Source organism: Lagenorhynchus albirostris, chromosome 18 (genome assembly GCF_949774975.1).
Source record: "Lagenorhynchus albirostris chromosome 18, mLagAlb1.1, whole genome shotgun sequence".
Taxonomy (NCBI): domain Eukaryota; kingdom Metazoa; phylum Chordata; class Mammalia; order Artiodactyla; family Delphinidae; genus Lagenorhynchus; species Lagenorhynchus albirostris.
The window spans coordinates 34519456-34663634 of NC_083112.1; the positions used below are offsets into that span (position 1 = coordinate 34519456).

General features: G+C 39.0%; 2 protein-coding genes, 1 long non-coding RNA gene and 2 pseudogenes across 6 annotated transcripts; 1 reads left to right on the forward strand and 4 right to left on the reverse strand.

Annotated features, from left to right (window-relative positions):
• Positions 1-3925: 3925 nt before the first annotated feature.
• On the reverse strand, positions 3926-103209 carry LOC132508705 (centrosomal protein of 78 kDa-like; annotated as a pseudogene).
• Positions 62878-68561, reverse strand: LOC132508598 (UDP-N-acetylglucosamine--peptide N-acetylglucosaminyltransferase 110 kDa subunit-like; annotated as a pseudogene).
• On the reverse strand, positions 82051-83431 carry LOC132508821 (uncharacterized). The gene is made up of 2 exons (XR_009536784.1): positions 83355-83431; positions 82051-82872 (listed from the first exon to the last, which is right to left on the reverse strand). It is a non-coding gene; the product is annotated as an uncharacterized LOC132508821 (long non-coding RNA).
• Positions 103210-126870: 23661 nt separating the features above from the next.
• Positions 126871-131088, reverse strand: LOC132508706 (uncharacterized). Its single transcript, XM_060129080.1, has 2 exons — positions 131041-131088; positions 126871-127545 (listed from the first exon to the last, which is right to left on the reverse strand). Exons 1-2 carry the CDS (start codon positions 131086-131088, stop codon positions 126871-126873), a joined length of 723 nt encoding a protein of 240 aa, XP_059985063.1.
• On the forward strand, positions 126986-139731 carry LOC132508611 (centrosomal protein of 78 kDa-like). 4 transcript variants are annotated; one of them, XM_060128911.1, is made up of 7 exons: positions 126986-127464; positions 129368-129464; positions 130579-130750; positions 134130-134338; positions 138392-138563; positions 138886-138933; positions 139466-139731. In XM_060128911.1, exons 5-7 carry the CDS (start codon positions 138411-138413, stop codon positions 139715-139717), a joined length of 453 nt encoding a protein of 150 aa, XP_059984894.1. In that variant the 5' UTR covers positions 126986-127464; positions 129368-129464; positions 130579-130750; positions 134130-134338; positions 138392-138410; the 3' UTR covers positions 139718-139731. The 4 variants fall into 4 exon arrangements, with proteins under 4 accessions (XP_059984894.1, XP_059984896.1, XP_059984895.1 ...); XM_060128913.1 differs by having other exon boundaries at positions 130579-130670; XM_060128912.1 differs by lacking the exon at positions 134130-134338.
• Positions 139732-144179: the final 4448 nt, after the last annotated feature.

The following is a 144179-nucleotide window of genomic DNA, read 5'->3' on the forward strand; positions in this document are numbered from 1 at the left end:
AAAAAGAGAGAGCTATTTTAAGTAGTGTCTTGATTACTAATTAATAAATTACCATAGTGGTCCCCAAAATTCTTTTCACCACTCTGACAAACTTGAGAAATATTTCACAGTTCCCATTATGCAAGTAATTTTCAAATGGGAATTAAGCACTCTGAAATGAATATTAGAAAAGTGAAAGGACAGAGAACTATAACTAGGGAGGAGACTTCTCAAGTGATTCTTACACATTTTTGGGGAGTTCTCTTAAGAATCATTGACATGAAAAGATTGGCATATATGCTGCATAATTGATTCACATGCACACACACACATTTAAGAAAGAAGAATGACAGTAAGGAGGAAAGGGGACAAAATGCAATGAAAGGCAAAAACACACAAATAAAATATTGAATAGTTTATAGCTTTGTCTAGTGGTAACTTATTTGTATCATCTGACTCATCTCTCTCAGATATTTTATGAAAATGTCTAAAGTGAAGGAATTTATGATAGATTCTTAATTGGAGGCCACAGGCCCAAGGAAGTAACACTGGCTGTGTGGCCCTTGCTGCTTTGCACTTTTCCCTAATACTTGAACTACCCAGCCACTCACATTCTATTTTAAATATCTTATCATACAATTGCAATAAAATACATGAAATATTTCTTCCTGTTAATTATTAACAGCAAAACAAGTTAAAAACTCTCCAGGCTTCAAGGCAGATGATATATCCATGGACACCAAACAATAAGCATAAAATAGAAGACTTTATGCATATGATAATGATATTTCATCTTGTCTCTTTAGCATTCAAAATCTTACAAATATTTGATGTCACTTTGGCTTAGGATTTATTAAGATTGCTGTCTTTTCTATTTACCCACAAAAGAATTTGCCAGAATATTAAAATCAACAATGCCATGGATTTTAAACTAACTGCAAGAGATAAAGTCCAAGAAGACCTTAACATTTCTGTCAGCTTGACTAAACCTCAGGCAGGCTTCTTGCTGCTGTTAGGTTCCTGACCTTTTCTCATAGCAGCTCTTACAGATTCCAAATGGCCTAACCACAGAGGTCCCTCCTCTTCCATTTCTTAAACTATTTACTTGAGAAAACTTGTCTTTCTTTGTGCCTTGAAGTGTATGTAAATTCTTTCAAAAAGTTTCTTGCTGGTTTTACAATCCAGGAATGTCTTTTTCAAGGACCCAGGAGCCATCACTTTGAAATGTAAATATCGATCAAGATAGTGTTCCCCTGTGCCAGTTTCTCTGGGAGGGTAAGGAGCCAAACTTTTTATTCTCTTATCTGTTTTTCGCTGATGGTTTTATGATCTCAAGTCAGCTGGATTCATGACTGGCTATCTCCTAGGTTTATATTCTTAGATTTCTGTGATCAAAGAGGAAAAGGAATCGACTTCATCCTCAAAACAATTTGAAAATTCCTAGGAAAGGACACAGACATACTTGGATCATGTCGCATGCCTACAGCTTGAACCAACATCACTGCTGAGGAGGGGATGCATGTTTATCTCTGTAACAGGGATAGAATAGGATGAATGGATGGCTGGTGTGCAAGTCTAAGGGACTGGTTAGTGAAAAACAGTATACAAGTGTTTCATACTCTAGTAACAGAAATAAGTGACAGGGGTATATAGCAAAGAACTGAAATTTCCTCTGAAAAAGGATGATGTGCTTAATTTTTATGTTCTTTATCAAGAATTAACATTTCATATACAGCACTGTTAATTGCAAATAAAACAACTTCTCCACATAGTAATATAAATGACAGAGGCTAGCTTCATTAGATTAATAAGCCAATGACTCCAATTTTTTAATTATGCACAATGCACCGTTTCTTTCAAAATAAGACATCTTTTAATTAGATAAATATGTCATCTATAGGTCATTGACAGCTAAGATGATCACTGATGATTCAGTTTAGTCCAAGGTAACTTAATACTCCCATGGGATTTCCAGAAAAATTTCATCTTTGAACCAAAAAGTTCTTTTCTAGTAAAGGATAATAGAGAAGTAAAATAAATTTCCAAATCCTTAACTTTTTCATACAGAGTAATGTAACCCAAGAGATAAATGCAACATTCCCCAGAAACACGTGTGAAGATGTCCTTTCAGTGGTGCAAACTAATTGTTTGAAAGAAAGCATATGATTGAAAAAGAAAGATTTTATTTAAAAATAAAATATTTTTTATTGTCAATATTTAATAAAATGTCATTCTTCTTAAGAAGAAGAAATATAAAATGTACTCAAAAGAAAAATATTTGGACCACCAAATAGTCATGGAAAACAATCCTTTCTATTTTTTATGTTCATCTATAAGAATATTAAAATTGATGCTCTGGGAATATTTGCTAAATATATTCTTTTAAAAAGTAATAAAATAATAGTACTTCAATTGAATGATTGCAAGTGGTATAAATATTATTGCAAACACATAACAAATTGTCTATTTAAAACAAGTATCCTGTAAAGATTACAATTAGAAATAGAACAAAAATTTTTCATTTTCCCCCCAGTCTTCAAGCCAGTTGTCCAAATAGCATAATGCCAAATAATAAACCAAATAGCATAAGGCCAAATAATGAATATGATTATTAATATCATAGAATATTTTCATATCTATAGTTCTTACACAGAATATTATCAAAATGTTTTATATTCTTACTTATGGTGTCTTATCAGATTTGGCATGTAAACTAACCTTTACAAAGTTACTTATTCCACAAATGATATTGCAACAAAACACACTTATTTATAAAGATAAAAACTTTAGATATGAGATTTGGCATAATATTTTCTGTTTGTTGCAAAAGGATAATTTCATTTTTTCTCAGTGTTTTAATATCCTAAAAGAACAAAACCTTATGTTATTTGTGGACTTAAAGTTTAAAAATCAGAATAGGGATACAATACATATATGTACATTATGTTAATTTTTAATAAATCTCCTTTATAAAAATATTTTGGAATTATTCCATTTCCTTATGATATGATTTAACTAAAATTTGTTTTTCTGCTAATCTTTTCATTCAAAAGTCCAGTTTATTACCTTTTTTCTGTACTTATAATGCATAAACTTGAACAAAATATTCCTATAAGAAAATATTGCTATATGTTAGCTGAGTAGATTCTTCAGGGATTTCTGGATTCTAGCACACATTTCCATGGATTTTTATCAAGCATCTCTCTGTCTATATAAAACAGATTTAGATCATATGCCCTCAAAAATAACTGAAATGTGAGAATAATATTTTGTTTTCCCAGTACGCGGGCTTCTCACTGTTGTGGCCTCTCCCGTTGCGGAGCAACAGGCTCCGGACACGCAGGCTCAGCGGCCATGGCTCATGGGCACAGCCGCTCCGCGGTATGTGGGATCTTCCCGGACCGGGGCACGAACCCGTGTCTCCTGCATCGGCAGGCGGACTCTCAACCACTGTGCCACCAGGGAAGCCCAAACGTACCGTTATCTAGGATACAAATAATAACAAATTCAAACAATGTGTGAATAGAGAATACATACTAAAAACCTATCATGAAAGTATGATGGCCAAGAACTCTCGCGGTAAAACGTCAGACATAAACCAAAACAAATGATCATGACTTCTAGTAGTTCTGGGGCTGAACAACCTACTCATTTAAACAAAAGCACAGGTATTAAAAACTATTACATGAAAGGAAACTATCATGAGTCACTTATTTAAGTGTTGAGTGGACCATCACATTAAAATAACTGGAGTCTTTCAACACCCCATGACATACAGAAATAGCAAGTCAGACATATGGATCTGACAGGATATGATACAACCATTACAAACTCTCACTACAGAAGAATGGACACACGGTGTCATTAACCAACTAGCCAAATGAATACAAACAGCCAGTAAACCTCACCAGTAAATCAAATGAATACAAAATAAAACAAAATGTGGTTATTCTCCTATCAGATTAAGCCAAGATTCTGTAAGAAAAGTCTTCAAAATGTCTATACTTTTTCCACGTTCTGCAGTACGCCACGGCCAGAAACCAGACACACCAGGTGGTAGAGGTTCAGGACCATAACATTCTTTACCAGCAGAGTGTTTCATTCCATTACTTACAGGTTGCTTTGCAGCCAAGCCTATGTTTGACAAAGCATGAAAAGAAGGAATCTTTATATGAAATATTTGGTTGCAAAAACTAGACCTACGTGTTAATATTTTATTTAGAACAAGCCACATATTAAAATTCACATTTAAATATTTAATTTGAACTTACTGAAAACAAACATCATAGGTTAAAAGGGTTATATTTATCCTTCAAAGCTACTATATTTTGTGTTATTTTATTTATTTATTTTAATAGATCTTTATTGGAGTATAATCGCTTCACAATTCTGTGTTAGTTTCTGTTACACAACAAAGCGAATCAGCCATATGCATACACATGTCCCCATATCCCCTCCCTCTTGAGCCTCCCTCCCACCCTCCCTATCCCACCCCTCTAGGTCATCGCAAAGCACCGAGCTGATCTCCCTGTGCTATGCTGTTGCTTTCTACTATATTTTAGCACCATTAGGATGCAGGGTAAAATGGAGTGTATGTGGTAATATAGGACAAATATTTCATAGATGTAGCTTATTGATAATCACCACACGATCCTGTGAGATTTATGCCTCTTAAAAATATATAGGAGCTCAGTTCATTTTGTGCTATTATATTGTGTTTTTTAACTTAATTACCGTCAAAAAAAAATGTTTGTATGCATGTGGTTTGTATGTGTATACCCTTCCTTTACTTTCAGAAACGAATGCAAATACATTTGTATTAAAATTTTTTTAAATTACACTTTTCTTGTTAGGCGATAAAAAAAATTTCTAATAAAAGTTCCCATCTTTTTTTTAGGCATACATAATTACAATATAAATGTGACGCCATTCACACCATTATTTCACCCCTATACTCACCTGGATCTAGGTATAGCGCCAGATACTGATTTGGCTTACCTCTATGTCTCCAAATAACTGAGGCAAATACAAAAAAAAAGCCCAAGAAATAAAATTACTCTTCAAATAGCTCAATGAGTTTGTATATTTCAGTTACATTTCCACTTTGTTGAATCATGCTAAATAAAAAAAAAGTTTAACTGTTTTCTTCTCATTCCATGATGCCCTTTTATATACCGCCAGGTACTAATTTTACAGAATTCCTAATATACATGCTTTATTTATATATATTTCCATTTCTAATATCATAGCAAAAGTCAACTTGGCTATTTTAAGAATACTTTACACGTGATATAAATTTTTAATAATAATATCTAATTAGTGTGATACCACAAATCTTAACTTCTTTGTATGTACTATTTCATTATTAAAATATCACTCTCTTGAAATAACAATTGGCAGACAATCATAAGCTTTTTTTTTGACTTCATAAACACTCTTAACAACTTCTATTTAATATGTTATTGTCCAAGCAAGTTGATTAATAGAGAATCAAAAACCTGGATTGAGAGTTGAGAGGCGGTTGAGAGTCCGCCTGCCGATGCAGGGGACACGGGTTCGTGCCCCGGTCCGGGAAGATCCCACATGCCACGGAGCAGCTGGGCCCGTGAGCCATGGCCGCTGAGCCTGTGGGTCTGGAGCCTGTGCTCCGCAACGGGAGTAGGCCACAACAGTGAGAGGCCCCGTACCACAAGAAACAAAAACAAAAACAAAAATACATCTTTAAGTAGAAAAAAAAAAGCTGTATTTATGAAGATGTTTACAATAGTTTATTTTAGGTTATTTCCAGTTTTTCACCAATTTAAAAAATTGACCAACTCAATTAAAACCTTGTAAATACAATGTTAAAAAGTATAACTATGAATCATAGAATTTAAATTTAGTATGAAAAGAGAAGAATGGCAAATTATATTGAAGCTACGTGGAATTATGTTTATGGACAGCAGGAAGAGAAAATAAAAATGTAAATATTGCTTGATAGGATAATGGAATTAGAGGTGGTCTTTTAAATTTTTCATTCTTATGCTAATACAATACCTTTATAAAACCCCCAAATCTTCAAACAACACATTTAAAAAAAATTGTGGTAAACTACACAAAACAGAAAATTTATCATTTTAACCATTTTAAAGTGGACCGTTCAGTGATATTAAGTCAACAAATTTTTAAAACTTTCAGAGGGCACCTGAATAAAAGATGTATTGTCCATTGGTGATTTTAATGTATCTGGTATATAACTAAAGTCACCACAAAACTCTTTCTGGGAAATTGGCAGATCATAAACATAAAAAAATTTATTTTGCTTTATATTCAACCTTATTGTTCTGCTGTTTCAAAATTCAAAGTTACTCACAAGAAAGAGTCAGTTTCATATTAGATTTGGTTTCACAAATGCTGCTCCTGCTATTCATTCTTATCACCAACAAAAAAGGACAATTTGTGACTAACCATAATATGTTCCAGAAAATAAAAAGTTAAGGTCTCTTAGAAACAATACAAACGTTATCAGTAGAAGTGAATTCTAGGAAATTTATATATTCAGGAGAATGTGAAACTTACACCACTGATTGTTAAAGGCTTTTAAAAGCTTTCTATTACAATTACATTTCGTAACAAAATAATAGGCTTAGTTGTAAAATCCTGGGTTAACTACCATTTGGAAAATTAAATATACATTACAGTAAACATTTAGAAAATGGTTTTCTAAAATGTTCAATCTAGGCAAATAAACTTGTCTGTAGAAGTCTTTTATAAGGATCATACATATTTCAAGTTTTTTTAATCATTCACAGAAACAAGATATTACCTGATTCAAAAATTTAGGTAAGCACTTCTAAGAAAGAAGCAGGAAACAATGGGAAGGTTGGAACTGAGAAGAAATTTTGTTTCTTGTAGCACAAAAGGTAATTCTGCATTTAAAAAAAATCATTCCTCAAAAGCACCACTACTAAAATTATCATCAAAGTGCACCCCAAATTACAATTGCAAAGTGTCAGAAGTAATTATCAACCAGGAAATATTTTCAAAATAACGAAGTTTTTATGAGATCCAAACAATAATGTTGGTTAATATTAACATCTCTTTAAATTCATTTATTATATCTATATTCTATAAATTCTCATAAGTCTCAAAATAATCATAGGCTTCCTAATATGCATGTGGTTAATATTGGCTGCTTTAATTTTAGCACACCAGAAAACATAAGGGGTATAAGTTCAGAAAGAGTTACCAACTCTAATCGTAGCTTTTCCTTTTCGATCACTTCCCCAAATTAGAGTTCTCTTTTTCTGTCTAGCAGCTTTGGATGGTTCCTTCACGATGGAGAAGTTATCCACTGGTACTGAGACAGAAATGATAAATATGCCATTTAAGTTTCAGGTAATTTAGGAGGGTTTGATCTTCATTGGAAATTAAGATACTTTAAGTTAATAAAAGGTTTTCAATCTGCATTTCTGGAAACCTAAATTAAAGCATCACACAGCATTTTCAAAAACAGAAAAGCCATTTCATTTGACTAAACACTTAGTTTTAAGATGGCAGAAAGTACCTTGTAATTTTCTTTTAAGAAAGAAAGAAAAACAAGCCATTAAAGAGAAATTCTTCCGAGAGAACTGAAACGTGTGATATACCTCTGACTTGGCACTCCTTCCATCCGGAGAACTTTTTGGATAACTGCTTTCATCACACAATGATCTAAAGTAAAATAAATTGAGATTAGAGTAATTAGTTCCCAATGAGTGGCTATTTCCATTTAAAACCAAAAGCCAACTAATTATTGCTTTTCCCATAAATGTAAATACGAAATCTACATTATGTAATTATACACTTATCTCCCCCTTTGTGTATTCTAATTTCTTCCTCAGAAACCTAAGATGCCATCTTGCAGACTGCCTCCAGTGGCTACTATTTTGGCAGCAGCAAAGGTCAACTTTAAACATTTTGCATCTAAAGTGGCTTTGGATACCTTTGGATAGAAAGTACAGTCTGAGCACTGTCCAGACACTTAGATACCTAAAGGGCATCTAAGATAACAAATCAAAGTCCTGATATTCCCTCAAAAGCTGCTCCTCCCATCAGCTCCCTTTTTCTAAGTGATACCACCCAGTTGCACACATAATCATCAACGACTTGTCTCCTTGTTACTATTCCCTTCATACCCCACATCTAATCTATCGGCAAGCCTTGTTAGTTACACCCTCAAAACACAACCTGAATTCAACCACTTTTCACTTGCTCCAAACTTCCAGCCTAAGCTAAGCCATAAACATCTGTTTTTTGGACCACTGTGATAGTCTCCTAACTGGTCTCCCTGTTTCTCTTCTTTATCCTCCCAAGTCCATCCTCTATACCAGGTCACCTTATTCAGATACTATTTGGATCATGCCGTTTTCCAGTTCAAAACCCTCTATTCATTTAGAATAATCCAAATCTTTACTCTGGCCTTCAAGACTTTACAAGATCAGACCCCTGGCTAGCTCCTTGACCTCATGTCATACCACATCTTCTGCACTCAGTCCTCTGACCATGTTAGCCTCCTTGCTTTTCCTTAAATACTCCACCCACCTACCTGCCTGCATATTCATTGCCTCCTTGCTTTTCCTTAAATACTCCACCCACCTATATGCCTGCATACTCATGGGCTCCTTGTCCTGGAATGTGCTTACCCCAGATTTTCCATGGCTTGCTCCTCTCTTCATTCAGGTCTCCATTCAAATGCCACTTCTCCAGTGAAGCTGTCCCCTAACAAACCTGTCCAATGGAGTCCTACCTGCCCCCGCTCACTCTCTTTACATTAACATATTTTTGCACCTCCTACTATCTAAAATTATATGACGTATCTGTTTACTCATTTCTATCTGAACTCCTTCACTAGAATGTAAGCTCCACGAGGGCAAGACTTTTGTGTGTCTGGTTCACTGCTTTATCCCTAGTGCCTAAACACGTATCTGGCACACAGAAGATATTAAAAAAATTACTTGTGAAACTGACAAATAAATAAAGTACTCCTTGCAAGAATTCAGAGGTTGCACAAGAAAGAAATAATGCTCTTGGTGGAAGCAGGCTTAGTATCTAGGTGCACCTCTTTCTGAGTAGAGATGAGAACAATTTACAAGTATAACTCACTTTAATTAGTAAATTATCTGCTAAAAACATAAGGGACGTACAACATTAGAAAAGTACCAGGGTTTTTTTGTTGTTGTTTTTGTGTTGCTTTTTTTTTTTTTTGCGGTACGCAGGCCTCTCACTGTTGTGGCCTCTCCCATTGTGGAGCAACAGGCTCCGGACACGCAGGCTCAGCGGCCATGGCTCATGGGCACAGCCGCTCCGCGGTATGTGGGATCTTCCCGGACCGGGGCACGAACCCGTGTCCCCTGCATCGGCAGGCGGACTCTCAACCACTGTGCCACCAGGGAAGCCCAAAAGTACCGTTTGCTAGGATACAAATAATAACAAATTCAAACAATGTGTGAATAGAGAATACATACTAAAAACCTATCATGAAAGTATGATGGTCTCGAACTCTCACGGTAAAAGGTCAGACAAAAACCAGAACAAATGATCATGACTTCTAGTAGTTCTGGGGCTGAACAACCTGCTCATTTAAACAAAAGGGATCATCACAAAAGCACAGGTATTAAAAACTATTACATGAAAGGAAACTATCATGAGTCATTTATTTAAGTGTTGAGTGGACCATCACATTAAAATAACTGGAGTCTTTCAACACCCCATGACATACAGAAATAGCAAGTCAGACATATGGATCTGACAGGATATGATACAACCCCTACAAACTCTCACTACAGAAGAATGGACACATGGTGTAATGAACCAACTAGCCAAATGAATACAAACAGCCAGTAAACCTCACCAGTAAATCAAATGAATACAAAATAAAACAAAATGTGGTTATTCTCCTATCAGATTAAGCCAAGATTCTGTAAGAAATGTCTTCAAAATGTCTATATCCTTTTGATGCAACAACTCTCTTTCTAAGAATTTAACCAAAAGAAATAGTCAGAGATATAGGTAAGGATATATATCAGAGTACTGTTTGTAACTGAAAAACTGGACATACCTTTCATACAAGATTGGATAAGTTATGTGTACTGTGGCATATTCATATAATGGAACACTGAACAGTCACAAAAAATGATGCAGTAGATGCAAATTTACTGACTTGCTAAGAGGGTCATACTAAATTAACTGAAAAAAGGTATAAAATTTGGAGTAATCCCACTTGCATAAAAAAGGGAGAGGTACTCATTTTTGTAGTCTTTCAGTTTTTTAAAAGTGCTACCAGCCAGTGTTTGTGAGAGGCAGGCTTCACATCCACTCTTGGGGTGGACCACAAATTGGCATAGCCTTTCTGGGTGGTGATTTGGCAATGTGTATCAAAAGTGTTAAAAATATGTCACACTTACTCATTCCACTTGTAGTACCTTATTCTACACAAGTAAGCCTAATGGACACAGAGGTGTATATACAATGTATTCACGTTGCTTGTGACAGGGAAAAGCAAACTGTCTAAATATAATTGCAAAGAATTGATTAAACTATGGGACATCAATATGATGGAACATTACATGATACCTCATTAAGTGAAAAAAGCAGGAATATGAAATAGCAAGTATACTACAATTCTATTTTAGTAATCCCTAAGTGTATAAATATATTTATATATAAAAAAAAGGACTGAAAATATATACACCAAAATGAACAGTGATTATGTCTGGGTATTAAGCTTATAGGTAACTGTTCTCTTGTTACTGTGTATTTTCTGTAAAGAATACATGCAACTCTTAGAGAAAGTTTAAAAGCAACATAAAAGCTATCAGAAAAATGAGGCTTTGAAAAAAATCCTATCACAACAGTATCACGCCAAAAGCTAAGCATATATTATATTAAAAATTCAATATTTTCAATTTTAGAATTTACCTCCAAGCCATAAATCCTCACTAAGAGATTTTGCAAAAGCACGAACCAAGGTCACCAATGAGCTTGTTGCAGTTCAGAGTGATGCGCCTCCAACCAGCCATACAGTCAAGATCAGGTCTCCTGGAACGAAGACTCTCAGCCCAGGTTTCTTCATGCCTTCTGGTAGTCTGATACTTCAAAGATTTAATGGGACAAAATTAAGATGCTTCAATAAGGAAACAGGGTGTGCCTACTGAGTATGGCTTATTATGTCAGAGATTTACACACACACATATCAAGCATATGTGCCAGGAGAATCAAGCTGAGAAATTAAACAGTCAGTTCTGCTTTACGAGTCCAGTGACCCACATTCTAGTCGGTCAGTGATTAGATTCCAGCCACTGGATGACCTGTTTCTGAACAGTTATGTAAAGTTGGACAACTCAATTACAGTCTAAGAATTATTTTCCTGATCTTCTAAGTCAGGGAATTGGTTCTAAATTCTATCATTGCTGAGGCTCTAAATGTCATCATTCTGTCCTCCACTGGTCTCCAAACACCTGACTGGGCAACCCATAAGAAAACTTTTTAATATGCATCTTATTTTTTAACAAATTATATACACAAAGTTCTATACATTTAACTTACGTACATTATAAACTACACAGATAGTTTTTCATGATACAAAGCTAAATAGGTTCTAATATTTTCTTGCCCTAACTCCTAAGGCATTATTTTATTTTATTTATTTTGAAAAAATATTTATTTATTTGTTTGTTTGTTTGTTTGGCTGTGCCGGGCCTTTAGCTGCGGCCTGCCGGATCTTTTACTTATTGCATGTGGGATCTAGTTCCTTAAGCAGGGATCGAACCGACGTCCCCTGCATTGGGATCGCAGAGTGTTAACGGCTGGACAGTCAGGGAATTCCCAGGCATTATTTTAAAAACTATATTCACAAAATGGATCTCACATGCTACCTAGGGTATGCACACAAACTTCAGAGGCCTGGACTATGCAGAGCCAGTTTGATGTGCCTTGGGAAAATTATGGTTTGACATTTAACCACAAGTCTTGTCTTAAAGACATTCAATTCTTTATATTCATAAAATAAACTCTGGTAACAGGGAACACTAACTTTAAATGAGAAAAGTCTTGTTACATTCTTGAAAAAAGACTCAAAGTGCCTTTGACACTCTAAAAGGAAAATCATTAGTGTCATTTTCCTATTAACAATAGCTTATAAAAGCTCCAAGCAGAAATAACAGCAAGCACTTACACGGTGCTTAGTATGTGCCAAGCACTATTTATATAAATGAGTTCATTTAAACCTAAATGAAGCATAGAGGTTAAGTGATTTGTCCATGATCACTAGTTATGAAAAGGGAGAAAGGGAATTTGAACCTAGGCCATTTGGCTTCGGCACCCAAGCTCTTGACTGTTTTCTCCCCCAGGGGTCAGTGGACTTGCCCTGTAGAGGATCAAAGAATTCTTCAATTTTTAAAATCTAAATTTAAACATTTCCAGCTTTGTGGGCTATACAGTTTCTGTTGCAACTACTCAACCCCACTGGTGTAGGCTGAAAGTAGCCATAGCTACCATGTAAACAATGGGTGCGACTATGTTCCAAAAAAACTTTCTTTACAAAATCAGGCGACAGGCTGGATCTGGCCCACCAGCCATAGTTTACCTATCCCTGATCTGCACCAGCAAACTACTAAAAAGGCTTCATGTCAAATTATTAAATACTTTAGGCCTAAATACAGTAATTAGAGCCACTGTAAACTTGTTAAGGCATTAGTTGAAAAACTGTATTTACAAGTTGCTGATGTAGTAATTTTTATTAGTTTATAAACTACAGCAGCTAACAGACACTTGATTCATTTAAATCTTGAAGACTGTAATGGCATAGTTTCTGCACAGCATCACAATCAGTGTTTTCAGTAACTAAAAATACATAAAAGTATTATTATGTATTATATATTAAATCTCTTATTTCTAAAATTAACTGGACTATCTTTACTAAATGGTAGAATCCCAAACTGAAAACTGGTCATATTCTTTCAACAAAATGAAAGATGCACTCACAGGTATCAAAAGACAAAAATTAACTGCCATCTGTGTCAACGTATTAATGTGCTTCAATCACATATGTTTTCATGAAAGTTTAAATATAAAATCACCTTTAAGATCTTGGCCACGTAATCTGCTCCCTGCCATGTCAGATTACAGCCCGTGAAGTTTACTGTCTTAAGAGTGATAGAGTTCTTTATACCTTGACAAAAAACTAAAAGGAAAAAAAAAAACCACACACACAATAAGATGAAGAGCCTATACATTTGTCAATCTTGACTTATTTGCTTTTCTTGAGTCAATTGGAGGTTTACAGCCACATTTTTTAAATCATTAACAACAACCTTCCCAAACACGTAATTGATGAACTGATGCGTTCTAAAACTTGTCAGTAACAAAGTCTTATTCCAGTTTACAGCAACACTTTAATTCTATTTAGGTACTAAAACTGAATACACTGAATACTGCAAACTTTATTGCCAACCACTCAGTAAAGTATGACATACTTTTGAGACAGAGGAAAAAGAAGAAAAACCTAAAAAGCATAAGACTCTTCCGATTTTCAGTTCCAATGATACATGCCAATCTTGATGATCAATCAGCGACTTAAATGTCAACTATAAACCCAGTATTTTATTAGCTGCTATGCAGTATACTAGAGCAATAGAAGAGAGATAACCTCAAACCCTCTGTTCCCTCAAACTGAAAGGCAGGCTTCCTGACCCCTCCAGAGCACTACTGGACATAGGGCACGCACGCTAACGTTTCAGGACTCCAATGAAGAGTCACCTGGTTTGTGATTACTTCCATGATACACCCTCACCACCACTGAATTCGCTGCTCCTACGGGACGTTACATATATTTCCTATTTGAACACATACCACAGTGCATTATAATTATGACTGCAGACAGACGTTCTAACAATTTAAAGAGAATGATGACTTTTTTGCTCTTTACGTCTTGCTATTTCCCTTCCCATACTATTTCTTGAAGAGAAACCATAAAAATATAAACACACATAAAAAACAGAAAATATAGAAAACGCGTTGTTTGTGGCTTAACACAAACTTAAGTAAGATTAATTCTGACAGTATTCAGCATGACAAACTTCCATGGTACAAATAAGAATGGACCAAGGTTTGAGCAGGTACAGGAGACAATCCACGCATGAACACCACCAAGAAAAGGTAGACGGGAAAAGGTAGACAGACATGGTGTGTAGGAAATCACGAGACCAGTCCGATGGGAAGAGACTTAAACAAGACTGAAACTCACTTTCTAAACCTCCATCTCCAACTGGACAACTCGCAAGACACAGGCGCACCAAAGTGGCCAAATATTCAATCTCGTTAATGGGGAGGAACAGTTTAAAATTTTATTGGTTGAGTTTGCCCCAAAAGCAACTATCAAAGGTTGGCAGGACACAATGAAGGCTTACCTTTGTTAACATAGTTAAGTCTCTCTCTCTCAGAGCTAGCCCACTTAGCTGAAAAGGAATGGATATATGTATAACTGAATCACTTTGCTGTACACCTGAAACTAACACAATATTGTAAATCAACTATACTCCAATATAAAATAAAAATTTAATTAAAGAAAAAAGAGATTCTGTGCTCTGTAGCACCAGAACTCACTTCTTCCAGAGCACTGACTACTGTGCTTGTGTTTACTTGCCACCCAGTAGAAGGGGAGCTTACCTAGGGCAGAAGCATCACCCTTGGTTCTGACAACTCATTCAAGTGCCAGGATACTTTACACACATAACCTACTTAATTAATTCTAAGAACCCACAGAAAGAGTGGTTTTGAATGTCATTTTACAAGTGTGGGGATTGTAGTGAAAAAGAAACCTGCCCAGGCCACAGAGAGCATAAGCCCTGGAATTCAAACCCTAAGCTGCCTTCACACCGGTGCTCTTTCCACTATAGGATACTATTGAAAAAAATTTTTTTTTCCTGAGCCCTGTTTGAACGGAAAGGAAATGAAGCTGGGATAGATCAATTTCCTAACCGCTTTGGTCTGTACCAGGCAAAGTCATTCAACACACCAGGTAACATCTGTGCAACAATTAACGACGCTCCAAACTGTGCTAAGTGTTCTACATTGTAGAGTCTGCAAGCATTAACAGAGTGAGACCTTGTAACCTCCACAGAGAGTGGGTCCTGTTAAGCCCATGCTACAGATGAGAACACTGAGACCTAGAAGCCTTAAAGCACTCGGCCGAGGTCACCGAGCTGGCAGGGGTCCTAAGCCGCACGCCCCGTCTAGTGCACGCACACCCGGGCACTGGGCACAGGTTCTACTGCCCAGCCTCCACCTTGCACCATCTAAAACCCCGCTTCTCAGCGCCCACATGAGGGCCTGTCTCGCCAAGCCGCGGCTGGAAGAAACTCTGGATACAGATCACGGGCAGAGGGTGCTCAAGAGCGGCGTCCAGTCCACTCCACGGAAGCGGTCGGCCTAGAAGTCCAGCAGGACCTCCCGCAGGGAAGCGCGAACGGGGGCAGAGGCAGCGAGTCCTGCAGCGCACACAGGTCCTCACAGCGCCAGAAGTCGGCACGCTGTCGCGGCGCAGCTTCACCGAGTGATCATGGCCAGAGCGTGGCCTCGGGGACGCTGGCTGCGGACACGATGCCCACAGCCGCCTGGCGGTCCCTGCTCGCCTCCCAGCCCCTTGGGCGGCTGCGGCGCCGAAGCGTGGGCAGGACCCGCGTCGCAGGCGGAAGACGCAGGGCCACGTGCCCCAGCTACGCCGGCTGTTGGCGCCGGCCTCAATGCCTCGCGAAACGCGGCGCTGCGGTTTCAACTTCCGGGCGGGCCCGTGGGGGCGGGGCTCGAGGACGTCAGTGCACGCCCCGTGCGTCTGCACGCAGCCCAAGGGTCCTCCCATGGGGATCCGGCGTGAGGAACAGTGGCGGGCGCTTCGAGACTAGGGCAGCGCGAAAGGTAGGAGGTGTGGAGAATTTGGGGTTTCGAAAACGCGTTTCCTGACTGATCCAAACAAAAGTGAGACATGATTGTATCAGCGCATTTTATGATTTTTGTTGTTGTTGTTGTTTGTTTGTTTTTTTGCAGTACGCGGGCCTCTCACTGTTGTGGCCTCTCCCGTTGCGGAGCACAGGCTCCGGACGTGCAGGCTCAGCGGCCATGGCTCACTGGTCCAGCCGCTCCGCGGCATGTGGGATCTTCCTGGACCGGAGCACGAACCCGTGTCCCCTGCATCGGCAGGCGGACTCTCAACCACTGCACCACCAGGGAAGCCCCCCCTCAGCGCATTTTAAAAGTAAACTCCCGCTAAGTGTCTGTGCTCGCGCTGCCCAGGAGAGAGCGTGCACTCCGTGAGGGACACAGGAGAGGCTGAGTGAACGTCTGCCTGTGGTCCGTTACCTATTGCACGGGTGTGTGAATTTCTGCGGAGAGCTCTTAATTTCTGTAGTTTCTGCTGACTTGACACGGTGGTTGGCAAACGGTGACGTGTTCCGTGCATTCAGGACATGATCGTGGTTACTAATAATCACTTTGTTTTGTACTGACAACCCCACAGAGAATTTACTACTGAATGTCTACTTTACAGAGGAGAAACTGAGGCATAGGAAGTGAAGTGACTGAGTGAGAGGAAGGACTCAGACAATTGGTGTCAGTAAATTAACCCTGTGAGGCGGCCGTTAGACTGTGGTGGCTCTAGTGATGCGGCTGCCTACGTAAACCAACCAAAATCTAAGCCTGTCAACGCCTCAGGGTGACGAAAACTGCTGAGGACAACCAGTCACAAACCACCAACTAGGCGTTAAAGCCACAGCAAATCAGTCATTTCCTTGCTTTGCTTCTGCCCTTTTAAAAGAAACATCTCTGCAGCTCCTGTGGCTGGAGTGCTCCTCACCTCTTCCGCTTTGTGGTGCCTGAATCGAATCTATTTTTGCTCACGTAAAGTGTTAAAATTTTAAATATGCCTCAGTTTGTCTTCTAAGATTGGCCGTAGAAGTTGGATTTGTGCCCAGTTTCTAGAACAGTGGTCGTCCTCTGGTCGGGCCTTAGGCGTTACATGTACAATGTTCCTCTTCTACCACCACCTCCTGGATGCCTCCACCCACTGCCAGCTCCCGCACATCAGATCCCCTAGATGTGGTCAGCAATGGCTTTTACATGCAGCGAGCTCACCTTGTAACATCACAGACACTCCTCCGTCCTCCAGCCAGCATGTGAAGTGAAACATTGCCATTCCTGTTGAAGAGTCTCTGGTGTGACCACTTTCCCAAACACAGCCACTCCCCAGCTGACCCTGGACTGTTTTTTTCATTCGTGTCTGTTTTTCTTCAGATGATTTTCTAGTAGTTTATACAAATATGTGAATCTGGATAAACTAATATATTTTACTCTCAATTTCAGGTTGCATCCTTTGCTCTCCAGCAATCATTGGAGTGCTGTTTTCAATATGTCCACGCAGGCATTCAAAATAACAAAAATGCTTTTGAAAAATAATGTCGTAGGTTGACAGAGTGGTTTGTAAATTATAGCATACTCTTATGCTCTTAATTCTTCTTCACAACCCTGCTTATCATGGCTGGAATTGCTGCTACACCTGTGGGTCAGCTGGGGGCTGGCTGTAGCCTGGCCGGGGGCCTGACTGGGCCACATGCCTCTTATGCCCCAGCTAGTAACTGGGGCTTGTGCTCATGGGGGTAGCAGGGCTCTGAGAGGAAGAGTAGAAGCATCGTGGGACCTAGCTCTGAGCTGGCACACCGTCGTTTCTGCTGCCTTCTATTGGCCATGGCAAGCCACCTAACTTCAAGGGGGGGGAAATCAACTCTGCCTCTTGATGGGAGAAGTTGGAATGTCATTGCAAAGAGTGAGGACACAATGAGTCAACCTGGAGCCATTTTTGCAATTTGGGATGGTGCTTGGTGCCTTCCTCGAGGAGGTCGTCTAAAACCATTTTTCAAACATCTCAGGTTCCTATAAATCTCCACCTCTGGTTTGGCGGCCCCTAAAAATTCCCAGTCAGTTTTGGTGAGGGGACACTTGGTGACAGTGTTGTCTTTCGAAATGAGTCGTTCCGTTACCGACATTACATTGCTCCCCATACATTATTTATAAGGTTTCCCTGTTTGTATGTGCAAACTATTTCTGTGTATATTTTGAGAAATACATTGTACAGGTCTCTTTTTTTCCCTTTCACACAAGAGATGTCATAGAGGCAGTAAATGTGTCCAAATTTTTGAGAAATTGGAACAATCAAGACTTACCTGTATGGAATGCTGTTAACGATGTCAATTCCCGCTACAGTACCTTTCATCTGAGACACTTAGGGTTTGTTAACAGATTAAAAGTAGTAAAAGACGCGGATCGAGAGAATTTTCATTATCTTGTGCTCTGAAAACTTGGATTTTCATTGGTTTGAATGGGCCTGAAAATGCATTTCTATTACTAGGTGCATAGAAACCTCTAGCGGTATTCTTAATAAAGCAAGGTTAGTTATAAGCAATCTGAGTTATAAACAATCATCTGATGGAGGGTAAATGTACCACACACCATTTTAAGAAAAATACAATATAAAAGTCTTACCATGGAAGAAAATCTTTATATGATCTTTTATTAAAAAAAACTTCAAGAAAAATAAAGACATGACACCATATTCAGTTTAAAGTCAGTGACTTGTAAGAAAGGCAAAGCAAAGACAGTCTGATTAAGGCCGTTGCATTGTTCTGGCAATTTTTAGGTCTCACCCATTTCTGTGGCCTTTTTAGAACCTAAGCTTATAGGGCACAGAGAACTTCATCTTGACATAGGACTGAGCAAATGCACGGAGCATTTCTCAATAAATAGGCATTAAATTCTAAGTCCAGAAGGGGCCTTGAGATGCCCTGTCTTTACTCCTTGGTAGAACTGTTTTAACCAGCCCCTGAAAACAGATTTTTTTCTTTAAATCTCAAAATTCAGAGATTCCACAATCAGAACTTACTTCTCATATTCCCTTGTGGTCTGCTGTGGGCATCTGTCGAATGGTGTGAACTCTGCGTGGGGAGCCTGGCCTACCCTCCAGGCCCACGGTTTGGGCTGCTGTGGTGCCATGCTGTGCTCAGGGGCCTTCTTCTTTGGAGGTCTGAGCTCCAGTGAGCCTTGGTCATGTTCTTTTATGGACCCTTGGGTGCTTGACCACTCTGACCCTCAGTCTCATTTGCAGGTTCTGGGGAGGATTAAATGAGCTCATGTGATATCCAGGTGACTGAGGCAGTGTAGGCTCAGGATGAATCTTTGCTTCATTTTCATTAGCTGCGGAGAAGACGATGACAGCTTGGTGCCTCTCCAACATTAATGTGGGTATGCCTCTCTTGTGGATCTTGTTAAATGCAGGCTGGTATTCAGTAGTTCTGGGTGGGGCCTGGATTCTGTGCTTCTAACAAGCCCCTAGGTGACGGTGACGCTGAGGGCAAGGGTCCAGCACCTGCGTGTTTCCCTTTCCGGAAGAGCAGGACGTCTGCCTCCCCACCCCACCGCCCTGGGAGGAGAAAACATCCACAACGTGACTACTAGGAACCAGCTTCCCTCACAGGCAAGGGACCTGTACCTCTGCTCCCAACCATTTTGTCTGAGGCGCAGCAAGCCAAAACACTGACATGCTGAGGTTTGCAGCAAAGAGGAGGTTTATTCACAGGGCAGCCAAGCGAGGACGTTACGTGAGAATAGGTCTCAAATCCGCCTCCCCAAAGGCAAGGGGCTTGGGGTATCTGTGGGATAAAGGATAAAGAAGCAGGGCAGTATGAGCCATGGGGAGCATGAGGAAAGGTGATTGGAAAAAGGTGTGCTCATCATTGTTCTGAGCTGGCGTAACTAGGCTACAGGGTTCAGCACATTCTCAGGCAGGAGTTTTCGGCCCTCTGACGGCAGGAGGTCAAAAGGCACTTGCCCAGGTGGAAGATCGGTGGTCCTGTCCACTCTAAACAAGCTCAGCCTAACTAGGCACAGCTGATTCCAAGTTCCTGGACAATCCCGGGGCAAACATCTTATTTCTTATGCTACATGCTACTTGGAGGACGTGCAAGTGTTCAAGCTACCTTGATGAGTGAAGACGGAATGTGACTAATCATGACACATGGTTTCACCTCCAGGCGAGCAGAAGAGAGCTGTAGGCTGAGTCTGGCTCCTGGCACCTGGAATTGGAGGCAGGTGGTTTAAAAACGGGCTCTCCCACCCTCTGTGTGATCTTAGGTAGGTAGACTATTGAACCTTCCTGTGCCTGTTTCTCCACCAGCAGCATGGGGACACTCAGAGTCCCTCTCTTGGGGGCTGTTATGGGGGTTCAGTGAGATATAGATGCATGCACAGGCACATGGGAGACACCCAGTGTGTGTTACCTTGGTGCTTATTTTTATTAAGACACCAGTATTGTTAGAAGATTTCTGGTTTGGACAACAAATTAGATAGGTGGTCATTGCTATAGATTATGCAACAGCAATTCACATTACCATTTGCAAAAAAGAGGTTGGTTGTCCAATGGGGATTATAAACATCCATTTACCATGAGCTACTGAACAGATAGTTTACACAGTAACTACTTCAAGTACTATTTAGAATCAATTCTCTTTGTTTTCTTAAGCAATGGTTAACCCCCAATTTCCTGAATCCTACCAAGTAAGTCACTTGAAAATCATCTAGAGCAATCTATTTCACTTAGCAAGCCTAAAGCTATAGTTCAACAATTTTATTTACTGTTCTATGACAAAAATTACTCTGAACAGCTATCCCCTGGATAAGTAATCAGCTAAAGCTAGTTTGACTGACTAAATCGATTTACTGAGTTAATAAGCCAGTTGTTTTAGAATAGGTCTAATGCATATTTCTCATCCATTCTGCATTAAACTATTTCCCATGCCTAAAATGTCTTTTTCCCCATTCATACATATCCAAATTCCTACTTCTGTGCTGTGGGGCTTGGCTGAACTACACCTGCCTTTAGTGAAACTTTTCTCCCCTGCACAATTGGAGATAATTTTAGTCTCCTCATGACTCCCATGGGGTTACCTCTGTTGTGACACTTGACTGTTTGGTGGCATATTTTATTTTATTTTATTATTTTAAAAAGCCTTCCGTTACTCCATGCATGTCAAACAGTCAATGCTTTCTCTTCATAAACCTGCATAACAATTTTCTGAACTCTTCTGCTCTGGGCAAGATTCATCAATACACCAGGCAAACATAGTGAAAGAGGAGACAGTACTTGTGTTATATTCAATTGGGCCTTGATACCTAAGTGTGACTCTTAACCAAGGATTATGCAGTAGTTAAGGACACAAATTAATGTTGTTTAGGGTGTGTCCTAAAGTCTCAGTGGCAGAATTTAAATCTCTACTCTGGAAATTGTAAACCTGAGACAAACTACTTCCCTAAACGTCATTTCCTACATCTGAGAAAGATAATAGTATCTACCTTGTAGTAGACTGAATAATACCATTGCCCCCAAATGTCCACATTCTACTCTCCAGAACCTGTGAATGTCACCTTAACTGGCAGAAGGGACTTTGCCAATGGGATGAAAGTAAGAGTTCTGAGATGGGGAGATTCTCCTGGACTACCTGGACGGGCCCAAATATAACCACTGGTGTTCTTGTAAGAGAGAGGCAGAGGGAAGTTTTACTCCAAAGAGAATGTGATGATGAAGTTGGGGTTAGATTGATGTGGCCAGAAGTCAAGGAATGCTAGCAAGGAAACGGATTCTCCCTTAGAGCCTCTAGAAGGAGGATGGATGGCCCTGTCAACTCCTGGTTTCAGCCCAGGGAAACTGGTTTTGGACGTCTGTCTTCCAGAACCATAAGAAAATAAGTGTGTTTTGTTTGAAGCAAGCACATTTGTAGTAATTTGTTACAGCAGCCATAGGGAACTAATGCGTACCTCATAGGAACTATTTCTCCAATTAAAATGTGTGACTGGAAACACACTTAGTGGCATGTGTGACACACAGTAGTTATGCTACCATAGGTCGTTCTTGGAAACTGAAGCCTTGGTTTTGAGAGATCATCAAAACCAGTTCAATGGTTGCCATGTTTCTCCTTGTTCATCCTGGTGACAAACCTGGTAGAGAGAGCTCCATCCTTTCCCACAGGACCCCACCCCTAGTACTTAGAGGGAAGCGGTTATGTCTCACTTAAGGCATCTTTTTCTTTTCCTTTCTACTTTTTTCTTCATTAATCTTCATCCAACTGGCCTTTCTAAATTTTACAGAAAACAAAACCATTTCTCAGTGGATTCAGATACTACCCTAAGTTAATATTCCAACCAAGTTCTTGTTCTTCCGGGTCTCATCACCAGAAATTTCTGAGCCTAAATCTTCTCTAGTTTCTAGGATCACTCATTTTCTCATTTCTCCCTTCTCCTTTTAGTTCAGAGTCTTGTCAATTTAGTCCCTTCCCTAACCACAACTTATAGTAAGGTGACACAGCAAAGTGATGAAAGTCTAGATGGTCTGGTTTTAATCCTGGGTTTTTGCCACCTACTTACTGTGTGGCATTAGGCAAGCTATTCAACATCTCTGGACCTCAGTTTCCCCCAAAAAAGTGACTATTGTGAATATTCCCTACCTATAGGGTTGCCATTATGAGGAATAAGTGAGTTAATATTTGGTAAGCCCTTAGAATAGTACTAGTTATAGTCTAAGCACTACAGTTGTGCTTGTTAATAATAATAAATGAAATTCCAAGCGTATAACTTACCCAACTTTTTGTCATAACTTTGAAGTGTCGGTCTATCTGTTGGCCAACGTTGCAGGTAAATGAGTCAAGGCATGGCCTGAGGCATTGCTACCACTGGGTGGTGTGTTCCCAGAACTTGGAACAGTGGTGTGAAATGGATAGTGGTTCTACCTGGAGACAGGGCAGACTGGAAAATGACAGCCTGGGAAGGAGGTGTGATGTCCATAGCTTTGTTGTCAGAGCTGCTGCCTGCTGAAGCACCGATACCGACCTAAGCTGTAAATGGGGGGCTGGGGAAAACAGGAACAGGATGGAAGATGACAGCTTGGGAAGGAGGTGTGGTGTCCATAGGTTCAGGGTCAGACGTGCTGCCTGCTGAAGCAGCGATGACACCCGAAGCTGTAAATGGGAGGCTGGGGACAAGAGGAGCAGAATGGAAAGGGAAAATGGGCAGAATGGAAAAAGATAGCCTGGGAAGGATGTGTGGTGTCCATAGCTTCGGGGTGAGATGTGCTGCCTGCCTGATCTGAGAAAAGAGAGTAAAAGTGAGAGAGCTTCTCTCTAGCTTCTAACTCTTCTCGAGGTCTAGCATGAACTGGACACTGGACGGCTCAGCCTGGGTCTTGACATTCCATTGTACGTGTCACAGAGCAAGGGCGGGCGGGTCAAGGGATGGGCTGGGGGCCCCACGCAAGCCCAGCCCCTGGAGAAACCCGGCCCAAGGGCAAAGAGCCTGACTCCTTCTGGACTTTCTATCGGCTGGGACTTCTCGCTGTGGGTGGCAGGTGTTTGGCACCGGATGGGCCACCATGCGGAGACTGTTGGTGACTGTGGAAGCCTTCTCCTCCAGAGCTCACCCTGCCTGGGCACCGGCTCTGCAGGCCCCTCAGCCCTGGATATGTATCGGCCAGCCCTTCCCCACAACGGGTCCCAGAGGCCAGAGCCTACTCAGAGGTGAGTGCAGAAGGCACCCAGAGCTTGCCAGGCTGTGGCCCGCCTCCTCCGTGGACCTCTCCAGCTTGTGTGCGAGCCGTGGAGACAGGAGCACCTTCTCCTTGGCTGCTGAGCTGCCAGCATCACCATGAGCCAGGCAGTGAAGGTTTCTGAGCAGGGGATGCAGAGCCCTGACCCGACTGGATGCTGCACCCCACGAGGTCCCTTCCTGGCAGATAGGTTCTTTCTTCACTTCTTTTTTGAAATTTGGTAAAACAACATTTAAACCTTGGCCTGTCCTTCAGGATATACAGATGGTAGTGGCTTAGCCGGGATTTGAACCAAGCCTATGTGATTCCAGAGCTCGTGCTCTGGACTGTGGTGCCTCCTTATCATATATGCTTCATGTGATACTTTTTCTTTTTTTCTTGAAGTCCTTATGATACTTAGCCCTAAGTGCCATACCTGTAATGAACACATACACTGTCCTGCAGGAGGTGTTCATTTGTTCAACGCGTGAATTGGTCATCCACCACACTGGGTTTTAATCTCAGAAGATAGGTCAGGGACCACCAGTTGTCAGCATAGCACCATCCCACATTTCTAACTGAGGCTTGCAGCCTAGATTTTTCCCTTTGGTCTAGTTTGAAGGATCCAGGTATGTAAAGCTTATATTCTAGATAAATCATGGGCTGTCCTGAAAGGAATTCATCAATGAATTATTCTGTATGGATTAGAAGCCAGTTTCTCTGGCCTTCGTGGAGTATATCCAGTAAGGCATCTCATTCATGTCTAGAAAGCAAGTATATCATTTATTGCAACTTCAGCATGGAGCGATGTATTGGTTTAAAATAAAGTACGATCAACAGAATTTGGTCATTGTGAGTATGCCTGCTGGGTCCACTCTTTACTACACACACATGTGTAACTCTAAAGCTTCTTAGGCCCCAGAGAGGAGACATACTCTTGTGTGTCGAGGACAAGGGAAACATGTGTTGCTATTCAGGAGCTGGAAGCTATATCATGACAGGAAAGAATTGAAAAATCCTGGTTTTGGTCTACACATCACTTGACCTTGTTCAAATCTTGTTTCTTTGGCTTGCTTCATTGGTGTGTTTTCTCTCTCCTGGGACAGACATTGTGTGTTATATATCAGGCATGTAACATGTAGAAGTTTCAGAACCCAGAATCATATAGATCAGTTAAAATTTATATATTTAAAATAACACTGGGCATAATTCATATATTCCAAAATTAGTTTGACCCTCTGCTCATGAGATTCTTTTTATGGTATGTCAAAGCAAATTTGGACTTCCATCCCCAATAAACTTTGAGGTTGGAGGACACAAAAGCTATTGCTCAGACCTAAATTCTGTCTGAATAAAAAGGGTAAATATTATAAGCCCTTTCTAACCTCTCCAAGAGCAGAAATGATTTACAGCTATGGCATTGAACCATAATTTCTTGATCTCATTTGAGAAGAGTTCAGTAAGAAACAGTATCTTGATTTTTGTTTGTTTGTTCCCTGTTTTCTTGTCTTGCTTACCAACAATCCACTGTAATACATGAGTGAGTATCACAGCAGGCTGAGTGTTCCCTGGATCTCATTAAATGAACTTTTTTCCTAAAATGACTTTTGTCTCCTTGTTTTCAGCCCCTCTTCTTTCCTCTGCCCTTTTCTATAACTAGAGCTCAGCAAAAGCTGACTGGCTTTGTGCAGACCCTACTTAGGGTAATCTTTTCTTCATTATTTTATTCATGGCCCCTCCATTTCATTGTTTGCCTTGTCGAAATGTGTTGAAATCTTTCTGTGGTTGATGACTTCCAAAATGTCTTGGCTTTTATTGGTTGATTACTTTTCGTATTTCTACAGTTTTATTTAAATATGGTTTCAGGAGGACCAGAAAGTAAATATATTTCCTAGTCTGCCATCTTGAGATGAAAATCCCTGTTGATTTTAGCATCCAGTGTTCCCGTGGGAAAAAACACAACCTTGGCATTAATAGAGGTAACACTCAAGATTTCAGCTTTTCTTGAGCAATCACTAAGCATTTAATATGTGCTCATTTCTAATGGGAAAATAATAACTATCTCATGGCGTTGATTTGAGGATTAAATTAGATAATGGACATGAAAATACTTTGTAAGTTTTAAAAATCTATAAAAATGTTTTTGTTATTATTTGATTTGTTGCTATTTCAGCTTTAGCTGACAGTTGTTTATGACCTTGCTTATGTGAGAAAATGCCTTCTGGTTTATTGTTTTGAAAGCCAGATTATACTTTTCAGTAGCTCAATGGAAATGACATCATTTGTGAGGGTTAAGGGTGAAGGCATAAATGTTTCTTGACACCTATCACTTTACAGTGTTTTCAGGAACTAACTGACTCATGTATTCCTCTTCCAAATTTTGCTGAGGACCTCCTACCAGCCAGATGCCTTCCATCAGGTGTTGGAAAGCATTTTCTGGATTTTAAATATCTTAGGCTCTGTGGGACACATACACTTTCTGTAACTTCTCCTCCTCTTTCTTCTTCAACAAACTTTCTGAACGTGAGAACGATTATTAGCTCACAGTCACACAGTTCCAGGCTCACCGCCTGATTTGATTTGTGGCCAGTATTTGCCGATCCCTACTCTGCGTCCTCACTGAGGAGGGGGACGATGTTTGAGTAATCACTTCTTTGAATCAACTGTTAATCTTCTGGGGCTTATCCTTATTCTCCTGCAGTCCCTAATGAACATGGCATCCAGAGAGATCCTGTTAAAACATAAGTCAGATCATATCACTGAAGTCTCTTCAATGGCTTCTTCACAGGAAAAGCAAAGTCCTCAAAGTGCCTCCAAAGCCCTAGAAATCTGGGCCTCTGTTTCCTTTCTGACTGTTTCCTTCTCCTCTCCACTTTGCTCCCTCTGTTTCCCACACACTGACATCCTTTCTGCTCCTTGGATACTCCAAACCCACTCTTGCCTCATTGCCTTTCCATCTGACTGTTCCCTCTGCCTGTACTATTTACTTCCCAGATATGCACCTTGCTCCCTCTCACAACCTTAGTTTCCCTCTTTAATTTTATCTTCCCCAGAAAGCCTTCAGTGATCACTTAGTTTCAGATCGCAGCCTCCTCCTACCAGGTAACAATCTCCATCTCCTTTCCTTGCTTGCTGTTTTTCTCCAGCACTTACCTGATATACTAGTTATTCTACCCATTTATTCAATTTTTATTTATGTATTTATACCTATGATTTTATATTTGCTTCTTTACTTTTGTCTCTCCCCTCAGCTCGAGAGAGGCTATATTCATCTGTGTTAATCACTGCTGTGTTTCTTGAACATGCCTATAAAACATACTGAAGAAGGGTGCCTGAAATTTGGTAAGGGATCAATCACTTTTCTTGGCTGAATGAAGAAATATGTTCATAAATTAATGAACAAATCTCTGGGGTTTCTGAATTAAGGACTAATGGGAAGAGGAAGGCAAATGGTTGGGACAGGGTACTGCAAGAAATAGTATTTGGAGTACTCTGATAGCTATCCTAATAGATAACCTTTTGTTCGTTTAAATAGTTTTAATGAGAGAGCTGGGAACTAGGGACACACAGCATCAAGGTTTTTATAATGCATTCTGTAGAGTTCTTTTTAAGTGTGTACAAATATCATTGAAAATATATGCATGCATGTAAACCTCTGTTACTTTATTTAGTGCTTTACAAGAGCCCCTCAAGGAAGGGGTAGTAGCAACTATCAGTGTCCTTCCTTTATGATGAGCTTAATTTATTCAAAGTTACATCGTAATTTATTTGTAACTGTGAAACTAGACTTATTTAGTAGACCCTCCCTAGAAACCTATGACGTTAATAAAACCAACAGAAATGTGTTCTGTTTCCAATGATACACACACTACAGACTCAATTATGTGTCATCCATTTTAATGAAGGGAAGAAGTGATTTAACAAATACAGAGCAAACAGAATATGAAGTTTTGTCCTCCATTAATATTAGTAATGGATAATGTGGGCTCCAACACCTTCAAGGTAGCTTGAGACCATCATCTCTGTGTCATGGTCAGGGGGATGCTCGGCCAGGATGTCTTTCTCTGTTACTGAGAAAAATTTCCATAATATGTAACAATGCTTACTGATACAGGTATGGGGCATTTGGGTAATTAGGATTCCGTTAGCATTTTTTTCCAGAAGCCTTGACTACAAAATGAAGATAGTAGATTTGGACACTTTCAGCTATGCAGAAGTTCTTTGGGTATTCATCTTTATGCCGAATGCAGTAAGCTTATTTCATCTCAGCAGCTTCCATATACCATTTTCCCACCTCTGTTTTGTGTTTGGAAAGACTTTTAGAAATTAAAACTCAAGTTAAAAAGTGAGTGACGGGCTCCCCTGGTGGCTCAGTGGTTGAGTCTGCCTGCCGATGCAGGGGACATGGGTTCGTGCCCTGGTCCGGGAAGATCCCACATGCCATGGAGCGGCTAGGCCTGTGAGGCATGGCTGCTGAGCCTGCGCGTCCAGAACCTGTGCTCCGCAACGGGAGAGGCCCCAACAGTGAGAGGCCCGCGTACCGCAAAAAAAAAAAAAAAAAAAAAAAAAAAAAAGTGAGTGACAACTTAAATGATATATGGAATATTTTGCTGACCTACAAGTGCATGCAGAATTAAATATGACCCTGTTGAAATGTTAATTTTATTTTAATGTGTATATTGGGGTGGAGTCTTAAAGGTGCCAGAAAACAAGCATTCACCCGTCCTGTTTGGAACTGCAGCACACAGACACCTTCAGTTACCAGTTCTGTTCATTCCACAGAATCATCTTGAGAAAACATACTGTTTTTTTTATGTACCTGGTATATATTTTAATTAGTTTGAAGAATTTCCCAAATATCTGTTAATATGTAGTTCTCCAAATCCAATCTTGTCATGTCCTGTACCGGTGACACAGCACATAGGAGTTTTATTTCTCTTTCTTTCTCTGGGTTGTTCAGAACCCAACGAAAGAACAATGGAATGGCATCAAAGAGACCAGGGTTCTTGACTCAGATTTACCATAAAATAGTAGTGTCCTCTGGGGAAAATTGTAGTTATTCTAGGCCCCTTTCCTTTTCTTTACTTTGACAGAGCTGCACTAGATGACCCCAAGTAACATTGCACTCTTTGCAGTAGTAGCTTAGATATTATTGGTTTTCTGAAACAAATGAAGACAATGACACAGGAAACTGTGCAACATCTCTGTAACTATGTTTTCTTAGAGTGGCCTCCATTTTGCAGATGATAAGATGGCTGAGCACAGAAGTAGATGTTTTGACCAGAGGTTCCAGAGTAGATGGAACTGAACCACAAGTTTCCTTCTTTCCTGAAGCTCACTTAGCCAAAACATAGGCTTCTGAATATTAAGCTGTAAAGCATATTATCAGTATGCTTTAAAAGAAGCGGTTCTTCTAGGATTTCTAATTAATAGCAGGAAGTTTTGAAATTCTTAAAAGATCATCTAATTTTGTGAGATTTACAGCTCTATTTTCCTGTCAAGCAAGTTCTATTAGTGCCAGATAATCATCTGAGCTTCTGGATGCTTCTCTGAACCTCTTGAATTTTTCTTCTTGCTATCTGAAATTCATGCCAGATAAGCCTTTTTGTAGAGAGTATGTACAGACTTGTCCATTTTCATATAAGAAAGTGATGCAGTGAGTCAGGTCGGGGGTTAAGCCCTCATTCTCAGAGTGGTATTGAGCTCCTGGTGAAATATAATCATCATTTCCTCAGAATAGAAGAACAGTTATCTCAAGTTTTTAATGCCATTAACTATTTATACATTTATGTATAATACATATATTTATTGTACCTACGAGGTGTGTTCTCTTTGGGAAGTACAAAGCTATTTGAGACATAGGTTGTTCATTTTATTGTTTTCCCACAAATACCGTGACCCTTTGAGCGGGAAGGTCTATATTTTACTAACATCTAGAACAAGCAGCTAACACGGTGTCTAAGATGTAGTCAATGAATATGAAATAGATAAATGAACACATTTTTAAGGAAGGGCCAGGACATGAACAAATAGAAAATTTTCATTCACAAAGCCACAACAGATATAAAAATGATACAGACAACAAGTGCTACAGTCATTCAGAGAAGGCATAGAATTGATACAACAAGGATCTCCTCTATGGCACAGGGAACTATACTCAATATTTTGTAATAACTTATAAGGGAAAAGAATCTGAAAACGGAATCACTGTGCTATACACCTGAAACTGACACGACATTGTAAATCAACTATACTTCAATTAAAAAACAAACAAACAGACAACAACAACAACAAAAAACCAAAGAGGTCATAGAAGTTCTTACGGGATTCCAGAAGAGAAGAGAAGCCAAATGAGGATGGGAGAGAAGGCTTTTGAATCAGTTCAGAGGAAAAGTCACAGAGGAACTAGTGTTTGATCTGAATTTGAGATTAAGATTAAGATGAATTAATCTTAATTAATTAAGATTGCAACACAGGGATATTACAGATGAACGTAATCACGTAAACTTACTATACTGAAACTTGCAGAGTTTATGAGTGTTGTTCAAGATCCCAAAGCAAGTGCATTGTGGAATCAGAATTTTAAGTGAGGCCTAATGAACTAAAAACAAACAAACGCAGAAACAAGCCCTTCCTGTGACACCACGTTGCCTTTGAAGTCGTTTTTCTGGTGGGTTGGTAGAAACTGGTTCCAGGGATTCTTGCAGGAATGACTAGTTCTGTCCCCCCATGGCCCATGAGCCCCGAGTTGATCCTCAGAGTTTCCTTTAGAATGGACTTGCTAAAATGCAGACATGCAAGTATTAATGACGCCTGTGTCCAATCATTTCTCCTGCCATTGCCTACTTCACTTCTGGATTATATGAACAATTCACTGTCTTCATTTATGTTTTTCTCTCCTCCAAGAATTCCTTTCTCCCTATGGGGCACCTGGGAAACCCACTTCATTTTTCAAAACTCAATTTACATATTATGTCTTTTGTGCAGTCTTCTTTTTAGTGCTGTGATCACACGCTCCTTTTTGCTACCTTGCACTTCTGCATGCCTGATTGTTGCACTCACTACACTGTATTGGGTTTTTTTGTTATTTTCTTGCGGTACGCGAGACCTTTAAACCTTTATCAAGCCTTTAAACTTCCTTGAACCCATAGATATATAAATAATTGCATAACTATCCTCCCTCTATACAATTCTAAGATGATCATATCAAAGTATGGTCGTTAATTGTTTATTTTGATTTTTTGTTTTTGCGGTACGCGGGCCTCTCACTGTTGTGGCCTCTCCCGTTGCGGAGCACAGGCTCCGGACGCGCAGGCCCAGCGGCCATGGCTCACGGGCCCACCTGCTCCGCGGCATGTGGGATCTTCCCGGACCGGGGCACGAACCCGTGTCCCCTGCATCGGCAGGCGGACTCTCAACCACTGCGCCACCAGGGAAGCCCGCTACACTGTATTGTGATTGTATTTTTAACATATCTCTGTGTTCTCCTGGGCAACATTCCTTGGGGCCAGGGACTACTTTTTTTCATCTATTGATGTTGCCTTAGCATGTTACTTGTTGTGAAGTAGTTAGTTATAAAAATGAGATTTGAATAAATTAAAAATTGTCATGTACATATTACTTATTAGCACTTTACAGATATAACAGGAAAAAGTATTAATGTTGGTGCTGAAAGTTCACTTTTAGTAAATGGTGGTGGTACTTGACTCTACTTATAATATTTTTCCCACTATTTTATATCTTTTTACCTGATAGCTCTTCTTTATTTCCACCTATGTTTCTTTATTACGAAACCAAGAAAAACAGGTATGAGGGTAGGGCTAGGCCATACATGGCTGAAATAGTAAAGAAATTGTGTGGGGTTTTCGTGAGAAAATCCAGAAGCACACAGGTCTGCATGTTCCCTTTGAGGCATGTGGACGGGTCTGTTTCTGATTTCTTTTACATTGTCAATGTGGATGATCATTTTTTACTGCTGGGGTGGTGGTGGTGGGGAGTGACAGAATGTTCCTTTCCTGCTCCTGATGTTTCAGTCCTGTCAAGAGAGCTCTTAGGTTCTTTTCAGCCCTGCTTCTTTACTGACTCTGCCCTAGGGTGATCAAGTGACTTATATAGAAAGCTTGAAAAGAATTAAGTGAGCCTGCTTGCCTTGACTAATTCTGTCCTCTTCCTTGAGAGTGTGAGTGAGTGTCTTCTGTTTCTCTCATTCTGTGTATTACTAGTTAGTAAATCTGCCCAATTCTGGGGTTCCATTATGTGATCATCTTATTGAAACTGGATTCTCAAGCCAGTGCTATCAACAGTAACAGGAATATTCGGCCCTCCATCTTTTCGCTTTTATCTTATTTCCTAATTTATTCCAAATCAAATGGAATTAAGGCATTGTACTTCCTGGAAGGTAATTAAAAGACCCTAACACTTGGTGCATTACCTGGGAACACTGAGAAATAAAAAGAAAAGAGCGGACATTTTAGAGAGCAAAATGTCCATGTGGAAGATATTTTGTTACTGCCAAGGAAGGTAGTCTAGTGCCTTGGTTTTTAATGTATGGTGGGATGTTGAGACCTTTGTTTGAAAATATTTAGGTTTGTGCAGTAAACTGCTGAAGCCTAGAAAAGGTTTAAGGCATGCTGTATAAGTGTCCCGTGCTTGCTGGGTGACTAATAAACTTGGAGGCTTAACACAATAGAAATGTACTATCTCACAGTTGTAGAGGCCAGAAGTGTGATATCAAGGTGTCAGCAAGGCTGCCCTCCCTACAGATGCTCTAGGGGAGATTCTATCCCTTGCCTCTTTCAACTTCTGGTGGTTGCCATCTTCCTTGGCTTCAGGCCACATCACTCAGTTCTTGTCTCTGTCTTCACATCACCCCCTTTCTGTGTCTGTATCTTCTCTTTTGTCTGTCTCAAATGTCCCTCTGCCCTTCTTGTATAATAAGGACAATTGTCATTCTATTTAGGACCCATCCAGATAATATAGGATGGAAATCCCATCTCAAGATCCTTAATGACATTTGCAAAACTTTTTTTTTCAAATGAGGTAACAGTCAAGGATTAGGACATGGATATATCCTTTTGGGGGCCACCATCCAACCCACTATACCAGCCGTAAGATACTTTGATTTTGGCTGATGGCTGCAGCTTATGGTGTAGGAGAGTGGCTGTTTCATTCGAGCCACTTAAGTAAAGGTCTGACATAAAGAAAAAGGGCATTAGGGAGTTCCAGGTGACTGAGCAATACCTGGAGCAGAATGAATAAAGCACCTGGAGGGTCTTCAGTATACAGAGACCATTACCTGGCACTTGACTTGAAAGTGTGCAAGAGTTTACAGGGCAGGAAAGTCTCAGGCAGCCGTCCACCTTGCCTTACTCTTCAGGTACAATTTTTCCCAAGCAGGCTTGACTGAGACAAAGACTCAATTGTAAGGAAAACATGTTTTGTAGAACTTGTTGGCATTGACACATATGGTCTGCCATAGGCTGAAGTGACTCCCTTTACATGTGGACCCAAGCTGACACTGGTTTTGTCAATTATGTTGGAGAAAGAAATGTTCTCTTAAAGGCAGCTGCCTTTGGTCTATGCAGTTCCATAGCAGGAGGCAGTGAAATTGGCCATGGCTGCCTAGGACTGTCAAATCTATGCATCACAACTGGAGGTATAATGTCACTTCACAGAACCCGTAATCAGTTCAGTACTGCAGTGTGAACCACAAGGTCATCAAAGAGGAAGGATAACTCAAGAGTCCATGTGTGACAGATGCTCAGGGCTGTGCACTGCACATGGCAAATTCATAGTGACAAATCAACGTCAGTCTTCAAAGATTCCTCCTGGTTCGAAGTTCGCAGGTCAGAAATTTCAAATAAATGGCATAGACTAATGGACATCCTAGTGAGGCTAAAACGAAAGAGACTTTATCTTTCTCTCAAATGCCATTGAGTTTCTGCTTTGTTCTTTGGTCAAATTCTGTACTGGATTCTGGGAACAAAAATGTGCCTAGTTTCTCTCTTCTAGGAGTGGGGGATTGATTGGCTTGCTTTTGAGATTGTTTTTAAATTTTGGGGATAGTGCTGTAAAATCAAATTGTATCTTAGTAACTCTTTGGACTCTTTAAAAGCACGGTTCATGAGAGACTTGATAAACTGATAAAACAGCCAAGGCCCTGAGAGACACACACCTGTGTCAGTGACAGAAGTCCAAGCTACAGATACTGAAGGAGGCCTCAGTCCCATTCAGGCAATGAAAGTCCTGTCACTGAGAATGAACCAAATGTACATTTGGGAGGATGGTTTATGGACATTTAGGACTTCGGATTTTTAACCCACAGTAACAAGGAAACTTGATTTCAAAATTGGGCTTTAATACTTTGGGACCTTAATTCATAAGAGCATTTAATGTGTGCCCTTTTAATTTCTCTGTGAAGAATCTGATACAGGTGTACTTTCACATTTGCAACATTTCTATGATTTCTGAATTGTATTACTGGATGCTTTCATGTATTTAATCTTAGTTTTCACTTAACCTCATGAACTTTCTATGGTTAGCTGTGCTGTGCATGGCTGGTAGAATAAAAAGTTGTTTCTGATCGTTGGATATGAGTAGCCCTGGAGTTATTTTAAGTTAAGGCAATTTCTCACCCATATCAGAGACTTCTGGGATGAAACTCTAAGTTGTCCACCAGCAGTTCCCGGAGGCCACTCAAATGAGTAGCCCCATAACAGTGTGAGCAGGACTGTCCTGATAAAGGTTTTTTCTTTTTCCTGAAGGGAGAGCCACATTCCGTTAATTACAGGCTTAAAGGCATAGTTGAGTGGGTTAAGAGATTGAAAAAAACAGGGAAGCATTAGTGACAATTTCCCTTCTCATTCCTAATGGTACCAGCATGTGAAGGGAATTTGAGTAGTATAACTTTTAACCTCCCTGCTCTTATATTCACTGACACTGGCTAGGTGAGGTGACCTACTTGACTGGCAAAGTTGGGAAGAATAACTGGCTATGCTTTGCTAAGCTCTTCTTTCCTTCATCTTGGGAGTGACTCTGGTGATAGAGAGACAAAAGTTCTCTGCTCCACTGTGGACATGCCCCTTTCACATGGGTTTGCCTGGCACCAACTTGCTGCAATAAAGTGGGTAAGTCTGGATAATTCTAGAATTCAGTTGACAGACTCACTTGGCTGTCTCCTGAAGCCCCACTTTCCAACATGGGCTCTAACAGTAAAAAGTGACATAATGTGTGGGCTCCAGTGCAAAATGAAAATATAATGCCTCTTGTTCAAACTGCAAAGAAAAGGTGTTGTTGAAAGTATTTGCACCGGGGTGCATAGTGTCCTCCCCAAATTCATGTTTACCTGGAACCTGTGAATGTGCACACGTAAATTCTTTTTTCAGATAGAATCGAGATAAGATGACATCATACTAGATTAGGGTGAGCCCTAAATGGGTTCTATGGGTTGTTCTCTCTTCTCTTTTTCTTATATGTCATCTTTTTCAGCAGAAGTGTTTGGCTAATATTGGGAAGTAACACGAGTAAGAAAGGATATGATAAGATTCCTTGGACATTCTTCTTTCTTAAAAAACAAACTGCTTTCTTTCTGTGTTAGAAGTAAGTTCAGATTCAAATGGAAAGCATGGCCTCCCGGAGCTCTTAACACCTTCACTTAGTCTTGGATGTGACCAGTAGCACAGAATTCTGGTGGAACTCAGTAAGACTCCAAATGGGTATCAAATAAGCATGTCATGGAAAGCACACCATAAGCAGGGTGAAAACTAGATGTGAATGGGGCAGCAGGAATGGTGGCAGACACACATATTGCACATGCCTCCTCTGCTCATGCGTATATTTTATTGTCCCATAAAGTTTACTTACAAACGTAAGTTCAAAGATAAAATCATTAAGAATTTCAAGACAGCAATAGCAGAGCATGAAACCAAGCAAGCGTGGGGCCCTTCTGAGCATGATTCATGCGGGACTTGATCAACTGGTAAAAGAGCCAAGGCTCTGAGATACCCACACCATGTCAGTGACAGAAGTCCAAGCTACAGATATTGAAGCAGCCCTCAATGCCACTCAGGCACTGAAAGGCCTGTCACTGAAAATGAACCAAAATGTAAATTTAGGAGGATAATTTATGGACTTTTAGGACTTTGGATTTTTAACCCACAATAACAAGAAAACTTCATTTCAAAAGAAAGTGTGAGGTCTTCAAGTTTGCTTTGGTTGTTGAGGGTCCTTTGTGGTTACATATCAATTTTGAAGTCGTTTCTTCTATTTCTGCCAAAATAGGGGATTTTGGTAGGCATTGCATTAAATCTGTAGGTAGCTTTGTGTAATATGGACATTTTAACAATAGTTCATGAATGTGGGATGTCTTTCCATTTATTTATGTTTTCCTTAATTTCTTTCAATAATGCTGTAGTTTTCAGTGTACAAGTCTTTCATGTCTTTGGTTAAGCTTATTCCTAAGTATTTTATTCTTTTTGATGCTATTGTAAATGGAATTGTTCTCCTAATTTCTTTTTGGGATTGTTCATTGTTAATGTGCGGAAATGCAAGTGATGCATATATGTTGATTTCATATTCTGCAAACAAACTTTGCTAAGTTGTTTTATTAGTTCTAATAAATTTTTTGTGAAATGTTTAGCATTTTCTACATCTTTTTCAATAGTTTCCCTTTCAGCCTAGTGTATCCTTAAATCTAGGGGACATTTTGACCTCCATCTTAGGCTTTCATCTTAATTCTCAACTTCTTCAGAGTCTTAGCTGGTTAGTGGTTAGTGTTCTCCGTATTGTTTGCCACTTTGGAGAATCCAACAAAATGTTGTACTCAAGGTGAGACCTCTTTTCTCTTCCACCTCTGAACCTGAATATCACTTATTACTTACTTCATTCTCTTAGAACTTAGCATTCGAAGTTTAAATGGTGATCTTTCTTAAAGGAGGTCAATATGCTCACCGAATTCAAGACCTGGTGAGTTGTGTCAAGTGTGTAGGAATCATATTAACTTTTTGGCTGTTAGCCCCCCTGGAAACATTTCTAAAGTGGTGTTTGAACTTGATATTCAGGTTTATTGGACACCGCATTAAAGAGTTTAACAGAGTAAGAGTAGGCTGGTCATTCCTAAAGCAGACTTTATCCAAGGGTGACCTTGTAGCCACCTGCATCAGGCTCATCCTCGTTGAGTCATTGAGTGCCCTCAACCCCCCTAAACTGTAAACTCCTTATAGACAAGAATTATGTTTTATAGCTCTTGTTCCCCTTCCCTATACCTAAACATGCCTGGAATAGAAGGTGCCTCTATGAACAGGTGTTGCTTTATTTTAAACTACATTTAGTACATGTATATGTTCATTTCCCTCTGAGAAAGGAGGCTACATTCCACAGGATTCAAATATCAAGCCTTTAAACTTCCTTGAACCCATAGATATATAAATAATTGCATAACTATCCTCCCTCTATACAATTCTAAGATGATCATATCAAAGTATGGTCATTAATTTTTTTTGTTGTTTTCTTGTTTTTGCGGTATGCGGGCCTCTCACTGTTGTGGCCTCTCCCATTGCGGAGCACAGGCTCCGGACGTGCAGGCTCAGCGGCCATGGCTCACGGGCCCAGCCGCTCCACGGCATGTGGGATCTTCCCGGACCGGGGCACGAACCCCTGTCCCCTGCATCGGCAGGCGGACTCTCAACTACAGCGCCACCAGGGAAGCCCCCATTAATTGTTTTTAATTGCAAATAGATAATAAGCAAAGTGAAAGGAAGTTTTTCCACCAAAGTAAAGGCCAAAGTTCAAAAAGTCAAATTAATATTGGATTTGTTACTATTCTAAATAGTAAAGAACACTGACAAGAAATATCACAGTACTGGTTGCTATTATCATCTTTTCATTTTCCATTACAGTTGTTTATATTATCTCCATGGGATATCACTGAAGTTATCAAGGTTTCTTAATTGTCAAATTAAAAAACAAAATCCCTTGAAATGCCAATACAAAGAAAAATGAGTCAGAACATGAAAAAATGTTTTAGACAAGTTGACAACATATATTCGTTGCTCATTTCCCTTTCAGAGAGAAGTTCCATCTTATTCACACCCACATGTACAATAGACTGAATAAAATACAACCCCATCACTCAATGGTGATAAAAAAAAGGAAAGACAAGCTGGTTCCAGAAAATTCCCCTATTTATTCCTAGTATCTGGTTGCATCTGGCAAAAAAGAGCATTTTGAAATATTCTCTAAATTTTTGTATTTTATTTTATAATAATTTGCTTATTTATCTCAATGTAAATATTAAAAACGCATGAGAAATATTTTAACATTTGGCATTTGACTATTTCTGTCTATTTCCTTAATGTTTCCTTTGCGTCCTATGATGATCTTTTGGGATAGACAGCACATACCACTCTCATACTCCCCAGAGTCTATAGCCCCATACACATGCAAAATAGCTTGTGGGGATGTGTTAACATACACTTGGTTGAGGCAGGAGGCTGTAGAGTACATAGTTTTTACACCTCAACATTTTAAGTGTTTTTGGAACGTAACCCTAGTTTGAGTGCAAGTTCCATCGATTTATCAAATGCATTTCAGGTATACCTAGGTATGTCCAGTAAAATGGTAAGGCTATATTACTGGGAGACTATTTACATGAGCAAGTGAAAAGACATCGTGAAAAAATATATTATAACCAAGAGTCAGATATAATATGTCAATCAAATAGAATGTAGATCCCAGAAACATATCCACACATATAAGGACAATTGATTATTCAGCAGAGTTGCAAAGCCAATTTCGAGGAGAAAGGATAGTCTTCTTGACAAATGGTGCCGGAAGCATATAGCACACGGATATCGTGCATAGATAGCCATATGCAAAAGTATGACCTTTGATCCCTACTTCACACCATATAAAGAATTAACTAAATGTAGATCAAAACATAACTCTCTAAAACGTGGACAAAATCTTTTTGACCTTGGGTTAAGCAAAGATTTCCTAGAGATGACACCAAAAACAAGATCCATAAAAGAAAAAAAAGTGATAAATTGGGTTTCATCTTTGGAAGCCATTATTAATAAAAGAAAAGCCACAGCTTGGAAGAAAATATTTACAAATTATATTCCTGAAAAGACTTGTGTCTCTAACATGTATAGAACTCTCAAAACTCAGTAATTAGAAAAAATTTTTTAAATTAAGAATATGGGTAAAAATATTTTAAAAGAGAATCCTGCCAAGGAGGTGTACGGATGCAGATAAGCACATGAAGTTGCTCAATGTAATCAATTATTAGCTAAATGAAAATGAAAGCCCCAGGAGATATCACTACACACGTATTGAATGGCTAAAATTAGAAAAGTCCAACCACACCAAATATTGGTGAGGCAGTATAGGAACTGCAAGTCTTTTACACTGCTAGTGGGAAGGAAAATGGTGCAGTCACTTCAGTCAACAGTTTGGCTGTTTCCTTATAAGTTGAACATACACCTACCGTATGATCCAGCATTTCTGCACCTAGATATTTATGCAAGAAAAATGAAAGCATATGTTCATACAAAGACTTGTACATGGATCATCACAGCATCTTTATTTTTAATAGACAGAATTGTAACAACCTCGAGCACCCATCAACAGGCAAATGAATAAACCTACTGTGGTATACTCATACAGTGAAACACTACTCAGCAAAGTGATAAACTATTGATACCCACAAAAATATGAATTACTCTCAAAATAATTACATTGTGTGAAAGAAGCCAGATAAAAGAGTCCTCACTGTGTGAATCCATTTATATAAATTTCTAGAAAGATGCAAACACATGTCTAACGATAGAAAGCCTATCAGTGGTCACTTGGGGATGTGGAGGGGTGGAATGTGAGGGAAAAAAGGGGCTTTATGAATGAGGCATAGAAACACTTGCAAGTGAGGATATGTTCCTTTTCTTGATTGTGTTGGCAGGTCCATGGATATATGCATATTTCAGAACTTAAATTGTGTTCTTTAAGGATGTGCAGTGTACTGTGTGTCCATTCTGTTTAACAGAGACATTAAAAAAAGCCTAAGAACAGATGGTTGTCTCAACAAATAAATGTAGCAAAGAACAGAAAAGTCAAGTACAGTATGATCTCTGTCAGTTGAATTTTCCTATAGTTTATTTCCCTCAAAAAATATATCCGAGTCCTTAAAAGAGATGGGACTCTTAATAAAAGGTAAAAAAAAACCTGGCAAAGCCATCAGCAGGGTGAGCTCCAGCTACTTTTCAATTGTGGGACACTAGGTGCACAGTGCAGACATGCTAGGATGTTTGTTCTTCCTGCCCAATATTTTAGAGAGGATATTAAACACCCCCGTTAAATGCCTGCAAGTGATGGCCAGAGTGGAGTTTGGAGAATGATGTCTGTGATCTTTAATATGGTTGTGCCTTTGTAAAGAGTCTCACTCAGAATTTCCAGGGTAATTTTGGAGTCAACTTTTTTTTGTTTTTTGGATGATATATATGTCTAACTCACCTCAAGAATATATCCACGTAGACTTGAAGTTAGGGACCAGCTGGTGTAAATTTGTGTGGTTATCTCCTGACCTAACGTTTTAGCTTCTTTTTGTTCCTTGATTGTAGTTAAGCTTCATCTTGCCTCAGGGCCTTTGTATTTGCTGTTCCCATGTTCTGGAAATATTATTTCCAGAAAAATTGTCCATAAATTATTCCTTTCTATTCTTTGGCACTCATCTCTTAAAGATATTTTTTTCCTTGATTGTCCTACCAGCCTAACTTAGTCCCAATTTATCAGATTACCTTACTTCTTTCACAGAATAATAATAAAAACAAATATTATCTTTGGTGTCTCTTTGTATTGAGATCAACTTTTTCCCAAAGAACACAAGCCCCACAGTGACAGAGGTTGTTACCTTTCTTATCCCTTATTCTGGGTCTTAGAACTGTGTCTGGCATGTAGTAATAACTCAAGGTCTGTTGACTATGTAAAGAATATGTGAGTAGATGAACAGATTTGGAGTTATTTGAAGTCGCTGTTAATGCTGGCTGGTGTTGGTGATTAAATTAAAATTGTAGGTTTTCGAGTTGGAAGTGATCTTACTGAGTCTCACAACTACGGCAAATCTCTCCCTACTGTAGCATCCCTGACAGATGATCAAGTCTGAGCTTGAATAACTGTATATGAAAGACCCTAACCAGGGCAACCTCGTAGCTTTCTTCAAGCAGATCAGAACCTTCCTTGGGAGTTTGCTCCCTACTATTCAGCTGTAGTTAGGAGGAAACGGTTTGATTTACCCAGAAGCATCTTCTCTCAGTCTCCTTGTTCTAGTTTCTAGAGAATAGACAGGACAGAGTTTCCTCTAAATTACATCCTTTTGGGTTTGCATTCCTGCTTGTAACAAAATAAGCACCATGCTATGGCAAAATTCCCCTTGTCTGCCACTTGTTACTACATTCCTTGTTAGTGTTTAGAAATAATTTGTCTTAATGTTCCACATTATAATTGATGGAGTACAGAAATCAAAGCGATCTGGGGGTTATGTCAGAAGCAATCAGACAGATATATTTTTTTTAACATCTTTATTGGGGTATAATTGCTTTACAATGGTGTGTTAGTTTCTGCTTTATAACAAAGTGAATCAGTCATACATAAACATATGTTCCCATATGTCTTCCCTCTTGCGTCTCCCTCCCTCCCACCCTCCCTATCCCACCCCTCCAGGCTGTCACAAAGCACCGAGCCAATATCCCTGTGCCATGCGGCTGCTTCCCACTAGCTATCTACCCTACTACGTTTGTTAGTGTGTATATGCCCATGACTCTCCCTCGCCCTGTCACAGCTCACCCTTCCCCCTCCCCATAACCTCAAGTCCGTTCTCTAGGAGGTTTGCGTCTTTATTCCTGCCTTACCCCTAGGTTCTTCATGACATTTTTTTTCCCTTAAATTCCATATATATGTGTTAGCATACGGTATTTGTCTTTTTCTTTCTGACTTACTTCACTCTGTATGACAGACTCTAGGTCTATCCACCTCATTACAAATAGCTCAATTTCATTTCTTTTTATGGCTGAGTAATATTCCATTGTATATATGTGCCACATCTTCTTTATCCATTCATCCGATGATGGGCACTTAGGTTGTTTCCATCTCCGGGCTATTGTAAATAGAGCTGCAATGAACATTTTGGTACATGACTCTTTTTGAATTTTGGTTTTCTCAGGGTATATGCCCAGTAGTGGGATTGCTGGGTCATATGGTAGTTCTATTTGTAGTTTTTTAAGGAACCTCCATACTGTTCTCCATAGTGGCTGAACCAATTCACATTCCCACCAGCAGTGCAAGAGTGTTCCCTTTTTTCCACACCCTCTCCAGCATTTATTGTTTCTAGATTTTTTGATGATGGCCATTCTGACTGGTATGAGATGATATCTCATTGTAGTTTTGATTTGCATTTCTCTAATGATTAATGATGTTGAGCATTCTTTCATGTGTTTGTTGGCAGTCTGTATATCTTCTTTGGAGAAATGTCTATTTAGGTCTTCTGCCCATTTTTGGATTGGGTTGTTTGTTTTTTTGTTATTGAGCTGCATGAGCTGCTTGTAAATTTTGGAGATTAATCCTTTGTCGGTTGCTTCATTTGCAAATATTTTCTCCCATTCCAGACAGATATTTTAACTTACCCTTTTAATGTATTTAATGCTGACAGTGTGAAGAATTGAGCAGTATAGTCACCGCATTATTGCCATTGCTGAAAAAAATGTATTTATGGTGAAATTTATGGTAATTTTGAAAGCATTAGCTGATGGGGGGATTGTCAGCTACATCTTAGTGCTCTAAGCATTTCTCAAAAAGTTGTGATACGAAACACCTCTGACTTTTCTTGTATTTCTGTTATGTTCAACTACTTCACAAAAAGCATTCTTCATATTCCTGAAATAATGATGGGCTTAGTTGAGATTCTTTTGGGTCCTAACGGACCAACATGTGTGCATAATAGTGTCGAGTTACACAGAGCCTGGATGTTTGGCTCCAGACTGAAAAAGCCTCATGGAGTCGTTTTTTCACATCTGTTCACCAATGTGTATGAATGGGAGAAAACCAAAGTTCTGGTTTGTTCAATCAAGGGGAGCCACACTCCTTTTACTTTTGCTGAGACAAACAAGTAAAGAGGTGTAAAATATCTGAAAAGAGCCTCTTAAGGCTTGGTAGAATGCTTTAGTGGGATGTAGAGAATATACAACAAAAAGAAGAGCAAGTGAGTACTGCTGGCAAACATTTTCAAGGACAGCTAACAAAATAATAATAGTAGTAACAACAATAGTAAGATTGATTTTAAAAGACTTAAGAGTGGCATGGATTCCTAACCACTCTACATGTATTAACTCCACGCCACAGCTCTGTAAAATGGGTGAGGTTATTAAGCCCTTGTTTTTCAAAGAGAAAGTGAAACACAAAGAAGTACCACTCCTGAACTCCCACCACTAGTAAGTGGTGGAGCTGGGGAAAAATTATCCAGGCAAATTAATTTCAGAGTTAGTGCTCTTAACCAGTAGGTTATGTCCCACAGGTAATATTTGCACATTTTGAAATCACTTTACAAATACTATTTTTACCCCTAAAGTACACAGGGAATACCCAGGGAAATTGGCATTATATTTATTTTTATTTCTTTGCCAATAATCTGTTAACTTTGGCAGTTCAGTATTCTTCCGCAACTTCTTAAAAATTCAGCCTACAATCCAAGAAAATAAGAGCTAGTGAAAATAAATGCCTTGTAAATCCAGTTCAAGAGAGCAACTAAAAACTAAGGTCCCCTGGATGTAAAAGAGAACGCAAAAGAAAAGGAGACAAGAAGCCCAAACCTTATGATTAAGCTCCACGTTGTTAGGTAAAGGGGCATTTAATTAATGCTTCTTTAATACCTTGTGCATGGAGGCATGGCTCTACAGAAGCCAAGGAGTCTCCCTTTCATCACTGACTCATGGTATGCTTCTGGCAGGGTCACTTCCTTCTTTGAGCCTCAAAGCTTTTCATCAAGACAGTGAGGGAAATGGAACAAGGTTAGCTCTCACAAGCCAGCTCTCATGTTCTCTCATGTTACCTGTGAGTCTAGGTAAGTGCCGAATGTCTTTAACATGACAGATTATATTTTTTCTTAACCATTTCTCTTCTCCTGATTTTTACGTGATTTGAACTTTAGTTAAACAGTAAAACGAGCCCTGACTCTACTGGCTGGAGCTAGACAAGGGATATGGATTTAGTGGGATGAGAAGATAAAGAACACCAGGGAGTAAATCAAATGTTTTACACCTGTGCTTAGCTAATTGTTACTCAGATAATTCAGACAATCTTACAGCACCTGAACCCTGAAATTCCTTAGTTCTGTTTAAGAAAAAGTAACTCTTCAAGTAACTGAACTCTGAGAATCATGTAAATCATAAAGAAAAAGAAGAAATCTTATTTTTTGAATTAGTTGATTTCATATATACTGTTTCACTTTCATGATATTAACTAGCTATCTTTCCATTTTATGTTTGAGGAAAGTAAGGCTTTAAAAATCTCAGTAATTTTCTCAAGGTCACTTGTTAAGGATGTGGTAGGCAGCATAATGGCTCCTAAAAATGCCCTCACCCTAATCCCTAGAACCTATTAATATGTTACCTTACATGGTAAAGAGGACTTTGCAGATATGACTGAAGTTACAGACCCTGAGATAGAAAGATTATCCTGGATTACCTCATGGAACAAATCTAATTGCATGAGTCCTTAAAAGCAGAAAACCATTTCCAACTGTAGAAAGAGAAAGAGAGAGATGTCCTAATAGAAGCAGAATCAGAGAGATGCAACATTTTGGGTTTTTTAGGTGGAGAAAGGGGACTCTGAGTCAAGGACTACAAGTGACCACTGGAAGCAGATAAAGTCCAGGGAACAGAAACATCCCTAAGAGCCTCCAGAAAAGAATGTAGCTCTGCCAATACTTTTTTTTTTCTTTTTTAACCATCTTTATAGGAGTATAATTGCTTTACAGTGGTGTGTTAGTTTCTGCTTCATAACAAAGTGAATCAGCTATACATATACATATATCTCCATATCCCCTCCCTCTTGCGTCTCCCTACCACCCTTCCTTCCCTATCCCACCCCTCTAGGTGGACACAAAGCAGAGCTGATCTCCCTGTGCTTTGCGGCTGCCTCCCACTAGTTATCTGTTTTACATTTGGTAGTGTATATATGTCCATGCCACTCTCTCACTTCATCCCAGATTACCCTTCCCCTTCCCTGTGTCCTCAAGTCCACTCTCTATGGCTGCATCTTTATTCCTGCCCTGCCCCTAGGTTCTTCATAACCATTTTTTCTTTTTTTTTTTTTAGATTCCATATATATGTGTTAGCATATTGTATTTGTTTTTCCCTTTCTGACTTACTTCACTCTGTATGACAGTCTCTAGGTCAATCCACCTCACTACAAATAACTCAATTTCATTTCTTTTTATGGCTGAGTAATATTTCATTGTATATACGTGCCACATTTTTTTTTTTTCTGCAGTACACGGGCTACTCACTGTTGTGGCCTCTCCCGTTGCGGAGCACAGGTTCCGGACGCGCAGGCTCAGCAGCCATGGCTTACAGGCCCAGCCGCTCTGCGGCATGTGGGACCTTCCCGGACCAGGGCACGACTCGTGTCCCTTGCATCAGCAGGCAGACTCCCAACCACTGCACCACCAGGGAAGCCCTGTGCCACATCTTTATCCATTCATCTGTCGATCCTGCCAACACTTTTACTTTACTCAATTGAGACCAATGTCAGACTTGTAAGGTAATAACATTACATTGTTTTGAGTCACTAATTTTTTTGTAATTTGTATGAAAGCAATAAAAAACAAATACAGAGGTCCTACAACAGCCAGGCTATATATTTATACTTAAGTATTTCTGAAATGAATTTACCTTGTGATTGACAGCAGCAGCAGCTTCCGAGGGATCCCACCACACACCTGAGGCAAAAGCAGCCTAATACAAAGCAGTGACAGCATCAGGTCACTGCCCCACACTTGGGGTAGAGGGGGACTTGGTCTACTGTAGCAGCAGCATAGCCTGAATGGGAACCCATCCTCCTGTAGCACTAGTCCCATCAACATTAGTCTAATCTGCTAGCATCTGCTGTGCCAACAGGCCCAACTTATACAAACCCTCCAACTCAGTAGCATTAAGTGAGCCAGGCTCAGTGTTTCCTGAAACTCATATCCAATGGCACTGGAAAGCCCAGATATCACCTACTGTTATGAAAACATAAAAAAACAATAACAGAAGACTGGGAACTTCAGAAAGAAAAGGGGAACAATGGAATGGGTGAAAACAAATGGGGTAAATATCAGAGACTATCATTAGCCTCATGAGTTTCTTGATGGTCAAAGCAAAAATGATGACACCATCTGATGTGGTTCTCAATGCAGAGAAAGGAAATACTACAGAAAATCATACTTTAAAACTGGGGAATATTAAGAGACCTAAATGGAAGTAAAATTTTGAAACTTCACTTGAAGTAATAAAACACTGATTCCAGTAGGCTATGATAAGTTACATATGTATACTGTAATGCCAAAAACAACCACTAAGAAAACTATACAAACAGTATACACAAATGATTATAAATAAATTAAATTAAAATGGACTTATTAAAAAATGTTTAAGTAACCTACATGAAGGCAAAATAAGAGAAACACAGGATTGAGAAACTAAGGTAAAAGACAAAACAAAAAATAAAATGGTAGACCTAATCTAACATAGCAATAATTACATTAACTGTAAATGATCTAAATAACCAAGTCAAAGACAGAGATTGGAAGAGTAGATGAAAAATCAGAAGCATGATCCAACTATATACTGTCTATAAGAAGCTTACTTTAAACATCATGATATAGGTAGTTCAGAATAAAAGGATGAAAATGATATATCCTGTGAACGTTTATCAGAAAAAGCAGGAATGGCTATATTAATATCAGATAAAGTAGATTTCAGAGCAAAGGAAATTATTAGGGGCAAAGAGGATCATTACATAAAGATAACAGGAATAATCCACCTAGATGACCTAGTGATACTAAATGTGTGTGCACCAAACAACAGAACTTCAAAATACATGAAGCAAACACTGAAAAAGGTAAAAGGAGAAAATTTTAAATCCACAGTTATTATTTGAGACTTCAACACAGCAATTTATAGAACTACCAGAGAGAAAAATCAGCAAGGATGTGGAAGAACTGAAAACATCATCAATCAACAGGATATAACTGACATTTAAAGAACACACTCAATAAGAGCAGAATACATATTCAAGTGTCCATGGAACATTCACTCATATACTATATACTGGGCGATAAAAAAACATTAGCAGATTTAAAAGAATTAAAATCATAGAGAGTATGTTCTCTAGCCATAATGGAATCAGACTAGAAATCAATAACAAAGACAACAGGAAAATCTTCAATCACATGAAAACTAAACATCACAATTCCAAATAACTCATGGGTAAAAAAGACAGCATCAAGGAAAAAATTTTAAATGCAGAGAATAAAAGAATGCAGATATAACAGATCAAAGTTTGTGGAATGAAGTGAAAGCAATGTTGAAAGGGAAGTTTATAGCACTAAATTGGGAAAGAAAATATTTCAAAGCAATAATCTAATTTTCTATATTAAAATAGTAAAAAAGGAAGAGGAAAAACACTAAACAAGCAGAAAGAAGGAAATAATAAAGATGAAACAGAAATCCATGAAACTGAAAATGGGGGGGGGAATCAATGAAACAAAAGGCTGGTTCTTTGAAATAAACAATCTAATCAATAAAGATCTAGCAAGACTGATAAAGATAAAAAGAGAGATGGCACAAATCACAGATATCAGAAATGCAACCAGGGATACCATGACATATCCTGCAGGTTAATAAGGGACAAGTTATTATGAAAAAGTCTACACTATAAATTCAAAAATGTAGATGAAATGGACCAATGCTTCTACACCCAAAACTACCAAAACTCAGCCAAGATGAAATAGATAATCTCAATTTTCCTGTAACCATTAGAAACATTGATTTTTCATTTAAAAACTCCCAAAAGAAATATTCAGGCTTAGATGTTTCACTTTTACCCAAGACTTAAAGAATTAACACCAATTTTACATGACTTGATAAGAAATAGAAGTAGAGGGAACAGTTCCTAATTAATTTTATGAAGCCAGTATTACCTTGATACCAAAACCAGACAGGGATAGTATAGAAAGAAGAAAACTACAGACCAATATGTTTTATGAAATTGGCTGTAAAAATCCTCAGTCAGATATTAGCAAATTAAATCCAGAAATATATAAAAAGAATAATATACCATGACCAAGTGGTATTTATTCCAGTTATGCAAAGTTGGTTAAATATTTGAAAATCAAACAATGTAATCCACAATATCCAATAGATTAAGGGGGAAAAGTCATGTGATCCTATCCATTAATGCAGAGAAAGCATTTGACAAAATCCAATCCCATTCATGATTTTAAAAAAAGAAGGAAAAAAAAACTTCAAGCAAACTAGGAATAGAAAAGGAACATACTGAAACTCATAAAGAGGATCTACAAACAACCTATACCGACATTATATTTAACTGTGAAAGACTGAATGCTTTCTCTGTAAGATCAGAAACAAGGCACTGATATCTGCTGTCACCACTTTTATTAAATATATTACTGGAGGTTCTAGTAAGAAAATAAAGCAAAAATAAATAAATACATAAATTTAAAAGTTAAATTTTTAAAAAGTTTATTTAAAAGATAAAAGGACTATTCCTACTATGTTGAATAGGAAGGAACATATCCTACTGAATGTTGAATAGTAATATATCCTATTATATTGACTAAGGAAAAGTAAAACTGTCTGTATCTGAAGATGAGATGATAATCTAAATGGAGAAAATACCAAGGAATCCACAAAAAGCTTGAGAAATAATATTAGTTTGTAAATGTTTTAGAGTACAAGGTCAACACAATTTTATCAAATTATATATTAATAACAAATGTGTAGAAGCTTAAATAAAAATATGTGATGCCATTTACAACTGACCTAAATAAATACTTAAATATAAGCCCAATAAGACATTTATAGGACCTCTATACTGAAAATTACAAAATGCTGATGAAGAAAAATTTAAAAGTCCCAAAAAATAGGGAGACATACCTTGTTCATATATTAGAAAACACAACATAATAAAGATGTCAATTCTCCCCAAGAGGCTTAACACAATTACTCTTAAAATGTCCTTAAGGTTTTTGTGGATATAGACAAGCTTATTCTAAGATTTATATGGTAAGAAGAGGCTGAAGAATAGCTAAAACAATTTGTAAAGGAAGATTAAAATGGGAGGAATTAATCTACCCAATTTCAAGATTTTGCAGTAATGATGGAGGGTAGATACATAGATCAATGGAATGGAATAGAGAACCCAGAAATAGACTGACATAAATACATTTAACTTGCTTTTGACAGCAGTGCAAAAGCTATCAAGGAAAAATAGACTTTTCAAAAAATGGTACTGAAACAGTTGGACATCCCTCGACAAAAACAAACAAAAAATGAACCTTAACCTAAACCTCCACACCTTACACAAAAATTAAATCAAAGTGGATCATAATCTTAAATGTAAAAGCAGGACATTTTTAGAAAAAAAAATAGGAGAAAATCTTTGACATCTAGAACTAGGTGAATAATTCTTAAACTTGACACCAAAAGTATGATCAATAAAAGCAAAAACTGATAAATTGGATCTCATCAAAATGAGTTAAAAATGCTTCATAGAAGATCCTTTTAAGTGGGTGAAAACTCAAATTACACAGTGGGAAAACATATTTGAAAATCCCATATAAGACAAATGACTTGTATCTATAATATACAAAGAACTCTCCAAACAACTTAAAAAAATCCAACTAGAAAATAGGCAGAAGACAGGAACAAACATTTCATGGAAGAGAATATACACATGGCAAAGAAGCACATGAAAACATGCTCAACATCATTAGCCATTAGGGAAATGCAAATTAAGACCATAATGAGATATCAGAGAATAACTAAAATTAAAGTATAGTGACAACATCAAATGCTCGCGAGTACGTAGAAAAATTATATCACGTCACTGGTGGGAAAATAAAATGGTTTATCCACTCTGAGAAACAGCTTGACAGTCTCTTTTAATCCTAAAAGTAGATTCACCCTACAACGCAGTAATTGTACTCTTGAGCATTTATCCAAAAGAAACAAAAACTTAATTAAGTTCCCACAGAAACTTACACATAAATGTTCATAGCAGTTTTATTTATAATAGCCAAAAACTGGCAACTACCCAAATGTCTTTCAATGGATGAATGTTGAAACAAGTTGTGATAAAATCTTATGATAGAATACTACCGAGCAACAAAAAGGAACAAATTATTAATATATGCAAAAATTGAAATGAACTTCAAGGGAATGATGCCGAGGGAAAAATTTTAAAAAGCCAATCTCCGAAGATTAAGTAATTCATGATTATGTTTACATATTATTCTTAAAATAACAAAACGGTGGAGATGGAGAACAGATTAGAAGTTGCCAAGGGTTAGAGATGGGGGTAGAAGGTACAGCGGGGGAACTTTGTGAGGTTTTTGTGGTCCCAGTACAAATAATACAGCAATCTTGGTTTTAATCCCTAAAGATTTTTAAAAGCAATTCCTAATAAGAGATGTCCAGATATTTAGCAATGGCAGCAGATTAGAGGTATAGCTCCCCAACATGACAACTTCAAAACAGATGGTACTAATTCAATGCATATGTTAATTTTTAAAAGGCCAGTCACAATACTTAAATGGTATATATCTTAATGATATTATTCTAAGGATCCAGCTATACCAGATGGACTAGCAGGATTTCCTGTACATTCAATCTTATTTAAGACAGTAAATCTTATAATAAGACAGTTAAAAAAAGAAAAAGAAAAAAACAAACCAACTACAGGTGGATATTCTCATAGGAAGATGAGGTGAAAATATGTAGCAGTGGTTCAAAAGCTTAAGCAGTGGCACCTAAATTTGGCTGCACATTAGAATCATCTGAGGCACTTTTTTAAAAACCCTCACACTGACGGTTGGTCATCCTAGACTGATAAAATCATTTTAAATCTCCTCAGACGATACCAATGTCTAGCCAGAACTGAGAACCAGCCGACTAAGCAGAAGGGGATGTTTCTACGAAGATTTCTTAACACTAAGTCCTTTCACCCAATCAGATTCACCTCCCCGCAACTGGGTAAAGAACGCTAGATGTTGTCCATACTTGCTTAGCTTTAATTAGCACTTGTGACTTGCCCAAAACCTAGATCATGTTTCCCCTAAATTTCATGTTATTCCCTACGTTTTTCAAACCCAGGGCTAAGGGGTTTGCCAGGATGAGATTTTAAGTGCTCACAGAGGGGAAGTCCCTGGCAAACCAGGACAGCCGTCACTCTACATCGAAATGTAAAGCATCCTAAATAACCCTGCCACTGCTCCCAGATCCTAGTCTGTGCCAACCAGTGGAGAAAAGGCATTCTCCATTACTACCACGGCAAATGCTGCTGTACTTGCCTTGGCTGGTCCCTATCTTTTCCAGGCGCCACTCCCCTTCACCTGCTGGTGGACGCTTTGGCCAGCTGACAATGCAGATATTTTCAAACTTTAACGTGAATAAAAATCACCTGGAGGGCCTGTTACAACAGAGATCACTGAGCCCCACCAGAGTTGCTGATTCCATAGGGCTGGGACAGGGCCCTAAAACTTGAATATCTGACACATTATCAGGGGACGCTGGTAAAGCTGGTCAGGTTGTTACCGAATGCAGGTTCCTGTGTCTGAAGCACAGTGAGGCCAAACAAACTTAAAGGTTGGAGTCTGGAGCAGAGAAAGGTTTATTGCAGGATCAAGCAAGGAGAGGGATGGCCCGTGTTCCAAAAAACCCTGAAATCTCCAAAGGATTTCAGCAAAGCATTTTTAAAGGCCAGGTGAGGGAGGGACATCCCAGGGAATGTGATCAGCTTGTGCACAATCCTCTGATTGGTTGATGTTGAGGCCACAGGGCAGGTAACATTATCCATCCTTAGGTGCCAGAAGGTCTGGGAGCTACATGCTCATGATCATCAAGGAGTTAATTTCCTCCATTGGGGGGTGGTTTTTAGCATCTGAAAACTCAAGAAATATGCCTGAGATACTATTATCTGAGTACTTCAGAGAGGAACTACAGCAGAGGATATGGAGGATGGGTCTGTCCTAGGAAGGCCCCATAAGGTACTGCTTGGTTACAAGGTGACCATACTTTGAGAACCACTGCTCTAGTGGCTTGGAATGTTAAGAAAGTAATGGAAGAAACCCTTCCCAAATCTAGATTCTAGTATCGCCAGCTATTTTGGTGGGGGGAAGGGTAAGTTTTTTCCTTTCTTGGACTTCTTGTTCATTTATATCAAAGCCTATTTGAGGCAGTGCGCTCGGCGGTCCTGCAGATCTGTCTTTTGCTTCAACAGTGTTTGGAATGAACAGACCCAGGGACGCTCCTTGCTCCAGCCCCCGACCACCCTCCAACATTTTTCCTGTCGCAACCTTTGGAATCATCCACTCAGCGATCCTCAGCCTCCAGGACAGGCCAACACCATTTTTTTGAGCTTAGCTCCTTATCACTGATCAACCACGAGTTCCCAGGTTCGTCAGAATTATTCCATCGAGGTGGAGGCGGCCGTCCACCGCCTATTCAACATGAACCTGTGGACACTTACCTCTCTCTGAACTTCTATTTCGACAGCAACAATGGGACTCTGGACAGTGTGGGCCACATTTTTCGCCAACTGGCTGAGGAGAAGTGTGAGGGTGCCCAGCTTCTTTTGAAGATGCAAAACCAGTGCTGCGGCCGTGCCCTCTTCCAGGATGTGCGGAAGCCTTCTCAAGATGAGTGGGATAAAACCCAGGATGCTGTGGAAGCCACCATTCTTAGGGAGAAGTACCTGAACCAGGCACTATCGGACCTGCGCGCCCTGGGCTCTGCCTGCGCAGGCTCCCACCTCTGTGACTTCCTGGAGAGCCGCTTCATGGAGGAGCAGGTGAAACTCATCAAGAAGATGGGCGACCACATGACCAACCTCCGCAGGCTGGCGGGTCCGCAGGCTGTGCTGGGCGAGTATCTCTTTGAAAGGCTAACCCTCGAGCACAAACAGGAGTCTCTGAAGTCCAGCGGCCTCTGAGGAGCCCCTCTGGCGTCAGAGCTTCTGCCTGAAGCCCCGCTCTGCAGCCACTAGGCAGCTTTGTAACTGCCCTGTAGCCCTCTACCAAGCCTTGGACCAAATGGAAACAATAACGCTTTTTGCAGAAGAAAAACGAAAAGCCTATTTGAAACACCAACAGAATAAAGAGAAAAGATATATATATATATATATATATATATATTCATCATGTTCTTTTAACATATGAATTGCCCCACTTTATGTGTGAAATAAGTTTGTTTCCGTTATTGGGCTGGTTCTCAAGCTTTGCTGCTCGTTTGAATTACCTGAAGAGCTTTTAAGAAAAACATTGGCGTCTGGATCCCAGCCCCAGAAATTTTGATTCAGTAGGTCTAGGGAGGAGCCTGGGCACAGGGAGGTCTCAGAGTTCCCCAGGTGATTCTAATGTGCAGCAACTTTGTGAACCACCTCTTGGCTTCAATCCAGCTAATGATCAGATATTAAATCTAAGACACATGGGCTAGTGCGTGAGCTCTGTTGCTAGGTGTATTCCATTTTCTTCCTCCTGGAAGATTCGTGCCAGGGAAAATGATTGATAGTTGTGTTACTTCTCTGAAATTGATTGAAATTTCCAATTAGCGTGAACAGGGGAGGGTGAATGGGTGAATGCAATAAGGTGTATCATTTACGTATTGCCCTATATGTATGGCTAGAAGCTTTTGCAACTGAGGTCTGCCCTACTTTTCATGCTAATGGTAATGCTTGTCCTCCTAATGCAGCTGTAAACTTTATAAGCCCATAGGTAGACAGCATCACAAAATATTTACCCCTCCCCACTAGCCCACTCTCAAGCTTCACTCTGCTTCCCCAATACACAAATGTACATCAATCCACTTGAGACCAATATCAACATATTGACCTTCAATTCTTCTACTTTGCAGCTTCCCTCTTATCAGGAGATGTCAGCATTTAGTGCAAGGACAAATGCTTACCTCTTGGTGAGTAACATAGACAATGCCTCCAAGAGACAAATAGCCCTTAGGGAGGGGGAAAAAGTCTTTCAAAAAGGTTGATGCCCAGAGGAGGCATTTTCAGTCATCTCAGCTTAGAGGTCAAATATCCAAAATAAAAAAGGTTAAAAAGAAGAAGAAGAAGAAGAAAGCAAGGAAGAAAAGATACAATTTTCTTATCTCATAGTAATAAGGCAGTTTTCCTTAAAAAAAAAAAAAGACTTAAGCCTTAAATTCTCTTTCCTAATCAAAATGTGCTTTTCCGTCTTTAGATTATTCCTCTTATATCCTGTATTATTCATGATGTTTAATTTTTGAAATAGCACATGGCTGAAAACAGAAGCTAACCTCTTGTCCACTATGAATTAAATCTTCTTTTCCTAGGACCCGTCTACAATGTACAATTTGGGGTTTGCCAACATAATCATTTTCTCTGAAATAAGTTACAGCATTTTGCCTTTTCACTATATATAGTTATGCAATATATTGTTAACACAACATAGTTAATATAGTAAATACAACTATAACACACATGATATGATGCCACTTTGGTGATTTTCTTCATCCATGTAACTCTGAAATTTGACAGTATAGTTTTCATATTCTAATGAGCTGAGTATTACCTTTGCAAGGATAGAAAAATAAAATAAATTCATAATATTCTTGTGTGGTTTGCCCCTGGGGTGGATTACCATAATGGGGGGATATTTGAGCCTTTCCCCAAGTCATTAAAAAACCTCCAGCGAGCAGTCCCTTGTCCTCTCCAGGGAGTGGGGGGAAAGGATCTTTAATCATAATAATCCTGGGAGATTTCCTGAGAAATCTCGGAAATAAGACATCTGCTTCTGTGCCTTGTTGTTTTGCAGAATAGCAATGATTGCTTTAGCAGCTTCTATTGCCATATGTGTACAATAAGTAAATGAACATAAAATTGAATGAACGCATAAAAGAAGGATAAACCCACCCAGCTTAACAAATCCACTCTCTCACCTGCTGTGCCCTGAAACATGAAAGAAAGAATCACGGGATCATAAGGATTAATAAAATAACAGTCTCTGTTAACAATATTGACAGGAGGTATAAGGATAATTTGTCTGATGTGGGACAAACAGCTTAACTGCTTAATTTTTTTTTTTAAGGGCAAATCATTCATTTATTGTTTAAAGATTGCAAGACAACATCTGAATTTCTGTAGCACAATTTAAATGTTTTACTTTTTTGATAAAGCAGAGTATAATAGAAAAAACAATTAGTTTCCAGTAATATCTATATCTCTATTCAGAATTAAGTCTTCCACAGACATGTAACCTGGAAACAAAAGACTGTTACAATAAGCAAAGCTTCAACAGAGCAGCTACTTTTTGGGCCAGGGAAAGGTTCATCCCTATAGGAGGAGGATGTGCTATGTAAAATGGCTGCAAGGTCACAGCCTTGAGGGCATTGGAAGTCTATTATCCTATTCCACATTAAGTAGTTTGGTGAACTTCAAACGTCCGTTCATCTGCAACCAAGCTGGCAACTTTTAACTGATATTTCAAGCAGGTAAAAAATAAATTAAAAGAAATCCCTACACTGATGTTCCTTGATTTACACTGTAAAATGGTTCATTAACATGTAATTCTGGCTAAGAATTACATTTGAGACTCCTTGCTCAGATTTTGGTTAACAGTACAAATCTTTCAGAAATTCAAGTTCTTATTAATCAATAATTTTCAGCTAGGATACATTCAGGCATCAGCTGCAACTACAGAATAGGTGCACTGCCTCAGCGCTTTGGAAAGACATAACCTAGAACACTACTAGCAGACAAAATACCTGTTACTAGACAGCATATGTGCAGTAGAGCAAGACAAAAACATATATTCATATGTGCTGCGGACCAGCCGGAGAAAGAGGATTTCACCGCCCAGGGCCAGAAGGGATGGGGTAAGGAACTGAAGTAGCACCGACGATTGGGGTCAGAAGGACCAAGACAACTGATGGTTGCAAGGCAAATTTTATTGCGCTGCAGTTGCAGATTATATAGACTAGAAAAGGGAAGGTTGCCAGACGGTGGTTTACATTATGTACAGACTGTCTCGGCTCAGGGTTAACTTCCCTGGGAGAAAACCCATAAAGCCAGAATCATCAAAAATAACCTGCACGTGCAGGGGGGAGACAGCTTTGCTTATCTCAGTTTACGTTCTTTCTGATCTCTGGGCCCTGGTGATTTATTTCCCATGGAATGGAACAAGAAGGGGAACAAGTAGGGACAGCCCCTTCGAGCAGGCAGTGAGCGGCAGCATGCCTGGCACGTCCATAGCCTGCTCTCATGGCTGACTGCTTCCCACAGGTCCCCCTTTTTTATTTTTTAATTTTTGCTGCAAAATTATTCCATGAAGCTTAGTGCCGAGAGTAGTATATTGTTGCATGAGGATACGAAACAGACATGAGAAGATTATTATCAATAATAGGCAAATTATGGCCAGGGTAATAAATCCTGACAACCTTCCAGTAATCCAAGACTGAGGGTTTAACCACTTTAAATGATCCAGTAAAGTTTGAATTACATCTTCTGGTGAAATATCATGAAGATGTGCATTTTGTATAACCTGAATTTCAGCATTTAACTTCTTAAGATCAAGACTAATATTATTATCTGACCAAACACTCAGCAGATGCATTTTTACTTTTTCCCATTCCCAAATACAGTCATTGTATTTTTTAGGAGTAACACAAATCCATGTATACTTTGCATGACAAGCTAAACGCATCCTCAATTTTAATGCTGCCATCTGATCTCCAATCCCCATAACTGCATTTTTAAATTCATCTAACTTGTTATTAATCTGTAAATCTATGTGACTTTGTAAAGATAAAGCAAGACTGGTATTCTGAGATAATTGATTAGCAAAGTGAGCATGATTAATACTCTGTGAAAGAGCAAGACCGGCAGTAGCTGCGGTAGCAGACAGAGCAGCCAAGGCAAGTAAACTTACTATTAGCCACCCAATAAAGCATCTCCTTCTCTGCAAGGCTTTAGAGAGTTCCATCCATGCCTGTACTCCAGTATCTTCATACCAAGGTTCTCTCAGATGTACAGGCACCATAACATATATGGGTTGCTTTAGTATAAGCACAGATTGCGTTCCTGCAGAAGGGAACACACTACTAAAAATACAATTAACACAGCTAGTATTATATCCTCCTTTGGAAGAACTACCAATGTTAATAGAACCAATCAAAAGTGTATATGGAGGAGCAACACAAGTTATAACAGGTGTATTGGAATAAGTTAGAGCTAGTTTCCATATATCCCAGTTCTTTTGAAATATGATTGATAAACCTATCTATGAAGGGAATAGAAGAGATAAGAATTGACCCCTTGGTATAATCTATAGTACACCATATTTGGTTATTATTCCAAGATGCATTGCAACGTTCAAAACTGGATCCAGGAAAATTAATGGTCATAAAAGGAGGAAATTGATTTTTTGATTTTCTGTTAAGAATAGTAACCTTATGTCCAGCTATAAGTATCCCTTGTCCTCCAAGTAAACACTTCATACAGAAATAATTTCCTGAATCTTCACCTGTAACCTTGGCTATAGTAATAGTGGAATCCCTAAGTGGTGAGGCGTATGAGATTCGACCTCTAATATTAATAGGTTGCCCATTTTATACCAAATGATGGTATCCTTAAGATCCTCTCGTCGGCTGGTAGCCGGGCATGTAAGAGTAATGTTGGTTCCTGTAAAACGAAGGATGCCTGGAGAGCCTGACAAACTAATTGATTGATCCGTTCCCTCATAAACATCTGTATGCTCATAACTAATAGCCTTTACACATCCAGTTTCCAGATTCAATGGGCTAAGACAGACAGGATGGGTACTAAACCAGTTAGTATAATTTACAGACATATTGATTTGTTTTATATTCCCAATAAGAGGCCCATAAACAGTATCATTGTAAAATACAGGAAACTCTGCTTCAGACCAAGGTATGGGTTGTAATAGTGGAGGATCAGGTACATAGGCCCAGTAAGTTGCTGCATTAACAGAGGGAACACATGAAATGGTTGCCAACATAGCCAAAAATAAAGTTACAGGTGTAACAGGATTATTCTGTTGTTTCACTAACTCTTGAGCTCGTGAAACCAATTGTTTAATTTGTCCCCAAGTTGGAACATCACTCCTTTGAGTCGTCCTGGCAAGTGGTCTCCTCTTCTTCTTTTTCTGAATCAACAGTGTCAAATTTTCGGGAGAGATGCAGAGCTTCTTCATCTTCTGAACTAGTTGTGGGCTGTGGCGAGCCATCTATTTGCTTGACTAAGCGCTCAGAAAGCCAGCGACGTCCAGGCGCTGATCTGGGAAAGATACACACGTGACCACGGCCCCAAATTAACACAGGATCAGGACCATGCCAAGTGCTGGTTAACGGATCTTTCCAGAGGAGCTCCGGAGATTGAGAGGCCAATCTTGGCTCAGCCATCAACCTCTCCCCTGCAGACCGGCCAAATTTATCAACAGTGCGAAAATTTAAAATAAACAAAGCATGATTTATAAGGTTATGTGGTGTTGTTCTGTATAATTCCCCCTTTTCTATTTTTTCAATAGTTAGCTTTCAAGATCTATTTGCACGTTCTATAATACCTTGTCCTTGAGGGTTATATGGAATGCCTGTAATATGGGTAATTTGTAATGAATTACAAAATGTTGCAAAAGCAGCACTAGTGTAAGTGGGCCCGTTATCTGTTTTAATAATTTTGGGAAGGTTCGTGAAAGCAAAACAGTGTAATAAATGAGTGATAACATGTTTAGTAGCTTCTCTGGTCTGTGCTGTAGCACAGAGGAAACCAGAATAAGTATCAATAGTGACATGAACAAACTGTAATTTCCCAAAAGACGGGATATGAGTAACATCCATTTGCCATAAATGACTAGGTAATAATCCACGAGGATTAACACCATAATGTGGAACAGGAAGGTGACGTAAGCATTGCTTAACAATTTGTCGGGCAGCTTCACGAGTAAGGGAAAATTGTTTGCATAATGTAGCCGCCGACTGATGGTGTAAAGCATGCGATTGTTGTGCTGCTTGTGAAGCAGTTTGATCATAACTTACCATAATATGAGGGTGTCCAGGACATGCACCATGAGTATCAACAGTATGAAGATAATGAATGCAATACATTAGCCATTCTTGACAGCATGACGAACAGAAAGTAGGAGTACGGTAAATTGGGATATGTCCTGCTTTAGGGAAAAGAGATTGAGGAGGAGGAGTAACTTCAACTCTATTCTTGGGAGGAAAGTGCACAGGATAAAGGTCACGTTTAGATGGAGTTAAAACATCTGCTGTCACATTAAGTTTAGTCAATGGACCAGGCAAGTTAGAATGAGCACGGATATACAGACCTGCAACAGGACCATCGTGGGAACGAATAAGCTGTTGAAGCAAACAAAAAGAGGATGATAATTCAGGGTCATTAGTATGTCCTATGGTCGCAGTCTCCAGAAGAAATAATAAGCTAATAAGATATTTACTATCAGAAAACAAATTAAAAGATATAGAAGGCAAATGTTTAAAAGCCATAATGACAGCATACAGTTCAACACGTTGAGCTGAAGTCAAGGAAGTTTGTCTAATGAGTTTTGTTCCGTCGTCAATGATTACAGTATCCACTCCTGAAGAAGAACCGTCTGTAAAAACCAAAGGTACATGAGGAATAGGCTGTTGCCTAATTATAGAAGGAAAGATATAAGAGTTAAGTTTGCTGAATTGGATCAATTTATCAGCAGGGTAATGGCATTCCAAGGTATCTGAAAATCCTGCAAGAGCAAGACCCCATTAATTACTATGCTGAAAAAGCCAATTTTGTTGACTAACTGAATAAGGGATAATAATTTGAGAAGGTTCTGTATTTATAAGTTGTAAGCATCTAGTTCTACCTTGCATTATTAAATTACTAATAAGTTCATAATAAGGGTTAATAACCCTTATTATGAGGGTGTAGATTTCATATGAATCTATTCAATAATTCCAACAGTTTGCCATAAGACGGCAGTAGGCACATAAGGAGTTGGACAAATTATTAAGAAAATTGGAAGGTGAGTATGAACTCTAGTTAATTGTGTAGAACTGACAGATCTATTGACTATTTGTAAAGCTTGAAATCCTTCTGGAGTCATAGAGCGTGAAGAAGAAGGATCTGAGTCACCTTTAAGAATATCCAACAAAGGCTGTAATTGAGCAGTAGTAAGTTTTAAGGAAGCCCTTAGCCAATTAATATCTCCAAGTAATTTTTGAAAATCATTTCATGTTTTCAAATTATCAACTCAAATTTGCAGTTTTTGAGGCCTAATAGTAGTGTTATCAATATATTTTCCCAAATATAAAAATGGAGATTGTCTTTGACTTTTTTTTGAGGCAATGACCAAGCCAAATGATCGTAAGGATTGTTGTAAAAATTGAAAAGCAGTCTCTAATAAAGAAATATTATTAGTGGCTAAAAGTATATCATCCATATAATGTATGAGCTATAACGTTGGAAACCTTTTTCTCACAGGAGTCAAGGCCTGAGCCACATATTTTTGGCATAATGTAGGACTATTTGCCATGCCCTGAGGCTATATTTTCCATTGACATCTCCTCATGGGTTCCTTAAAATATAAGGAAGGCAAGCTAAAAGCAAAATGTTTTCTATCTTCAGGAAACAAAGGAATAGTGAAAAAACAATCTTTTAAATCTATAACTAAAACATGATAATTGTGTAGTATGGCTGTTGGAGAGGGTAGGCCTGGTTGCAGAGCTCCCATTATTAGCATAGTTTTATTAACAGCTCTTAGATCCTGTAATAACCTATATTTTCCAGATTTTTTCTTGATAATAAAAATAGGAGTATTCCAAGGACTATTGGAAATTTCTAAATGCCCTAATTGTTCCAGTACTAATTGTTCTGCAGCTTCTAATTTCTCCGTTGTGAGGGGCCATTGGTCCACCCACACATGGTCATCAGTCAGCCAAGTAATTGGATCAGCAGTGAGTGGAGGAGAATCCAAGGCCCCTAAGAAAAACCTAAACCTTGTCTATCATTTTTTATTTTCACATCAGTAGGATAGACAGTTCCTTGTTGATTTGTTCCCAGCCCTTTTGTGGGAAGAAATCCTTGATTCAACATCATATTAGAGACTTGAGAATTTGGACTATAAAGTAATACTCCCATTTCTTTTAATATATCTCGGCCCCAGAGGTTTAAAGTCAGCTCAGGCAAAACATAAGGCTGGAAGTATCCTGAATGGCCCTCACTATCTTGCCATAATAATAACTGACTACTTTGCACAGGAGAAGAACTTTGTCCTATTCCTTGAAGTTATGTAATAGTAGGACTAATGGGCCAATGTTTAGGCCAGTGTATCTGTGCATAACAGAGACATCAGCTCCAGTGTCTAACAAACCTGAAAAAACCTTTCGATTAATGGTTAATTTCATTTCTGGACGTTCTTTCCCTATCTTCTGAATCCAGTAGGCAGCATTAGATGATCCAAAAGCCTCTCTTTTGATGTTGTAAAATTTGTCCACGAGGTACAAAGGGCAAAAGTAGCAATTGTGCAATTTTATCGTCAGGAGAAATAGTTATTATATTTTTAATAGTTTGTGCCATGATTTTTATTTCTCCTTCGTAGCCAGAATCTATGACTCCTGGCATAATAGTTAAACCCTTCATGGTGACACTACTTGTTCCCAATAACAGTCCCATCAAACCCTTGGGTAAAGGTCCATAGATGCCCGTAGAGAGGGCCTCAGGACCCATTTTAGGAGTTAATACATATCGGGTGGAGGTACTGAGGTCCAGTCCTGCGCTTCCTGGTGTTACTCTGGAGAGCGAGGATATTGTATGTTTTTGTTTCTGGTTAATGTCTGATTTATAATTTGAGAAGGATACACAGACATTGGCCCTATTGTTTGTTGGGGCCGGGGAAGGCCCCGGCAGGAGTTTTCCGACAGTGGTGTCCCATCCTTGTTGGCCACTGAGCGACAATCTCGTGCCCAATGTTTTCCCCTATTGCATCTAGGGCATAAACCAGGGATTTTCTGACCATCTGGAGATTTTTGAGTAGGGAAGGAAGGACTAGGTTTAGAATTAAAAGATCTACATTCTCTAGCAAAATGACCTGCCTTTCTGCATTTAAAACAAGTCTTTGTTTTCTTTTGATTGTTTTTAAACCCCACTTTAGTTAATGCTGCAGCCATAGCAGCACCCTGTATATAAGCAGGCCCAATGTCTGCACAAAGGCGAATATAATCCTCCAATGTTCCCCGTTTTCTCCAAGGTCGAATCGCAGCCTGACATGCATTATTAGCGTTTGCAAAAGTTAGTTGCTTAACTACAATTGTACCAGTGAGTCCATCCACAATGAGTCTCCCCACCGCCTGTAACAATCTATCTACAAAATCAGCATATGGTTCATTAGGTCCCTAATTTTTGAAAGATCCTCAGTTGTGTGTGTATAAGGTAATTTCCTCCAGGCTTCTAATGCTAAATGATGTATTTGAGGATAAGCAACAAAGGGATAAGTTAATTGATCTTGTAAAGAAATACATTGTCCTTCCCCAATCAGCATATTATAATCAACTGGAAAATTATGGGCCGCATTCTTTTCTGCTTGTTCAACAGCCCGTTCATAAAAATCAAACTTCCATATTAAATAATCTCCACCATTTAAACAAACTCGTGCTATAGATTTCCAATCAGCGGGGGGAAGAGCTTCTCCTGCAATAGCTTCTCCTGTCAACCATAGCAGTAGTAAAAGGAGCAGTGGGCCCATATTGAGCACAGGCAGATTTTAAATCTTTCAAAACTTTAAAAGGAAGAGCCCGATGCTCCCTAATAGCTTGTTGAGGATTATTAGGATCAGGTCTTTCTATGACAGGACAACAGAAAATAGGATCTTCTCCTCGTTTTATTGCTCCTTGTACAGCACGCTGCAAGGGACTGAGCATTTTTACAGATGTAGATTTTTGAGGAAGACAGTCCTTACTAATTTGAAGCTTTTTCACTGACTTATCTATCATAGCCATTAGAAAATGTTCCTCTTCGGGCTTCCCTGGTGGTGCAGTGGTTGAGAGTCCGCCTGCCGATGCAGGGGACACGGGTTCGTGCCCCGGTCTGGGAAGATCCCACATGCCGCTCATCTGAAATATTTAAATTAATTAGCTCTTTCAGTTTATGAAGTGGCAACGCAGTAGCTGATAATACAGTCTTTTCTTCTGTCAGAGGCTTATGTTTTTCTGACTTTACATTCAAATCAACACTATCATGAGAAGAATCTAAACATTCTTTTATCAGATTCCACACACTAAATGTAACAACAGGAGTATGAGTAGGCCCTCGAGACTCATAATAATTTTTTAAATCTCCAACTTTCTGCCAGATTTCTATGTCAACAGAGCCGCCATCGGGAAACCAGGGAGATACATCACGGATATGCTGCAAAAACTCAGTCAGCTGTGAGGTAGAAACTTTATTACCCCGAGCTTTAAGCATCGAAAGTAAAACCTGAGCAAATAATTCACACTCCTTTGAGCCCTTTGTCCCATCTTATTTTACTTCTGACTATTGCCTTATGCCTCTATTAGTTTCACTTTTATTCGTGGCCACACATATTTTGCATAAGGGTTCTCTTACTTGCATTTTCTTTTTCTTTTAATTGCCTTCACGCTTCAGGTCCCTGTTCGGGCGCCACTTGCCGCGGACCAGCCGGAGAAAGAGGATTTCACCGCCCAGGGCCAGAAGGGATGGGGTAAGGAACTGAAGTAGCACCGACGATTGGGGTCAGAAGGACCAAGACAACTGATGGTTGCAAGGCAAATTTTATTGCGCTACAGTTGCAGATTATATAGACTAGAAAAGGGAAGGTTGCCAGACGGTGGTTTACATTATGTACAGACTGTCTCGGCTCAGGGTTAACTTCCCTGGGAGAAAACCCATAAAGCCAGAATCATCAAAAATAACCTGCACGTGCAGGGGGGAAACAGCTTTGCTTGTCTCATTTTACATTCTTTCTGACTTCTGGGCCCTGGTGATTTATCTCCCATGGAATGGAACAAGGAGGAGAACAAGTAGGGACAGTCCCTTCGAGCAGGGAGCGGCGGCATGCCTGGCATGTCTGTAGCCTGCTCTCAAGGCTGACTGCTTCCCACACATATGTTGGCTTGTTTAAGCCTCAAGCCCTCGATCCTTTGTGGAAATACAATAATTTCTTTCCTATGGTTTTCAATACCAAAAACTCAACTTCCAGAAGGGCTAAAGTCTAATTTGTACTCTAAACCAAGTAGCAGTGCAGTTCACTACTACTGAGGCTGAATCCATAAAGACTTCAAGACCACGTCCAGAAGACAAGTTTTAATATATAATACCCTAGAATATCTGAAACATAATTATCATATACATAGCTGGTCCTTCAGAGCTTTTTACCTATAACGTTTTTTGATGAAAGTTATTTAATGTACTGGAGATAACTGTGACTTACTGATCAAATATTTGAATACTTATACTTACCTGGGATTTCATTTCTGCTGAAAGAAAAAGGAAGAACAGGACTCAAAAAAAAAAGCAAACTTTAGAAATGAAAGTAAAAATCTTATCACACACTATCACTTTTGGAAGCAGCATAGAGGGGCAGTCAATGGTAAAACACTGGTGAAATAGGTCAAAACTCTAGGCCAAAAATCCATTATTATTATCATCAGTGACAGTACCACAACTGTGCCCTTCATAATTAATAATCACTCCTAAGAATCTTCATTTGGCACCAGATGATGTGTTTAAGAGAAACACTCTGGGAGGTTTTGAATCAGACTTGGTTTTTTGTTAGCCAAGTTACAGGAGAATTTTTAAAGTGGGGGGAAGGGAAGAAGGAAACGGACCAGAAAAAGAATTTAAGCCATCATCTATAAACCAACAAAGCACTGATAGTTCCAAACATTATATCAGACACTAAAATGAGTGATATAGGCTCAAGTGGTTTATAAAACCTATAAAAAGACTACACCAGCAAAGTCCCCATTTATCTGTAGGGTTCATAAACTAAAACAAGGAATATTTTAGCTTAAAACCTTATCTCAAGAGAATCATATACACTTCACATGAACAAAAATACCTGAAACCAAACATTTTTAAAAGCTCCAATACCTAAAATATAAAGAAAAAAAATTATTCAGAAGACTCAATCAATCCATGATAATCACAAAACGGCTGGGCAATCTCTATCTCGCTTCCACACTAACTATCCATCCCATGGAAGACCAAGGGAGATCAGACCTTCCAGACTTACCTTCCAGACCTTCCAGACACCTGGCTGCTGCAAAATTCTATGGAGACTCCTTGTGGAACAGCAGTTTCCCATCTCTTGTGTCTCTCCCTATCATGATCATGCAGGAAGCAAGTCTGGCTGTGCTATTTCTTATCATTGTCATCCATCTTCAACATGGTATTGTACAGATAAGGAGAAAGTAATTCCCTTTCCCCCAGAAGGTTGAGGCTCAGGTACAGGGGTAATTCTCTTGTGCATACAGTCATTATTTAGGCCAACTCAGTGACTTCAACAGGCTTAATCATGTGATCAGGTTTGTTGCCAACTGCATAATGTTCCCACATCTGTAGATAGAGCCTCTCTAGTTCCATTGTGTATTGTTTGGTGTTGAACAGAGGGCTAGATGTTCTCTGCTTCCAGACTTTGCCACGAATTTTCTTCAGGTATTCTAGATCAGTTCGCAGTTTCACAGCTATGTCTTCGTATTCTTGTCTATTTTTAGCAATAAGCTCAAGACAGCCTAAACAAGTAAGCTGGGAAGCTGCAACTCAGGAAGCAAGAGTCTCTCCTGGCATAGTCACCATGGGTGTCCCTGCCCAAAGGACATCCATCCCTGTGGTGTGTCCATTACAGAGTGGAGTGTCCAAGCAGACATCAGCCAGCTGACCTCTCTGAACATGTTCCTCTTTAAGAGCAACAGGTGAAAAAATGATACGGTTCTGGGGGAAGGCCCATATTTTGTGCATACTGTTGAATATTAGGTTCTCCTACTGCTGGAAAACGCAACAGCCACAGTACACTATTGGGAACACCCTTCAGAATATTTGCCCACCTCTGCAAAGTAGATGGGTCAATTTTATATAACTGATTAGTTACAGTACACAATGGCATCTTCCGGTAACCCATACTGAGAACGTGTGGTTACAATAATGGTATGGGGAACCTCCTCTCCAGTGGCAGCCTTATTGTTGATCAAGGTAGTTGCCAGCCCATTGCTAATACTGAATCCATTAATTGCTATCTGAATTTGTCCTCTGTTAATCATTTCAATAACTGCTTCTGCAATAGTATTCATTGGAATGACAGGCATATTAAGAGCTGTATTACTGCTGTCGGTGTTGTGTCCTCCATCAGGACATTTCATCTTGACAATTTTCACATCTGGTAGACTATCAAGAAATGCTTTGAGGTCGATGTCATTCAGCACAATCCGATTATCATAAATGTGCCCATTGGACTTAAAATCGATGACTGCTTTCTTCTTCAGGTGAGGGAACATATTAGCATGATCACCAATAAAGAAAGTATGGGGCATATAAGCCAGTTTCTCAGAATACTGCTCAGCAACTTCAGCAGGTGAAGTTTCCTGATCAGTGATGATATAATCCATGAAAAGCGTGCCACTAGTCCCAGGGTACCCCAGCCACATTGCCTGAATAGGAGCTAGCCTGAGAGCAAAGAGTTCATTTCGAGCACCCTTGGTATAACCATTCATATTTACAAGGATGTGTATACCATATTGATGGATGCGATCAGCTGCTTTTCCATTGCATGGAATCTGAGAAAGATCAATGAAATGATTGGCTTCTGCCATCACTTTCACTCGGAAGTTTGTGCCATCATCTGGGCTCAGGGCATAACAGAATACCTCAAATTTATCAGGATTGTGCATGCCTGGAATAGACTGCATAAGATGAGAAGTAGGATGATTCCCAAAGTCAGAACTCACATATCCTACACGCAGTCGACCATCACTGAGCTTCAAGTCTTTTGGATGTTCATACGGTGGTTTATGAAGGACATTTATGTTATCCAAGCAGAGGTTCCCATGCCTCTCAGCAATAGCCTTCCTGACGCCATGAGAAAGAGGATACAGCATACTATGATGAGGCTGCACAGAAGGCAACCTATTCTTCTCTAACTGGTCAGCCACAATGCTGACCAACTTCTTCATTTGCTCATCATAGTCTGTCCAATCAGAGACAATCTGCAGGCAATGAGCCAAATGACAATAAGTGTCAGGAAAATCAGGTTTAAGCTTCAGAGCAGTGCGATAAGAAGCAATTGCTTCTGGAATATTCCCTGAATCCTTGTGAATGGAAGCCAGATTGCTGTGGGCATCCGCAAATGCAGGGTTAATCTGAATGGCACGAGTATAACACTGCAAGGCTCCCTGAACATCCTACATTCTCCTTCAGAGTGTTTCCCATATTACAGTAGGCATCAGCAAAGGTAGGACTGATTCGAATAGCCTCCTTATAATGCATCAGAGTTTCCTGCAGTTTTCCCTGATGCTGCAATACACTTGCTAAATTTGAATGGGCAGCAGCAAACTCTGGGAAGACTTCTAATGCTTTACGATACAAGCGAACTGCCTCTTCAATGTTTCCCTGTTCTCGTTTGAAATTGGCTAGGTTATTCAGAGAGTCTGCATGGGTGGGACACAGCCGGAGAGCTGTATTATAACAATCTTCTGCTTCGGCAACACTGCCCTTCTCTTTGAGAGCGTTAGCTAGGTTGCAGTAAGCATCAGGGAAATGTGGTTGCAATTCAATAGCTCGCCTGTAGGTGTCTATTGCCAGATCTATCAGGCCTTGCTCATAGTATACACAAGCCAGGTTGGCATGTACCACTGCATGATTTGGACTCAAGCTTAGGGCACAAAGGTAAGCTGCCACAGCTCTGTCACAAATCCGTGCCTCTTTCAAGACATTTCCTAAATTGATATAAGCATCCAGAAAATTGGGGTCAAGGGTGACAGCCTTTTCAAAGTGATGAATTGCAAGCCAAATCTCCCCTTGTGCATTGAAAACACAGCCAAGATTACTCCAAGCTACCACAAAGTTCGGTTGCATCTCAATTGCTTTCAAATAACATGCCTTGGCTTCTTCCAAGCCACCCAGGGCTTTAAGCAGGTTCCCCAAGTCACTGTGAACACGGTACAAATCAGGATTGTACTGAAGGGCAGAGACGTAAGCTTGTACTGCCCCTTCCATGTCACCTGCTGCCACCAAAGCAGCTGCCAGGTTAATATAACCATCGATGAAATCTGGTCTGAGATGCAATGCATACCGGTAATGCTCAATTGCTTCCTGCAACTGCCCTGTTTCCTTGTACACATTCCCCAAATTCGAATAGGCTTCTGCCAGAATAGCGTTCTGTTTAATTGCCAGAGTACTAAAGTGGGCAGATCTGTCCAGCCTTCGACACTGGAAGTGTATAGATGAAAGTAATAAAAGTACACCAGTGTTGTCTGGCTCTTGTCTCCAGAGCTGCATGCAGTGTCTCTCAGCTGCCTCAAAATCTCCTGCCTGATATTCTCGATGTGCCAACTCAGCTAACCCTTGGAAGGAAAGCATACGTTTCGTTGGTTCTGTGCTGTCGGCCACGTTGCCCACGGAAGACGCCATCTGGAGCTTCTGGAGAGAGAGCGAAAAGGGGGTAATTGAGTCCCGCTGCCGCCACTACTGGCAAGAATGTTTCTAGAGGTAGCAAATACGAGGGCAGCAGCCATACCACTGCTTTGGCAGGCTTAAGCGACGGCAACAGTTACAGGCACCGAACCTTAGGAACTCTGGTTGGCCATCTACCTCTCACGGTCTTGAAATCTTAATTCTTAACCCTGCCCTCTTCCACCATTTTTCTCCTACTCAGGGAATAAAAATTACCTATACATTTGCCTTAGAAGAAATCAAAAGTCAGTAGTCCACTTTTTAAAATTTTGTTTTCTGTCCAGTTGGAAATGAAATACATGATTGAATTTTCTTCATCATTCATATAGTCAATGTGGAAAACATTAGGGCCATGAATTTCAATACGGTAAGATCAGAAAATTTTCAATTGGCCTTCCCAAACCACTAATAAGTAACCAATATTTTATATAATGTTAAAATCTTAGAGACTGAGTTTGATATTTAAAAAGTTCTGAAAACATTAGCTAATTTTTCCTCATCATATTTCTCATGCCTCAAACCTGAGTATTACTTTTTTAAAAATAAATATTTATTTTTATTTTGGCTGTGTTCGGTCTTCAATGTTGTGTGCAGGCTTTCTCTAGTTGCGGCGAGCGGGGGCTACTCTTTGTTGCGGTGCCTGGGCTTCTCATCACAGTAGCTTCTATTGTTGTTCCACAACTCTATGGGTTCCTTTTTAGGTCCTACGAAGAAGCCTAGAAATTAGTTCATGTAATTATAGGTTTTTGCAGAATTGTCAAAAGTGAGATATTTTAACTTCCATCAGGGAAGACCAGCATCTCTTTCTTTGCCAATTTTCCTTCCATCATATTCCGCTACATTGGATCATATTGGAATGGCCACTGGCTTTTTTGAAATCTGGCTAAGGATTATATATATATATATATATATATATATATACTTTTTCGTTCCGCGGGCCTCTCACAGTTGTGGCCTCTCCCGTTGTGGAGTACAGGCTCTGGACACGCAGGCTCAGCGGCCATGGCTCACGGACCTAGCCGCTCCATGGCATGTGGGATCCTCCCAGACCGGGGCATGAACCCGTGTCCCTTGCATCGGCAGGCAGACTCTCAAACACTGTACCACCAGAGAAGCCCTAAGGAGATGTTTTAAGTGAGGCTATTATGTGATTTTCAGACACCACCATATGTAATTGACTATATACTATCCCATTACAGGAATAACTTCCAGTACTCCTACTGACTACTCTACTGACTTAACTAGCACAAGACACAGAAGCATAAGGACAAAAACCACCTTACAATATAGCCATGTCTTGCACTTCACAGCTCTCAAAGCATGTGCGTTTGAAGAAGAAAAAAAGAACTGAAAAGTATAAAACCATAAGCTATTCTGTGGAAAATTATTTCAATCATCAGAAATGTGAAAGATAAGTCAAAGATTCAGTTCTCATCAATGCTTAGTCAAAACGGAAATTTTCTTCTCTCAAGAATATACTCCAGGGTCTTCCCTGATGGCTCAGTGGTTAAGAAGCCACCTGCCAATGCAGTGGACACGGGTTCGAGTCCTGGTCCGGGAAGATCCCACATCCGCGGAGCAACTAAGCCCGTGCGCCACAACTACGGAGCCTGTGTTCTAGAGCCCGTGAGCCACACCTACTGAGCCTGCAAACCACAACTACTGAAGCCTGCGTGCCTAGACCCCGTGCTCTGCAACAAGAGAAGCCACCGCAATGAGAAGCCTGCGCACCACAACAAAGAGTAGCCCCCACTTGCTGCAACTAGAGAAAGCCTGTGCACAGCAACAAAGACCCAACACAGCCAAGAAGAAAGAAAGAAAGAAAGAAAGAAAGAAAGAAAGAAAGAAAGAAAGAAAGAAAGAAAGAAAGAAAGAAAGAAAGAAAGAAAATATTCCATCAATAATGTGTGTAATGGAATGGTGTGAATGAGTATTTTATCAGAATTCCTGTTATGCACAAACCTATAGCAGTACTGAAATCAGTAATGCATTTATAATAGTAAATATTTATGAGGAAGTAATCTATAGAGGTTTTCTTAAAGTTAACAATGAAAATTAATGTGACATTATCAATAATAAATTGTGAAGCTGAAATAAACTTTTCTAAACTATTAATAACTAAAAGCAAATTCTAATCAACCATGTTAAAAGAAATCTATGTCTATAAACTACAAAGTTTATTTCTTAAAATTTTATTTCTAAAATAGATAAACTGTCATATGAGGAGGCAGTTAAAGAATATATAGATAAAAGAGTGGGGGAAAAGTTTTATAGAGACACACCTGGCAGTAGTTAATTTTTAAATGTCATTTTTCTAGATTTTGTGACACCTATAGTATTGATATTTGAAAGCATTTAAAAAATTGTAATTTGAAGATTTGCTACTTCCAGGTAGAATAAAATATTTTGAAGCAAAACAACATTTCCACTGAGAAAAACAAAAAAAAGCCAAATAAAATAGCCAGCATTCAATCAAAAAGTTCTAGACATACCAAGAGATAGAATCATATGACTAAAATTCTAAGAAAAGAACAGATAATACAAAAATATTTATATAAGATATTGTGTATCTTTATCAGGAAAAGTCTTTATCAATAAAATACTTTAAAATCATCAGAATGTTATATTTTATTTATTTGTATATTTTATTTATATATAGATATTTATATATTTATATAAAGAACTTAAAGATAAAGCCCTAGTTAAGGCAGTGACAATAGCAGTAGCAGTGGGAGTGAAAAGAAATGGTTATATTCAAGCATATTTTGTCAGTAAAAGTCCAAGATCAGATGTCTGACTGCATACATGGGATGGATAGACGGAGTGGGAAAAATCAAAGTTAACTATAGAGGTTCTAGTGAAGATGGGGTTGCCATCACCCATCCCAAGGGGTTGCGATCATCCCCAAGGTCTAGGAGGCTCAAAGGGAAGGTTATGGTCAGCAGAAAAGTTAATTGGTGGGAAAATAAAACTCCCAGTCTCTCCATCTCCTTATACCAGTTTTTTTTTAACATCTTTATTGGAGTAGAATTGCTTTACAATGGTGTGTTTCTGCTTTATAACAAAGTAAATCAGTTATACATATACATATGTCCCCATATCTCTCCCCTCTTGCATCTCCCTCCCTCCCACCCTCCCTATCCCACCCCTCTAGGTGGTCACAAAGCACCAAGCTGATCTCCCTGTGCTATGCGGCTGCTTCCCTCTAGCTATCTATTCCTTATACCAGTTTTGTTTTTCTGCTCATATACGTAGCAGCATTTCATTCAAGGGGAAAGTCATTGATCTGACTGGTCAAATTAAACAACATAGTTCAAGGCACATTTACAGTGGTTACTTCCTCCACAATTTAGAAAGTCACGTTCACAATTTCCCTCTTCCTACACCGTGGAACACATTGGTCATTCCTCCAAAGTTTCCACTCCATAGAGTGGACTAGAGAGGACGTTAGCTCAGAACTGAGAGCTTGGCATGAGATGGTGTCAGCCCCACGCAGAGCTCTGGCATAAGTTATAACCCAACCCAGCTCTACAGAGAGCTCTGCATGGAATCTTGGGAGTAAACTCAGCCATAATAATGTGATTCTGTTTTTCATTTGGTTTTCTTCCTTGCTTAACTTTCCTTGGCCACTCTGACAAACAAACTTTCAGGCATTCCTGGGCCATTCGCTAACTTTATTCCATTTAATGTCATTCAGATTCCCAAGAAAATTAGTAACAATAAGGAGGGAAATTTGGAACATGGTGAGTTTTAGATGCCTGAAATATATAGGTAATTGAATCCAGTTAAGTAGCAAATTATCTGGATCTCAAATATGCCAGTAGAATAGCAGACTAAGCTCAATTTAATGTACTCTTACTGGAGACACATGTAAATTCTGGGTCAATTTTGAAAAAATTAAAAGCACATAGCTGAGATTAAAATAAAGAAAGGAACACTGCATGTTTCAGAAAGTAACAGAGAAATTAAATCCAGAGAAATAAGAGCAGACTGATGTCTATGGGTTCTGTTCCTTAGTATAGGCCTTATGTAAATAGGGGCTGGAGCTAGAAATCTAACATTACCTTGAGGCCAGGAATTTAGACTCAGGATGGAACAATATTGAGAAGTTAGTACAGATATCCTACAGAAATTTCTTGAGGAACTTCTTAGTCCATTAAGAGGGCCAAGGGAGGTGGTGAGAAAGATTGGTATCTCTTGAAAACCTTCAGGTACAGAAAACATCAACACCTCTGAAAAGTAGGCCTGTCCTTCCCAGAGTTGTGATGGCCAGGTTGTCACTAACCTGTAAGGCCCTGTATGAATCAGAAACTGCAAGGAGAATAATTCAAAGAAAAACAGATGCAGGATGGGTGTGGCAATAAATTCTAGGACCCTACCAAAAACAAAATTAAAACCACTCTAAAGGGAAATTTTAACAAACCACAGCAGATAGTATCCTAACCAGAATAGAATAATAATTCTGAGGAAGTTACTTTAGTTATTTAAGTAATATTCAATGCACTTCCATGGCCAGGCCCTTTTGAAGAATTCTAAAACATATACAAACAATTCATTTACATCTTATATCCCACCATCCAGAGCAAAATTCACTTAATAACTGTACTGGTGGAAATTGGGCAGCACTATGGAGACAATAAAAAGGTGTTTATCATCAAAAAACGTGAAGGTAAGAAAGATAATGTCTAATTTTTAATTATCCTGTGGTTTATTGAAATCTTTTGGAAACCGAAAATAGAGAAAACCTAGGAGGAAATGAAGATTTAAATAGTTAGAGATTTATCAACTCATCTACAAAAGTTTTATTAATCTCTTCTTTTAATAACATTCCTGAGAGGTATAAATGTGTCCAGTGATAGGGTTGAATAAGCCTGAGAGAATTTCAATTGTTTACTATTCTAGGTCAGCTATTAAGACCTTTCAGGAGCATCTTTATTTTCATGGCATCATCCAACAAAAAGCAGAATATTTTACAGGAAGTCCTGGTCCACTTTTTGGCTTGCTTTTGTGTTTATGTTTTTGTTTTTTTCACATTGGGCGGTACATTAGGCTACCTATTGCATACTCCCTCATTCATGCATGCATTTATTCAAACAATATTTACTGAGTTGAGACATTTAATTAACACTCAATAAATGATGTTTAGATGAATGAATGCGCTTTTTATCAAAGTAAGTGTAAGTACTGAGAAAAATTACAGAATGTATGATCCCGGCCCCGCAAAAGCTTATTAACTGTGTTGAGGATATAACATACGTTGTTGAAATAACTAATATATCATATTGGCCAGTTTCTAAGTTCAAAAATGAGTTTTTATAAATAATCAGAGCCTAAGGAAGACAAAGAAGGGACAGTTCATTATGGGTTGAATCTATCAATAAATGTACATTTCAGATGAGATTTGAGATTGACCTTAAAGAAAGAAGAGGACTTAGATATATGAACAGAGAACAAAAAAGGCATGGTGATAGCATGTGCATAGATAGTGTGGCCAATATTTATGTTCTTCATTAAGTATAGTCAGAGATAACCCAAATGTAACTGTTCCCATGGGTCCATTCTCAGTATCCAAACAAAACGGCAAATCCTATCTTAGTAAAAATAATGAAAAAGAGTCTTTAACAAAGAGATTGTGAAGGAAAGGGGGAGAGAAAGGCTTGCATCCCACACCACACAACAAAACTTATTTAATTTTCTCCCTCTGAAAATTTCCTCTCCCTCTCTCTGTACGTCTCTCTTCTCCCACATCTGGCCACACTCTGCCAGCCATCTTTCCAGATCTTTCCAGAACTCTCCATCCTAGTTTTATTATACCACAATTTAAACATCTCACAGGTCTCCAGGATGCATCCCATCACTTATTCCACAAAGACAAACAAAGGACACTTCTCAGGATCACGTTTCTTTGAAGGAAGAGGTCATGAGGAGTGATTATAAATAATATAAGGTGGAGAACAGTGACTTAAAATACCATTTTTCCTCTTAGAATGTGAAGACAGGGAACTTTGGAAAACTAGAAAATCTAGAAAGGATTCATTGATAATTATTTATTTTCAATGAATAAAATAAAATGTAATAATATGGCTAAACTCTGACAGATTAACTTTTTCAAAAGTTGATTTCACACACCTTCACTACTGGGATGTTTGATAAATACAACCTTCCTTCTTTACTTTCTTCTTTCTTTGCAGATATACTGGCACCAAACTTTCAAATAATAAGAACCTTCCCATAAGTCCCTTGCCAGGCAAGATTAAGGTATAACAATCCAAACAAATTTTTGAAGAAGATAACTGGCTGAAAGCACAGGAAAAGAGCTGGGTTTCTCTTATTCAACAGTCACATAATGAGTAATGTGGGAATTCGTTTAAAATGTCTCTCTCCATGATGGGCTAAGGTTAAGATTAGAACTTCTGAGGCCAGAAGAGCAAAATAACTACAACAATCCACATATTTTCAAGAGCCGCCCTTTGGATGTGAGAGATTGACTTTTCCCACTATTTTTTCAGCAACACAACTGGTGTCTTTATTAAATGACATAAGAGAATACAGTGTGGCCAAGAAGGCTTAGATTTCCTTAGCCCCAAGTCAGATATTCTCAAGTGACTGTCCACTCAAATTAAAAAGAGAGATTTACAAGAGGAAACTGGATACAATTGAGTGTACTTTTATTTCAACCCTTTACCTGAATTTTTTGTTTTGTTTTCAATTCTCCACTGAAGTGCCTACATTAATATATTTTTAAGAACATTTCCTTAAGTTGAAGTATTCATTCAGTATATTCATTTACTATAATTTAGAAAAGCCAAATGACTTAGGCAAATTCATTTCTACGTTGCCACAGCAGTGTATTGTGAACTAAATGACACCTGGCAGTTCTTTACTCAGATACTAACTCAATTAGAAGGCAGAACAAGGATACTTACCCATTCAGGGAAGGAAAGGTCACTTAGCCTCTGTAGCTGTCTTAGGTCTCTTATCATCACAGTAATAAACTGAAGACTAAAAACTGTATGATCATCTCAATAGATGCAGAAAAAGCTTTTGAAAAAAAATTCAATATCCATTCATGGTAAAAACTCTCCAGAAAGTGGGCACAGAGGGAACATACCTCAACATAATAAAGGCCATATATGACAAGCACATAGCTAACATACTCAATGGTGAAAAGCTGAAAGCATTTCCCCTAAGATCAGGAACAAGACAAGGATGCCCACTCTCACCACTTTTATTCAACGTAGTTTTGGAAGTCCTAGCCACAGCAATCAGACAAGAAAAAGCAAATAAATAAAAGGACTCCAAAATGGAAAGGAAAAAGTAAAACTGTCACTGTTTGCAGATGTCATGATACATAGAAAATCTGAAAGACACCAACAAAAAACTATTAGAGCCCAAAAATGAACTTGGTAAATTTGCAGGATACAAAATTTATATATAGAAATCTATTGTATTTCTATACACTAACAGTTAACTACCAGAAAGAGAAATTAAGGAAACAATCCCATTTAAAATCGCATAAAAAAGAATAAAATACCTAAGAATAAACCTGCCTAAGGAGGTAAAAGACCTGTACCCAGGAAACTATACGACACTGATAAAAGATATTAAAGATGACACAAACAGCTGGAAAGGTATACCATGGTCACGGATTGGAAGAATTAATATTGTTAAAATGACCATCATACCCAAGGAAATCTACGGATTCAATGCAGTCTATATCAACATATCAAGGGCATTTTCCACAGACCTAGAACAAATAATTTTAAAGTTTGTATGGAAACACAAAAGATCCTGAATAGCTAAAACAATCTTGAGAAAGAAGAACACAACTGGAGGAATCATGCTCCCTGGCTTCAGACTGTGCTACAAAACTACAGTAATCAAAACAGTATGGTATTGGCACAAAAACATCAATCACTGGAACAGAATAGAGAGCCCAGAAAGAAACCTATGCACTTATGGTCAATGAATCTATGACAAAGGAGGCAAGAATATGCAATGGAGAAAAGTCTGGGCTTCCTTAGGGATGGTTTCATCAATTAATTTGTTTTCTTAAATGGCCCATACTTTTTCATGTCTTTGTATACCTTGTGATATTTTTGGTTGAAAATTTGGCTTTCAAATATTATAATGTGGTGTCTATGGAAATCAAATTCTCCCACTTTCCCAGGGTTTTCTGGGCTTTTGATTGTTGAAGGCTGTAGTAGTCTGTTTGTTTAGGGACCTTTCCAAACTATTTTTGCAATGACTGTATTCCTTATCGTATGTAGGCACTGAAGTCTCTGTTCCTTTAGTTCATGTTTAGCTAATGTTTTGACAGAGATTTCCTTGAATTCCTGCACCTAAAACAAACAAAAACAAATATACACAAGCACATCCACATGCACACTCAAAACCACACACCTCTCCCCAGTGTGCAGATTGCTGGATCACTCCTTCAAGATTTAGCTGACCTGAATTGAGTTCAGGGCTCAGCCCATGGTAAAAACTTAGAGACTCCTCTGGTGTTTTCAGAACATGCATCTTATCTTGAGTATGCATGTGGCCTTCTTAATTTCTCTGGACACGTGTACTTTTTGAATGTTCTAATTTCCCAAAGAATCTCCCCCAACTTTTGCTCCTGCATCTTATGTGGTCTATTGTATTTCAATGCACAGTCTTCTGCCCCAGCCATCTGTGCTTTGTTAGTTCACCTTGCACTTTTTTTGAGCAATGACCGCTGCTTTTCCAGACTGTGTTCCAAGTTAGCTAAGACAGAGATAAGCATCTTGTGTCAGTCCTTCAGGTAGCTCCCAGACAGGTTAGAACAGATACACATAATAATCTGAGTGTACAGTCTCTTCTGCTCCCTCCTGAAGCAGGATTGAGGGTCCCATACTAGGAATGGTCTGCTGCTACTTTAAGACTATCACTGCATTAAGACTCCACCACTTTAAGACCATCACTACACTAACAGTGGATGGGGCAAGGGCAAGTAAAAATGCCACAGAGCTTTCCTGCCATTTTCAAATTGCCTCTTCCCTGGTTCAGTATGTGTTTGGTTGCTGTAAATCTTTGGCTGATTTCAGGACTAAGAGAAACTCAAATAACCCCACAACAAGAAACAGTATAATCAAACTCTCAGAAGCCAAAGGAGAAAGAAAAAAGAAATTTGTTACAAAGTAGGGATCCTCAAAAAGATTAATAGCTAATTTCCTATCTGAAACCACGGAAGCAAGAGGCCAGACATATTTAAAGTGCTGAAAGAAAAAACTGTCCACCAAGAATTCTATATTTGGCCAAACTGGTTTCAAAACTTAGGGAGAAATTAATACATTCCCAGATGAACAAAGGCTGAGGGCGTTTGTTTTACAACTTCCTACCACTGCCCTATGAGAAATGCTAAACTGAACCTTCAGGTTGAAATGAAAGGACACTAGACAGCAACTCGAAGCTGTATAAAGAAATAGAAATCTCCAGTAAAGATAAATACATGGGCAAATACTAAAGCCAGTATTGTGTTATTGGCTTGTAACTCTACTTTTTATTTCTTACATGATTGTAAAAACAAATGCATAAAATAATCATAAATCCATGTTATTGGGCTCACAAAGTATAAAGGTGTAATTTGTGACAATAATGTAAAGAGGAGGAATGGAACTGTAGAGGAACAGAATTTCTGTGTGCTACTGAAGTTGGTTTCAATTCAAATTATATTGTTTTAACTTTAGAATGGTAAATGTAATCTTCTTGATAACCACAAAGAACACATCAATAGACTATAAGCAAAAAGAAATCAAAAGGGAATCAAGAGTTCACTACAAGAAAATCGGCTAACCACAGAAGAAGTCAGTAATGCAGTACATGAGGGGCAAGAAATGCATAAGACATACAGAAAACAAGCAGGAAACAGACAGAATTAAGTTCTTCCTCATCAGTAATTTTTGAAAAAGTAAGTGGATTAAGCTCTCCAATAAAAAGATAAACATTGGCAGAATGGAGTTTAAAAAGAACCATAATCCAAGTATATGCTGTCCGCAAAAAACTCACTTGATTTCAAAAGACACAAGTTGGTTGAAAGTTAAAGCATAGAATAAAATATCCCATGCAAATAGTTAAAAAAAAAAAAAGAAAGAAAGAGAGAGAGAAAAAGAAAGGAAGGAAGGAAGGAAGGAAGGAAGGAAGGAAGATAGATCTGGGATGGCTACTTTAATATCACACAAAATAAACTTTAAATCAAAAACTATCACAAGAGGAAAAGAAGGCCACTATATGTTGATAACAAGTTCAATCTATCAAGAAGATATAACAACTATAAACATATATGTACCAAACAACCCTGAAATATGTGAAGCAAACATGACAGAATTGAAGGAAGAAATAGATAGTTCTAAAATAACAGTTGGAGATCAATACCTTGCTTTCAATAATGGATAACACATCTAGACAGAAGATCAGTAGAGAGGTAGGGGGACTGAATAACACATTTAACCAACTAAACCTAACAGCCATATATAGATCACTCCACTCAACAACAGCAGAATACACATTTTTCTCAAGTACACATGGAACATTCTCCAGGAAAGACCATAAGTTAGGCCACGATACAAGTACCAATACATTTTTAAGAAATTGAAATCATACAAAGTATCTTCTTTAGCCACAGTGAAATGAAGGTAGAAATCAGTAACAGAACCATTGGTAGCCATTTCCCATCATGCCTGCCACACATGATATAAAGCAAAGAATGGAAAAACATATTTTACCATTTAGAAAAGTGGGAAAGAGGACATACCACTAACACAGAGTGTGTGTTGTTTCCCGTTGTCAGGGATAGAAATAAATTAGCATCATTTATTCATTAGTGCGTTAATTTCTTGGTCAATCATTGGGCAGCCAGTGTTTCTGCCTGATGGGAAGATTTCCTATACTCATGTTGAGTGGAGCCAACCTTGAAAGGGACATTTAAAAGGATTATACTGTGATGGGTTTCGCAGTACCCTTCCTCCTATGCCAGTATTTAGGCTGGGGTATTTCCATGGAGTGTGTACAATCATAGGCCCCAGGTCACCAGAATTTAGTTTGATTCCTTTTGTTAATACATTCCCTCAGTACTTTGTCTTTTGTATCCTTTTGCATTTACTTCATTCTTTATTATCACTGCAAAACAACTTTGTTTCCTGTTCAGTTGCCAAAAAGTGAATATCAATATCTCCTGAGTTTTACACCTCACAGATCAGTTTTACATATCAGGGACAGAGACAGCAACTATTTCCAATGACTTTGAGACATACTTTGAACATGTGATTAACACGTGGAGTGTTGAAATGTGTGTCGAGCTCATTATACTTGCTCTAAAGATTTAAAAATCTTTATCTTTGAATAGTTTTCCTGTGCTGTCCCTTTGTGTCAGACTGTTAATGTGCAGTCTGGCACCTTCAAATAATGTGGCTTTGTAACCAATTATTTACATGTTGTTTTATCCACAGAGAATCTTTTTTTTAAAATAAATTTATTTATTATTTATTTTTGGCTGTGTTGGGTCTTTGTTGCTGCACATGGGCTTTCTCTAGTTGGGGCGAGCGGGGGCTACTCTTCGTTGTGGTGTGCGGGCTCCTCATTGCTGTGGCTTCTCTTGTTGTGGAGCATGGGCTCTAGGCGCTGGGGCTTCAGTAGTTGTGACACGCGGGCTTCAGTAGTTGTGGCTCATGGGCCCTAGAGCACAGACTCAGTAGTTGTGGCACACGGGCTTAGTTGCTCCGTGGCATGTGGGATCTTCCCGGACCAGGGCTCAAATCCACGTCCCCTGCACTGACAGGTGGATTCCCAACCACTGTGCCACCAGGGAACTCCCCACACAGAGAATCTTAAGGTCAAAACATATAACTCGATTAATTACACTTCCTCCTGTTCACATTTCCCTCATCTTTTCTTCATCTTCTGTCTATGTTTCCTTGGCCCTGTTTATATTAAGTGCTTTTGCCATTATATTTGATTGTCTGTATTCCAGTGAGTTACCACACTTCTTTATGAGACACGGTAGGATATAAATGCATCTAATGTGTGTGTGTGTGTGTGTGTGTGTGTGTGTGTGTGTGTGTGTGTGTGTGTGTGTGTGTGTAGTTTGCTTGACTGCAGTGTTTTTTGTTTTCTGTACTGAATTCATTAGCATGGGTTGGTATAAAATTTAGCATAGGTCGATATGTAATTTGTAAACTAATAAAGTCTTAAAAGTGAGGAATTAAGTCTTTTAAATTTAATTATTTATTGCAAAGAGCAGAATAGCATACATAAACAGGTGCCTAATGAAAACTTGTATTCTAATTTAGAACTCTCACGAACACCTTTTTTTTGGTTCTTCTAATGGTATGATAGTAGGCCATTTGATTATTTTTATTTTTATGGCTTTAACTGTAGAACAATGAAATATTCGTAAATTTTAAAAAGTATTTTTCTTTATTCGATGCAGGTGGGATACTGGAGAAATGAAAGGTCAAACACCTATTGAGGAATCCATACTTGTCTATATATTGTGTACTTTTATTTCAATAACTGATTTAAAATTCCTAAAAGGATGCTATAATAAGTTATTATGCCATTTTACAGACTGAATTAAGTGAATTTTAGGGAGGTATGAAACTTGCCTAAGGCTATCGAGCTGCCAAGTGGTAGAAGTGAGAATTAAATCCAGGTATACCTATCGCCAAAGTTTCTGCTCATTTCTTTACATCATCCACTTTTAATAGCCAATGCTTTCCTGCTTACAAATATGACTGAGGTTTCCAGACAGTCAACATTGCTTTTTAATCAGATAGAAAAATTACTGTTGATTCTCTAAAGACATATTCCTTTTCCATTAAGTGACTTTAGTTGTCCAAATAATACTTCCAGACAGTAGTAATCATACAGTTGGAGACTAAGAACAGAACTCAGGGATGTGTCTAGCAGTCAATAAAGACCAACTGGGCTCACTGATGATATTTACGGTCATTTCCTCTAGACTAGCATAATCTTATTAATAAGAACCTAATAATTCACAGTACTGCCCTTGCCTGATTGTTTGTTCTTCTCCCTCTATCACTCTCTCTTTCCCCATATTATTATTTTTTTGGACAATTTTTGCTGAATTAAATTCAGGGATTAATATTCAGGAGTACTAGTCACAAAAGCAGAGAATCTTAGCTCACACCAAAGGAAGAAAATAGAGAAAAAGTATAAACTATATGAATACACACACATACACACATGTACCAACTATATGTTGCACTTCTCTAAAATCTATTCGGTATCTGCACATTTATTGTATATTAGCAGTAAGACTAGAAATGAGTGTAATGCTCTATTTACAAGATACAGAAAACAAACCCAAATATGGAAATTACTAGCAATGAGAATGGGGAAGAAAGACTACAACAGGAATCTAGATGATATTTTTGTTTCCTAGCTATGATGCCAAATATTGAACTTTCAACTTGAGACAAGGAGGTCATAAAAAGTTGTATTAGTTTCCTAGAGCTGCCATGACAAAGTACCAGATACTGAAGAGGTTGAACAACAGAAATTTACTCACTCACAGGTCTAGAGGCTAGAAATCTGAGATAAGGTGTCAACAGGATTGATTTCTTCCGAGGTATCTCTTCTTGGTTTGTAGAAGCCATGTTTTCCTTTTGTCTTCACATGATCTTCTCTCTGTGCATGTCTGTGTCCTAATATTTTCTTTTTATAAGGACGCCAGTCATATTGGATTAGAGTCCACTCATTTGACCTCATTTGACCTCAATTATCTATTTAAGGGCCTTATCTCCAAATACAGTCATATTACGAGATATTGGGGGTTAAGACTTCCACATATTAACTTGAGCAGGACACAATTCAGCTGATAATAGAAGATAAGAGTAATTTAAGTAAGTAAGTAACTACTGTTTACAGTGAGTTGCTTAAGGATATGAATTTACTCAAGAAAAACTAGAAGAAATTACATAACACTGTACGTTATACAAAGATATTAAATAAATCATCATAACATCCTGTGAGATGGGCATCAAATTAGACTAAGCAAGATTAAGCAACTTATCCAGAATAGTATAGTTGGTACTTTCCAGAATTTAAACCAGACATTTTCCCAGTTCCATTCTACATTGTAACTTCATTATTTGAAATGCATTTTGAGTCTTCATTTTGCTTAGTTTCTTAAGTTATATGGGGATAGAATGGAGTTGGATATTTTCAGTGACATTCACACATGGGAAAGGAAATTGAGTCCAGAAGCTTCAGCAATGTTTCCATGGAGAACGCTAACAACAGAACCAGAAACATCGTTATCCTTTTGGTTCAGTGATCTTTCCTAAAGCACTACAAGAATCAATTTTAAGAAGCCCAATGTTTTCTAAACTTTCACCAATGGGCTCTGTAGGGTCCTCTAACAATATCTAAGAGACTAACTAGTTTCACATTCCAAGCCACTTAAGACAAGGAGTTCTGATTGTTCTCTGTGAGGAAATCAAGTGACAATCATAGCTGGTAATTTAGCATAGTTTCTTCAGGGCCCAGGCAAAACCTAATACACAGTAATAATCATTGTTAACTGCATCTTTGACAAGGATTAATGAAGTATCAAAGAGGTCTATAAATTGGGAGAAATTATGATCAAAGAGAAACATAGACCACAGATATTTAATTAATGCTCAATTATTTATGAGTTTAACTTTGGTTAACCTAATTTTCCTTATTCTAGACAATTTCCAATTCATCTCCACAAAGAGACCAGAATACTCACCTTCCAATACAAGATTTATTGTGTTCCTTTAATTAAAAGCATACAGTGACTTCTACATTCACTCCACAAAGTTTTGCTAGGAGAGAAAAGGAGACATTATATTTTGTCTTGAATTAGATATGCCACCATACTTGACTTAGCTCATCTTACTGGAAGCACTTCGATGGCAGATTCTATAGTCTTGTCTTACATCCTCTACTGAATCAAGCCAAGGGAATCACACATAGTTACAGCTGGAAAAACATTTGTTCTGGGTTGATACTTTTAGCCTTTACCACCAAGACTTTATCACCAAGATCTATTTTTACTGTCTCTAAACAGGAAACCTTCTTCTCTTCCATTTTCATATTGACTAGGAAGGTAAAAGGAAGAACTGAGAAGTACCCAAAGTCAGCTAGCAGCCAGCACAGATAAATCATCTGTGGAGATATTGTTTCTTTCAAAAGATATAAACATAAGAGGAAGTCCTAGAGTTTGTAACAATTGTGCATAATAAAATTCCATGAAAACCTAGAAATCCAAATGCAGATCAGTAACATATTGGTTAAATAAGCTGTTATGTTCATGCAACGGACAAGTGTACAGACATTAAGAAGAACGAGATACTCTTTTGTATGAGATTCTCTTTTCATTGAACTCATCAGTGCTGCAAAAACAATGTTACATAATACTTTTCCTTTAAGATTATATCAGGCATCTTCATCTTGTCCTGCATTTATTGCCAGTGTTACTAAAGTTTATCATTTACCTCTTTCTTTTTTAGACATATAATTTCTTCTTATTTTGGAAGCATTCATCAATCCCTATTTTACTCTTTCTTTTAAATTACTAATGAATATTGAATTTTATAAAATATCTTTGGGGTATATTTCAAGTGATTATATAGTTTTGCTTTCCTTGGACCTTGTTATATGGTAAATTATATTTTGTTATTTTATATTATGCTATTTATTATATATTGTATTATGTTTACTAATTATATTTATTATATTATATTTACATTATAATTAAGGTAGCATTTTGTTTTAGATAGACAAAACAACCAGTGGAATAGGAAGCATCTTAAAACTAGATGCAAGAGCATAAGGGAATTGAGATTAAAATAAAATTCACATTTTGGATCAGTAGCAAAAATTATTCAACCAAAGTGGGAAAATATGGCTATCATTACTAAATTCTAGATACAGAAATTAGTTAAAAGTTTAAAAATAATGAAACTGTAAAAGTATCAGAAACCTGGTAGACTTGAAATAAAGTATTCATGAGGAACACCTTTCTAAGATACAAAGAAAAAAGGATACATTTAATTATATAAGAATTAAAATTTTCCTCATGCACTACAAAGGTGAGAAAACAAGCAAAAGAAATTGGGAAATATATTTAGAAATGGATATGCTTTCTTTACAACTTTTGAGAGAAGCACATGTTTCTTTTTCGTTTAACCTGCTATGTGGGTATTAATCTATAATGTAAGTGCATGGTTCCTTTCCTTTAACGTGTAATGTGAGATTTAATCTATATGGTAAGTGCATGCTTCCTTTCATCTGTAATGTGAGTGTCAACATGTGGCACTGTTTCCAAGCACAGACTTTGGATGTTCCTGTACTGGTCCCATCACTGACCATCCACAAAAACTTACAAATGTTGCTTCACTTTCCTGGGGGTTAGAGTCTTAGATAAGAAATGGAAGCAAAACAGAAGTTTTCCCCAGGGATGATAGAAGGTTTAAAGGAGTAAATATGTAAGTGACTTAGCACAGTGCCTAGTACAAGAGAGATCAATATAAGTATTTATCAATTTTTTAAAGAGACAGATGAAAGAAAGAAAATGTGGTGTTTGCAATCTATTGATATATATTCTTGACATTTAACTACCTTTTCATTCATTGGATGACCTAACTTGCTCATGCTTTTTCTTACTCTAGTGAACTTGAGTAGCTAATATCATAGTTTAAAATTTTTGCTTTTATATTTACAAGTAAATTTGACCTGTAAATTTCTTTTTCCTTAGAGTCTTAATCTATTTTCAGTATTAGGATTATATAGACTTCATAAGATGAATAAAGGAGCATTCTTCCTTTGCTACTCTCTAGAAGTTTTTCTTTGTTAATATTGATGTTATCTGTTTAATAGAAGTTTGATAGAATTCACCTCCCAAATGATCTGGGTGGGTCTGTTATTTTCTTGGTAAAAGATTGTAAACTATTGACTTAATTCCTTTACTGGTGAAAGAACTCCAGCTATAAATTTCCTCTTGTGTCAGTTTTGGTAAACTTTAGGAGCTAGGAAATTGTCCACTTTACATAAATGTTCAAATTTACTGGCATTTCGTATATTCTCTGCTATAACATTGTCCTGATTCTTTCTGTATATTTAATATTTAAAGTATAAATATACTTATGTTTTTGTTTTACTTAATCAAAATGTGCTTTTTAAATATTTTCACAGAATATTCTTTTGACTTACTAAATCACCTCAATTTTATACTTTTTTCTGTTTTATTAAGTTCTGCTCATATCTTTATTATCTATTTTTTCTATGTTCTCAGGATTTATTGTTTTGCTCTTCTGCATACCACAAAAAAAAAAAAATGAATGAGTCAATTTTCATCTAGGATACGTTAGTATTTGACTTCAGTTTCTGATTTGGAAAGTGAGCAAGCCAAAATTATCTTCCACTGACAACCAAAGGAGACAAACAGAAGAAGAGCTGACATGCTATTCTGGATAACAAGGAAAATATGCAATAACTCTCTCCATTTTCTCAAACACATCCTGTCTTATTCTTCCACTTCTAAAGGGTGGGATTCATTGAAAGTAAACAGCAAAGGGCTTCCCTAGTGGCGCAGTGGTTGAGAGTCCACCTGTCAATGCAGGGGACACAGGTTCGTGCCCTGGTCCGGGAAGATTCCACATGCCACGGAGCGGCTGGGCCCGTGAGCCATGGCTGCTGAGCCTGCGCGTCCGTGGCCTGTGCTCCGCAATGGGAGAGGCCATGACACTGACAGACCCGCGTACTGCAAAAAAAAAAGTAAAGAGCAAAGAAAAGCAGTGTGAGGAAGCCCCCAATAAAGCCAGGCTCGCCCCTCAAGGCACACACATACTTCCTGTTAAGGTTAATAGGAGTCAAGTGCACGTCGACAAACAGAAGAGACGCAAGCAGGGAAACCAAGTATCTGGTAATAAGCTTTGAGACTGAATTCTGGGCCTCCTTTGCACAGCTAGTAGATATTCTGGTTGACATTTACATCAAAAATTTAGTGTCGGGCTTCCCTGGTGGCGCAGTAGTTGAGAGTCTGTCTGCCAATGCAGGGGACACGGGTTCGCGCCCCGGTCCGGGAGGATCCCACATGCCGCGGAGCGGCTGGGCCCGTGAGCCATGGCCGCTGAGCCTGCGCGTCCGAAGCCTGTGCTCCTTAATGGGAAAGGCCACAACAGTGAGAGGCCTGCGTAACGCAAAATAAATAAATAAATAAATAAAATATAAATAAATAAAAATTTACTGTCTACCCTCTTTGATATTGTGCTGCCTCAGGCTCCCCAGGTGACAGTCCAATCATAGAGCTGGAGCAGCAAAAAGGACACATGAGTTAAGGGGAAAAAATATTAAAAGGGGGAAGAATTAGGAACCTGGATTTACAAAGAATCTGTATTTACAGTCATCCCCCGCACATTTACCCATCCTACTGTGAACGTAGATCGTATCATCACAGCAACAGTGTCATAACAACTAGAAATTGAGGATTAAATTTGCACGGTGCCCGAGAGTGTCCCTGCTGTGGGGCTGAGGGAAGGAAGAAAAAGATGAAGGGAAACGGCTGCTCCCAACCTAGCAAGATGGCTGTGGAGGGAATTCAAATTCCACAGGACAAGCGCTGTGGAAGCACAGAGCTGAGCAAGTACCTCTGCCTGAGGGAAGATTGATGGTCTCAGATGAAGGGAGGTGGGACAGGTCAGGACAGGGGGAGACAAAGGAATGGCAGCTGGCAGAGAGCTGTCTCTGCCAAGGCACGGGGGACACCAGCAAGTTCTCTGCAGCACCTGGGGTGCTGGGTGCCTGGCTGGGGGCAGGACTGCAGACCGCAGAGGGCCCTGCGGACACACTCTCCTGGGAACTGGATCAATCAGATCCTGGAGGAACAAGGAGCAATCAGGTCTGCACGATAAGGAGTTGTGCGTTTTAGAAAAAGCACTAGGACATAGAGGCTGGAGGGTGGGGACACTGGGGGAGAGGCCTGCTAGAAAGCTCCTAGAAAGAACTTTCTAGGTCAACAGAATTAGGGCTCATGACCAAGACAGGGACACTGGGGAGTTTCAAGCTTGGGCAGTAAATGCAAATGCCAATAGGGACCCAACGGTCATATAAATGAGTATAACAGGCCCAACATGACAGACTCAGCACAAACTCCCTACGTTACCTGTTAACTGTGAGGGCCCATTCTTTACTTCAACAGAGAAACAGTCTCCCTTTTGCTTGAAACACACGGCCCTCCCAGTCTGTTTCTCCCACTTTCAGAGACACGGGGATTATGAAATAAGACATCTGGATTTAAATCATCTTCCCATGTTCCAGTAAGGGCTCAAATTGTGTGTTTTAAACCCTGTGAGCCACACCGAGCACTGCCGTGGGCTGTGCTGGGCCACTGCTCCCAGGCGTTATCACTTAATCCCAGAGCAAGGGCAGCACCTGTGGCCTGAATGAGTTGGGGGGCAGGGAGAAGGTGGCAGGCTGACAGAGCGCTGGCAGGGGGCCGGGTGGGTGTGGAAGCAGCAGGTAATCCTGAGACTACAAAGCTTCCAGGCAAGAGTCTGAGCAGAGCTCCCCAGGGAGTCTATCAGGGAAGCTGATAAGGATGGTTGTGACTGGAAAAGTGGTGCCACAGTCAGTCCTAGAAATTTAGGAAATCCTGAACTAACAGGGCTACACGGGTTTCTTGACTCAACTTCCTAGAGCGTCTCAAGAGCTCCGGTGAATCATGAACTCCCAAGAGGATAATTCATACAGGAACAGAGTTTTCCCCAAATGCTTTGGGTGAAAAACCCACTGCATCTCTGGGATGAGTATTCTAGAATGCCCACTGAGAAACCCCGGAACTCCCCAAGGTACCAGAGGGGTGTGTGTGAGGGGAAAGGCACCACCTCAGCGCGAAACAGCATCTCACAAAGGTGGTGAGGGTTAGGAGGGCGCAAGAAAACTGCAGGCAGTTGGCAAGCGATGACAAGACGCTCGTTTCAGTGGTGTCTGCTCCAAAAGACAAACCAGAAACAACAAGGGCGCGAAGAGTGCATCCTGTGGTGAGAGAAGCCCACAAAAGAGTCACTAGGCCTCTCCTGACTGCCTAACTTTTAAATAAAAAATTAACTCTAAATTTGCATACGATTAGGAAAACTAGAGTAAAAATATAAAGATCTATTCCCTTCCATAGAGGTGGTTGCCATTAACAGCCTTTTGTGCATTTTCAGGATCAGATACACAAATGTGTATACGTGTATATATGCGTCTTTCCATATGTACATATATACATATATAGTACTTACAAATACAAACACTGTGGGTTTCTAACTGGAATAATAGACATGTCCTTTTCTACACCTGCTCTTTTTCCTTTTGACCTGATGACGTATCATGTCATCTTCCCAGTTTGCTCACAGACCTTCCCCGTTCTCCACACACACGTTACTCCATACCATGGATGGATCCTAATTTCCTTCATCAGAACCCTCCTGAAACACATCCGGGTTGTCTCTAGATTTTCCCCATTACATAAGTATCCCTCATTGGACTTGCGGGTGCCTGATTTTATGCACACTTCTGTGCAAGGCAGAGTACTGGCAGAGGGCAGGTGCCTAGAAGTAAAAGTCTTTGGACAAAGAGCAAGAAGAGTTTTGAACTTTGATGGACGCTGCAAACCTCGCTCCAAAATTGAACACATTTATTACACTTAACATAGGCAAAGTGTGCTTGTTCCCTCATCTACACCAGATGTTATCAGTCTTTAGAATTTCTGCCCATCAGATGGGAAGAAAATCCCATGGTTTTAATCTGCATTTCCTAAAGAAGTTGGCCCCTCTTCATTTGTCTAGTAGCCAGCTGTGCTTCTTCTGAGTTGTTTGCTCATACAGGTAGAAACCAGCCCCTGCCTTTTTAAAATTTGGTTATCCTTTTTCATTTATTTGTGGGTTCTTCTCTATATCAACAGTAACCTTTATATGTTAATATACTACCAAATTTTTGTGTCTGTCATTTTGTTTTGTTTATGTCTTGAACTGTAGAAAAGTTTTAAATTTTCATGTAATTAAATATCTTTTACTTTATGGCTTCTGAGTTTTATGGCTTACCTAGGAAGGCTTCTGTACTCCCTACACTTACACCGAAATTCTCTCCTGTATTTTATATTTGCTTCTTGCAGTTAGGTGCATTTGCACCTTTTCGACTGACTAGAATTTATGTATGCTGTGATGCAAATATCTAATTTCTGTTTAAATGAATTATCAATGCTTCAATCAGTCAATTAGACAAAAAGTCAAGTTAGACTTTAAAATTGTCTAAGTTAAAATACAATTCTCAAGTAAACACGGATCACTTTCTGGACTTTTCCATCGATCTGTCTTTCCCTCTGCCAGTGGCTTTATATGTTAATAGATCATATGTTAACATTATATTTTATTAATGTTAACATATATGTTTAAAATGATTCATCTATCCTTTTGCACTAACTTTTTCAGGTGAACACTGAACTGACTTCTAGATATTTACTAATTTTTGTGACTATTGCAAATGGGATCTTTCCTTGTTTTTTAGTGTTATTTCTGGAGAATGGGAAAGTAACTGACTTTTACATATTAAGACACAACTGATCACAATTCTGAACGTGATCCTTTCTAGTTTTTCCACCGATTCCTGCATTTGGAAAAAAACAGTCATTATCATCTGTGATAATGGAACCGGCCCTCCCCGCGACTCTCCCCATGTCCTTTTCCTGCCTGATCCCACTTCCCCGCTGCACCTGACCCTAACCTGTCTGCGCTGCTGTAAAACACTGTCACAGGGTTGTGATGCCAAAAAAATGTATTCATATCTGTAAAGCGCCAAGGGCTCTGCCTACTTGACTTTGGGGTTGTCACTAGACACATCACATGCTTCCCTCTCTTTCCTAAGGCCTGGACCCCACAAGAAAGGGAGAAAAGGTGACCTCATATCTGGATATGGATTTTGTCACTTCATGAGCTTTATCATATTAAAATTAATATCTAATACATATTAAAAACTATGTGTCAGGAACATCCTAGGTGCATTCCATAAGAACCACCATAACATAACATTACATAACATAACATCCATAACAAATAATATTAACAGCTAACCGTTAAGGAAATAATTAACCATTAAGGAATAACCATTAAGGCTGTTTTAATTTTAGCACACCGGATATATAAGGGGTATAAGTTCTAGTAACATTAAAAAAAAGAAAGAGTTGCCAATTCTAATTGTAGCTTTTCCTTTTCAACCACTTCCCAAAATTATAGTTCTCTTTTTCTGTCTAGCAGCTTTGCATGGTTCCTTCACCGATGGAGAAGTTATCCACTGGTACTGAGAAAGGAATGATAAATATGCCATTTAAGTGACAGGTAATTTAGGAGGGTTTGATCTTCATTGGAAATTAAGATATTTTAAGTTAATAAAAGGTCTTCAATCTGCATTTCTGGGAAGCTAAATTAAAGCATCACACAACATTTTCAAAAATAGAAAAGCCATTTCATTTGACTAAAAACTTAGTTTTAAGATGGCAGAAAGTACCTTGATAATTTTCTTTTAAGAAGGAAAGAAAAACAAGCCATTAAAGAGAAATTCTTCCAAGAGAATTAAAACATGTGATATACCTCTGACTTGGCACTCCTTCCATTCTGGAGACCTTTTTTGATAACTGTTTTCATCACAGAATGATTTAAAGTAAAATAAATTGAAATTAGAGTAATTATTTCCCAATGAGTGGCTACTGCCATTTAAAACCAAAAGCCAACTAATTATTCCTCTTCCCATAAATGTAAATACGAAATCTACATTATGTAATTATACACTTATCTCCCCCTTTGTGTATTCTAATTTCTTCCTCAGATACCTAAGATGCCATCTTGCAGACTGCCTCCAGTGGCTACTATTTTGGCAGCAGCAAAGGTCAACTTTAAACATTTTGCATCTAAAGTGGCTTTGGATACCTCTGGATAGAAAGTACAGTCTGAGCACTGTCCAGACACTTAGATACCTAAAGGGCATCTAAGATAACAAACCAAAGTCCTGATATTCCCTCAAAAGCTGCTCCTCCCATCAGCCCCCTTTTTCTAAGTGATACCACCCAGTTGCACACATAATCATCAACGACTTGTCTCCTTGTTACTATTCCCTTCATACCCCACATCTAATCTATCGGCAAGCCTTGTCAGCTACACCCTCCAAACACAACCTGAATTCAACCACTTTTCACTTGCTGCAAAGTTCCAACCTAACCTAGGCCATAAACATCTCTTATTTGGACTCCTGTGATAGTCTCCTAACTGGTCTCCCTGTTTGTCTTCTTTATTCCCCCAAGTCTATTCTCTATACAAGGTCACCTTATTCAGATACTATTTGGATCATGCCTTTTTCCACTTCAAAACCTTCTACTCATATAGAATAATCCACACCTTTACTCTGGCCTTCAAGACTTTACAAGATCAGACCTCTGGCTAGCTCCTTGACCTCATGTCATACCACATCTTCTTCACTCAGTACTCTGGCCATGTTGGCCTCCTTGCTTTTCCTTAAATACTCCACCCACCTACCTGCCTGCATACTCATTGCCTCCTTGCTTTTCCTTAAATACTCCACCCACCTATATGCCTGCATACTCATGGGCTCCTTGTCCTGGAATGTGCTTACACCAGATCTTCCATGGCTTGCTCCTCTCTTCATTCAGGTCTCCGTTCAAATGCCACTTCTCCAGTGAAGCTGTTCCCTAACAAACCTATCCAATGGAGTCCTACCTGCCCCCGCTCACTCTCCTTACATTACGATATTTTTGCACTTCCTACTATCTAAAATTATATGACGTATCTGTTTACTCATTTCTATCTGAACTCCTTCACTAGAATGTAAGCTCCACGAGGGCAAGACTTTTGTGTGTCTGGTTCACTGCTTTATCCCTAGTGCCTAAACACGTATCTGGCACACAGAAGATATTAAAAAAATTACTTGTGAATCTGACAAATGAATAAAGTACTCCTTGCAAGAATTCAGAGGTTGCACAAGAAAGAAATAATGCTCTTGGTGGAAGCAGGTTTAGTATCTAGGTTCATCTCTATTCAGAGTAGGGATAAGAACAATTTGCAAGTATAATTCACTTTAATTAGTAAATTACCTGCTAAAAACATAAGTGCAACACTAGAAAAGTACAGATGACTCTTGAACAACATGGGTTTAAACCTCGCAGGTCCACTGACATACGGGTATTTTTCAATAAATATGTACTATCATGCTACATGATCCAAGGTTGGTTGAATCCACAGATGTGGAACCACTGACTATAAACTTATACCCAGATTTTCAACTGCATAGGGGTCAGCACCGCTAACCCCACGTTGTTTAAGGGTCAACTGTATACGATGAGGAAAGTTAAACACATTAAGTTTTAAAAACTGTCAATACATGAACAAATTCTTTTTGTTTTGTTATGTGTTAATCAATTTTTAAAAAGTGACCAAATACCAACAAGTGGATATTTTCTTACATCCAGAAAGAGCAGCGTTCTGTTGGTTTCAAGGGCCTTTAGTAAAGCCTTTGCTCCTTCACTGGTGAGGCCACACTGCTGCAGGTCAAGTGTTTTGATGAAAGACAAAAGGTCACTTGCTAACTCTACAGATTTAACATAGAGACAACTCTCATTTTCTCACGTGTCGAAGAGTCCTGCCCAAGACAAGTCACGGCAGGTTTGTAATTTTGGGTATGGAAAAACAAAAGAAAGGTATACGCACACACATAATGCATAATCCAATTTAAAAACCTCTTCTTGGATGTGCAATGATAACCCTTGCTTTAGTACCAATAAATCATCCAACATATTTTACAATTACAGAACTGAAGAATAACTGTATATATAACCTGTGAGCAAAAAGCATCATAAAATGAATCTCAGTTCATAATTAGCAAGGGTGGCAGTGGCATGTAAACCTCACAAGCAAAACCTGGTGGAGCTCAGAAATGCAATGCATTCTTTTGATCATGATCTTCAGCTCCAAATCACACTTGAAACTAGTTAAAAGGGGAAAACAAAATAGAAGAAATGTAATAACTGTTAGTTTTAGAGCAAAAAAGACAAGTCTAAGAGGATACAAATAATAACAAATTTAAACAATGTGTGAATAGAGAATACATACTAATAACAAATTCAAAAAATGTGTGAATAGAGAATACATACTAAAAACTTATCATGAAAGTATGATGGTCAAGAACTCTCTCCATAAAAAGTCAGACAAAACCCAGAAAAACTGATCATGAATTCCAGTAGTTCTGGGGCTGAACAACCTACTCATTTAAACAAAAGGGATCATCACCAAAGCACAGGTATTAAAAAATATTACATGAAAGGAAACTATCATGAGTCATTTATTTAAGTGTTGAGTGGACCATCACATTAAAATAACTGGAGTCTTTCAACACCCCATAACATACAGAAATAGCAAGTCAGACATATGGATCTGACAGGATATGATACAACCCCTACAAACTCTCACTACAGAAGAATGGACACACGGTGTAATTAACCAACTAGTCAAATACAAGCAGCCAGTAAACCTCACCAGGAAATCAAATGAATACAAAATAAAACAAAATGTGGCTATTCTCCTATCAGATTAAGCCAAGATTCTGTAAGAAAAGCCTTTAAATAATGTCTATACCCTTTTGATGCAACAACTCTCTTTCTAAGAATTTAACCAAAAGAAATAGTCAGAGATATAGGTAGGGATATATATCAGAGTACAATTTGTAACTGAAAAACTGGACAAAGCTTATATACAAGAAAGGATAATCTATGTGCACTGTGGCATATTCATATAATGGAATACTGAACATTCACAAAAAATGATGCAGGAGATGCAAATTTACTGACTTGCTAAAATGCTCATACTAAATTAACTGAAAAATGTTATAAAATTTGGAGTAATCAACTTGCATAGAAAATGGAGAGGTACTCATTTTTGTAGTTTTACATTTTTTTACAAGTGCTACAAGCCTGTGTTTGTGAGAGGCAGGCTTCACATCCATTGTTGGGGTGTACTACAGATTGGCATAGCATTTCTGGATGGTAATTTGGCCATGTGTATCAAAAGTCTTAAAAATATGTCACACTTACTCATTCCACTTCTAGTTCCTTATTCTACAGAAGTAATCCCAATGGACACAGAGATGTATATACAACGTATTCACAATGTTTCTGACAGGGAAAAACAAACTGTCTAAATCTAATGGCAAAGAATTGATTAAACTATGGGACATCAATATGATGCTATACTACATGATATATCATTAAATGAAAAAAGCAGGAATATGAAATAGCAAGTATATTACAATTTTATTTTTGTTATCCCTAAGTGTACAAAATATATTCATAGAAAAAAAGAGACTGAAAGTATATACACCAAAATGAACAGTGATTATGTCTGGGTATTAAGATTATAGGTAAATTGTTCTCTTGTAACTCTGCATTTTCTACAATGAATATATGCAACTCATAGAGAAAGCTGACAAGCAAAATAAAACCTATCAGAAAAATGAGGCTTTAAAAAAAATTCCTATCACAACAGTATCAAGCCAAAAGCTAAGCATGTATCTTATTAAAAATTCAATATTTTCAATTTTAGAATTTATTTACACAAATCCCCACTAAGAGATTCTGCAAAAGCACTTGCACCCAGTTCACCAATGAGCATGTCGCAGTTCAGAGTGATGCGTCTCAAACCAGCCATACAGTCAAGATCAGGTCTCCTGGAACGAAGACTTTCAGCCCAGGTTTCTTCGTGCCTTCTGGTAGTCTGATACTTCAAAGATTTAATGGGACAAAATTAAGATGCTTCAATAAGGAAACAGGGTGTGCCTACTGAGTATGGCTTATTATGTCAGAGATTTACACACACACGTATCAAGCATATGTGCCAGGAGAATCAAGCTGAGAAATTAAACAGTCAGTTCTGCTTTACGAGTCCAGTGACCAACATTCTAGTCCGTCAGTGATTAGATTCCAGCCACTGGATGACCTGTTTCTGAACAGTTATGTAAAGTTGGACAACTCAATTACAGTCTATGAATTATTTTCCTGATCTTCTAAGTCAGGGAATTGGTTCTAAATTCTATCATTGCTGAGGTTCTAAATGTCATCATTCTGTCCTCCACTGGTCTCCAAACACCTGACTGGGCAACCCATAAGAAAACTTTTTAATATGCATCTTATTTATTAACAAATTATATACACGAAGTTCTATACATATAATGTATGTACATTATAAACACACAGATATTTTAAAAATGATACAAAGGCAAATAGGTTCTAATATTTTCTTTTCCTAAATCTAAGGCATTATTTTATTATTATTATTTTTTTTAAATATTTATTTGGCTGTGCCGGATCTTTACTTGCGGCATGCCGGATCTTTTAGTTGTGGCATGCGGGCTCTTAGTTACGGCATGCATGTGGGATCTAGTTCCTTGAGCAGGGATTGAACCCGGGCCCCCTACATTGGGAGCGCAGAGCCTTAACTGTTGGACGGCCAGGGAAGTCCAAGGCATTATTTTAAAAACTATTAACAAAATAGATCTCACATGTTACCTAAGGTATGCACACAAACTTTAGAGGCCTGGACTATGCAGAGCCAGTTTGATGTGCCTTGGGAAAGTAATGGTTTGACATTTAACCACAAGTACTGTCTTAAAGACATTCAATTCTTTATATTCATAAAATAAATTATGGTAATAGGGAACACTGACTTTAAATGAAAAAAGTCTCATTACATTCTTGAAAAAATAAAAGACTCAAAGTGCCTTTGACACTCTAAAACGAAAATCATTAGTGTCATTTTTCTATTAACAATAACTTATAAAAGCTGCAAGCAGAAATAACAGCAATCACTTACACAGTGCTTATTATGTGCCAGGCACTATTTATACAAATTAGTTCATTTAAACCTCATAATGAGGCACAGAGGTTAAGTGATTTGTCCATGGTCACTAGCTATGAAATGAGAGAAAGGGAATTTGAACCTAGGCCATTTGGCTTCGGCACCCAAGTTCTTGACTGTTTTCAACCGCAGGGGTCAATGCACTTGCCCTGTATAGGCTCAAAGAATTTTTCAATTTTTAAAATCTAAATTTAAACATTTCCAGCTTTGCAGGCTACACAGTTTCTGTTGCAACTACTCAACCCCACTGGCGTAGGGTGAAAGTAGCCATAGCTACCATGTAAACAATGGGTGCGACTATGTTCCAAAAAAACTTTCTAAACAATGGGTGCGACTATGTTCCAAAAAAACTTTCTTTACAGGGCGACAGGCTGGATCTGGCCCACCAGCCATAGTTTACCTATCCCTGATCTGCACCATCAAACTATTAAAAAGGCTTCATGTCAAATTATTAAATAACTTTAGGCCTAAATACAGTCATTATAACCACTGTAAAGTTGGTAAGGCATTATTTTAAAAACTGTATTTACAAATTGCTGGTGTAGTGATTTTATTAGTTTATAAACTACAGCAGCTAATAAACACTTGATTCATTTAAGTCTTGAAGACTATAATGGCATAGTTTTTTGACAGTATCACAATCAATGTTTTCAGTAACTAAAACTACATAAAATATTATTATGTATTATATATTAAATCTCTTATTTCTAAAATTAAGTGGACTATCTTTACTAAATGGTAGAATCCCAAACTGAAAACTGGTCATATTCTTTCAACAAAACGAAATCTGCATTCACAGGTATCAAAAGACAAAAATTAACTGCCATTTGTACCAATATATTAATGTGCTTCAATCACATATGTTTTCATGAAAGTTCAAACATAAAAAAATCACCTTTAAGATCTTGGCCATGTGATCTGCTCCCTGCCATGTAAGATTACACCCCGTGAAGTTTACTGTCTTAAGAGTGATAGAGTTCTTTACACCTTGACAAATAACAGAAACACACACACACACACACACACACACACAATAAGATGAAGAGCCTATACATTTGTCAATCTTGACTTATTTGCTTTTCTTGAGTCAATTGGAGGTTTATAGCCACATTCTTAAAATCATTAACTACAATCTTCCCAAACAGGTAATTGACGAACAGATGCATTCTAAAACTTGTCAGTAACAAAGTGTTATTCCAGTTAACAGCAGCAGTTTAATTCTATTTAGATACTAAAACTGAATACACTGAATACTGCAAACTTTATTCCTAACCACTCAGTAAAATACTACATACATTTTCAGACATAGGAAAAAAAAGAAAAACCTAAAAATCTTAAGACTCTTCCTATTTTCATTTCCAATGATACATGCCAATCTTGATGATCAATCATCGAATTAAATGTCAACTATAAACCCAGTATTTTATTAGCTGCTATGCAGTATACTACAGCAATAGAAGAGAGAGAACTTCAAACCCTCTGTTTCCTCAAATTGAAGGCAGGCTTACTGACCCCTCCAGACCACTACTGGACACAGGGAACACACACTAATATTTCAGGACCCCCAACTTACAGTCACCTGGTTTGTGATTACTTCCATGACACCCCCCCACTAACACCACTGAGTTTGCTGCTCTTACGGGACATGACATATATTTCCTATTTTAACACATACCACAGGTTATTATAATTATGACTGCAGATACATGTTCTAACAATTTAAAGATCATCATGACTTTTTTGCTCTTTATATCTTGCTATTTCTCTTCCCATAATTTTCTTGAAGAAAAACATTAAAATACAGACAAACACAAAAAACAGAAAATATACAAAATGTGTGGTTTGTGGCTTAACACAAACTTAAGTAAAATTAGTTCTGACAGTATCCAGCATGACAAACTTCCATGGTACATATGAGAATGGACCAAGGTTTGAGCAGGCACAGGAGACAATCCAGGCATGAACAACACCAAGATAAGGTAGACAGGAAGTAACATGGTGTGTAGGAAATCACAAGACCAGTCTGATGGGAAGAGACTTAAACAAGACTGAAACTCACTTTCTAAACCTCCATCTCCAAGTGGACAACTCGCAAGACACACGTGCACCAAAGTGGCCGATTTATTCAATCCATTTAATGGGGAGGAACAGTTTAAAATTTTATTGGTTTAGTTTGCCCCAAAAGCAGCTATCAAATGTTGGCAGGACACAATGAAGGCTTACCTTTAACATAGTTAAGTCTCTCTCTCACACAACTACCCCACTTAGCTCCAGGTTCCTTAGCGCACACGACGCACTTACACAGAATTTAAGAGCTTTACACAACTAGAAGGTCACATCTTTATTTCTAATCGCAGGAACACGACTTCTGTAAACTTTATTTCTGTCACAACCTAAACCAAAATTATTGTAAAATGAGTGATTTAAACCATATATTTTATCATCATTAAAAAACATCTAAAGGGCTTCCCTGGTGGCGCAGTGGTTGAGAGTCCGCCTGCCGACGCAGGGGACACGGGATCGTGCCCCGGTTCGGGAGGATCCCACAAGCCGCAGAGCGGCTGGACCCGTGAGCCATGGCCGCTGAGCCTGTGCGTTCGGAGCCTGTGCTCCGCGGCGGGAGAGACCACAGCAGTGAAAGGCCCGCATACCGCAAAAAAAAAAAAAAAAAAAAAAGCATCTAAATAAAAAACAAAGCATCTATTCTGTGCTAAGGATTAGAAACGACTCCTGCCCTTAAAGCCTTCCTTAAGGAGGAAGATGTATAAAATCAAAATTTCAATCACATGAGATAAATAAACATAACTTTTATGCACAGAGGTTCCTATGGAAGCAAAAAGTTATGTCTAAGTGACAGCTTCATGATAACCCTGAAGTACAATCTAGAAAGATGAGAGTATGCAGAGTTGGAGTACAATGTGCATTAACCGCACAGGGAGTATCTGTGCAAAGACACTCAAGCCTGACACCTGCTGGGCACATTAAATACTGCAGGTGGGGATGACTAAAGGCCAGGGGTCCAAGTGTGAGAAGAGACAGAAAAGAAAGTAGAGATGCTGGCCGAAGCAAGCCTGGCAGAGAGCATGGCTTGTATCCCACAGGTGATGAGGCCTGGGGCTACCACTGGCTGAGTAAGGGTGCCTCCGCTGATTAGAAAAATGCACCCCGCTGCTGAAGGACCGATTAGATAAAGGGAGTGATCACAAAAAGCTCCCCTTCCTCAGGGCCAAAGAGCCCCATGAGGCTTGGCCGAGCACAGTTCAGACTACACGCCTCTGTGCAGAGCACACGCTGGGAGGCTAGTATGCACTAACTCGGTGTGGGCAAGCCATTAGCAGCATTATTTTAAGCGTATGTTTTTAAGTTAGAAGATCACTTAAATTGAGTAGGCAGATAAACAGGGGAACAGAGCCCAGGGGCCGTGAAACCACCCAGGAGCTTCTGCCACAGTCCGGGCAAAATGTAATATGGATGAAGAAGCAAATTTAGGAGGAGGCCAAAATCTACAAGTTAGACACACTGGATAAAAAACATAAAGAAAGTTCAGTGAAGGAACTCTGAAGAGAATGGGCTCAACAATAAATTTTTGTTACATTCAATGTAAAATATGTGGCAAAATTAAGTACCGTGGCCTTTCAGGTCCCTTCCAGCTGTAATTTCTTTTGATTTCTAACTTATTACTCTGCTTAAGTAAAGTCCCTTCAGAGGTACAGAACAGTTCCTACACCTAAATGGGATGTAAAGAATAATCTGACTTCTCTTCACCAACGGGATGAGTTGAACTGTCCTTGCAGAAGAGATAACAGATGGTGTGAACCCCAGATCCTAGAAAAAGGCCAGGCACACGATAAGTATTCAGCTTTTTGAAAACAAATGAACAATCATTTCCTATCCTAAATCTTCACACCTTTCCTCTGCTGGCTCCTTTCTCTCAGCTTATAAACATCCTCAAATATACTCACTTAAGAGAGGCCCACGCACCGCGATGGAGAGTGGCCCCCACTTGCCGCAACTAGAGAAAGTCCTCACTCAGAAACGAACACCCAACACAGCCATAAATAAATAAATAAAAATTAAAAAAAAAAATATATATATATACACTCACTTAAAAAACTCTCAGACCCATGATTCTTTGTATTGTCTTGTGGGTAACCTAAGTATCTCCCATGCCTTCAAACACCTGTCCTCCCAAAAAGCCCAGATCTGAACCTTGGGCCCAGATCCATCTACCAGGCCCCTCTACAGCACTGAAGATCAAGTAAGATCCTCTCCCCATCCCCAATCCCTTCCTACTGTGCTCTGTATCTCACAAAAAGATGCAGCTGTAAACTGTCACCCAAGCTTGCTGCCCTTCCTTTTCTAGCTGGTCACCAGGCCCCACCCACTCTCTCTCGGATCTCCAAAATGCAGTCCAACCTTTTATAACTTAAGTGGGATCTTTACATTTCGATTCACCCTGCACCCAATCAACTGCCTTCCACATGGAGGTCCGAGTGAGCCTCTAAACCAGAAGTCCATCTTATTGTTTATTAGGGTTTCCCACAGCCTTCAGGATAAACATCCAAACTTCTGACAGGACAAACAAGGCCCCTTTATGTTTGTCCCCACTAGGTTTCCAGTATCAACTCTCATTTCTTTCCCAAACCCTGAGCTCCAGTCCTGTACATTAGTTTTGCCATATTTTCTTATATTTCTCAACCTTTGACACACTGCTCCCTCCTGCCACCCCAGGAGGTTCTACTATCCTTAGAAAGGATGGCACCTCCTCCAAGAAGCCTACCCTGAACTTTCCCTTTTAAGATTCTGTGCTCTGCAAAGGGGAAAGGTGGCAGGGAGGGATAAATTAGGAGTTTGGGATTAACATATACACACGGCTATATATAAAATAGGTAATCAACAAGGACCTACTGCATAGCACAGGGAACTCTACTCCATATCCTATAATAAACTGCACGGGAAAAGAATCTGAAAATGAATGGATATATGTATAACTGAAAAACTTTACTGTACACCTAAAACAAACACAATATTGTAAATCAACTATACTCCAATATAAAATAAAATTAAATTAAAAAACAAAAAGATTCTGTGCTCTGCAGCACTAGAACTCACTTCTTCCAGAGAACTAACTACTGTGCTTGTGTTTACCTGCTGCCCAGTAGAAGGGGAGATTACCTAGGGCAGAAGCATCGTCTCCAGCAGCCCTTGGTTCTGACAACTCATTCAAGTGCCAGGATACTTTACACACATAACCTGCTTAATTAATTGTAAGAACCCTCAGAAAGAGTGGTTTTTAATGTCATTTTACAAGTGTGGGGATTGCAGTTCAAAAGTAACCTGCACAGGCCACAGAGAGCATAAGCCCTGGAATTCAAACCCTAAGCTGCCTTCACACCGGTGCTCTTTCCACTATATGATATGACTATTGAAAAAAAGATTTTTGGGGGCCTCCCTGGTGGCGCAGTGGTTGATAATCTGCCTGACAATGCAGCGGACACGGGTTCGAGCCCTGCTCTGGGAAGATCCCACATGCCGCGAAGCAACTACGCCCGTGAGCCACAACTACTGAGCCTGCTCGTCTGGAGCCTGTGCTCCACAACAGGAGAGGCCGCGACAGTGAGAGTCCCGCGCACCGCGATGAAGAGTGGCCCCTGCTCGCCGCAACCAGAGAAAGCCCTCGCACAGAAACGAAGACCCAACGCAGCTAAATAAATAAATTAAAACGAATTTATAAAAATATATATATATATATTTTTTATTCTGAGACCTGTTTTAATGGATAGGAAATGAAGCTGGGATATATCAGTTTCCTAATCGCTTTGGTCTGTACCAGACAAAGTCATTCAACACACCAGGTAACATCTGTGCAACCATTAACGATGCTCCAAACTGTGCTAAGTGTTCTACATTGCAGAGTCTACAAGCATTAACAGAGTGAGTCCTTGTAACCGCCACGGAGAGTGGGTCCTGTTAACCCCATGCTACAGATGAGAACACTGAGACCTAGAAGCCTTAAGGCACTCGGCCGGGGTCACCGAGCTGGCAGGAGTCCTAGGCCGCACGCCCCGTCTAGTGCACGCACACCCGGGCACTGGGCACTGGTTCTAGTGCCCAGCCTCCACCTTGCACCATCTAAAACCCCGCTTCGCAGCGCCCACACGACAGCCCCTGGAAGCGGGAACTACAAACCTGTCTCGCCCAGCTGTGGCTGGAAGAAGCTCTGGATACAGATCAGGGACAGAGGGTGCTCAGGGGCGGCACCCAGTCCACCCCGTGGAAGCGGTCAGCGTTAAGTCCAGCAGGCCCTCCCGCACGCAGAGGCACTGAGTCCTGCAGCGCGCACAGGTCCTCACAGCGCGGGAAGAAGTCGGCTGCTGTGTTGCAGCGCAGCTTCACCTAGTGATCACGGCCAGAGCGTGGCTTCGGGGAAGCTGGCTGTGGACGCGATGCCCACACCCGCCTGGGGTCCCCGGCTCGCCTCCCGGCCCCTCGGGCGCTCACCTCCCGGCGGCTGCGGCCCCGCAGCGTGCGCAGGACCCGCGTCGCAGCCAGACGACGCAGGGCCACGAGCCCCAGCTAGGCCAGCCCCTCCATGCCGCGCTCCCGCGCCGCCGCCCGCGGCGAATCGCCGGCCCTTGGCGCCAGCCTCATAGCCCTCCGCGCGCGGGTATGCAGTTCAAACCGGCGGCGGCTCCGTGGCGGCGAGGCTCGAGGACGACTGCGCGCTCGCCGTGCGTCCGCACGCAGCCCCGCCTCACATGGGGACGCTGCCTGAGGAGCAGGGGCGGGAGCTTTGAGACTAGGGCAACGCGAAAGGTAGGAGGTGTGGAGAATTTGGGATTCACAAAAAGCGTTTGCTGACTCATCCAGTGAGACATGGTTATATCAACGCATTTTAAAAGTAGTAAGACTACCAATAAGTGTCTGTGCTCGCCCCTCCCAGGAGAAAGCGTGCACTCCGTGAGGGACACATGAGAGGCTGAGTGAACGTCTGCCTGTGGTCCCTTCCTGGTGCAAGGGTGTGTGAATTTCTGCGGTGAGCTCTTAATTTCTGTAGTTTCTGCTGACTTGACACGGTGGTTGGCAAATGGTGACGTATTCCATGCATTCACGACATGATCGTGGTTACTAATAATTACTTTGTTCTCTCTGTGCATGTCTGTGTCCTAATATTTTCTTTTTATAAGAACACCAGTCATATTGGAATAGAGCCCACCCATTTGACCTCATTTGACCTCAGTTACCTATTTAAGGGCCTTATCTCCAAATACAGTCATATTACGAGGTATTGGGGGTTAAGACTTCCACATATTAACTTGAGCAGGACACAATTCAGCTGATAATAGAAGGTAAGAGTAATTTAAGCAAGTAACTATTTCTTAAAGTGAGTTGCTTAAAGATATGAATTTACTCAAGAAGAACAAAAGAAGTTACATAACACTGTATGTTATACAAAGATATTAAATTAATCATCATAACAGCCTGTGAGATGGGCATTAAATTAGACTAAGCAAAATTAAGCAACTTATCCAGAATTGTATAGTTGGTACTTTCCAGAATTTAAACCAGACATTTTCCCAGTTCCATTCTACATTATATCTTCCTTTCATTATTTGAAATGAATTTTGAGTCTTCATTTTGCTTAGTTTCTGAAGTTATATGGGGATAGAATGGAGTTGGATATTTTCAGTGACATTCACACATGGGGAAGGAAATTGAGTCCAGAAGCTTCCGTGATGTTTCCATGGAGAACGCTAACAACAGAACCAGAAACACTGTTATCCTTTTGGTTCAGTCATCTTTCGTAACACACTACAAGAATTAATTTTAAGAAGCCCAATGTTTTCCAAACTTTCACCAATGGGCTCTGTGGGGTCCTTTAATAATATCTAAGAGACTTCTTAATTTCACATTCCAAGCCACTTAAGACCAGGAGTTCTGATTGTTCTTTGTGAGAAAATCAAGTGACAATCATAGCTCGTAATTTAGGATGGTTTCTTCAGGGCCCATGCAAAACCTAATACACAGTAATAATCATTGTTAACTGCATCTTTGACAATGATTAATCGGGTATCAAAGAGGTCTATAAATTGGGAGAAATTATGATCAAAGAGAAACATAGGCCACAGATGCTCAATTATTTATGAGTTTAACTTTGGTTAAGCTAATTTTCCTTCTTCTAGACAATTTCCAATTCATCTCTGCAAAGAGACCAGAATAACCACCTTCCAATACAAGATTTATTGTGTTCCTTTAATTAAGAGCCTACAGTGACTTCGATATTCACTCCACGAAGTTTTGCTTTGAGAGAAAAGGAGCCATTATATTTTGTCTTGAATTAGATATGCCACCATACTTGACTTAGCTCATCTTACTGGAAGCACATTGAGGGCAGATCCTACAGTCTTGTCTTATTACATCCTCTACAGAATAAAACCAAGGGAATCACACATAGTTACAGCTGGAAAAACACTTGTTCTGGGTTGATATTTTTAGCCTTTACCACCAAGGCTTTATCACCAAGACCTATCTTTAGAGTCTCTAAACAGAAGACCTTCTTGCCTTCCGTTTTCACATTGACTAGGAATGTAAAGGGAAGAACTGAGAAGTAGCCATAGTCTGCTAGCAGCCAGCCCACATAACCCATCTACGGAGATACTGTTTCTTTCAAAAGATATAAACCTAAGAGGAAGTCCTAGAGTTTGTAACAATTGTGCATAATAAAATTCCATGAAAACCTAGAAATCCAGATGCAGATCAGTAACATATTGGTTAAATAAGCTGTTATGTTCATGTAATGGACAAGTGTACAGACATTAAGAACGAGATACTCTTTTCTATGAGCTTCTCTTTTCACTGAACTCATCAGTATTGCAAAGACAATGTTACATAATACTTTTTCTTTAAGATTATATCAGGCATGTTCATCTTGTCCTATATTTATTGCCAGTGTTACTAAAGTTTATCATTTACCTCTTTCTCTTTTAGATATATAATTTTGTCTTACTGTGGAAGCATTCATAAATCCCTATTTTACTATTTCATTTAAATTAGAAATGAATATTGAATGTATAAAATACCTTTGGGGGATATTTCAAGTGATTGTATAGTTTTGTTCTCTTTTGACCTTGTTATATGGTAAATTATATTTTGTTATTTTATATTATGCTATTTATTATATATGGTATTATGTTTACTAATTACACTTATTATATTATAATTACATTATAATTAAGGTAGCATTTTGTTTCAGATAGACAAAACAACCAGTGGGATAGGAAACATCTTAAAATTAGATGCAAGAGCATAAGGGATTTGAGATTAAAATAAAATGGACATTTTGGGTCAGTAGCAAAACTTATTCAACAAAAGTGGGAAAATATGGCTATCATTACTAAATTCTAGGTACAGCAACTAGTTAAAAGTAAAAAGATAATGAAACTGTAAAAGTATCAGAAACCTGGTAGACTTGAAATAAATTATTCATGAGGAACACCTTTCTAAGATTCAACGAAAAATAGGATACATTTAATTATATAAGAATTAAAATTTTCCTCATGGCAGAATGCACTACAAAGGTCAGAAAACAAGCAAAAGAAACTGGGAAATATAGTTAGAAATAGATATGCTTTCTTTACAACTTTTGAGAGAAGCACATGTTTCTTTTTCCTTTAACCTGTTATGTGGGTATTAATCTATAATGTAAGTGCATGGTTCCTTTCCTTTAACATGTAATGTGAGATTTAATCTATATGGTAAGTGCATGCTTCCTTTCCTTTCATCTGTAATGTGAGTGTCAATATAGGGCACTGTTTCCAAGCGCAGACTTTGAATGTTCCTGTACTGGTCCCATCACTGACCATTCACAAGAACTTGCAAATGTTACTTTACTTTTCTGGGGGTTAAAGTCTTACCTAAGAAATGGAAGGAAGATAGAACCTTCCCCCAGGGATAATAGAAGGTTTAAAGGAATAAATATGTAAGTGACTTAGCACAGTGCCTAGTACAAGAGAGATCAATATAAGTACTTATCAATTTTTTAAAGAGACAGATGAAAGAAAGAAAATGTGGTGTTTTCAATCTATTGATGTATATTCTTGACATTAAACTACCTTTTCATTCATTGGATGACCTAACTTGCTCATGCTTTTTCTTACTCTAGTGAACTTGGGTAGCTAATATTGTAGATCAGAATTTTTGCTTTTATACTTACAAGTAAATTTGACCTGTAAATTTCTTTTTCTTTACAGTCCTAATCTATTTTCAGTATTAGGATTATATAGACTTCATAAGATGAATAAAGGAGCATTCTTCCTTTGCTACTCTCTAGAAGTTTTTCTTTATTAATACTGATGTTATCTGTTTAATAGAAGTTTGATAGAATTCCCCACCCAAACGATCTGGGTGGGTCTGTTATTTTCTTGGTGAAAGATTGTAAACTATTGACTTAATTCCTTTACTGGTGAAAGAATTCCAGCTATAATTTCTTGTGTCAGTTTTGGTAAACTCTAGGAGCTAGGAAATTGTCCACTTTACATAAATGTTCAAATTTACTGGCATTTCATATGTTCTCTGTTTTTACTCTCTGCTATAACATTGTCCTGATTCTTTCTGTGTATTATTTACTTTTGTTTTTGTTTTGCTTAATCAAAGTGTGTTTTTAAAATATTTTCAAAGAATATTTTTGATTTTTAAATCACCTCAATTTTATACTTTTTTCTGTTTTATTAAGTTCTGCTCATATCTTTATTATCTGTTTTTCTATGTTCTGAGGGTTTATTGTTTTGCTCTTCTGATGTCAATTAAAACACTTGGTTATTAATTTTAAGAAATCTTTTTAGTTATAAATAGTTGAACTTTTTGAAGATTCCAGCTTAGTTGTAAGTACCTAAGGGTGAGCTCCTCCACATTGTTGCTGGCCTAAGGCTTACTTCACCCTATAGCAATGTATATATTGACATTTTTTCCCCTCGACTTTCTGTGTTTTGCTACTTCTCACTTTTCTTTGGAGAGAAGCCCTTTGAAATACTCTTAACTTATTTTATAGCCAATAAGTCTTTAAAATAATGGGTATTTTTTAAAGATAGATCTACTTATATAATTAGGCAGAAAATCTGATCTGCCATATTTATAAAAACAGCATAATTTCACTCTTCTCCATGATTAATCTGCTGTATTGCATGACCTTCGAGTTTTTAGCTTTATCAATGACATGTACTTTAAAAATGTTTTAAAGATCCTACCCAGTCTTTTAAAACACCCTTGTTCCTTGTTTCAGTTCTAGTTTTATGTATATTTTCTGCCTTGCGCCTGAGTATTCCAACATCTGATGGATGGCCTTGGGAATCTAATTCTGGTATTGATTGCTTTTGCTGATTCTCTCCACTTGTAGCTGATTTCTTCATTATTGTGTAAATTTAGATCATGAGCTCATGTTTAGCTAAACTTTATCTGTGGGAAGGCTATAGGCCTGTGTTGAAGGTCTACCTCTCTATAAAGGGTTTAGTTTTGTGTTTGGAATACCACTGATTTGGGAGCATTTTAAGTTGATTTCCTAGCTTCTGTTTGCAAGACCGCACATAAATTTGCAACACAAACACTGTGAACACAGATCTGGGGTTCAGAATTCTCAAGATTTCCTACCTGTTTCCTACCCAGAGCAGAGGCCAAGAGAATTTGGTCTTAGTCTCCCTTTGCCAGCAGATATTTTTTCTCCTGGCACACCCTTTCACTAAAGGTGAAGCTAGGGATAGATAGGTTTAGTTCTAACTTCCCATCTAGTAGGGATGGAGTCTTACCTCCTGCCTCCCATGTGGTCATGGCCATTTTAACAACAAGTCTCTATGTCAGGTCAGGTGTGTCGTTAAACTATGGCCTGTATTCCAAATCCAGACAGATGCCTATTTTTTATGGCCTATGAGCTATGAATAATTTTCACATTTTAACTGGTAACATTTTAAATGGTTACCTAAGTACCTAAATAATATCCTCAATTTTGCCTCTTTGGTCTACAAAGCCTAAAATATTTGCCATTTGGCTCCATAAAAACAGGATTTCCAGCTTCTGTTCTAAGCTATCAAGATCTTCAATCCACTCCTAATATAGCTATAACTCTGACACATGTACCACCCTTCTTTCATGGGTCCTGGAAATTTCTACTGCACACTTCAAAAATCAGCCACGCACTTAAAAATAAGTTGTGTACATTTAACCTAGCATACGTAACCCTTTTCCTTTAGGAGAGTTTTTCAAGTAATCTTGCCCACCGTATTCTTCAGAGCTTCATTAATAATGGCAAAAATTAAAACAGCTTAACATTCAACAAATGGGAATTGTTCATAACAATTATAGAAGCACATACAGTAGAAAATTATAACCTGTTATTGAAACAGTGAGACATAACTACTTTTATTCTTAGAGAACTATGCTTATTTAGGTCCCTTTTGTTTAAATTAGTATATTTCTGTGTATGTATGTATATAGTCATGAATTTATATACACATACATTATTTGTATGATATATTTATATAAATATATGAAATACATACCTATACACATACCTTTGATTTATATTTGTTTATATACACAGGAATATAATTATATGTATTATATAGTTATATACATTGAACTGGAAACTGGTAGTATACATATATATGGTGTATAAATGTGTGTATATGTGCATATGTAGAAAAGCATGTTGAGAGATATGTAAGCATGAGTTAGACAAGGTTCAAGATTTTAAAAGTAGTTATGTGTAGGTAGTGAGGTTAAGGCCCATTTGATTGAAAATATTGCATATTTTTACATCTTGTTATAATGAACAGATTTCTATGTAAATAAAATTATAAATAGCTATACATACTCATATGTGTAATTAAAATATATATAGTTTTATATATGTATTATATTTATATTATATAATACAATTGTCTTATACTAATACATTATATATTGTGTTATATAGAATATATTAACTATAGTGTATTATATCAGATAATAATAATTATATATTTATATATTATGATATAATTGTATAATCAATATTACAGTATATATCATATTAATATTATTAACCATATAAATACATTTCATTACTCATATATTTTGTATATAATATATGCTAGGCAAAAGTATATATTAATATAATACATAATTGTTATACATTAATATAAATATTAGAATATTACATTTATACATCAATATAATATTTAATATTGGTATATTTATATTATATTTAATATATACATAGCTAATGCTCTTTTAAGCCATCTGCTACAAGTAGAATAAGACCAGGACTATGGCCAAAGCAAATTCTAAAAATATTAGGTTACTTATATTCATTTATATGTCATTTTCCTGGAATCTGCATCTGGCTATTAGAGAACACACACAGCAAAATCAACAAAACGTGCCCAGGAGGATATAGGATCCTTTATTTATTGGAACCTCAAAGGAAACACAGTGCTATTCAGTCCCCCATCAAAGAGCCAAGAGCAAACCTTGAAGCACCCAGTAAAAGCCAATTCAAACAGAAAAGCTTTTCCACTTAAACTGGAAAAAGTTAAGTTCCCAAGAGAACCCCTACATCAACCACCGAAGCTCATTTGGCAGTAAAAACGATAATGTTCACCGAACAACAAGAAACCCAAAACAATAGGTGTTTTACCAAAAACAAAAAAAAAAGCAGCTAATTAGTGTCTCTCCTGTTTGAAAGGAGGGGGTGGGAAGTGGGCAGAAGTCCTGATAGAAAAGGAAAAGGAAAATAAAAGTTTCCAGTTTGACACTCAAGCTGTTTTCTGCATCCATTTCGTCAAGACCACCAAGTCAGTGTGGAGGCTTTTTCCTCCTTCCCTTTTCTTTTCATGAGACTGATCACAACCAGCACTGCAGAGCCCATCGAATTAAGGAATGCTGTTGCCTGCATGTGTGAATGAGCTGTGAGTAAAGTACTGAAGTAGAGGAGACATAAATGAAAACGTCCTAATGAATGTCCATGTGGCTGAGCAGGAAGGTAACCTGTCATAGATGTGCTAAAGAAGAAGAGTTGGGTTTTATTTTATTTACTTTTCCCTGGACTGCGTTGAATGACTATCATCTACAGGTTCAGGCTACTTTTTGCTGAGGATTAATGCACTGGGAGAGCTGAGAGAAAACTGAACAGTAGAGCTGTCTTTTTCTTGACCGGTTCACCTTAGTTTCCCAAACTCTAAGTCTTTCCCTAATTCTTTCTCCTTTTTATGGTAGTAAAATGAACATGACACAAAATTCACCATTTTGATCATTTTACAATTCACTGTACCATTCAGTGGAATTTAGTAATGTCACAATGTTGTGCAACTATCACCACTGCCCAGCTGCAAAACATTTTCATCACCCCAAGAGAAAACGTACACCCATTTTAAGGAGTCATTCCCTATTTCCCTCTGTTCCAAACCCCTGGCAAACACTAATGTATAATATTGTCCATGTGTATGGATTTGCCACTGCTGGACATTTCTTATAGATGGAACCATACAATATGTAGCCTTTCGTGCCTGACTTCTTTCACTTAGTTGCATCCATGATGCAGCATGTATCAGAAATCCATTCATTTTTATGGCTGAATTCCCTGATCCTGTTTTCTTCATACTGTTTGAATACAAACTTAAAAATATGTTGAGAGTGGGGCTTCCCTGGTGGCGCAGTGGTTGAGAGTCCGCCTGCCGATGCAGGGGATAGGGGTTCGTGCCCTGATCCGGGAGGATCCCACATGCCGCGGAGCAGCTGGGCCTGTGGGCCATGGCCGCTGAGCTTACGCGTCCGGAGCCTGTGCTCCGCAACCGGAGAGGCCACAACAGTGAGAGGCCCACGTACCACAAAAAAAAAAAAAAAAAAGAAAATGTTGAGAGTGAAGCTCTGTTTCAATGGCACATCTATGAGGCCAATTCATTTAAAGAAGGTGAAAATGGAGATATTGTTGTGAAATGATAATCGTTTAGAAGCCTCAGGCAATTTGATAATGAAAAGTTTGGGAAATGTTGCAAAAAATTATCTGCTTTATATTAAAAGCCTTTTAAACAAGGATTCAGGAGACTGTCTTTTTCTTGCAGGGAACTTAAATGAGTCAGAAGGAAATAACTGCCCTTTAAAACAGATTTTGAAAGGATTCTATTTATTCTTAAGAGACGAATGGGAGTACAGGTAGTTCACATCCAATATGGACCCCCTAAAAAAAAATACTCCCACCAAAATTTTGGGGCTTCCCTGGTGGCGCAGTGGTTGACAGTCCACCTGCCGATGCAGGGGATAGGGGTTCGTGCCCTGATCCGGGAGGATCCCACATGCCGCGGAGCAGCTGGGCCTGTGGGCCATGGCCGCTGAGCTTGCGCGTCCGCAGCCTGTGCTCTGCAATGGGAGAGGCCGCAACAGTGAGAGGCCCGCGTACCGCAAAAAAAAAAAAAAACAACTCCCTCCAATATGGACTCCCTGTCCAAACACTGTTTATCGTTCTAGCCACCACTATCGAATTATATTTCTTGAGAGTAAGGCAGCTCAATTCATGCATATTACTTTTTAAAATTCATCTATCAAATCCATCTATCAAATTCATATTCATTTCAAATTCAAATTCAAAATTCATCTATCAAATTAATACAGTATAAACAAGAGATGTTCATGTTTCAGTGCAGTTCAAATACCAGGTATAAAGAACCCCCAGTAAGAAAAAGAATCCTATATCTCTTGCTAGAATGTGGTCAGCTCTGGGGTGCTCTGCTAGCTGAAAGACACTTTCATTGTTAAGAGGATAGAGGCTGTTTAACAGGGATGAGAGCCAAAAAATTTTAACTACATGTATGTGTTAAGAGCAGTGCTAGGTTATCTCATATTCTATATCAGTCAAGTCTCACCATTTTACATATGTGAAAAGCGAAGTTAAAGGTGTTTTAGTAGGGCTTCCCTGGTGGTGCAGTGGTTAAGGATCCACCTGCCAGTGCAGGGGTCACGCGTTTGAGCCCTGGTCTGGGAAGATCCCACATGCCATGGAGCAACTAAGACCATGCGCCACAACTACTGAGCCTGCACTCTAGAGCCCATGAACCACAACTACTGAAGCCCACACACCTAGACCCCGTGCTCAGCAACAAAGAGAAGCCACTACAATGTATAAGCTAATACTTGAGATTAATAAAAACAGCACTAAATTAAAAGTTCAGAGATATTTTTTATTTCATACTTTCACTAACGCTCTTTGGAGATAAATCATTTCATTTATATGGGTCTTAGTTTTCACAACTATAATAGTTGGAAGCTTGACTAGATGATCTGTATATAGTCTTCCAATTCTAAAATGTTGCACTAATTTGGATTCCTACAATAATTGCCCTTGCAATACATGCATGCTGCCACCAAGTAGCAGTAGAGACTACTAGTTCCTTTTTTATCCCTAGTGGGGAGTGCATTTTGACGTCAGACTTATCCGTCAATAGTACAGCCTGTTAATATAACTATAAAATGAGAAAATAATCTGGTATTCTTTCCTGTAAAGCAGAAGCTTTACATTGTCTGTGAATCATATCAGAATCACCTGTAGGTTTGTTTTGTTGTGGTTTTTTTTTAACATCTTTATTGGAGTATAATTGCTTTACAATAGTGTGTTAGTTTCTGCTTTATAACACCTGTAGGTTTTTAAACATAGAGGAAATCCAGAACCGATTGAATGAGAATCTTCAGAGACAGGACATGGGCATCTGGATTTTTGGGCTCCCATCATCTGTATATTTTATTTTATTTTATTTTATTTTATTGCCTATGTACAATATTTGTCACATCCTCTTGAATCTTTAAAAGTTTCTTTTTGTTTTAAAATTTTAGAATATTCCATAATCTTCACCTACTTTTCATAAGGTGTTATCTGTTATGTTCATTCGATCTTGTGCTTCTCCTGGTTAAGTCTTCTTTTTTTCCTTTTTTTTTTTTTTTCCAGGGCCCTGCCCCAGGGCCCTGCCTCATGGCTTGCAGGATCTTAGTTCCCTGACCAGTAATTGGACCCCAGGTCCCTAGCAGTGAAAGCGCCAAGTTCTAACCACTGGACCACCGGGGAATTCCCAAGACTTCTGTTTTAAATGACATTTTTGCCACTCTTATTCATTCCTGGGATCAGTTTCATGTTTTAACATTAAACCAACCTTGTATTACTAGAATAAAGCTACTTTGATTGTGATATATGATTGTTTTACATATCATGGATACAGTTTGTGCTTCTGTTTACACATTTTGCATGCATGTTCAAAAGAGAAACTGGCCTGTGATTCTATTCTTGTAATATTCTTTTTAGTTTTGATCTAAAGCTTATGTTGGCCTTATAAATATTTTGAGCAATATATAGTTTTCTGTTTCCTGGAAGACTTTTATGTAAGATTACCAATATTTCTCCCCTAAATATTTGGAAGAATTTACTTGGAAAGCCATTTATCCCTGGAAATCATTTTCTGTAAAGTTACTTAATTATACAAACAACTTTTGGAGTAGATATAGGTTTTTTAGATATTTTTTCTTTCTTGGGTTAGTCTTGTTAGCTTGCATTTTTTAAGAATTTGTCATTTTGGATGAATTTTCAAGTTTATAAATATAAAATTATCATAATTTTAACAGCTTTATTGGGATGTAATTTACATACCATAATTTCAACACTTTAATGTATACAATTCAGTGGTTCTCAGTGTAACCACTAAAAGACTTGTGTAACCATCACAACAATCCAATTTTAGATTTCTGTCCCCCCACAAAATACCCATTACACATTAACGAGGTTTTTTCATTCTCCTCAATCCTCTCAGCCCTAGGCAACCACTAATCTACTTCCTGTCTCTACAGATTTGCTATTCTGGTCATTTCATATAAATGGGACCAAACAATATGTGATCTTTTGTGAGTGGCTGATTTTACTTTACATAATGCTTTCATGGTTCATCTATGTTGTTACATGGATCAATATTTCATTCCATTTTATAGCTGAATGCTATTCTATTGTACGGATATTCCACATTTTGTTTATTCATTTATCCAATTGATATTTGAATTTTTTCCACCTTTTGTTTTTAGAAATATGCTTCTATGAACATTCATGTACAAGCTTTTGTGCGGATATAAGTTTTTATTTCTTTTAGGTATATATTTAGTAGTGGAACTGCTGGGTCATAGGGTAACTCTATGTTTAACACTTGCAGGAACTCTCAAGCTGTTTTGTAAAATGGCCGCACCATTTTACATTCCCACCAGCAATGTATGTGGGTTTCAATCTCTTTTCTTACAGCCTAGCGTGTCATCTATGCTGAAAAACGTTTCACATGTAGTTGAGCAGGATGAGTATTTTACTGTTCGGTTGAGTGTTCTGTAGACATTTATTAGGTCTCGTTAATCCATAGTCTTATCCAAGTCTTCTATATCGTTGTTGATCTTCTGCCTAACTGTTCTATCCATTATTGACCGTGGAGTACTGAAGCCTCTACCTAATGTTGTGCAATTATCTATTTCTTCCTTCAATTCTTCATGGATTTCGGTATTTTCTTCTTCATGTATTTTGGTTTTATCTTATTCAGGGCACATATGTTAAAATTTTTTGTATCTTCCCTTTTTTTTATCATAAAATGTCCCTTTTCATATCTAGTAACTTTTTTGTTTGTTTTAAAGTCTATTTTTTCTGGTATTAGTATAGCCACTTCAGCATGCTTATGGTTGCTATTTGCATGATGTATATTTTTTCATCCTTTTACTTTGTACACATTAGACTTTTGAATCCAAGGAGTGTCTCCTAGAGAAAACATTTTTTAAAACCCAGTTCGACAATCTCTGCCTTTTGATTGTATTGTTTAATTCATTTACATTTAGTTTTTATTATTGATATGGTAGGATTTATTTATGTCTATCATTATACCTTTGGTTTTCTACATGTCTCATGTTTTTGTTTTTTTGTTATTGTTGTTATTCCTCCATTTTCCTTTTATAGTAAGTAGATCTTTTCTACTGTAACATGTAATTCCTTTAATGATTTTTAACCACATTGTTTGAGTAATGGCTGCACTAGGGCTTATGTAATATATCTTCTCAGAATCTCTTCATATTTTACTAGCTTAATTCCAGTGAAAAACAGAAACTGCACTTTTATAGAGCTGTATGCCTTCCCCTCTTTTTTGTTTTTATTACATTTATATATGTTACATACTTAAGCTTAGAGAAGAACATAGAGCAAATAAAGTACAAGCTTATTTTTTGAAGGAGCTTAGAGAAGAACGTAGAGCAAATAAATATTTTTGAGTTTGTTGGGTTAATCTATTTACCATTTCTGGTTCTCTTCCTTTCTTCCTGCAGATTCAGCTTATGATCTACTGTCATTTTTATTCTAATACAGCTTTTTTCTCACTGCCTTCTTTGTGCCATATCATCAAATATATGATATTTCTTTATGTTATATACAGAACAATCCAAATATAGTCATATTGCTTATGCACTTTTTAAATTAGCTAAGAGAAGAAAGGAGAAGAAATTTGAAATTACATTATCTTTTATAATTCCCTACACAACTGCTCTAGTCAGCATTCTTTGTTTTGTTTTTATGGCTTGAGTTACTGTCTGCTATCATTTGAAGACCTTCCACTAGTATTGCTTGTGAAGCCTGTCTGCTAACAAAGAATTCACTCAGTTTCTCTTTCTGTGTTATGGTACAGTATTGATGATAAGTTGTGCAGTGGTAGGAAAAACTAAAATGTGATGTACTGTATGATGTATGTTTTACTGAAGTGGCTTGGTCAGATTATAATGATTTATGATAGAAATCACGTAAAGCAAGCATCACAATTCTCCAGGAATGTTCTGTAGAATGCTAATGTTAATTATGAATATGTGAATCCCAGATCTTTCATTTGTATTGAAGTTATCTCATTAATTCTTCTCCCAACAATGCCATAACTAGAGTTGAGTTCTAAAATGTACCTTCCTCTTTTCCCATAGAAATTGCCTCACAATTTCAAAAAGTTTTCAAAGGTGAAAAAGTGCACACGACTTTTATCACATTTGCAAATGCCAATGAAAATGCTAAGGTAACAACTGTCCAAAATGCAATATTCTTCTGTGAGAGCACCCAACTTTAAACAAATACACATATTCTAAATACAGCTTAGATCTGTGACATGTTTTGGTCACTGAAGTATGAGCAGACATGATGGCCTTAAATGAGCAGAAGAGGCCTTAAATGGGCTTGTGCGGTTGGGCTCACCTCTTATGTTTCAGTGAACTTTGTGAGAAGACAGGGCCTGGGAGCTGCGGCCTCACAGTTGGGCTCCAGAGGAAGATGTGTGTGACAGACCTCAAACTGACCCAAAACACGGAGCAAAACCAGCCATCTAGAGGTCTAAAAGAGAGCCACTGCAGCTAGCCCATAGGTCCAAGAAAAATAAATTCTTGTTTATGTAACTGAGTTTGGTGTGATTTGTTCCAAAGCATTATCACAGCAAGAGCTGACTAACACAACATCCTCCAAATCATTGTTATGTAAATGGCTGCCACCATGCCTACATGTAAGGCAACTGTGTACTCAAATTGTGAGAATTCTTGAACCCTTGGTGCCTCTCCAACACAATGTACATGGCTAAATTTCCACAAATAAGTTCACTAATATACCACAAAGATCTCCCTAAACTTTTATTAAATGTAATGCAAAGTTCTTTCTTTTCATTTTCTGCTTCTACATGGTTAAAATGCTTTTTATCAATGTAAAACGTCTCTTGCCGTTTGGCTTCTGTCGTTAGAGTCTTTTGAACTCTTTGGCTTTTCAGCTCCTAGGCTGTAAGATTTGAATCAGCAAATGCCCCAAGGAGAAAACCTGCACCAAATGTCAAGCTTGCGTCTGTGTTTCCCTTTTCTCCAGAATTTGGCCCACATGTCTTGGTGTCTCTCTAACATTCAGATGCCAGTGAACAGAAGTTTTCTTACTCTATCCAGGTTTTCTAAAATTTCTTTAGACTTCACCTGATCTTATGTTATTATTCAACTATCATCTCAATTAGCCATAGGAAGAAAATTTACAATTTTTAGAGAAAATGGAACCCTGGTACACTGTTGGTAGGAATGTAAACTGGTACAGCCACTGTGGAAAACAGTATGCGGGGTTCTCAAAAACTAAAAATAGAACTACCATATGACCTCGCAACTCCACTCCTGGGTATAAATCCAAAAAGAACAAAAACACGTGTTTTCAAAAATATGTATTTGAAAAGATACATGCACCCCAATGTTCGGAGCATTAGTATTTACAATTACCAAGATGTGGAAGCAACCTAAGTGTCATCAAGAGATGAATGGAGGGACGAGGGGAAGATGGACGAAGAGTAAGACGCGGAGATCACCTTCCTCCCCACAGATACACCAGAAATACATCTACAGGTGGAACAACTCCTACAAAACACCTACTGAACACTAGCAGAAGACCTCAGACCTCTCAAAAGGCAAGAAACTCCCCACGTACCTGGGTAGGGCAAAAGAAAAAAGAATAAACAGAGACAAAAGGATAGGGACGGGACCTGCACCAGTGGGATGGAGCTGTGAAGTAGGAAAGGTTTCCACACACTAGGAAGCCCCTTTGTGGACGGAGACTGCGGGTGGCGGAGGGAGAAAGCTTCGGAGCCGTGGAGGAGAGCGCAGCAACAGGGGTGCGGAGGACAAAGCGGAGAGATTCCCACACAGAGGATCGGTGCTGACCGGCACTCACCAGCCCGAGAGGCTTGTCTGCTCACCCACCGGGGCGGGCAGGGCTGCGAGCTGAGGTCCGGGCTTCGGTCGGAGCACAGGGAGAGGACTGGGGTTGATGGCGTGAACACAGGTTGCAGGGGGTTAGTGCACCACGGCTAGCTGGGAGGGAGTCTGGGGAAAAGTCTGCACCTGCTGAAGAGGCAAGAGACTTTTTCTTCCCTCTTTGTTTCCTGGTGCACAAGGAGAGGGGATTAAGAGCGCTGCTTAAAGGAGCGCCAGAGACAGGAGTGAGACGTGGCTAAAAGCGCAAACCCCAGAGATGGGCATAAGACGCTAAGGCTGCTGCGGCCGCCACCAAGAAGCCTGTGTGCGAGCACAGGTCACTATCCACACCCCTCTTCCGTGGAGCCTGTGCAGCCCGCCACTGCCAGGGTCCCGGGATCCAAGGACAACTCCCCTGGGAGAACACACGGCATGCCTCAGGCTGATGCAATGTCACGCTGGCCTCTGCCGCCGTAGACTCGCCCCGCACTCTGTTCCCCTCCCTCCCCCCGGCCTGAGTGAGCCAGAGCCCCCGAATCAGCTGCTCCTTTAACCCCGTCCTGTCTGAGCGAAGAACAGACACCCTTAGGTGACCTACACGCAGAGGCGGGGCCAAATCCAAAGCTGAGCCCCAGGAGCTGTGAGAACAAAGAGAAAGGGAAATCTCTCCCAGCAGCCTCAGAAGCAGCAGATTAAAGCTCCACAATCAAATTGATGTACCCTGCATCTGTGGAATACATGAATAGGCAACGAATCATCCCAAATTGAGGAGGTGGACTTCGAGAGCAAGATTTATGGTTTTTTCCCCTTTTCCTCTATTTGTGAGTGTGTATGTGTATGCTTCTGTGTGAGATTTTGTCTGTATAGCTTTGCTTCCACCATTTGTCCTAGGGTTCTATCCGTCCGTTTCTTGTTTTTGTTTTTAATTTTTTTCTTAACAATTATTCTTTATTTTAATAACTTTATTTTATCTTATCTTATTTTATTTTACTTTATCTTCTTTCTTTCTTTCCTTCCTTCCCTCCTTCCTTCCTCCCTCCCTCCTTTCTTTCTTTCTTTCTTTCTTTCTTTCTTTCTTTCTTTCTTTCTTTCTTTCTTTCTTTCTTTCTACTTCTACTAATTCTTTCTTTCTACTTTTTCTCCCTTTTATTCTGAGCAGTGTGGATGAAAGGCTCTTGGTGCTCCAGCCAGGAGTCAGTGCTGTGCCTCTGAGGTGGGAGAGCCAACTTCAGGACACTGGTCCACAAGAGACCTCCCAGCTCCACATAATATCAAACAGCGAAAAGCTCCCAGAGATCTCCATCTCAACACAGCACCCAGCTTCACTTAACGACCAGCAAGCTACAGTGCTGGACACCCTATGCCAAACAACTAGCAAGACAGGAACACAACACCACCCATTAGCAGAGAGGCTGCCTAAAATCATAATAAGTCCACAGACACCCCAAAACACACCACCAGACGTGGACCTGCCCACCAGAAAGACAAGATCCAACCTCATCCACCAGAACACAGGAACTAGTCCCCTCCACCAGGAAGCCTACACAACCCACTGAACCAACCTTAGCCACTGGGGACAGACACCAAAAACAACAGGAACTATGAGCCTGCAGCCTTCAAAAAGGAGACCCCAAACACAGTAAGATAAGCAAAATGAGAAGACAGAAAAACACACAGCAGATGAAGGAACAAGATAAAAACCCACCAGACCTAACAAATGAAGAGGAAATAGGCAGTCTACCTGAAAAAGAATTCAGAATAATGATAGTAAGATGATCCAAAATCTTGGAAATAGAATAGAGAAAATGCAAGAAACATTTAAACAAGGACCTAGAAGAACTAAAGATGAAACAAGCAACGATGAACAACACATTAAATGAAATTAAAAATACTCTAGATGGGATCAATAGCAGAATAACTGAGGCAGAAGAACGGATAAGTGACCTGGAAGATAAAATAGTGGAAATAACTACTGCAGAGCAGAATAAAGGATAAAGAATGAAAATAACTGAGAACAGTCTCAGAGACCTCTGGGACAACATTAAATGCACCAACATTCAAATTATAGGGGTTCCAGAAGAAGAAGAGAAAAAGAAAGGGACTGAGAAAATATTTGAAGAGATTATAGTTGAAAACTTCCCTAATATGGAAAAGGAAATAGTTAATCAATTCCAGGAAGCATAGAGAGTCCCATACAGGATAAATCCAAGGAGAAATACACCAAGACACATATTAATCAAACTGTCAAAAATTAAATACAAAGAAAACATATTAAAAGCAGCAAGGGAAAAATAACAAAGCCAGAAGGGACTGTCAGGACATATTCAAAGTGATGAAGGAGAAAAACCTACAACCAAGATTACTCTACCCAGCAAGGATCTCATTCAGATTTGATGGAGAAATTAAAACCTTTACAGACAAGCAAAAGCTGAGAGAGTTCAGCACCACCAAACCAGCTTTACAACAAATGCTAAAGGAATTTCTCTAGACAAGAAACACAAGAGAAGGAAAAGACCTACAATAACGAACCCAAAACAATTAAGAAAATGGGAATAGGAACATACATATCGATAATTACCTTGAATGTAAATGGACTAAATGTTCCCACCAAAAGACACAGATTGGCTTAATGGATACAAAAACAATACCCATATATATGCTGTCTAAAAGAGACCCACTTCAGACCTAGAGACACATACAGACTGAAAGTAAGGGGATGGAAAAAGATATTCCATGCAAATGGAAACGAAAAGAAAGCTGGAGTAGCAATTCTAATATCAGACAAAATAGAATTTAAAATAAAGACTATTAGAAGAGACAAAGAAGGACACTACATAATGATCAAGAGATCGATCCAAGAAGAAGATATAACAATTGTAAATATTTATGCACCCAACATAGGAGCACCTCAATACATAAGGCAAATACTAACAGCCATTAAAGGGGAAATTGACAGTAACACATTCATAGTAGGGGACTTTAACACCCCACTTTCAGCCATGGACAAATCATCGAAAATAAATAAGGAAACACAAGGTTTAAATGATACATTAAACAAGATGGACTTAATTGGTATTTATAGGACATTCCATCCAAAAACAACAGAATACACATTTTTCTCAAGTGCTCATGAAACATTCTCCAGGATAGATCATATCTTGGGTCACAAATCAAGCCTTGGTAAATTTAAGAAAATTGAAATTGTATCAAGTATCTTTTCCGACTACAACACCATGAGACTAGATATCAATTAAAGGAAAAGATCTGTAAAAAATACAAACACATGGAGGCTAAACAATACACTACTTAATAACGAAGTACCACTGAAGAAATCAAAGAGGAAATTAAAAAATACCTAGAAACAAATGACAATGGAGACACGATGACTCAAAACCTATGGGATGCAGCAAAAACAGTTCTAAGAGGGAAGTTTATAGCAATACAATCCTACCTTAAGAAACAGGAAACATCTCGAATAAACAACCTAACCTTGCACCTCAAGCAATTAGAGAAAGAAGAACATAAAAACCCCAAACTTAGTAGAAGGAAAGAAATCATAAAAATCAGATCAGAAATAAATGAAAAAGAAATGAAAGAAATGATAGCAAAGATCAATAAAACTAAAAGCTGGTTCTCTGAGAAGATAAACAAAATTGATTAACCAGACCCATCAAGCAAGAAAGGGAGAAGACACAAATCAATAGAATTAGAAATGAAAAAGGAGAAGGAACAACTGATACTGCAGAAATACAAAAGATCATGAGAGATTACTACAAGCAACTCTATGCCAATAACATGGACAGCCTGGAAGAAATGGACAAATTCTTAGAAATGCACAACCTGCCAAGACTGAATCAGGAAGAAACAGAAAATATGAACAGACAAATCACAAGCACTGAAATGGAAACTGTGATTAAAAATCTTCCAACAAAAAAATGCCCAGGACCATATGGCTTCACAGGCGAATTCTACCAAACATTTAGAGAAGAGATAATAACTATCCTTCTCAAACTCTTCCAAAATATAGCAGAGGGAGGAACACTCCCAAACTCATTCTACAAGGCCACCATCACCCTGATACCAAAATCAGACAAGGATGTCACAAGAAAGAAAACTACAGGCCAATATCACTGATGAAGATAGATGCAAAAATCCTCAACAAAATACTAGCAAACAGAATCCAACAGCACATTTAAAGGATCATACACCATGATCAAGTGGGGTTTATTCCAGGAATGCAAGGATTCCTCAATATATGCAAATCAATCAACGTGATACACCATATTAACAAATTGAAGGAGAAAAACCATATGATCATCTCAATCGATGCAGAGAAAGCATTTGACAAAATTCAACACCCATTCATGATGAAAACACTGCAGAAAGTAGGCTTAGAGGGAACTTTGCTCAATATAATAAAGGCCATATATGACAAACCCACAGCCAACATCGTCCTCAATGGTGAAAGCATTTCCGATCAGGAACAAGACAAAGTTGCCCACTCTCACCACTCTTATTCAACATAGTTTTGGAAGTTTTAGCCACAGCAATCAGAGAAGAGAAGGAAATAAAAGGAACCCAAATCGGAAAAGCAGAAGTAAAGCTGTCACTGTTTGCAGATGACATGATACTATACATAGAGAATCCTAAAGATGCTACCAGAAAACTACTAGAGCTAATCAATGAATTCGGTAAAGTAGCAGGATACAAAATTAATGCACAGAAATCTCTGGCATTCCTATACACTAATGATGAAAAATCTGAAAGTGAAATCAAGAAAACACTCCCATTTACCATTGTAACAAAAAGAATAAAATATCTAAGAATAAACCTACCTAAGGAGACAAAAGACCTGTATGCAGAAAATTATAAGACACTGATGAAAGAAATTAAAGACGATACAAATAGATGGAGAGATATACCATGTTCTTGGATTGGAAGAATCAACATTGTGAAAATGACTCTACTACCCAAAGCAATCTGCAGATTCAATACAATCCCTAGCAAACTACCACTGGCATTTTTCACAGAACTAGAACAAAAAATTTCACAATTTGTATGGAAACACAAAAGACCCCGAATAGCCAAAGCAATCTTGAGAATGAAAAACGGAGCTGAAAGAAACAGGCTCCCTGACTTCAGACTATACTACAAAGCTACAGTAATCAAGACAGTATGGTACTGGCACAAAAACAGAAATATAGATCAGCGGAACAGGATAGAAAGCCCCGAGATAAACCCACGCACATATGGTCACGTTATCTTTGATAAAGGAGGCAAGAATGTACAGTGGAGAAAGGACAGCCTCTTCAATAAGTGGTGCTGGGAAAACTGGACAGATACATGTAGAAGTATGAGAGTAGATCACTCCCTAACACCATACACAAAAATAAGCTCAAAATGGATTAAAGACCTAAATGTAAGGCCAGAAACTATCAAACTTTTAGAGGAAAACATAGGCAGAACACTCTATGACATAAATCACAGCAAGATCCTTTTTGACCCACCTCCTAGAGAAATGGAAATAAAAACAAAAATAAACAAGTGGGACCTAACGAAACTTCAAAGCTTTTGCACAGCAAAGGAAACCATAAACAAGACCAAAAGACAACCCTCAGAATGGGAGAAAATATTTGCAAATGAAGCAACCGACAAAGGATTAATCTCCAAAATTTGCAAGCAGCTCATGCAGCTCAATAACAAAAAAACAAACAACCCAATCCAAAAATGGGCAGAAGACCTAAATAGACATTTCTCCAAAGAAGATATACAGACTGCCAACAAACACATGAAAGAATGCTCAACATCATTAATCATTAGAGAAATGCAAATCAAAACTACATTGAGATATCATCTCACACCAGTCAGAATGGCCATCATCAAAAAATCTAGAAACAATAAATGCTGGAGAGGGTGTGGAGAAAAGGGAACACTCTTGCACTGCTGGCGGGAATGTGAATTGGTACAGCCACTATGGAGAACAGTATGGAGGTTCCTTAAAAATCTACAAATAGACCTACCATATGACCCAGCAATCCCACTCTTGGGCATATACCCTGAGAAAACCATAATTCAAAAAGAGTCATGTACCAAAATGTTCATTGCAGCTCTATTTACAATAGCCCGGAGATGGAAACAACCTAAGTGTCCATCATTGGATGAATGGTTAAAGAAGATGTGGCACATATATACAATGCAATATTACTCAGCCATAATAAGAAACGAAACTGAGCTATTTGTAATGAGGTGGATAGACCTAGAGTCTGTCATACATAGTGAAGTAAGTCAGAAAGTGAAAGACAAATACCGTATGCTAACACATATATATGGCATTTAAGAAAAAGAAATGTTATGAAGAACCTAGGGGTAATACAAGAATAAAGACACAGACCTACTAGAGAATGGACTTGAGGATATGGGGAAGGGGAAGGGGAAGCTGTGACAAAGCGAGAGAGAGGCATGAACATATATACACTACCAAACGTAAGGTAGATAGCTAGTGGGAAGCAGCCGCATAGCACAGGGAGATCAGCTCGGTGCTTTGTGACCGCCTGGAGGGGTGGGTTAGGGAAGGTGGGAGGGAGGGAGACGCAAGAGGGAAGAGATATGGGAACATATGTATATGTATAACTGATTCACTTTGTTATAAAGCAGAAACTAACACACCATTGTAAAGCAATTATACTCCAATAAAGATGTAAAAAAAAAAAGAGATGAATGGATAAAGATGATGTGGTACATATAACAAATGGCATACTACTCAGCCTTAAAAAGGAAAGAAATTTTGCTATTTGCAGCAACATAGATGGACTTGGAGGGCATTGTGGTAAGTGAAATAAGTCAAACAAAAACAAACACTGTAGGATATCACCTATATATGGAATCTAAAAAATACAACAATCTACAAAATATAACAAAAAAGAAGGGGAGTCACAGATACAGAGAACAAACTAATGGTTGCCAGTGCGGAGGGGGAGGAGGGGGCAATACGGGGTGGGGAAGTGAGAGATCTAAACTACTGGGTGTACGATAGCTCAAAGATGTATTGTACAACACGGAATATAGCCAATATTTTGTAATTACTGTAAATGTAAAGTAACCTTTAAAAATTATATAAAATTTTTTTAAAACAGAAATCATACTGAAAATTGGAAACAATTTAAATGTCCATCAACAGAAAAATGCACATATAAATTATTGTATTTCCCTACATGGGAATCCTACATAGTGAGGAAAGTACATGAACTAGACAGATCTTTACGTGTCAGCATGGATGAACCTAGCAAAGATAACACTAAAAAAAAGCAAGTAAGAAGAGAAAACATAGTAGAATACTATATGAGGTTTAACAATACTTAAAAATGTAGCCTAAACAGAAAGACATCCATGACAGTGCTGGAGACCAAGTTCAGAAGAGTGGTTACCCAGGGTCAGCTGGGGAGTGGCTGTGATTGGGAAAGTGGTCACACCAGGCTCTTCAACAGGAATGGTAATGTTTCACTTCACACGCTGGCTGGAGGACAGAGGAGTGTCTGTGATGTTATAATGTGAGCACGCTGCATGTAAAAGCCATTGCTGACCACATCTAGGGGATCTGATGCGTGGGAGCTGGTAAGTGGGTGGAGGCATCCAGGTGGTGGTAGAAGAGGAACGTTGTACGCATAACGCCTAAGGCCTGACCAGAGGACGACCACTGTTCTAGAAACTGGGCACAAATCCAACTTCTACGGCCAATCTTAGAAGACAAACTGAGGCATATTTAAAATTTTAAGACTTTACGTGAGCAAAAATAGATTCAATTCAGGCACCACGAAAGCAGAAGAGGTGAGGAGCACTCCAGCCACAGGAGCTGCAGAGATGTTTCTTTTAAAAGGGCAAGAAGCAAAGCAAGGAAATGACTGACTTGCTATAGCTTTAAAGCCTAGTTGGTGGTTTGTGACTGGTTGTCCTCAGCGGTTTTCGTCACCCTGAGGCGATGACAGGCTTAGATTTTGGTTGATTTACCTAGGCAACCGCATCACTAGAGCCACTGCAGGCTAACGGCCTCCTTGCAGGGTTAATTTACTAACACCAATTGTCTGAGTCCTTCCTCTTACTCAGTCACTTCACTTCCTACGCCTCAGTTTTTCTTCTGTAAAGTGGATATTCAGTAGTAAATTCTCTGTGGAGTTGTCAGTACAAAACAGAGTGATTATTACTAACCATGATCATGTCCTAAATGCACGGAACACGTCACCATTTGCCAACCACCGTGTCAAGTCAGCAGAAACTACAGAAATTAAGAGCTCTCCGCAGAAATTCACACACCCTTGCACCAGGTAAGGGAGCACAGGCAGACGTCCACTCAGACTTTCCTGTGTCCCTCACGGAGTGCACGCTCTCTCCTGGCGGGGCGAGCACAGAGACTTATCGGGAGTTTACTTTTAAAATGCATTCATATAACCATGTCTCACTTTTGTTTGGATGAGTCAGCAAACGCTTTTTGGAAACGCCAAATTCTCCACACCTCCTTCCTTTCGCGCTGCCCTAGTCACAAAGCTCCAGCCCTTACTCCTCAGGCCGCGTCACCATGGGAGACGGGGCTGCGAGTGGACGCACGGCGAGCGTGCTGACGTCCTCGAGCCCCGCCCCCACGGCCCAGCCCTCGTGGCTTAAACCCCGGCCCAGCGGCGTGCAGGGCGTTGATGCCGGCGCTAAAACCAAACCAAGCGGGGTCTCCAGAGCGCGGCATGGAGGGGCTGGCCTAGCTGAGGCCCGTGACCCGATGTCTTCTGGCTGCGACGCCGGTCCTGCGTACACTGCGGGGCCGCAGCCGCGGGGCGGTGGGCGCCCGAGGGGCCGGGAGGCGAGCCGGGGCCCCCAGGAGGGTGTGGGCATCGTGTCCTCAGCCAGCGTCCCCGAGGCTGCGCTCGGGCCATGATCATTGGGTGAAGCTGCGCCGGGACAGTGCAGCCGACTTCTCGCGCTCTGAGGACCTGTGCGCGCTGCAGGGCTCGGTGCCTCTGCCCGCCGTGCGCGCTTCCCTGCGGAAGGCCCTGCTGGAGTTAAGGCCTCCGCGGGGTAGACTGGGTGCCGCTCCTGAGCACCCGCTGCCCCTGATCTGTATCCAGAGCTTCTTCCAGCCACGGCTTGGCGAGACAGGTTTGTATTTACCGCTTCCGGGGGCTGTCGTGTGGGCGCTGCGAAGCGGGGTTTTAGATGGTACAAGGTGGAGGGTGGGCACTAGAACCGGTGCCCAGTGCCCGGGTATGCGTGCACGAGACAGGGCATGCGGCCTAGGACTCCTGCCAGCTAGGTGACCCCGGCCGAGTGCCTTAAGGCTTCAAGGTCTCAGTGTTCTCATCTGTAGCATGGGCTTAACAAGATCCAGTCTCTGTGGCGGTTACAAGGATGCACTGTGTTAATGCTTCTGGATTCTACAATGTAGAACACTTAGCACAGTTTGGAGCATCGTTAATGGTTGCACAGATGTTACCTGGTGTGTTGAATGACTTTGCCTGGTACACACCAAAGTGATTAGGAAATGGATATATCCCAGCTTCATTTCCTTTCCATTAAAACAGGGCTCAGGAAAAAAAATTTTTATTTCAATAGTCGTATCATACAATGCAAAGAGCACTGGTGTGAATCAGCTTAGAGTTTGAATTCCCAGGCTTATGCTCTCTGTGGCCTGGGCAGGTTTCTTTTGCACTACAATCTCCATACTTGTAAAATGACATTAATAACCACTCTTTCTGTGGGTTCTTAGAATTAATTAAGCAGGTTATGTGTGTAAAGTATCCTGGCACTTGAATGAGTTGTCAGAACCAAGGGCTGCTGGAGACGATGCTTCTGCCCTAGGTAATCTTCCTTTCTACTGGGCAACAAGTAAACACAAGCACAGTAGTCAGTGCTCTGGAAGAAGTGAGTTTTGGTGCTACAGAGCCTAGAATCTCTTTTTTCTTTAATTTAATTTATATTTTATATTGGAGTATACTTGATTTACAATATTGTGTTAGTTTCAGGTGTACAGCAAAGTGATTCAGTTATACATATATCCATTCCTTTTCAGATTCTTTTCCCGTACAGTTTGTTACAGGATACGGAGTTCCCTGTGCTATGCAGTAGGTCCTTGTTGATTACCTATTTTATATATAGTCGTGTGGATATGTTAATGCCAAACTCCTAATTAATCCCTCCCCCCCATCTTTCCCCTTTGCAGAGCACAGAATCTTCAAGGGAAAGTTCAGGGTAGGTTTCTTGGAGGAGGTGCCATCCTTTCTAAGGATATGTAGAAGCTCCTGGGGTGGCAGGAGAGAGCAGTGTGTGTCAAAGTTTGAGAAATATAAGAAAATATGGCAAAACTAATGTACAGGAGTGGAACTCAGGGTTTGGGAAAGCAATGAAAGTTAATACTGGAAACCTAGTGGGGCCCCACAGAAAGGGGCCTTGTTTGTCATGTCAGAAGTTTGGATGTTTATCCTGAAGGCTGTGGGAAACACCAAAGAACAGTGAAATGGACTTCTGGTTTAGAGGCTCACTGGGACCTCCATGTGGAAGGCAGTTGATTCAGTGCAGGGTGAATTGTAATCTAAGGGTCCCACTTACGTTATAAATGGTGGGACTGGGTTTTGCAGATCTGAGAGAGAATGGGTGAGGCCTGGTGACCAGTTAAAAAAGGGAGGGCAGCAAGCGTGGGTGACAGTTTACAGCTGCATCTTTTTGTGAGATAAACAGAGCACAGTAGAAAGGGATTGGGTGTGGCGAGAGGATCTCACTTCATCTTCAGTGCTTTAGAGGGGCCTGGTAGAGAGGTCTGGGCCCAAGGTACAGATCTGGGCTTTTTGGGAGGACAGTTGTTTGAAGGCATGGAAGAGACTTAGGTTATCCACAAGAAGATCCAAAGAATCATAGGTCTGAGAGTTTTTTAAGTGGGTATATTTGAGGATGTTTATAAGCTGAGAGAAAGCCAGCAGAGGAAGGGTATGAAGATCTAGGAGAGGAAATGATTGTTCATTTGTTTTCGAAAAGCTGAATACTTATCGTGTGCCTGGCCCTTTTCTAGGATCTGGGGTTCACACCATCTGTTATCTCTTCTGCAAGGACAGTTCAACTCATCGCCTGGTGAAGAGAAGTCAGATTATTCTTTGCATCCCATTCAGGTGTAAGAACTGTTCTGTACCTCTGAAGGGACTTTACTTAAGCAGAGTAATAAGTTAGAAATCAAAAGAAATTATAGCTGGAAGGGACCTGAAAGGCCACGGTACTTAATTTTGCCTAATATTTTACATTGAATGTAAGAAAAATTTATTGTAGAGCCCATTCTCTTCAGAGTTCCTTCACTGAACTTTCTTTATGTCTTGCATCCAGTGGGTCTATCTTGTAAATTTTGGCCTCCTCGTAAATTTGCTTCTTCATCCATATTACATTTTGCCTGGACTATGGCAGAAACTCCTGGGTGGTTTCTTGGCCCCTGGACTCAGTTCCTCTAAGTTCATCTGCCTACTCGGGTTAAGTGATCTTCTAACATAAAAAGATGTGCTTAAAATAATGCTGCTAATGGCTTAGCCACACCGAGTTAGTGCATACTAGCCGCCCAGCGTGTGCTCTGCACAGAGGCGTGTAGTCTGAACTGTGCTCGGCCAAGCCTCATGGGGCTCTTTGGCCCTGAGGAAGGGGAGCTTTTTGTGATCACTCCCTTTATCTAATCGGTCCTTCAGCAGCGGGGTGCATTTTTCTAATCAGCGGAGGCACCCTTACTCAGCCAGTGGTAGCCCCAGGCCTCATCACCTGTGGGATACAAGCCATGCTCTCTGCCAGGCTTGCTTCGGCCAGCATCTCTATTTTCCTTTCTGTCTCTTCTCACACCTGGACCCCTGGCCTTTAGTCATCCCCACTTGCAGTATTTAATGTGCCCAGCAGGTGTCAGGCTTGAGTGTCTTTGCACAGATATTCCCTGTGCAGTTAATGCACATTGTACTCCAACTCTGCATACTCTCATCTTTCTAGATTGTACTTCAGGGTTATCATGAAGCCGTCACTTAGACATAAGTTTTTGCCTCCATAGGAACCTCTGTGCATAAAAGTTATGTTTATTTATCTCATGTGATTGAAATTTTGATTTTATACATCTTCCTCCTTAAGGAAGGCTTTAAGGACAGGAGTCGTTTCTAATCCTTAGCACAGAGCAGATGCTTGTTTTTTTTATTTAGATGCTTTTTAATGATGATAAAATGTATGGTTTAAATCACTCATTTTACAATAATTTTGCTTTAGGTTGTGGCAGAAATAAAGTTTACAGAAGTTGTGTTCCTGCGATAAGAAATACAGATGTGACCTTGCAGTTGTGTAAAGCTCTTAATTGCTGTGTAAGTGCGTCGGTGCGCTAAGGAACCTGGAGCTAAATGGGCTAGTTCTGAGAGAGAGAGACTTAACTATGTTAACAAAGGTAAGCCTTCATTGTGTCCTGCCAACCTTTAATAGTTGCTTTTGGGGCAAACTAAACCAATAAAAGTTTAAACTGTTCCTCCCCATTAAAGGGATTGAATAATTGCCTTCTTTGGTGCACCTTGTCTTGTGAATTGTCCACTTGGAGATGGAGGTTTAGAAAGTGAGTTTCAGTCTTGTTTAAGTCTCTTCCCATCATACTGGTCTCGTGATTTCCTACACACCATGTCTGTCTACATTTTCCTGTCTACCTTTTCTTGGTGGTGTTCATGCGTGGATTGTCTCCTGTACCTGCTCAAACCTTGGTCCATTCTTATTTGTACCATGGAAGTTTGTCATACTGGATACTGTCAGAATTAATCTTACTTAAGTTTGTGTTAAGCCACAAACCATGCGTTTTCTATATTTTCTGTTTTTGTGTGTGTTTATATTTTTATGGTTTCTCTTCAAGAAATATTATGGGAAGGGAAATAGCAAGATATAAAGAGCAAAAAAGTCATCATGATCTTTAAATTGTTAGAACATGTATCTGCAATAATAATTATAATGCACTGTAGTATGTGTTAAAATAGGAAATATATGTAACATCCCATAGGAGCAGCAAATTCAGTGGTGTTAGTGGGAGTGTGTCATGGAAGTAATCACAAAGTAGGTGACTGTTCCTTGGGGTCCTGAAACATTAGTGTGTGTTCTTTGTGTCCAGTAGTGGTCTGGAAGGTTCAGGAAGCCTGCCTTTCAGTTTGAGGGAACAGAGGGTTTGAGGTCCTCTCTCTTCTATTGCTCTAGTATACTGCATAGCAGCTAATAAAATACTGGGTTTATAGTTGACATTTAAGTCGCTGATTGATCATCAAGATTGGCATGTATCATTGGAACTGAAAATCGGAAGAGTCTTATGCTTTTTAGGTTTTCCTTCTTTTTCCTTTGTCTCAAAAGTATGTAGTACTTTATTGAGTGGTTGGCAATAAAGTTTGCAGTATTCAGTGTATTCAGTTTTAGTACCTATATAGAATTAAAGTGTTGCTGTAAACTGGAATAAGGCTTTGTTACTGACAAGTTTTAGAACGCATCAGTTCATCAATTACCTCTTTGGGAAGATTGTGGTTAATGATTTTAAAAATGTGGCTGTAAACCTCCAATTGACTCAAGAAAAGCAAATAAGTCAAGATTGACAAATGTATAGGCTCTTCATCTTATTGTGTGTGGTTTTTTTATTTTTCCTTTTAGTTATTTGTCAAGGTATAAAGAACTCTGTCACTCTTAAGACAGTAAACTTCACGGGGTATAATCTGACATGGCAGGGAGCAGATCACATGGTCAAGATCTTAAAGGTGATTTTATGTTTAAACTTTCATGAAAACATGTGTGATTGAAGCACATTAACATATTGATACAGATGGCAGTTAATTTTTGTCTTTTAATACATGTGAGTGCAGCTTTTGTTTTGTTGAAAGAATATGACCAAATGGTAATGTGAATTGCTGTTGCATAAAGTATAGTGTTGAATCCCCACTATTTGCACTTGAGTTTAACAACTCTGTGGTTTTCTATCTTCTTCCTGAGACACTTAATCTCAGGTTCATCCTCGTCACACAGAGTGGTAAATTAGAGTATGATTAATATCACCATTTACAGAAGTTAGACTGAAATCTCAACCATCCTGAACATAGGAGCGGAAGGGGCCTCTCAGCAGTTCAAAGAGTCATTACGAAGCCAGTCGGTTGAATTCTGTTCACTTTTCTCCGTAGCAGAGCCTTGCCCGTCCTTCTTTTGAGCTTATTTATTTTTGTACACAATTCTATATGGATACTGTACATAATACTAAATAGTTGTATTAACTGGGTTTAACTGGTGATGTATTTACATCAAGATCTAACTTCGTTTTGTTGATATCTTTTTAGGGGCTTTGCATTCATCAAAGCTCGTGATGTATGTAATCAGTTGCTGGTGTGTAGCTATCATATTTATGATATATAGGACTTGAATTGGGAAAGGTGGATGGTCATTCTCCTTGCTTTTTAAACTGACAGAGCCTTACAAGAAGCATTTCCCTCTCTGAAATAAATCCATGGAAAATATGTTTGGTCGCTCTCCCAATGCAACTGTGTAGTTGTGTGGATTTGGCACACAACTGGCAGCCTTGTGGTTATGTCTGTAAACAAGGAAGCCTGTTCTCCAGTCTGCAAATCAGCTGTTACCCAGTGAAACGAACTTGACTGCCATTTCTGACCCCTCACATGGAGCTCTCATACTCAAGAACGTTCATATGTTTGCAAGAAACATTGTTTGCAGGCTATGTGTACAAATTTCCTGATCTGAAAGCCAATATAAAGCAACATTTCCCACACTTCTGCTCTCTCACCAAGGCCACACACATTCCCTCGCTTATGGCCTCATGGCAAGCTAATACTGTCAGTATCAGATTCTCCTTCCCAGTGGTTCTGGGAGACTGCATAGTTGCTCTGTGAAAGGCACCACTGCTGAGGTTGAGAGAAGAGCATCTTGGGTGTCAGTCCTGCCCTTGCATGCCCAGAGAGAGGGGTGTGCACCTCGTTCTCCTGTTCGGATTTTCCTATGCTGCAGGTTTGCTGCTTGTTGTCAAAATGATGTCCTAGTGACTTGTCTTCTGCGTAGTTACATAACCCCAGCACACTTCTTTATGATCTGTAGACTTTTATGGGGTTGTGGCCAGGTCAGGTTTTAAATGTTGGGAAATGTCCAACTGAACAACATTGCAGTGGCAGTGAAGCTTGATAGAATTGTATTACTGTTACCCTAGTTTTGGCTTCAGGGTGATGAGAAGATGAAATTTTTGATGGGTCAGTTTTAGTTATGTATGTGTATGTGATTTACTTTTTAAAATTCTAACATCTATTATACACAGCTTAGATATGTTGACTTTCTGATTATTCTTCTGATTCTTTATCAGTCCCTTTACTGGTGTATTTTCCTCCAAAAAACTACATTTTCTTCCAGACTGTTTTTGTCTGATAGTGAAAAATAAATTTTTCATTTGCAGTCTAAAGTTGATCTGAGAAAAAATGGTTACCTTGGATCTTCACTTGGCTTTTGTGAAAGAAAATAAAATAATAATAATAATAATTCCCATTACTAATCCTAACCATGTACAACAGAGGTCTGTGCAGTAACATAGCGAAAATAAGTTCCTGTAATTTTACTTAGTCATTGCTTGTTTTAGACTAAGGAGCAGTGAGAGACATTTATAAATAATGATGCCTCAGATCACTTTTGTTAAATGTCCTTTAATATTTGGATATTTGGTATCTGGCTTGTGTTGTCTTTTATACAATCTTGTTTTCTTTCTTTGCACTTTAGTTTAACAACTCTGTGGTTTCCTATCTTCTTCTTGTGACACTCAGGTCCATCAGAATTTCCTGTGACTGTGACAGTAGAGAGTCCTTCCTCCTCAGAAAATGAAGAGGTCAATGAGTCCTCAGAAAGTGTTCAGGAAGAGCCAGAAAAAATCAGTTTGAAACAAGAAGCATTGCCGGGACAAAGTTATCACTTGAAAGCTATAGAGAAGATTATTTTTCAAACGGAAGCCTGATTGCAATACGGCAAAGCTTGTGTGAGGGTTCTGTTTTCTCTTCCCATCTGCAGTGTATCCCCTTGAATGGTTCCTTAAGCTTAGACCAGGGTGAATGGTGGACACTTGAACTCTAAGAAATAAAAATCAAAACATGTCGTTAGTACTATATTTTCCTTTGCTTAGAACTTTAGTATATTAGATTTAGGGAGAACCTTAGTGATCATACGATAAAGAAATTGAGTTCTGAATGAATGTAGTCAGCTGATTCAGTGCTCTTGTTTTACAGGTGAGAAAATTGGCAGTTCTAGTTGAACTCTCTTTTTACAAGAGGAAAATATGGCCTCATTTTAAATAAAAGTAAAGTTGAAAAAAGTTTTCATGTTGATATTCTCCTTTCCTAAATAAAAAATATCAAGAAGCTACATTCTGTTACCGAATAAACCTGACCTCTAATGTCATTCCATACTTTTGTTTGTATGGACAGAAAAGAAAAATTGATTTTCATAAGAAATTTTTGCACCTAAAAAATAATATATTTATTTTATTTCAACTTTAATGAAGAGCTGAACATTTCTAGTAAATAAAGGAACACCATTTGTGGGGGACCTTGTCTTTGTGCTACAAAGTGCATGTTTAATTTTTAAAAATTATTTAATATGATTTTCTTTTCGTATGAAACTTGACCGGTTTCAGAACTAATTATCCCATTATTGTAGGACTATGGCAATTAACTCTTTGATTTTCAAAAGTTAGATTTTTATTTTTTTAAGTAAAATTAATGATAATATAGAGAAATTTTAAGAAACAAACTTAGAAAATTATGAAATGTTAGAGTAGGAGAAATCTATAGTTCATGTAGAGTTACCCTCTTTCATTTTATAAATGAGCACCTACAATTTTTAGCACATAAGTGGTTTATTAGTAAATGGCAGAGTACGACAAGACCCTAGAGCATCTAACCACCTTCCTTGTCATTTTAGATGTGCTGTATTCATTTCCTTCACGAGTAGGCCAGGAGATTGTATTTCTAGTAGTAATGATAGACACTGGGGAAGACCAAGAAGTTTACACACTGGGACCACAGAATAGCAGATTCAGAATGCACTGAGAACCCTTTCAGCTCTTCTCTGTTTTGACAAGACACTACAAGGATGGTATCAATGTGTTTAAGTATATAAGCCCACAACAATCGAGAGATTTCAACATAGTTTTGAAAGACGGAAGACAAGTGGAAGATTGTGAAACTGAAGCAGTAGAACAGAGGAAAAGCATCACCTAGAGTATGCACAGGGACCACCTGCAACTGAGGAGGATTCTGACCCCACCTGAAGAAGTAACCCCATGCTCAGATGCACATGTAGGAGAGAGGGTGGAGTTAGTTAAAAGTATGACTGAAATAGGGGAAATCATTGAAGGGTTGTGTTTGGAGGAGTGGACTCCCAGCCTCGCCCTCACGCTCCTGAAATGAGATGCTTTCATTTTGAAAACAGTGAAACTGGCGAGAACTAGGGCAGCTAGTGTGAGTTTTTATAACCTAGAAAATTGTGTTTGGGGGGGATCCTATTACAGTTACTCCCCGCTTCTTCCTGCATAAGAAACCAATCAATCGTTGACTTCAGGGAGCTTTCTGCACTCATTCTTTAATAGAAAATAACTGTCATTTGATAGTTGAGTAAAGCTTACAACATGAGAGAGGGGGAAAAAGTGTGAAAACATATCCTGGTAGGACCAGGGACAATTTAGGGAACAAAATAATTTAAGAAAAAACCCTAATTAGTATCCTGAGAGAGGTTTAAAAAGAGCTAGCAACTATAAAATAAGACTAGGTTGTTAATTAAAAAGAGAATGGTCAGAAAGCAAGAGAGGTCTCTTGGAAATGAAAATATGGTTGCTGAAATAACTTCAGTAGGAATTTTTAAAATTTCTCATTATATAAAAAAGAAAGACACAATGGAAAATGTGATAGCAATATGTTAGAGAGACTGCATCTGGGAGATACAACATGTTACTATTAGAAACTTCAGACCCAGAAAAAAAATGGAGGGAAGCTGTCAAAGGGCAACAAAATTCCCCACAGCTGAAAGTAGACATCAGGCCTCAGATTGAAAATAGTTACTCAAGTTATGAGCAAGATGAACAAGAATAGACTCATACCTAGGCACCCTTCATTACGAAACTTTAACATACTGAAAAAATAAATTAACATAGAATAAAATACTGACAGGATACATCCATTCCAGAGAGAAAAGTACTGGTCACCTAAAAAAGAAAGTTAAAATCTGACTTTATCATACTTGTCATCAGCACCATGGATCCTGGAAGGCATTAGAAAGATACCTCCAAAGTTTTTCAGGCACATAATTTTCACCCTAGGGGTTTGTATCCAGCCAAACTATCAGTCATAAGTGGAGGCTGGAGAAGATATTTTGTACACAAAGAAATTTGAAAAATTGACCTCCTGTGCTACACCTTAAGCTATTTATAGAAATAATCCAGCAAAATGAGGCAATAAACCAAGAAGGAAGGTAATAGGGGATTCAGTGCAGAGAGCAGCTAGTCTAGATTGGAGAGGCTTCTATTGATTGTGTGATTGAGAGCTTAGAAACACCTTGAGGCATATTGTACTTACTAGGTATTAGGCACTGTTGGAAGGGAGGAGGGAGAGGAAGAGGAGAAGGAACTTGAACTCCAGAGGAGAAAAGGCTATACTGACATAAACCTGAAGCAAACTAAGCTATGGTTGATTTTTAACCTACCATTGGTGAGCAAGAGAATAATCCACTTAAACTTGACACTATAGATGTTCGCCTTTTCAGCGACACATATGGGTAATGACCACCTATCTAATTTGTTGTCCAAACCAGAACTTGTCCAAACTCCTTACACTTCAATAGTGTAAGGAGGCACTCTAATGCTGTAACATCAGGACAACAGGTATAAACTGGAACAGCCCAAGGCGGCTTGGGGTATGTGGTCACCCTGCACCCTCCACACCCTGCACCCTGGCACAGTATGGATCGAGGTGTAGTCTATACACAGAGGCACAGTACATCTGCAGTGGGCAATATTAATTGCATTGTAATAATGGCAATACTGTCTTGGTTTGCAGCTTTTATTGTCAACTTGCATGTAATAACAAATAACTAACCTAAACTATACTTAGTATGTATTAGTATTAACTTGGTATGTACTGAAATGTATTGTGTACTAGTATGTATTTAGTATATATTAGGCTCTAAGTGTTTTTGCATATATTAACTCATTTAATCCTCTGAATAGCCTTATGAGGTTGGTGCTAATATCATTCCCACTTTTGAGAAAAGGAAGCTAAGACAGGGAAGGAACTTGCCCAGGCTGTACCTAATTTAGGGTTGGATCGAGGCTTTGAGTTTAGGCTCTCCGCCTGTTCTCTTAAACCTTACTCCCTACTGACTCTCAAATAACGGTAGACTTAACTGCACACAGAACAGAATATAAATTTCAACTTTGACAACGTAAAAGCTAGGTTTGGAAGGTAGACAGGAGGTAGAAAAAAGGGAAGATGGTATGAATGTCCTCACTTTACAAAGCGTGACGTTGAGAGAGTTTATAGTTGATCAACAATGTAGGTTTTTAAGTCTATCACTACAAGTCAAAGAGATCATGAGCAGTGGAATAACTAATGATGACATAACTTTACTGAGCAGTGTGGACATAGGAAAGAGGTTAAAGGAACTAAACCCTTACTTAGTAAAATAGAAAGTGAACAGATAATGCCTCAAATTTAGTGAGAAAATAGTCATGTAACAGTATTACTTGTAAATGGAGAAGAATTCAAAATAACAATAGTTGGACCTCCCTGGTGTCGCAGTGGTTAATAATCTGCCTGCCAAGGCAGGGGACACGGTTTCGAGCCCTGTTCCGGGATGTGTCCTAGAGGATGAATCTGGGAAGGGCTGAGAATTTAGGGGAGAGAGAGGCTTGTAGTCTGGAGTAGGATGCTGGCTTTTAAGATTTTAGAAGTATTTCATGATTGTAGGTCTGGGGAAATCTAAACTGCTCTTATGTGATTATAATAACCTTTGTCTTTTCTCCTTTCCTCCTCTGGTCCAGGCTTGGGCAGCTGGCCACAATGGCTGGTATAGATCAGTCAGATTTTCATTTACTAGGTCATCCCCAGATGAATTCTACTGTTAGTAGTCCACGTAAAGAAGAAAAGAAGGCACTTGAAGAAGAAAAATCAGAATCAAAACAGGGTGCCCCAGGACAAATGCAAAACATCCAAGTAAGTGGACAGAACAGCAATTAATGATTCTAAGAGTGATTAGCAAAAAGGAAATGACCAAGTCAGGGAGAAAACAATAATGATCAGTCTCTAATAGTTCATATGCTCAGGAGCTAGAAGACTCTGGAATCCTTTCCAAATCTGAGATTAGTAAATGTGTGCCCATTTCATGATACTGTATTGTTGTAAATAAGGAGACTGGAAGTTCTTTAGAAAATTTATGAGTTAAAACAAACTATCCTTAATGAAGAAAGAAAACATTAGAGAAAATATTCCAGATTTTAAATTGTATAAATGTCTATTCTATTCATATTTTATCTAGGTTTCTATTTGTATGCAGTCAGCTTACAATGAAGGAACACTAATGAAGGTACACATACTGATATAATTTTTAAAATAAGTAATCCAGACATAGCTAATAGGTAACATATTACAGTGAATCACCTGGTTATGGGAATGGGAGGGGAAAACCTGTCAGCTTTTCCTCTAGCCTTGCTTGGAGCCCCCATCAACTAATCTCAGACTGGTCTTGGGAACTGACAGCTTGAGAACACAGTCTGGTCACAAACTGTATACTGTTTGCATGTGCCTGGAGGATAGAAAAGAAATTAATTATCTTACAGAATAGGGTTTTATTTTTAGTGAGGGAAAGGAAATGGGTAATAACTACCCCAGTCACCAAAGTCTGAAAATGTAGTGGACATAGCCTTGGATATAGCTAGGTTAAGCTGAGAATCACTTGGCAAGATATAATTAGAAAAAAACTGGCTCTGAAATCTTCTGAATATTGACTGTGTTAATAATAAGATTACAGAGTAACATTGAAGTTTTGAACTCTACTTTTTAACGGTTGGCTTTGTTCATCACTGAATTTTTGTCTTGTCTTTTGTTTTTCCCTCCAGTTTCAGAAAATTACAGGTGATGCTAGGATTCCTTTGCCACTTGACTCGTTCCGTGTCCCAGTGTCTACTCAGGAGGCCTTAGAAACTTCCAAAGACAACCTGGGGGTCCCAGTCACAGAGCAGCGGCAGGAGTCTTTGAAGATTTCATTGTTAGAACATGTTCTCCTTCAGCAGACGTCATTTCTGGAACTGGAAGTCAAAGAAAAGAAGAGGAATTATCTAGAAATAGCAGGTCTTCTTCAGAGAAAATGAGCAAAGCAGGTGAAAATACCAAAAAATACTCTGCTAAGAAACAACCTGGGAAGGACCTGCATTCCTGCTCTGACTCACCTGTAAAGCAGATAAGCAAAGGAATTGGGCAAAATAATTCTTTGGTTAATAAACCAATTAAAAGTGAGTCTTCGAAAAACACATTTCTGTTAAGAAAGAGAGTAGAATAGTGACTGTTTTATCAAAGACAACTAAAAGTAAACTCAATCTACTAGAACATTCTGAAAGTGATACTCTTGGATCTGATTGTGTATTTCAAGAAAGCATCCATACTCTATCATGCCTAACATAGGTCTAAATCTTTTAAAATTATGTTTTTGCCTTCAAGTTTTAATAAATTACTTATGTTTTTATTATAGCATATGGTGTTTTCAGTTACTTGACTGGAAGCCATTAGAGAAAGATTTATCTATACTTTTTTATTATAATGAAAGTTTTGGTGTACTTTTCCTCGTGACACTTTGCACCATTCATTCAGCTAGTATTTACTGAAGGCTTCATATGTACAGTACTTTTCTGGGTGCTATTGCTTTCAGCAGTGAACAAAATAAAGCCTTTACTCTCCTGGAACTAGCACTTTGTGGTGGGAGAAAACATAAACAGCAAAGCAGGGTAAGGGTAAAAAGAGATGGGAATAATAAATGGAATAGTTTTACCATTTGGTTAAATGTCAAACTATTATAAATCACATGGCCAGAAGACATTGATGTATTTCAATTCACAATAACCAAAGAGCCTCAAACATTTACCAAGGCCCTTAACCGTGTTTATGGATTACAGCAATGCTCTGAGGTAGGGAACTGTTACCATTCCCATTTATAGATGAGGAGTATGAGGAGACATTATGTGAGTTGCCCAGAATTACTCAGCTATAAGTAAGTGGGAAGCTGCGATTTGGCCCGAACCCATGCTCTTTTTTTTTTTTTAAATGTATGGACTTTATTATGTTTCATTTGTTTCTGATTTATGTGAATTTTTTCTTTAAAGATTTTTTCTGATGTCAACCATTTTTAAAGTGTTTATTGCATTTGTTACAGTATTGCTTCTGTTTTATATTTTGGTTTTTTGGCCACAAGGCATGTGGGATATTAGCTCCCTGACCAGGGATTGAACCCTCACCCCCTCCATTGGAAGGTAAAGTCTTAACCACTGGGCCACGAGGGAAGTTCCCCTTATGTGACTATTTTTCTGGCAATTTTTTTAAATTTTATTTTTTATTGATGTACAGTTGAATTACAGTGTTGTGTTAATTACTGCTGTACAGGAAAGTGACTCAGTTACACATTTATTTACATCCTTTTTCATATTCTTTTCTGTTACGGTTTATCACAGGATATAGAATATAGTTCCCTGTGCTCTACAGTAGGACCTTTTGTTTTTTTAAAAATAAATCCACTTTATAAAAAATAAATGTATTAATTTATTTATTTATGGCTGCGTTGGGCCTTCGTTGCTGCACGCGGGCTTTCTCTAGTTGAGGTGCACGGGCTTCTCATTGTGGTGGCTTCTCTTGTTGCAGAGCACGGGCTCTAGATGCCTGGACTTCAGTAGTTGTGGCATCGGGCTTAGTTGCTCTCTGGCTTGTGGGATCTTCCTAGACCAGAGCTTGAACCTGTGTCCCCTGCATTGACAGGCATATTCTTAACCACTGCACCACCAGGGAAGTCCCATGTAGGACCTTTTTGTTTATCCATCCTGTATATACACCACTTTGCATCTGCTAATCCCAAACTCCCAATCCAACCCTCTTCCACCCCCTCCCCCTTGGCAACCACCAGTCTATTCTCTATGTCCTTGGTTATGTTTCTGTTCACAGATAGGCAGAACCCAGGCTCTTAATTACTTTGTTATCCTGTATCCTTGTTAAGAGAAGAAGGGTTTAAGGAAGGCACCGAGAGAGAAGGCAGTGAGCACTGGAAGTGCAAAACAGTGGGGCTGTCAGAAAGCACACCTGTCTCCTTCCCCCATCGTGAGCCGAATTTTTAAACGGCAGAATATGTAAGAGTATGTGATGACACATCTCTGGATTAAATTATGTCTCCCTGGTAAAACATGTACAGATAAGTCTTTAGTTCAATCACAGTGAAAGGTGAGATCAGAGAAAAGCTGGAGTGTCAGATTTCTTTTAGAAGGTCCTAACTGATTGTTACTAAGAGGGCTGCTACAGTACTAGTTAGTTCATTAGTCATGGATTGAGTGTTTGGGGAGTAAAACAATGAGCAAGATGTAGCGTTGGCCCTTTAGCAGTGGGGTGAGAGGGGAAGACGCACAGCAGATGTCTCATCCTGCACATGACATGCTGTGACGGGCATATTCAGGGCGTTTGGTCAGTGTTTGTGGAAGAAGAGGGGGAGCTGTGAGGCAAAGAAAAATCATCGAAAGAGGCAGTCCCTAAGCTAAGTCTTAAAGGACTCATGAAAAAGTGGTGAGTCAGCCGGTGAAGGGCAAGGACACTCAAGGCAGAGAGGACAGCAGAAGTCCAGAGCCATGAGTGTGCGAGGGGTGTGTTACGGAGCCACAGTCACAGGCTCTGGAGGATCAGTGCAGTGTCCCCAGGCAGTGGCAAGTGCCCGTAACGGAGGCAGCGAGGAGGAGGAGAGCGGGTCTTAATTAACCACCCATGTGCGTGGAGCTGGTTTCCTCAGAAAACAGCTAAGAATGGAAAGGACAAGTTCAGGTGGCATTTTAGGCCACTGACGTCAGTATGGATGAGGAATTTGAAGAAGCCTGGAGACAATTATGCCCCACTCTTCTGAGGAGCAGTGTTTTTTATTTTCAAGTGGGACTTTCACGCTGCCACCTCCTCTCCTGTCCCTACTGAAAGGTTTATAGGCCGGCAGAAGGGAGAACCTGGCTTAAGTAAAGTTAATCAGGTTTCTTTACTGTACAGCTCCTCGGGGCTGCTGTAGGCTAGTGTTCATTCTGGATTGTCACAGCAGGAGTATGGTACACAGCCATCCTCAAAGCTATTTGACTCTAGAGTCCTTTTTTAACAAAAGTGTCTAACAACTGGTTCCACGAAACAGCAATTTGGTAACCTCTAGACCAGGTAATAGCAAGGAGAAAGGGGTCTGAAATAAGGTACAGGTGAAGGGAGGAAATAAGTTCTAATTGTATTTAGGAAATTACAAGCAAAACTTGATCTTGGGAAATAAGGAAGAAGTAGGAGGTGGAGGCTGAACCCCCATCTGTGTGACTAAGGTTGGGTAGTGGTATCATTGAGTTTGGAAATAGGGGATAAAGAACTGAATTGGGGAAAAGACTTTAGTTCTGGACATGTAGAATTTTAAAGCACCTGTAGAATTTAGGAGACAAACTGGTAGATAACTGGACATGCACGTGAAGACATGGAAAGATAAAAATTTGAATGTCATCAGCACATATCAGCAGTCATTAAAGTCATGAAAATGGATGAGATTTCAGAGAATTGTGAGTACTGACAACGTTTAAGTAATAAGCAGAGAAAGAATTCTGGGAAGGAGAGAGGTGATAGAGTTTCAAGAAGGAGGAAGTAGATGACAGTGTCATCCTTCAGAGAATGTGAGTGTCCATTGGATTTGGGCAGTTAGGTCCCCAGTGACCTTAGAGCAGTTCAGTGAAGTGGTGGACAAAAAGCCAGATGGCAATAAATTGAGGGTGATGGGCTGCCTGTGGGGGCCAGGCGGGGCTAGTGAAGACAGTGGGAATAGGCTACTCTCAAGGAGTTTGGATGAAAAGAGAAAATAATTAGCAAAAAAGAATTTTTTAGAATGAGAAGGACTTATATTTTATATGTTGAAATGAAGGAACAGATAAAGAAGATCCTGAAGATGTAGATAATAATTTAGAGAATTGGGGAAACATGGACATATGAATAAGAAAAAAACCTTGCACAGTATATAAATATCACTTGTATTCTTCGAGTTGGATGGATACTGGTAAGTTTGGGAGGAAATAAAGGTAAGAAGAGATAGAAGTTAAATGAGTTTATACCGATAGCCTCAGTTTTCTTTGACATAGATTTTTCAGAGACACATATATACACTTACATAATTACAGTTTTAAAATTCTTTCATAGTTACATGTTTTATTAATCATGTCTGAGAAAAGTCATTGATTTTCATTTTGTACAGCATTATCTTGTAAGGACAAGATACAGTGACAACTTCCAAGCTTTTTGCATATCAAAGCTGAAACGGAAAGTATTTCCATAATTGAATTTTCACTTATTTGTAATAAGTTTATCCTTAGGAGGATACTTTCATAGTGTTTGATCACAGATGAGTTTGGGCATTGCTATCACTCAATAATGTTAAGCATCTGTCAGGTTCTCTCCTCTACTATATATTAATTTTTTCTCCATGAAGCAAATATTTATTGACGGCCTGTGGGAATAAGATACACCTAGGTCCTCTTTCCTTGGTATATTCACAAAAGCCTCGAAACTAAATTTCCAAGTCAGGCC

Coding starts and splice junctions, on each gene's coding strand:
- LOC132508706 (XM_060129080.1), bottom strand. CDS start 131,088: ATGACAAACTTCCATGGTACAAATAAGAATGGACCAAGGTTTGAGCAG. Junction 127,546..131,040: donor ATGGACCAAGGTTTGAGCAG/GTACAGGAGACA, acceptor CACCGGTTCTAG/TGCCCACCCTCCACCTTGTA.
- LOC132508611 (XM_060128911.1), top strand. CDS start 138,411: ATGGCTGGTATAGATCAGTCAGATTTTCATTTACTAGGTCATCCCCAG. Junction 138,564..138,885: donor GACAAATGCAAAACATCCAA/GTAAGTGGACAG, acceptor TATTTTATCTAG/GTTTCTATTTGTATGCAGTC. Junction 138,934..139,465: donor ATGAAGGAACACTAATGAAG/GTACACATACTG, acceptor TTTTCCCTCCAG/TTTCAGAAAATTACAGGTGA.